The sequence below is a fragment of the Thermobia domestica genome, chromosome 1 (genome assembly GCF_964235325.1).
Source record: "Thermobia domestica chromosome 1, izTheDome1.hap1.1, whole genome shotgun sequence".
Lineage (NCBI taxonomy): Eukaryota > Metazoa > Arthropoda > Insecta > Zygentoma > Lepismatidae > Thermobia > Thermobia domestica.
Window position 1 is genome coordinate 182,210,913 of NC_137454.1, and position 140,660 is coordinate 182,351,572.

Consider the following 140,660-nt stretch of genomic DNA (forward strand, 5'->3'; position numbering starts at 1 on the left):
AGTTAACATATAATTTATTGTGCGCTGTTCTGTAATAGCTTCTATTTCAACTCAGGCAAAAAAATATAAAATTGTACCATCACCATCTCAGATATTGTTGAAACTTTTTTTATGGCAACTAGACATGTTTTTAAGAGACCCATATTTTTTTGTTTTGTCGAAAAAATAATTCCCTCCAAGTAATGGGCCATCAAAGACGGGGAGTACAATTTATGAATTGTAGAAGACATGGAAAATGGTCAACTTCGGAGCCTCACCATTCGACTATGGAGACAGGTAGAGTTATAATTCTTGTTATGGTACGTACATAGGGATATAAATAAACTATATTTTATTATAGTTTGGTTTGCGCATGCGTATCTTTTTGTACATAAATTAACAAATGGCGGTCAATTTATCTGAAAAGTTGGAGTTTGCGAATTTTTTTCGAGCACTTCCGGTTCGAATTTTAAAATTCTATTTTCACGGTTAGTAAGACCTAGTTACCCGCTTTCCGAAAAAAATTTGTATCGCTTCTGTGTGCAACCGTTTTGTCGCAAAAAATTCGAAAAATTGTAAAATTTTCAAACATCGCCATTTTGGGGCGCCATTTTCTCGAAAACACCATCTTTTAAAATTCTGAAATTTTGTCAGATGGTTCAACTTTACATGAATAATAAATACACCAAATACCATTCTCGACCAATGCTTTATGAATTAACTGCAGCCTTTTAAAGTTAGCGAAATTTCGTTAACTTTGATGTCACAGTTAGCAACACTGGGAACAATAAAAGTGCAATGATTTGATGGTGTTTGTGGTTCACATTCATTAAATGAAGAATAAAAGGTTTTCTTGACTGGTTTTTTATTATTTTGATCAAAAAGGCTCTCTGAAATAGTAAAATGAACCTCCCCCTACTCCTCCGTTTTCTTAAACCGAAATAATCTGAGGTGGAAATTACGATTACGAAACACACAAATTTCAAGTTCACTTACTTAAAATGGTCTTCGGAAACAAAATTTCACTGATATATATATATATATATGTATCTATATCTATATATGTATATATATATGTAAATATATATATATATATATATATATATATATATATATATATATATATATATATATATATATATATATATATATATATATATATATATATATATATTTTTACATGGACCAATCATTTGCTTGGTTGGTGTCTTCTTCGCTAATAGCATGTAACCGTGGAGGTGCTCCAATAGGTGTTGGTTCACTCACAACTCATCCAGAAGTGGATCTCCCTCCCAGAAGAAGAAACTTTCTTATTTTATATACAAATAAAACCATCCCAGAGTTTGGAGCTCTTAAAAGTAGCACTAAGTAGCAGTATTACAACCCCCCCCCCCGCCAGAAGTCCGTCCTGGATCCGCCCCTGTGTAGCACATTGTCGATAGTCACGAAACACTTATTTTCACTTCTCTTATGCTCTTCTGGAAACCTGTACCTTGCTGAAGGTCCATGTGGAAGCATAAACAGCACTTCAACTTCACGTAATTCATGATTTATTCATAATATTTCTGCTACGCCCCACTGGTTACCATACATGTAACAAAAGTTCCTTTTTGCAAATTTCTTAAATCTACACTTTGAATCGTAGAACTTCGATTTTGGAGGAAGCATGAAGTTAGTTCATGGTGACCCGTTACTGCCATAAAAACTTCGCCATTTTCCGAAAGGCAAAGATGACTTCGTCTTCGAATTCAGTTCCAGGCAACAAAACGAGAGTAATACCCGTAGTTTGTACTTGCACTATACTCACGAATTCTTCTGCCATTTTAGTGGGGGCGCGGTGGCTCAGTGGTAGAGCGTTCACCTACGGTGCTTGGGGTCCCTGGTTCGATCCCAGCTCGCGCCGTGTGGGCTTTGTGGTGGACAAATACCGTGCTCGTGGGTTTTCTCAGGGTTATCCCGTTTCCTCCCACTTTCCTCATTCCACCATTTCATTCATTTCTCATAATCACCGTCTCATTTAGCCTAACCGGCATAATCGTGGGACGTAAAACTTAAAGATTTCATTTCACTTTTTTTCTTCTACGGTTTTAATACTGTGTATCTATTTTTGCATAAGGTTATGCCGCGTTGCCACATTCTCCCCCCCCCCCCTTCCAATACCGTTGCAGAGACCCTTGCATGGCCGGTTTCACTGCAAAACCACTGCTTTATCGGACCTGTCTGCATCTCGAACATCTGAAAGCGATTTTTAAAGTGGGATGCAGCACCATCAGAAATCACTGACACGGTTTGGGAAATTGTAGACACTTATTTTCACGTATTCAAACCTTTTTCTATAAAATATTTTTTCGCTTTTCTTCGAGTGTTTTTTAGAAACTTGTCTATGGCTATGAGTACATGAGCCGAATCGTGTGTTTTTTATCGTTGTTTATTACAACAAACCGTGTAACGTGGGTTCCTGTCACCACGGCATGGCGCGTCCTCAGGTTGCGGATCGAGGAGAAGGCCTCTAGATATAGAGGTTAGCTGCGAATATACTGAATAAGCAGTCGCGGACAGCCGACTAGGAGTGTTCCTCCAGCTTGGGGGTTTGGGTAGGGCTAACAACCTCATCCTGTAAAAAAAAGCACTTGTTCAGAAATATTCACAAAAGCCTCGGACAAGGACTGATAACTTGGCACGACCTCAGCAAAAGAAAATGGACATGAGATTTGGAACATGGAATATTAGGAGTCTTTATAGGGCAGGCGCGTTAAAATCCGTAACGAGTGAGTTAGAGAAATACAGGATGGACGTAGTAAGAGTTCAGGAAGTTAGGTGGGAAGGAAATGGATCTGAGAATTCCGGAAATTTTACGTTCTTTTATGGGGAAGGAAATAAAAATCACCAGTTAGGAACAGGGTTTTTCGTTCATAAACGTATATTACCAGCAATTAAACGGGTTGAATTTGTTACTGAAGACTTTCTTTTATTACTCTTAAGGGACGGTGGTGTGATATTATTGTTTTAAATGTACATGCCCCAACTGAAGATAAGGATGACGATATAAAAGACAGTTTTTACGAAGAAGTGGAACGGATATTTGACCAACTCCCGCGATACCATATGAAAATTCTATTAGGGGATTCCAATGCGTAGGACGAGAGGATATTTTCAAACCGATTATAGGGAACGAAAGTCTGCATAAGGAAAGTAATGACAACGGTGTTAGACTCGTGAACTTTGCAACATCCAAAAACCTAATCGTGAAGAGTACAAAATTCCCACATCGAGACATTCATAAATACACTTGGACATCACCAGACGGAACAACATATAATCAAATTGATCACGTTTTAGTAGATAGAAGAAGGCAATCTAGCATAATTGATGTCCGGTCGTTTAGAGGGGCTGATTGTGACACTGACCACTACCTGGTAGCAGCGATAATACAAGAGAGGTTATCGTTGAATAAAGGTAATATTCATTGTCCGAAAACGGAGAGATTCAATTTAAAGAAATTAGAAGAGAGCCAGGTAAGAGAGAAATACCAGATTGAAGTTTCGAATAGATTCTCGGCTTTGGAAGATTCGGAGTGCGCTAGTGTTGAGGATACCTGGATTGAAATTAGAGATAGCATTAAAATTTCAGCAAAAGAAACGTTGGGACACGCGGAAATACGTAGGAACAAACCATGGTTCGACCAGGAATGCATAAAATTAGCAGAGAAGAGAAAACAGGCTAAATTACGCTGGCTACAAAATCCGAATGAAATAACTACACAAATGTTCGCAGATATCAGGCGGGAAACTTCCAAAACTTTTAGAACAAAGAAACGCGATTTTCTGAAAGCTAAAATTAAGGAACTTGAAAATAATAGTAAAAATAAAAACATCCGGGACATGTATAAGGGAATCAACGAATTTTAAGAAAGGCTATCAACCTCGTGCTTATATATTAAAGAAATCTGATGGTACAGTTCTCATTGACACGGATAGCATCTTACATAGATGGAAAGATTTCTTTGACGATTTGCTTAACACGCAACCAAAAACTAGTGTGCGTGGAGAAAAGGTGATACACACCGCAGAACCATATATTCTAGAACCCAACCGAGTAGAAGTAGAAACCGCTATAAAGAAATTAAAGAAACATAAATCTCCGGGTGTAGATGAAATTCCGGCTGAGTTAATTTTAGCTGGAGGCGAAAAATTGTGGAACAAGATACACCAACTCATTCTCCTTATCTGGAACAACGAAGAATTGCCACAAGAGTGGAAAGAATCAATCATTGTTCCAATTCACAAGAAATGCGACAAAACTGACTGTAATAATTATCGAGGCATTTCTCTTCTGTCAACATCCTATAAAATCCTTTCAAATATTCTGTTAGCAAGACTGACCCCTTACGCAGATGAAATTATTGGAGATTATCAGTGCGGATTTAGACGAAATCGATCAACTATCGACCAAATACTTACCATTCGCCAAATACTCGAAAAAAAAAAGTGGGAATACAATACCCTGGTACATCAACTATTTATTGATTTTAGAAAGGCCTACGACTCGGTTAGGAGAGAAACATTATACAACGTTCTTACAGAACTTGGAATACCGAGAAAGCTAATTAGATTAATTAAGTTATGTTTAAATTAATCCCAAAGTAAAGTCCGGGTAGGAAAATTTTTGTCCACGAGCTTTCACGTCGAAAATGGCCTGAAACAAGGAGATGCGTTGTCGCCATTATTATTTAACTTCGTTCTGGAATACGCTATAAGGAAAATCAAAGATAGCAACCAGGGCCTACAGTTGAACGGTATTCACCAGGTTATGGCATATGCTGATGATGTAAATTTAATAGGGGATGATAGGAGAACAATAGAAAGAAATGCAGAGATCTTATTAAACGCTTGCAGGGACATGGGTTTAGAAGTAAATGCAGAGAAAACTAAATACATGGAAGTGCGTCGGGACCGTAATACGGCAAATTGTGGATGCGTTAAAATATTAAATAATACTTTTGATAAAGTGGATACTTTCAAATATTTAGGATCGATATTAACAGACGAAAATCACATTCACGAAGAAATTAAATGTCGACTGAAAGCAGGGAATTCGTGTTACTATTCGGTTCAAAATCTCTTGTCGTCGCAAATTCTGTCGAAGAATTTGAAGCTTAACATATATAAAACGATAATCATGCCTGTTGTTCTGTATGGTTGCGAAACATGGTCGCTTACTCTGAGGGAAGAACATAGACTGAAAGTATTTGAGAACAAGATCCTGAGACAAATATTCGGACCCAAGAGGAACGGGAATGGGGAATGGCGGAAACTTCATAACGAGGAACAACATAATTTATATGGTCTACCCAACATTGTTAGGGTCGTCAAGTCTAGGAGGCTTAGGTGGGCGGGTCATGTAGCTAGAATGGAAGAAAGTAGAAACGCTTTCAAAGTCTTGACTGGAAGACCAATCGGAAAACGACCATTAGGAAGACCTAGGCGCAGATGGGAGGACATTATTAAGATGGATCTCGCAGAGATTGGAATACAAAGTAAAAACTGGATGCAGTTAGCTAAGGATAGAAGTCAGTGGAGAGCTTTTGTGAACGCGGCATTGAACCTCCGGGTTCCATAGGCCATAGAGTTAGTTAGTTATTACAACAAAACTGTCAGTTGTTTCATATTCCTGTGATAACTCTGAATTTCACTTAGCAGAATAACAGTCCAGTTTTCAACAAGTCCACATGAAGTAAAATAGAATTTGTATCTTGAAATTTTATACGGTGCTTACAGTTAAACCAACAATGTATGATACGAAAACAGAAAGTGACAGTTTTTTAACGAGATCATTGTTTTCCCATATGGCATATGTAACATTTTCATTTTCATCAGGATCAAAAATTAAAGACTCCACACTTATTCCTTCCACTCCAGGACATTCACCACATTCTTGAAGACAGCTGTCATTTTCTACGGATCATAGGATATAAAGGTCACTCATGACAGCTTCAATAAAGGCTGCATCTTTGATTTGTAGCAACGCAGTAGCAGCTAACTTTAAATTTGCACAATACACACACACACTTCCCTCACAGGTTGCGGACTGACCCACTTCAGTCAAATACTATACAATTCTGAGTGACCCATTCTTATGCTGGGATTGTTCTGTTTAAAAAGTCAGTAAATTTCTTTGGAACGCGTAAGAAAACGTTTCGATTTTTTTAACTTTTTGTCCTTTTTCGAACACTGTAATGACATCGCACTTAATTGAGACTTTGTCTAGAACATTCCAAATCATCACTGAGGGAATAGTTCAGGCTTTTTATAGATCATCAGAATTTATTGGATGGCCATTTCAAGTAAACTTAAAATTTGTGTATTTCGTAATCGTAATTTCCACCTCAGATTATTTCGGTTTAAGAAAACGGAGGAGTAGAGGAAGGTTCATTTTACTATTTCAGAGAGCCTTTTTGATCAAAATAATAAAAAACCAGTCAAGAAAACCTTTTATTCTTCATTTAATGAATGTGAACCACAAACATCATCAAATCATTGCACTTTTATTGTTCCCAGTGTTGCTAACTGTGACATCAAAGTTAACGAAATTTCGTTAACTTTAAAAGGCTGCAGTTAATTCATAAAGCATTGGTCGAGAATGGTATTTGGTGTATTTATTATTCATATAAAGTTGAACCATCTGACAAAATTTCAGAATTTCAAAAGATGGTGTTTTCGAGAAAATGGCGCCCCAAAATGGCGATTTTTGAAAATTGTACGATTTCTCGAATTTTTTGCGACAAAACGGTTGCACACAGAAGCGATACAAATTTTTTTCGGAAAGCGGGTAACTAGGTCTTACTAACCGTGAAAATAGAATTTTAAAATTCGAACCGGAAGTGCTCGAAAAAAAATTCGCAAACTTCAACTTTTCAGATAAATTGACCGCCATTTGTTAATTTATGTACAAAAAGATACGCATGCGCAAACCAAACTATAATAAAATATAGTTTATTTATATCCCTGTGTACGTACCACAACAAGAATTATAACTCTACCTGTCTCCATAGCCGAATGGTGAGGCTCCGAAGTTGACCATTTTCCATGTCTTCTACAATTCATAAATTGTACTCCCCGTCTTTGATGGCCCATTACTTGGCGGGAAAATTTTTTTCGACAAAACAAAAAAAATATGGGTCTCTTAAAAGCATGTCTAGTTGCTATAAAAAGTTTCAACAATATCTGAGATGGTGATGGTACATGCTCTGCCTGAATTGAAATGGAAGGCACCTATAAAAATATCCCATTTTTGTTGTTTAGAAGCGGAATTTTTTGGAAACACTGAAGCACTTGTCCCCATATTTTTAATGAATTTTATTTAGCAAATCCAAAGAAACGAAAATTTTAATACAAAAAAAATCCTCTTTTCCCTCTGTAGACACTGAAACGATGCATTCCCTTTTTTATTTGAATTAATATTCCGAATTCCACATCTGCAACTTAAACTAATCCTCACATTGGACATTTTCTGAATGGAGTCAGAAATTTGGAAATTATAAGAATTGTTGTCCTCCTTTCCTCCTTAAGGACGGAACTTTCGAAAAGGTTGAAACACTTATTACGTTGTTTCTATTAAGGAGTTTGTATTCTAAGCTTCATCTCCCTAACTTCAGACTTTCGTGAGATACTCTATTCTTAGTGTATATATGTATACAGCGTTTTATTTCTAAACATAAAGGTGACGGTACGCTTTACCTCAGGTTCATAATGGTAAAAAAGTGCAAAGTTGCATACTTTTCAGGGTATTATTATTATTATTATTATTATTATTATTATTAACAATAATAATAATGTCCAGTAGCACATCACTGAATCTTGTAACTAAGAACTCTTACGTACATAAAGATGCTTTAAAAATGCGTGATTCTTACATCTTAATTTTATAACACAACAAACGTAATGATAATCAATATCAATATTTCTTAGCGATTTGTTTCTTGCTTTTTTCTCTTTTTGTAAATGGGCGAAAGTAAGCTGCTTTTGTTTGTTTTCAGAAGGCATCCAAAGTTTCACAAATACTGAATTTCAATAAAAACACACATACAGTACATTGTTCACATAATGTTCTTCAGAATACTAATCATGCTTCCAAAATGTTATACAGACCTCTATTAAGCTAATGTGTAAACTTCGCGAAAAAATCTAGGAGATGTTTTCACTTAATTCTCTTCCTAATAATGAATAAAAACAATTAATTGCATACATTAAAAGAGGAACTGAGCAAAGTCTCCTCTGCGGAGAAAGCACCGAGATGGAGTCCCAACAGAATTTTTGTACTGGCTTTCAGTTTAGCCAGACAAATTTGTTGAAAATATTTCTTGAAGGAGATCAGTCTTTTCAGAAAAAAAAAATCTGGTCGGTTTAGAGCCTTTATTGTTTATATTACTATGCAAAAAAGGATTTTAAAAAAAGGTTGCGCGAGGGCGTGTCAGCAAGCGAGAGACAAAAGGGTCCAAATATTCCCAGTTCCTGAATACAATTAACCGACTTCAAGAAAGAACAAAGGTTTGCAGTTCTTTCCCTAGAAAGAAGAAAAAGGAACAACAATACAAACTGATTTTCAATAAACCTATATATTTAATGTTTGCTATTTTCGAAGTTTCTCGTCAACCTCTTTAAGACAGAAGAGAAAATATTCCATTCTCTCTAAAAAGATGCCGGTACACCGTACCGTTGCCAAATCAGAAATAAAACTCTCTTTCTCTGTCTCTGTCCCTCTCTCTCTCTCTCTCTCTCTATATATATATATATATATATATATGGTCTAGGAATTAATTCGTGCGGTTGGTACGCACACATTGAAGCTGTAGTACAAACACAAAATACATAAATACCTTACGAAAAATACTGTCCATCGCTAGCCACCACTTTCGCCCATCTGTCAGGCAATGTACGGATTCCGTGGCGAAAGAAGTCCTCATCCTTGGAAGCGATCCAGTCAGAGACCCATGTTTCGATATCTTCTGAAGGAGTAAACCGCTGTCCAATCAAATCGTTGTTCATGCAATCGAACAAGTAGTAGTCCGAAGGAGCAACGTCTGGTGAATACGGCGGGTGGGGTAAAACTTCCTATCCGACATTTTCTAAATAGGTTTTGACCGGTTTTGCGACATGTGGACGAGCGTTATCATGTTGAACAATAAGTTTATCATGTCTGTTCTCCCATTCTGGTCGTGTTCTGGCCAGAGCTTGCTTCAAACGCATTAATTGTCGTCGATAACGTTCTCCATTCATAGTTTCACCCGGTTGCAGCAGCTCAGAGTACACCACACCTTTCATATCCCACCATATGCACAGCATAACCTTTGCACAGTGAATATCTCGTTTTGGTTGTGATGGACCTGGTTCACCTGGTTTCACCCAGGCCTTTTTTCGTTTAGGGTTCTCGTAATGGATCCACTTCTCATCACCCGTAATAATTCGATGCAGAAACCCCTTTCTGGTCTGTCGTTGAAGCAGCAATTCGCAAATGTTTTTTCGTCTTTCAACGTCTCTGTCTTTCAATTCATGTGGAACCCAATGTGACATCTTTTGAATCATTCCCATGGCTTTCAAGCGTTTGGAGACTGTTGTTTGATCAACGCCTAATGCTGCTGCAAGTTGTTCCTGCGTTTGACACGAATCCTGCTCGAGCAATGCTGTCAATTCTTCGTCTTGAAATTTTTTTGGCTGTCCAGCTCGCTCTTGGTCTGCCAAGCCGAAATCACCACTTCTAAACCGTGCAAACCACTTCTGACACGTTCGCTCAGCTAGAGCATGGTCACCATACACTTCCACCAAAATACGATGACTTTCAGTCGCACTTTTCTGCATGTTAAAGTAATGCAGCAGGACACCCCGCAAAAACACTTTATCAGGCACAAATTACGCCATGTTCACTTAACTACAAACTGGTATTGTTGACGCTTTAATCCACTGCCCTATACTACGAACGATACGCGATGACAGGGGTTTGCAACACATGTGTGGATACACGGAACTGTGGGACACTCCGTTCGTTGCGCCATCTCTTGTCCACCCGCACGAATTAATTCCTAGACCAAATATATATATATATATATATATATATATATATATATATATATATATTCTGTTTCATTTTAATCAGGGTTTAAAGCTGCACATAACGGTTAAGTTTCTCATGTCCTGCTTTATTTCTGTTCACAACAGTTAGCATTTCCGAAAATAGCCAACCGCTCTATGAAAGTCTACAAAGCACTTCGCGAACCACAGAAATTGTGCGGGAACCTAAATTTTCTTTTCTAAATATTGTATTTCGACTGTCACTCTAATCTGCCCAAACGTCTCGAAGACTAGTCTTAATCACCCTCATCTGTCTCCGTCGCTTCGTTTCGATTGTCTGCATTGCTTTCAATAATTATTTCTGCTGGGAGGTTGACGAAGTGATCGTGTCTCCGTCCATTCTCGTGTGGATATGATAAAGCTACGAAAAACTAGTCTTTAGTGCGTTATTGGAGAGCCTACACACGGTAAGTCACTATTGCTTGCATTTACTTATACGGCATATTATAAAATAAATAATATATTAACAAGATAGAGTGTATTAATGATTAGGAACATTATTTTGAGTATGACGTACAAGTATTTGAATAGCCTTAGCCTTACAAAAAAATGAAATCTTTGTTTTACGTCCCACAGTTATGCCGGTTAGGCTAAAAGAGACGGTGATGATGAGAGATGAGTGAAATGATGGAATGAAAAAAGTGGGAGGAAACGGGAGAACCCCGAGAAAGCCCACGAGCACGGTGTTGTCCACCACAAAGTCCACACGGTGCGACCTGGGATCGAGCACCGGAGGTGAACACTCTACCACTGAGCCACCGCGCCCCCTAGCCTTAGCCTTACAGTCTTAATGAACCTACGTCCTTGGATGGGTGCCATTAAAAAACTTGAAAAAACAAGACAGAAAAACAGAACGCTATCGACTTATGTGAGGAACGAGTTTGATCATCTGCCTAAAAAACTTGAGGCGAGTCTTCAGGATAATTTGAAAGTTGTCGAATTTGCAAGGTATACACAGTTACCGCTCGAAGATAATACGAAGTATTTCACTGGTCTCTGGGGATGTAGGAAAAACTTTAGTGTCTACATGACGTTCTAAGAAAAAGCTTTAGCATTTACATAGACGTTCTACCTCCAAATAAAAACAGGCCTATATTTAACAACTTGGAACTTGCTATGTTAAACAAATTAGAACTAGTTAATGTTGTCAAGTACAAAGTTTTAGATTTATCCCTTCCTGTGGTAACAACTAATGAATGTACTCTACTAATTATATACAGTTATTGAACTCGTATACATAGTTGTAAAATAGCTGAGGGAAACAGCATCTTTTTGCTCTCTTCCGTCTTACTTTTTTGTTATGGAAACTTCATCTAAAAACCCTAACCCTGATCATAACATCAGCTTTAAAACTATCTGCACTACGACTACATGTGAAGTTTAGTCAATGTAGTTCACATATTTCGACTAGATGCAGCTATTGTTAACGTTAATATGAGAATTTTTAGGTCATCATTCCTTAAGAACAAGACTGATCATAACCATCTTGTTACAAAATTATCTACACCATACCTACTATTAACGTACACTATTTGAACATTACACGTGCGTGCCTCGAACAGTATTTGACGGAAACAATGCTCACACCTGGGACATTTTCCGATTACTATTCTTCAAGATTACAATTGGTTATAACGTTCTGCATTGCGATGACTATGCACATTTTTCTTCATAACGCCAGAGAAGGAAATATGGAATGAAAGTGAGCACTTATACAAGAACACAGCTGATCCATGATTTGAAAAACAGAACAAAATGTATTTGGAGTTTAAAAAAAAACTGAAGATCGAGAAACGTGGAAAGAAGAAGAAAAAAGCCACATTAGTCCCAGGGTCTGAGGACAAGAAGAACAGTTAATAATCATAATACAGAATCAGCCTCATTTTGGTGTAAGTATAGGGCTCCCAAATTTCCAGATTAAAAAACCGGGACATTTTATAAAAAAATTACAGTATATTCATAGTTATGCACTTACTTCTTGCTGAAATATCAGGATTAATTGTATAAAGTTCACACTCACCGAAAGTAAACGAGAGTAAATTATTCCTATCAACTGAGTACGGATAGGCGGAAATTTTTTAATCGCATTAATGATATGAACTTTGGTTTTGTGGAAGGAAACAGGGCATGCGGAGTTTCCAGCAACTCCCGGGGGAACAAATGATGTAAATCTGGGCTGTCCCGGCTAAATCGAGAAGTTTGGGAGGCCTATGTATATAGCATCTAGTAAGAACTGAAATAAAAGGAAACGATAAATTAGTTTTTTCTTAATTTTCATTATTTATTCCAATTTATTGCAACAGAAAATATTTCAATCTCGAAACAACAGCTCCAAAGATTAAACATTCAATTACGAAACGTCATATTCTACAATCATTCCATATGATTGATCATGATTTAAATTTCCATTTTTTTTAAAGTGTATGTATCTATCTGCTTATTTGTCTACATAATTACTCAACTCTTATTAATTTAAATTCGATTGATGCAGAATCAGCATAACTACCACATATCTATTGAAGAAAAAGAATTGAGATGAACGAACATCAGTGATTAATTAGGATTAAAAAAAAAATGCCTAACAAATTACTGATAATGTCATTGTAAAAGATAAGTTTATACAGATTTTGAGGCACACAGGAATACACAAAGTATTTCTAAAATAATAATAAAAATCACTGGACACAGAGTGAATAATCTGTGGCCCACACGTGTAAATATCTGACTAGGAGAGAAAAAACATAATCATAGATTAGCGACAACTACTTTGCTGATTATGACTAGATTTAAACATTCACAAAATTACACAGAAAATTAAACAAATAATAATAATAATAAAATACAATACGAAATACAACTGAGACGAGGAAGATTTAAATTTTACTGTCTATACTTGCTTATAAATTTACATAAACATATATATATATTTCAGCATTTCAAGTTGGTAATACAGTTTAAATAGTTAAATAAATTTGGAACAATACAACTAATAACGTAAAAAGAGAATATCCTAAACGCGAAAATATTATATTAATGAAAAAGAGGTTTTCAATGTGCTTCTTTGTCTTTGGTCACATACTAAAGTATACATTAAAATTATTTTTAAAAAAATATTATACATATTATTGTATAGAATAAATTCAGCAGTGTATTCGTTTTATTTTTTTTTTAAATATATATCTTTTTTCTTTCGTTTTTAATGGAACTCATTGAGATCACATGCATACACTTAGAAGATATATAATCAAAATGTATAATGGGAACATCAAAGTATAGTAATTATTACATTTCATATTATGTTATAAATAAAACCTATATTTATATGTTCGAAAGAGTTTTACCAGCATCAGAGGTATCGTTGTGACATACAATGAAATCTACTGTACCAGTTATCCATTTTTTTTTTTTTTTCACTTACTCGAGACGGAACCTGCTTGTCCGAAATTTGGTTGCGAATTTAATAAAATTCAGCTTTAAATAATCACATAAAAACAGGAAGAGAAATTTGCAAGTAGTTTTTTTAATAGCGGCTCTCGAATAAACATCTTGAACCTGTATGTTGAATCTTGGAGCGGTTATGCAGTCCAAATAAAAGGACAATTGATTAATTGAACGTTTCAGTAAATTTGTAGAGACGGTAAGCAATAAACCTGCAGAAGATACCAAATGAGAGCCATTATTAACAGCATGGAAGAGTTATAAGACAAAATTCACCATGAGGTCCACTATTTCATGTATTGCTACACCCCACTCATATCCAGCAAGACAAGATCTCATTCCTAGTATAAATGCAATAAAGGTACTTGGGATGGGAAATTTTCCCTTGAAATCAAAGTTTTGTAATATGTGAGTTTGGTTTTGGCAAGATCTGCGATCTAAATGTCTATCGATAATATTACCATATAATTTCATACATAATGTTCATGAAGCTGCGAGTCATCTTCGGAAATTGAGTCCATGATCTTTTATTGTAGCAAGACAATCACGACACAGAGCACATTTTATTTTCATTTCGTGATTTATTTAATGCTCCACAGCGCATTAGGATAAAGAAGTGCTTCTTGTACATATAAACTTATAAGAAAAATAATAACGTTTCATATTAAAGGAACACATACAGTTAATTTGTTTAAAACATCCAAAGTATATAAGGACTGCTTCCAGCGCTATAGACTTATTTCTAATAATTCAAAGTAGATAGTCTTCTTGCCAAATAATCTAATCTTATGTCTACGCCTTCTTTCAGCAGTTTTCATTAATATTTTAGAAACGTTTCTGTATTTGTAGAGTGTTTCACTCCAGTCATACGGGCAGTGTTCGAAGTGGAAGAAAAGCAGAGGCGGTATGTTTTATTACGATTTTGACTCAACATACCGGCTATTTAAATATTGTCTTGATCACTGAAAAACCAGAGACGGTATGTCCTCATTACTGAAAAACCAGAGGTGGTATGGCATACCGTCTCACTTCGACCACTGCATACGGGTTTACTAAAATTATTCCGAAACATTCTTTAACAGGACGCAAAATATCAAAGTCAGACGCATTCGCCAATTCTAAAATGATGGTCGCCAGTATCTCTCACGTACAAATTATGAGACAAACCATTTCGATTGAGGGTGGGAAAGGAGGGGCGAATTACAACGTTGTGAAGACTTCATGTCCGTTATGAAGACTTCAAATTCCATGTTTCCTCTCATTCAGTGATAATTATTTTCGTGTGAAACACACACTGTGCTGCCCTGTAAGTTTAGGCAGAAACCATTCTTACTGAACACTGGTCGCCAGCTCCAAATTTCTAGTCGCCAGTGACGACCTGGCGCCCGGAAAATTTGCGCCCTGATTCTTAACCTCTGTAATTGACTTTTAGAACTCGAGAAGATTCTCTTACTGCATCCATTTTTGGAACTGTCTTATCGAGTTCTGATACTAACATACGAAAACAACTAAAGACATTAATTTGAGGTAATTTATAGTTGGTTACAATATATTTGAAAATTTAAATTTACTAAAAAAGTAGATTTCATTGTACAAAATGCAACGAGAACCTCGAACAATATATTTTTTTTTCAAATACGCTTTCATTCTCTCTCTCTCTCTCTCATGCACTTTGCAATCACATATACATACATACATACATACATACATATATATATAAATACATGCATATATTTATATACGAAGCGTATCCGTCAAGTAAGGTTACAACCCCTGTAAGCGGACAAGTAATATTTTCGTTAAGTTGGCTATATTGGCTTTTATTGTTAATCTTCCGCATTCCTTTCGCGGCTGTTCTTCACTGCTATGTGAAGTCTAATGCAAATAGAACGTGTTTACAATGGCTGTGCCGTTTTAGAATACCGCCAAACGTGAAGTACGTTCTGTTATACGTTTTCTCTAATTACAAGGTAAGCGCCTAGTGGATATTCACAAAAAATTTGTTACCGTTCATGCGAGCATAGAAACATCGTGCTGGACAATAGTTTCACAACAAAGAGATCAAGAACAAAGCTGAAATGTTCCAGCAGCAAGCGCTAGAATTCTATGACTCTGGAATACAGAAGCTAGTACTTCGACTTAAGAAGTGTTTGAACAATGGCGGAAATTAAGTCGAAAATAACCCCTGAATCACTAAATACGTTGTAGCAGACATTTTGTCAAATACCTATTTTTATGGACGAATACTAGTCGTTGTAATCTTACTTTCCAGTCTCGCCTCTTATGTATAATGCATGTATCGTTATTCAACATGTATTACATGTAAGTCATGACCAATTAAATAGCAGTCTTGAAGCTCTGTCTTTTTTGCTTACCATCAACCTAATATCAATACTCCAAAGCCACTATAATCGGTAAAATACACGCTTGGAAAAACAATAATTAATAATAATAATAATAATTGTATTACATTTCTGAATATAATATAATGATATTAATTCATAGTGTGATAAGTTCCGTAATATATTTAAATTATTGTTTTGTTTTTCTTGAAGTTCATAAGATCACATCAAATCCAGACCAAAAAATAATTACAAAATTTTATATAGTAGTTACGAATGTGAAAACTATCCTAACTACTTACAGATTTACTACATCAAAGTAATATTTTGAGAGTAACACACAAACTTTTATTACAACAATTTACGGAAAGAACCATCACGGCATATCGCATATAGTTTGGAAACATTTTTCGATATTATTTCTCATTCATCTTTTCTTATGAGCGACTTAAGGAAAAGAACTATAACTTTTTTTCCTGTTGTATCATGTGTATCAATATATATAACATGTATCAATAGTTTGGCTTTGTAACACGTATCAATACAAAACACATGCACATTATACAACTGAAGGCCAAAATAATATAATTTCACGTTCAACATGCAGAATGAATGTAATTAAGATATAAATTGTATGTCATTTTATTTAGATGCTAAGTAATACAAAACTGCCGTTATTGAGTTCCAAATAATGGACAAATTTCCGTTAACTTGTCTAGGTTCGGTTCCAGATCGCAACACATGTGATTCGGAACCAATGTTAAAAGGTAGGCCCACTTATCAATCCGTTTTGAAAATATTCAGACTATTGATTCAAAGTCAACAATTCCCAGTATTAAGAAGTTAAAGTTTTAGAATATAACAGAAGACTTTACATCTCTACTTTCAGTAAACAGACATACTCTTTATTTCTGCCTATAACCAGGGGCATTCGTTATTTTCGTTTTCTACTGCTGTCAAACTATTTGAAATATAGGAAGCAGTCAAGTTTACATTTATTACTAATTTTCACTAAGTTATAATAATTTTAGTCGGGGAAGATCTCAAAATTTTCTTAGGTGTATTTTATTTTTCAATTAATTGATGATTATGAGAACACAATTCCACATCTACCTGTCACTACTAACTTTTAATAAGAAATGCTTAATTAATTCGTAATGTGCTACAACAGAGAAACTCGTTTAGTAAACTTTGAAATTTTCTGCTAGAAGTGGAAGCAAATCACCCACCTGATTTACGACTAACTTAATGAATGTATTAGACGATCGTTTTGGTCCCAGTAGGAAATATAATAATACATATAGAACGCAACCCGAAATAAGTCGTGACAATAAAATCAAGCAGGTAATTACAATGTTTTATTTAATTAAATAATAGTACTCAAATAATTTCAGTTCATTTTTCCTTTACTAGAAAGGCCACACATAATATAACATTTCACTATATTAATGGCATTATTATTTATTGACTAAAATTATAACGTACAAATTACATAAATATCTGTGGCATCGCTTCGTACCGTAACGCATATCCCTTTTAATTATGAATAATTTCGATAATTGTGATCTGTTACCGTCATAAGCATTGGTGTTACTGGTGTTGTGTTTAATAAATCAAATGTCCTGCACAGCGTTTTCTAAACAACAACATTTATGTATCACTTATTATTTCCCCAACTATCTCCACTGCACAAACCACCTTAGTTTGTTTATGTTCTACTTTAAACTGATAAACAACAGAAAATGTGGGTGCCCCTTGTAACTTTTTAATGTTCACAAATGGTGAACTGAATTTTCTAAACTGAACCCATCGTAAGAAGTTCTCCTTTTACGTTAGAATTTAATTATGAATAATTTCAATCAACATTGTGATCTTTGTTACCGTCATAAGCATTGGTGTTATTGGTGTTGTGTTTAATAAATCAAATGTCCTGCACAGCGTTTTCTAAACAACAACATTTATGTATCACTTATTATTTCCCCAACTATCTCCACTGCACAAACCACCTTAGTTTGTTTATGTTCTACTTTAAACTGATAAACAACAGAAAATGTGGGTGCCCCTTGTAACTTTTTAATGTTCACAAATGGTGAACTGAATTTCCTAAACTGAACCCATCGTAAGAAGTTCCCCTTTTACGTTAAAATTTAATTATAAATAATTTCAATCAACATTGTGATCTTTGTTACCGTCATAAGCATTGGTGTTATTGGTGTTGTGTTTAATAAATCAAATGTCCTGCACAGCGTTTTCTAAACAACAACATTTATGTATCACTTATTATTTCCCCAACTATCTCCACTGCACAAACCACCTTAGTTTGTTTATGTTCTACTTTAAACTGATAAACAACAGAAAATGTGGGTGCCCCTTGTAACTTTTTAATGTTCACAAATGGTGAACTGAATTTCCTAAACTGAACCCATCGTAAGAAGTTCTCCTTTTACGTTAGAGGACAATAACATCAATAATGATTTATTAAATATAAAGTTAACATTAATGATTGTGATAATGACCGAGAATCGAAAATGTCCAGAATTCAAAAGGATATCCGTTGCGGTAAAAAGACAGACAACTAATATTACTGTTACTTTCATTCCTGAAGTTTCAAGAGAACTGTTGCTCAATTCTACTAATGCTTTAGCCAACAATACTTGTGAGAGACAATTGAAACAGAACAAGGGCCAGTTCATCCACATTAATTATATTATTTTTATAACTGTAAAACAACGAATATTCTCTGCAAATTCTATTATTTTATGTAAAATATGTCTAAAATTCAAAATAAACAATTGGCGTCATGAGATACATTATATCCATCATCTGATAGGACAAACTGACTCTTCTTTCTTCTAAACTTTTATAGGTTATAATTGTATTTTGAGGCAGCAACTTAGGCAAAGCCTTTTACAACATTAAGTTTGTTATAAAATAGAATTGTATTAGTGGGGGAAAAATATAGTTACAGCATTTGCTACAACCAAGATGGCATAGACGTACATCTGAATCTGCCCGTTGAAGAGTACTATATTAATATACCTTCATTGTTCATAATAATTGTCAATATGGATACATTCTAGTTGAACTACTGAATTAAAATCACTGAATCTAAAAACTACAAATTATTTAAAAAAAAAAAAAAAAAAAAAAAAAAGAATAAATGATAAGTTTGAAAACTTCTGAACTGGGCGCCATTTTAGCGTCAACTCCAAGTTGAATCATACCTTTATTGTAACACTTCGTGAAAAAAGTTAGTTTTCCTTTTTCTTTTTTCCTTATTTTATTAACAAATAGCAGCTCAGCCCCAACTTGAAATAAACCCCTTTATACTGCAATTATCTCTCAAGGATTATTGGTTTTTACATAACAATCAAGATGACTATTAACTGAATTCACAAGTCAATAATTCATTCAACAAATACATCTTAGAGATGTGTTGTTTTTCATTTAACTACAATAATCACACACCATTTGAATAAGATTGTCTTTTTATTTAATGGTCTGAACTTTTATATTATACCTACTAAAAGAGAGCAATAGCGGTCCGATGTTATTCTGCAGTGGCTAATATCCACAATTACGTTCCCAAAAAAGTAATAATTAAGCACACTATTTAATCTGACAATTCAAAATACCTGGGTATACTATAATATAGTAATATATTAATGTTTTCATTTTGTTTACGCAATCATATTGTATAGAAAATAGAAGTTTTAACATAATTTGTGTTAACACATTTGATTTGTGATTCTGATATTTCCTTTCCTTTGCACTAGAAGTATCGTCTGAGGGACAGACCTTTATAAAAAAAACTTTTCCGTGTAGTTAAGGATATCTGTAACTTTTAAGCTTCAACTGCAAAAATTCTTCTTACTACTTCCTGACTAGTGAAAATTATATTTACAGACCGTAGGTATGAAAAAAAATATGTTAACTGACACTGCAGAAGTAGCAATTCTTAGATTTACGTCAGCAGAAATCACAGTAGCCAGTTCCTGAAGTGAAATTGTTAGGCTAATATTTTGAATCACTATATGAGCAATTTCACTTCGTAAACTGGTTACTGTGATTTCTGATAACATAGATCGAAGAATTGTTACTTTTATAGTGACACGTAATGGCCTGTAAATATAATTTTCAATATAATCAGTAAATAGTAAGAATATATTTTACAGTTGAAGTTTAAAATTTTCAAGTATGCTTTAAAATACGGAAGAAGACAGTCTGGCAAGTATGTGAATATTTTTTTTTTTTTCCTGCAAAGGCCTATCCTTCAGACGATGTTTCGAGTCAAAGGAAGAGAAATATCAGGGTCAAAAATCAAATACATCAACGTAAGGTATGTTAAAACTTTTATTTTCTAAATAATAAATGAAAGTCATGTGAAGCTTACCACGTTAGGACTTACAAACTGAATTCACTGCTCCACATTTTGTCCTTTTTTGCTTCCGAAATCCGTTAAATTAAGGTATGTAAAATTGAGAAATAAAGATATATACCCCGCTGCATATAGTAATTAATAACAGTTATTAACGAAAAACATTAAAGTGATGATACACAAGCTTACAGAAAGAGTACACCAATGATTGAAAACCGAAGTAAAATCTAATAAACACATGTATTGCTACTGACATTAATAGGTATAAAGAAATTAGTAACAAAAATAAAACTATAAATTCATTAACATCTACGTGAGTTAATTATATAATCCCACAGCTTCATTTTGTGTTGCTATGGTTAATTTCTGTGGCTATGTCGCCATGGCTCCCTTTTGTGTCAAACCAACCCAATTACTATTGTTATTACTTAACTTTATACAGAAGAAATTGCAAGCAAGAAAGAATAAACGTAAAAAAAGCTATATAACGTAAAAGAATCTTAAATCTGTCCATTATATATAAGATTTTTTTAAAAACAATTTTTTAAACTTTTTAATACGATATTATTCATTCAAAAAATCCACATGTAAAATATTCATCTCTGTACTTCATCCATTGGAGAATAAGTATCAAACACAGGTTTATCTGCTTCATTCTTCCTAACAGTTATTAACGCTTTCTTACAAAAAATGCCCAAAGTTATTCGTAGTTTTCTCTGTTGTTTTATTTTTATTTATTTTTACATCACTGAACACATGATCCTGTCTTACTGTCTTATAGTCTCACAACGCTGTTCCTGCGTTTCATTTTCATGCAAATTTATAGTAGACATACGTGCTTCGTTTTAATATCATCGGATGGCAATGTGCTCAGACTACGCTTTGACGTAACACATTAATTTGTGTTCTATTGACAGACTGTACGTAGACGAACTACGTAGCTGCTTCACACAATTTCTTGGCAATAATGCGGATAACCAGCTCTGTTAATTCTTGCATGTTTTCATTTGTTGTTGACGCTGCACTCTTGTGCGTAGTTATCAAACTGATGCAGCGAAGGATATAACAATAGGGACTTCTAACAGATGTATGGTAAACTTTCACGCTCTGTCAGAGTCAATTATAGAACATAACAAAACAACTTTACGCAAAAAGCATTTAAATAGTTGGTCTGGTCACCAGAAAGTATTTAATTAAAGGTAGTTAGTGTAAAATGTGTACACGTTTATAAATCAATTTTGTTTTGTTTAAACAAGATTTGGTCCAAGCGTATAGTCAGTTTACAAAACACACGAAACATGCCTACCTATGCAGATCTCTCAAATTCACTTCCAAAAATACATATTTTTGGCTTAATCAAGCTTTAATGCAGTGATTTCCAACTTCTTTTTACTGACAACATACTTACCACGACATCGCGACACACTAGTTATATACACATATCGAACTCAAAGGCTTCAAAATTGATTTTAATTTATTATTAAAGGCTTAATGGTAAAGTAAACGTGTCTTATACAGTCTAGACTTACAGGCTTGCTGTACGGGATACAATTTACTTTTAAATTCTAAAACATCGTGACTTACGCTGCGCGAAATACCTGTTAGGAATCGCTTCTTTAATATATGAGCTGTGATATGCATTGGACTGCAAGTCCATTTTAGATACAATTATACAAAATCCCATTTGAACCTTTCACTACAGTCACCACGGAAAAAAAGAAAAAGAATAAAAATTCAAATTTTATCTCAGATTGTTGTCTGTTGAACTTTGTGTCCCTTTTCAGCATCAAGGCTATATGAGACGTTGACTAGAGTTTTAAGGTGGAATCTTAATCACTGTACGGAAGAACGTGCACTAGAGAGGCGAGCACGCTAACCACTAGACCGGTGGGGAGAGCTGTTCTCTCAGAGTTTTCTGTTTGAAAATAGCTATTAATTCATGAAATGAGCGTTTATCTTGTCTAAATAACTTCGTTATACTATCAATCCTTGGGAGGCTCAGCTCGAAAATTCCCTGAAAAGAAACCTAAGTAATATATATAAGTATGATCTCGTTTTAGTTATCATTTAGTACAGAAAATAAAACGAATACTTGTTCAATGAACTCAAAAGATAGCACCCTACTCATCTGTATCCTGTTATAGTGAAGTCAGAATTGTCAAGACAGATATGAGAAATTTTTAATGGGGATGGTATGCACGGAAATTAATTACATAGGAAATAACAATAATAATAAAACAGAAAATATTTACACTACTGAACAAAAACTTTTTGTTCTGACAATGGTGACAGGGAAACCGCTGCTTAACATTTTTGTTACAACTTTACTATAACAAGATACAGAAAAACCAGGTAAATGTCTTTTGAATTTATTGATAAGAACACTCTTGAAGCAACTTACAATATAATGAACAATTATTACTTACAAAGATGTATTTACAATTTCTTGCGCAAAATAATACTATTATTAGCAATAGATATTTCATTTTTTCTTGTATACATTAACTAGTAAAAGTAAAATGCACGAGTAATATATCTTAAAGAAATCAACAATCACTTGCATACAATACAAAGCAATTCATTTAATTTATATACAAATTATAACGAATAATTAAAAAAAAAAGAAATCTTATGACATACTGGGATATTCTTTAAGTAAGTAAGTTGTTTCAATATAGCAACTCACTTAGTAAGTTGTAAATGAGATAGCAGTCGAATGCAGCTTTAAACGATTCTCCTAATATTATTATTTTAATACATATACTAAATCTTTGAGAAAAAAAAAAGGAAAATAACCACATTTGTGACATATTAACTGATTATATAAATAGTTCATTTTTATTACTGTAAAAAGGTTATTTGTAAGTAAGAAAAAGGTCCAAATACAAATGTTATGACCCTTTCTCAGATATTTCTAATACACGACCTGTTCTCTTGATTCTTTGTGTTTTGTTTTTGATTAATTTTTATTTTAATTATGCTGAATGAAAAGTTGACTAGAAAAACTGGGTATGCATAGAAGTTTAAACATATACAAACAGAACAAAAAATATACCTAGTTGAAAGGCATTCAATTTAGAGCAGCATAAGCCTCAAGACGACTTATAAACGGCAAGATAAAAATATAGGTATTTTATGTTCTCACTTCAATTAGAATTTTAAAAATTGTAACATTCTGAAACTGCTGAGAAGTGTCCTTTAATGCGTAAACAGTACAAGGAACAATGGTGGGATGGCCCAGAAGATGAAGAACAAGAACCTACGTATAATTCTTACATTGATTCGATTGCCTTAATACAAGCAACAATATGATTTATTATGTTAGAATAATGGTCACATAAAAGCTCTGAAGACCACTGTCTCAATAACTGTGGATTTCCGGGATTTCGACGATGAAAAACTGATATAATCACAAATTTTCGAAAAGAATCAGATTTTATTAATGTACTGTTTACCAACACAGTAATTAGCAATTGTCCAGTGATTAATCAGCAATCTGAATATTTTAAAAAAAGGAAAGAAAAACTTCCATTGTATTTTCACTTGACAAATTTGCTTTTTTGAGGTAGAGAGGAAGTTTTCAGAATTTTTTGGTTTGTCAGAAAGATATGACAGTATGGAGCCAAAGGGAAACTTCATGATGACTGCCTCTGGAACATGAATCTAACTCTTCTCAACTAAGATGGCATCCTCTCGAGATTAAGTTTGCCTTTTAACTGTGACGAATTCAGTGTTAATTCAACAACAGTAAATATGAAAAGCAAGCAGAAAATATTATAATTTGATGAACACATGTAAAATGCCACTGGGTTTCCCTGCTTAGTCCTTTTCTGCTATTAACTGATTTGCTTATTAAAACTTCATCTAAGATTTTTGTTTTTCTTTACATATAAACTGTACAATATATGTGCGCACTATTCATTCTGCAGATATTATATTTGTCTTTAAATCTACAATATAGAGCAAGTTAGTTTCGCTTATCATACTTGACGAGCCTTTACTACTGCGAGGACGCAAAAATAGAAACACACCGTACTTATATACACAACATACAGTACAGAAATCATGAAATACAATGAGATATAATGTGAAAGTTTTAGACTTAATCTAACTGCCAAAAGTGTCTTTTTTTTAATTACAAAAAAAATCATTCACATTAAAAATAATAAATTCTTTATATATATCCTAGATTTGATGTACGTAAACAACCATTCTTTAAACTTACTTCCTCTCTTAAAAACAAGACAACGAGGAAAATATAGCCCAGATTATGTAAAGCTACACGAGAAACATATTGCTTCTTCTTTTTTTTCAGTACAAAACAATTAAAAAGTACAGTATACAAGTATACAGGCAAATATCATTAGGCGATTGCTTATTGTATATCTTGTAGGATAGTTTCTGCATTTTGTTCTACTTAATAAACATACTACTGTCATTTTTATACACTCATATGAATACAATATGGAATCTACAATTTTGTGGGGACTCTACACAATAATAAGTTTCAGTCAGTAAAAGTTAAAAATTGTATTATAAACACTGGAGTCTCCCTGCATAGGTACTTAGAATTATTCTTGCATTATACAGTAACATTCCATTCACATAGTTATTGAAATAAATAGATATGAAAAGACAAAATATTGTCTCCACATTCATACGGGACTAACACTGAAGAACATTCTGTACATACCATTACATGTCTTCCTTATTTCACAGGAACCAACTTTCAATGCAAAAGGAACCAGGCCAGAATAAAAAGAAAATTTTAAATTTCGAGAACTATATTCCACTGGTACTACCTTCCTGTTCTGGTCATATTCATACACAGCTGATGGTCTCTTTTATCACCCCATCCACCATTGCCTTTACGCAGTTTATGCTTTTTATTTGTATTGGTAAATGTAAGTGTTAAACGGGCTGGATATAGGTGCTTGTTAGCATACCTCAACACTTGTTGGACCTTGGATATAACAGCTGTAGATTCACAATTTTTCTTCTTGTGATGCACGCCACTGTGAACATAAGTAAACAGTCAAGACATAGCACCATGCAATTTGCCGATTTCCAGTTAATACTAATGAAAATACACATATAAATATATTCTCAAATTAAAACATAATGACGAACAGAAGATTGAGAGCTTGTTAAAATTATGCTTAACTGTTTAAGTAATGTGTTACATGATATCCTTCAAGAGCAAAGCGGGATTACTTAGGACTTACTAATTAAAGAAAATACATATATGTGGTGTGATTTTACGAATCCTGACAAAAGCTGAAAGCACACGTGAATATAAGCATGTGACCTTAAAAGTATTCGGACAGAAGCATAAGAACAGACCATACTTGATACTCCATACATCACAAAGTATTTTCTTCCTTCCGAGTCCATTTGAATGTAAATAAAAGTAACATTTACATCAAAGAAAAAGGCGCGTGAAACTACGCGACGACATTCTGAGACAAATAGTCTAACAATGAACGAGTGAATGATGCTATTATTGGCTTTCTACTTCCACGCAAACTATTTCGTAAATTGAATGTTTTCTTTCTTTAAACACATGCTAGAAATATAGAACGATCCTTAATTAACGATAAATAGTTGAATTATTTCGTTCTTAAACTTTTTATCTATCTCTACTATTTTGCTGAGTTCGAATGAACAACAAAGCAAAGAACATTCTTTTATTCTTATGATTTTCTTTACTCTTAGTATGACGTGAATTTTACATTCAAAGTGGTCCGAAGTTTCAAAATTGAAACGAATGTGGGAGTAAACGGGAGTACCCCGAGAAAACCAACGGACACGATGCTCTCCAATCACGAACTTACTCGGCCGGGATCGAACCAGAGACCCCATGCACCAGAGATAACCGCTCTACCACTAGGTCACCGTGTCCCCTCCCCCAATTTCAAAATTATACTGAAGAATACCTGCATTCATAAACAAGTATTCTGTATATGAACATATCTTATACAATTATACTCCTTTCTTCTTGAACGAAATCGATTGTAGCAAGGTGAATAAAACAAAATTCTTGATTTAAGAGAAATATAGAAGAAAAAAAAGAGCTATTTACAAACTGAAAACTATTTAGTAATGTTCACTGTAACATTTAATTGTTTCTGTAAAGTGATTTGTTTCCTGTTGTGCAGAAGCGGTTATTTTCGATTTGACTGAATTGACAGGGCACAATTTAACTATTCTTATTCACTATCTGCAATCACGGTGAACAATTCAGTAACACGAGTTCAATCTTTGTTTAAAATTTCCGATTTCTGTATTCAGTTTCGTTCTGTAATATTTAATTATTTCTGCTCTTTTTCGTCCATATTTCTCTCAAATTAAGGATTTTTTTATTCACCTTGCTGCAATCGATTTCGTTCAGGAAGAAAGGAGGATCACTGTTTATTATTTTTTTTAAGTTTAACGTTTCACGGTTATGCTCGAAGATAACGAATGAAATTGTGGAATGAAGAAGCGAGAGAGCTCCAAGAAAATCTACGTACATGGCGTTTGTCCACCACAAAGCCCTCTTAGCGCAAGCTAGAATCGAAAAAAATGAAATCTTTCAGTTTTTAACATCCCGCGATTATGCCCTTTAAGCTAATGATGATGAAAGAATTGGTGGAATGCTCTACGATAGAAAAATGAAAATGACAGCTTTGAGTTTTACGTCCGACAGTTATGAAAGATAGGCTAAAGGAGATGGTGATGATGAGAAATGAGTGAAATGAAGAATGTGGGGAAACCCCGAGAAAACCCATGCAAACGGTGTTTGTCCATCACAAAGTTCAGTTGGCTTGAGCGGGCATCGAACCAGGGACTCCATGCACCAGAGGTGAATGCTCTACAACTGAGCCACCGCGTTCTATGATAGAGCCAGCGTGGCCTCTTGTTTTGATTGAATACACTGAAAGCTAAAAGAAGTATTCGGCGTAGTGTGTCGAAAAAAAAAAACACACACACACACACACACACCCGTGCAATACTGTGGCAAATTGTTATAGTGATATTATCAAAATAAAATATATTCATAAACATATAAATGTACAAACTCCATGGCTCTGGATAAGTAGAGTAACAAATAAAACACAGTTCTGACCAGAGCAGAATGAAATATATTAAAAACTATACTTACAATGTGCTACAGTTTCAAGGACCTAACGTCCTCTTCATTAGACACACACATTAGACACAAACACTCTAATGTGTTTGTGTCTAATTAAGAGGACGTTAGGTCCTTGAAACTGTAGCACATTGTAAGTATAGTTTTTAATATATTTCACTCTGCTCTGGTCAGAACTGTGTTTTATTTGTTACATATAAATGTATATTAATTTAATATATAATATCAAGCAGTGCATGCGAGGTTTTGCTATAGAGCGCTATCGAAAGGGATATTGCCCTAAAAATGGTTTCATATCAGACCAAAGTAACCTGTGAGAAAAATTAGCTCTATTGAATGATATTATATGGTGCCCAAAGCGACCTCAAGTTTCGAATGTATTTACAATACACAATAAGAGGAAAATATACAAGTTAAGTTTGGAATGGCTAGAGAGTAACACCATAGAGATAATGGAGGCAGAAATGAAATCTTTTGAGTTTTACGTCCCACAGTTATGCCGACTAGGCTACAGGAGACGGTGATGACGAGAAATGAATGAAATTGTGGAATGAAGAAAGTGTGAGGAAACGGAAGAACACTGAGGAAACCAACGCACACGATGTTTGTACACCATAAAGTTCACTTGGCGCGAGCTCGGATCGAACCAGGGACCTCATGCACCAGAGGTGAACGGTCTACCACTCAGACACCGCGGCCCATAATAGAGGTAGAACTGCATCTATTACTACATAGTATCATCACGGTAGGCATCTTGGATTTAGGTCCATTTTTTTTAATAAGGGAGTATGTGACATACTTTTAGTTTTTTTAAACCACAAACACTCTTCTAACGTTATTGTCACGTAATAATTATTATTTTCATTATATGTGTTTATTAACTTACAATTGCCTTTCCAAACTTACAAGGCGCCTTTCCTCAAATTGTATACTGTAAATGAATTTAAAATTTGAGGTCTATTGAGGCACCATTTAACATTATTCAACTGAGCTAATTTTTTTCATGAATTACTGGTCTAATATAGAACCACTCTAGGTGGTACGATTTAAAAAAAATCAGAAACAGAAAAGTAAGGACCACCTTAACATATATATACACTATATGAAGTATTTTTTTCAAGAAGAACGTATGTGTTAGAAGAACGCATGATATGTTTGTCCTGCGTTAAATGCTTATATAAATTTGAAACTGAGAATCACTGTCACAAACTAGAAACCTTGCCGATTTCATTGGGAAAGAAGCAGAATCATTGTATAAGATAAGTATATAATTCTGTGTATTAGCAAAGCAACGCTATATCAAGTTTTCTGTAGAACTATAAATATTATATACCTAGTATGCAGTTGTATAAAATTCATTGCCGAAATTCTCCATTATGCTGGTGTGTAAAAACTAGTCTTAAGAGATTAAATTATTTTGCAATTTAGTAAATTTTTTTCTAACTTTGACACCATTTCTGTTACAATTCCTCATCTTTGTGTCCTATACAGTCCTTATAATATAAAATCACCTACTTAATTATAATTTAGAACTACGATTAGTCAATACTTCACAGGAAAAACAATCCATTTTTCTTTACTGTGAGCACCTTAACTTTGTCCCTATTGGAAATACGCATTATGTTATACTGACATGAGCACATTTCTTTTTGTGCAATAAGCAGCCTTCTCCATGATCTGTTAATTTCAGTTACTCATTGTCTTAACCCAAACACACACTCAGCAATAAATAAATAAGTAAATAAATAAATAAATATATCAATTGACTGATTTATTATTATGCGAACTCAAACTTGTAGTAAAAATAAATAAATAAATGAAGTCAATAAATAAATAAATAAATAAATAATAATGGACAGTGCCTCAACAACCATCTTGAGCACACATTACGTTTTCATAATATTTCCTAATAACTAATGGTTCCCACGTTCCATAATCTAATTCTTGTAATGACGCGATTTCCAAACGAAGCCATGCCATCCATAGGTGATGAGAAGCCATTATCTACAAATACTGATATGAAAAAATGATCATTAAGATTATTAGGAATCATTCATTAGGGGGGAAAGGAGGGGAATTTGTAATCGATCAATCATTCGGATCCTTTCTAACTGATTTTTCCTCTATTACCGCACAGACTTAACTGTAATGTTAGTTAATCGCTGAACAGAAGACCAATCTGTGTGAGGAAGGGACTTACTGGCAACAGGGAACTTATCATAAGCCTGCCAACAAATGTAAGCTCTAATTTTAGTATAGCCTTTTGCCTAAAATGACTGCCATAGGGAAATGTTTCATAGGGCTGATAAGCTAAGACCCATATCTTTGAATCTGTTAATGTAAGAAACACATTCAAGTTCACACAAGCGCTTATGCAGCCAAGATCCCACGGATTTTAAACGTAATTCTTTTTTTGTAAACCTTAATACTTCGTTCTATATTACGTAAATTTAATTATAACTCTCAGGTTCCTGATAACCTCAAGAGTTTACTCTTATGGCATTTACGCTTAGAGAGTATGTCATAATACAATATTAATTCTCGAGACCTCGCCACAAAATTCCTCTCACAAGAGAAAAGAAAGCTCCATTATTAAAAACTTATTCCTTCTTGTACAAGTATTCATAACAGACACCTAATAACACAACGTTCTCTACGATAAACACCTAATATAAAGGCAACCAAGAAAGTTCTGTCGCTTTTTCACTCATCAACTTCGAACATCGATATGTCACCTAACACGTACCTATAAGATCAAAAATAGTCCCCATCAGTATCGACGACATTCTGCCAACGTTCTGGAATGCCACGGATTCCATCGCGGTAGAACCTGGTGGGTCCTGAAGCGAAAAAGGTATCAAGTGCATTTTGCATCTCTACTAGATATCTGAACTGGCGTCCTCTAAGGTGATTGCCCGAGGAATGGAACAGGTGATAATTGGACGGTGCAATGACCAGCGAAATTGGCGGATGCAATAGTGTTTCCCATCCAAGGTGTACAATAGTGTCCTGGGTCATCCTAGCCAAGTGGGGCTTAGCGTTATCCTGTAACAGGAGGACCCCTTTGCGATTCAGAAGTGATGGCTCCAGAGTTTTGAGTGTTTCTTAAACACGGTTAAACTTCTGACAGTACACAGCTGCATTGATGCTCAGACCAGTAGTTCATTAAGTACGATGCCGCGAGCAGTCCACCCAACACACAGGAGGACCTTCTTCTGGTGCAGTGCTGGTTTCGGCTGTTTTGAAACCGGTTCATGGTTTCTCCACTCACAGTGAATTGTAGTCCTAGTTTCTCACATGTCTGACCACTGTTCGCCTCGATTGCTGCCTGAAGATCTTCATTTTGTACATGGTCTTCCGGCACGTGGTGCGTCTTCGAGTGCTTCGTCACCGCCCTTACTCTTGCTAAACCACCGCTGCACTGTCCGCGTAATCACGACACCCTCACCAAAGGCCTGGCATAACATCCGCCCAGCTGCAGCGGCGTTTAACCCCAGTTTGATCTCGTACAGAATACACATTCTTATGACGCTCTGTTGAGGTCTCATGTTCATTCTGTCCTTACGCAAGTTCACGGTGTACCTGAACTGCCACAACCAGGTAGTATGTTGGATATACCCACACCAACAACCGAACTTTGCGTTATCTCCATTCGCATTCAACTCACGGTGTGAGAGCCAATTGAACACAGACCTCATCAAAAAGCGACAGAACATTTTTGGTTGTCTTTATAGGAGATTCAATAGTACTATAGCAAACGTTACGAGAGAAAGAGAAACGTAACTGGTTCCAAAATTATAAGATATATACGAGCTAAAAATGACTATGAAAGATACTGACTGTTTTAGATCTTAAAAATCTCATCTATTAATGACAATACGAGTTTAACTCTACGTATAAAGAAAGAAGAAACTTTATAACCTAATTATAAAATATTCCTAATTTTACGTAATTTTTGATAGTAGCAGATGCTTGTGGTTACACTTGCATCAAAAGGAAAGCACAATACCTACCATTCTCCAGTGTGAAATACACGCGGTCCTTTCATTACCATTGCAAACAACTTATGCTTTAAACATTGTTGGGAGATATGTTGGAGACTCCAGTCCCAATTGTAATCATCGTAGGTGCAGAAAAATTCTGCGCAATGGCGGATTTCTTCCCAAGTGCTACGATTAAAGGCCATTCCCATATTATGTTTGCTACTTATCCACGGCGTTATCTCAGCCTATTATGAAAGAGAATACGAATTTCATTATTTATTTTTTACAATGCAATTAGCAGTTTTATCAGAGTAGAGATTAAAGCGTATATAAGTAAAATTACGATTTTCAACTGTTGGTACATGCTTACAGTTATCAGACTCATACATCTAAAAGTATGGCTTACCATTATCTAAATTCTGTACAGATTGCTGACAAACCAAGCAGAAAAAATAATTTATAAATGCAGACATAACTATACTAAAATAATAAAAGAAGTAGAATGAAATCATATGAGAATATTCAAGGGTAAAATTTGAAATGAAAACTCACATTACCGCTGTTTTGTCGCACATTAATTGAATAATGGCTTGGGTCTAAAAGGGCCAATGTCACTTCTTGGCGAAAATGAGATTTTCAGCAATTTGAATGTCTCTAAATATGTATTTTCTTGTGTAAGAAGGGCAAGTGTCAACATGGAATAGTTTTAGAATAATTTTCCAAATAATGTTATAGGTCCTTGCTGAGGATCAAGTATTTCTGTGTTTAAAAAAGGCCAAAGTATACATTGGCCTTTCTTCAATCTACTAAAAATAATGTGTATTAGAGCTAAAGTGAACGGTGACCTTTTTTGATCTAGTGTTTTGGAAACTTTGTTGACGCCAATGTTTAAACTTTGTACTTATTTGTTTGACTTGAAAGGCGGCGTTTTTTTTTTTTTTTTTTTGGTGTGTGTGTGTGTGTGGTGACACCTACAGGGAAATAAGGTAATAATGTTGTGCTTCTGTGTCTGTGAGTGTAAATCCGACAACAATGTGGTTCATAGTGACTAATCATGGTTAAAAATGTATATTTTGTTAACACTACATAGGGTTGCTAATTCAGCCACTTTGTGGCTAGATCTGACCATTTTGAGAACCTGGCTAGCCACAAATTTTGAAAAAAAGCCACTAGTCGCTTTCCTAGCCATGCGCTTTTTGCTTTTAGCCATTTTCTGAATTCAACCACATTTTGATATAGGCTATTTATCGTTAATAATTGTCTAGCGTTGTTTTGGGATTTGTAATACAAATAAGAGATGATGTAAATTTAATAGGGGATGATAGGAGAACAGTAGATGCAGAGATATTATTAAACGCTTGCAGGGACATGGGTTTAGAAGTAAATGCAGAGAAAACTAAATACATGGAAGTGCGTCGGGACCGTAATACGGCAAATTGTGGAGGCGTTAAAATATTAAATAATACTTTTGATAAAGTGAATACTTTCAAATATTTAGGATCAATATTAACAGACGAAAATCATATTCACGAAGAAATTAAATGTCGACTAAAAGCAGGGAATTCGTGTTACTATTCGGTTCAAAATCTCTTGTCGTCGCGAATTCTGTCGAGGAATTTGAAGCTTAAAATATATAAAACGATAATCATGCCTGTTGTTCTGTATGGTTGCGAAACATGGTCGCTTACTCTGAGGGAAGAACATAGACTGAAAGTATTTGAGAACAGGATCCTGAGAAGAATATTCGGACCCAAGAGGAACGAGAATGGGGAATGGCGGAAGCTTCATAACGAGGAACTACATAGTTTATACGGTTTACCCAATATTGTTAGGGTCGTCAAGTCTAGGAGGCTTAGGTGGGCAGGTCATGTAGCTAGAATGGAAGAAAGTAGAAACGCTTTCAAAGTCTTGACTGGTAGACCCATAGGAAAACGACCATTAGGAAGACCTAGGCGCAGATGGGAGGATAATATTAAGATGGATCTCGCAGAGATAGGAATACAAAGTAGAAACTGGATCCAATTAGCTAAGAATAGAAGTCAGTGGAGAGCTTTTGTGAACGCGGCACTGAACCTCCGGGTTCCATAGGCCATAGAGTTAGTTAGTTAGTTAGTTAGTAATACAAATAAGAAATACCTTTTAAAATTTCAACTTATATGCTTAATGCTTCACTTCAAGAAGAAGATTAGCTACATAATTTTTATGGCAATTGCATATTGTAGCGGAATGTGTTATGCTCAAAATATAATTTGTAAGCAAGCTCAAAGTTTAAAACTTTTAATAAAGGGCTACTGTCATTGTATCTGTTAAAAAAAATTAGTAGAATTTCAAGAACAAAAGGGCCAATGTCAAGAGATATCTCGGAGATAAGTTTAGATATATTCATGAAAATGCAAGTATCCGGTAAGACATAAACATATATTTCATTGGTGAAAGTATGAATTTTCGATTTGCAAGTATGTTTGAAATACTTTCAAACAAAAAATTGTAAGAAACTTCAAATGTGTTTTTCTTAAAATGGTATTTTTGACCGGTCCTTTTAGACCCAAGCCCCCCCCCCCTTCCATATATATATATATATCAGCAAACACACTCAAATCCAATAATATTAAAGACAAAATCGTAAATAACAAATATGTTTTCTTTTCAAGAATATTCTGATTTACGTTTAACACACAATTCCCAGATGAGAAGGAGGCGGGAACAGGAACACAACAAGTAACGATTTTTTGATATACCACTCTGAAATCTTCTTGATGCAAGGAAGAACACGGAATAGCTATCCAGAGAGACAACAATAAGAACAAAACTACTAACTCGACATTCTTTTAAGAGCGAACTACAAAGACCGTACGATAAGTTTTGCACAGATGGGTATAATATTTTTACTAGTTGCAATATGATTATGAAATTTTAGGTGAATTTTCTTTGATCTTTTGGCTTTAAAATGGTAATAATTGTTGTTTGCTATTGTTCACGGGTAAACTACAATGGCCACTGAAATTGACACCAGGCTACGTCAACAACGGTCAGTAATGGAATTTCTTTTCAAAACCGGTGAATCAGCCATATCAATTCACGCTTCAACCAGTATCCAACGTTGGTTAGAGCGGCTTATGAAAACCAGACTTTCCAAATCAGGGCAAAAAATTATGACTTCCTTTTTGTGGAATTAATGCGGTGTCATTTTCATAGACTTCTTGGCACATCGCTCCACAAATAACAAGGAGCATTATTGTTGCCCCTGGATAAGGTACGATGTGCTCTCCACACCAAGAGACTGGAGCTGCGAGGTAACATTATCAAACTCCATCATGACAATGCCAAGCCTCACACAGTCATGATGACACAGCAGAAAATCTTGAAAATGGGAAGCCGTCCTTCAGCCTCCTTATTGTCCGGACTTCACTTCTTCGGATTTCTTCCTGTATGGTCGTCTGAAGGCCAACCTACGAGGAAAAACGTTCGACAGTGACAAGGCCCTCACTTCCTGTGTGAAAAATGGTGTACAATTCAGCCATCATTTAAGGCATGAAAAGAAAGTTGGACGAGATGTGTCACAGCAGATGAGGCTACATTAAGTGAAATAGTCTTGTAGCCAAAGGATCAAAGTATGTTCATCTACAATTTGATCATCATATTGCAACTAATAGTAATATTATAACCATCTGTGCAAATATTATTGAATACTCCTTTTATATACTCTTCCGGAACTAACAAAACACCATACAATGGCCTTTAATATACGGAAACTCCATATTGGAATATCTCAAGCGACACCACGTATATCCAAAGCTCCTTTGTGGCTAAGTGGTTAGCGTACGCGCCTTTGGCGTGGGAGACTCGGGTTCGATTCGCGGCGGAAACCCATGTGGTTCGGATTCCATATTAATCAGTAGGTCCAGTCTCATATAGCCTCGCTGCTGAAAGGGACGTTAAAATCAACTCAACCACATATATATCCAATTTAATATATGTAATAATGAACCTCAAATTGTGAAAGTGCAAATATAATAAAGACTGTACTTTATTATTAGAAATAATGATACACAACGATATATCTAGAACATGATTTAAATATTTGTGTTAAGAACTTTCAATCCACAGATCATAATAATAGTTAATTATCAACTATCACGTTATTAACTCTTCGGAAAGCATCATGTTATTAATTTAAGGTATGCAGTACCAAAACTGTCTGCTTCACGGTCGTCACACAGGAACAGCGCTGGCACGCAGGACAGTATAAGTAGGTACAGTTTCTATTTTTAGTGTTTTTCTAATGTTGCATCACAGGACAGTGATTCCACTGTAATTCGATAAGCAACATTTCTATCCTGTTTCAACTAAAACTGAGCGCTAAGTAGCATTTTCCTAATTGTGCATTTCAAACTATACGAGGTGAGGCAATTAAATAACGAGACTGCCCACCTCCTGTCGCGCAGGATCGTGGAGGGGGGGGTAGCTAATGATGTGTTGTTGATCTTGAACCTTCATGAGCACCCACTATTTGTTTCATGATCCTGAAAGCTTTTCTTTTCTTTGCAGGCTTGCATGAAGAGGACAGTGTTCTGTAGTAGTGTCGGAATCATGGTGAACAGTAAAAGTTGAGCAGCGCATTAACATCAAAATTCTGGGAATGTTGTGCAATGTTAAAAGAGGTGTATGGTGATAATGCTACGTCACGTACGCGAGTTTTCGAATGGCACAAACGATTTTCAGACGGTAGAGAGGAGGTTGAAGATGATGAACGACCCGGCCACCCTTTGAGATCAAGAACGGACGAAAATGTTCAAAAAATTAATTAACTTGTGCGGAAAGACAGACGTCTGAGCATTTGGATGATCGCAGACATGACGAATATTAACAAACAGACAGTAAGACAAATGTTGCATGACAATTTAAACATGACAAAAGTTTGTGCAAAAATTGTCCCGAAAAACCTCTCTCAGGAACAAAAAGACATTTGAAAGACCATCTGCTGTGATGTTATGGAACGACTCAAAGCAGAACCAGACTTGCTAACACGTGTCATCACATCTGATGAAACATGGATTTTCCAGTATGACCTCGAGACTAAGAATCAATTTATGCACTGGAAGACTCGAATAAAAAAAGGCACGAATGAGCAAGTCGAAAGTGAAGGCAATGCTAATAGTTTTTTTTTTTCTTCTTCGATATCAGGGGTATCATCATGATTGAATGGGTGCCTAAGAGTCAAACGGTGAATCAGACCTACTACAAAGAAGTCCTAATCAAGCTGGGGGAAAGATTAAGGAAGAAGAGACCGGATTTGTGGAAGAACGATGCATGGATCCTCCACCAAAACAATGCGCCTGCCCACAATGCCGCTTCTGTGAAGCAGTTTTTAGCAGCCACGCGAATTCGTGCTCGACCATCGTCCATATTCCCCAGAACTGGCTCTCTGTGACTTTTATCTATTTACAAAAGTGAAAAGTGCATTGAAGGGAACACATTTTCAGTCTGTGGAAGAGGTGAAACGAAAAATGGCAGAGTTGTTGAAAAGTGTGACATCTGATGACCTACCGCATTGCTTTGAACAATGGAAGGCACGTATGCAGCGGTGTATAGATAGGGGAGGGGAGTATAGTTAAGGGGATAATAGTCAATTGTAACTTTCTTTGCAATACATCACATTTATGACACCATTTTCGTTATTTAATTGCCACACCTCGTAAATTACCACAAGAAATGTAATCTATACCTAGTTATATCATAAATACTGTCACAAGTTTGAATGTGAATAACGCAGAGAGTATTAACACTAAGGCAATTTATTTTGGTCATGTTTTACATTGATATGTTGTACACCTGACGCACGATTCATTTTTCGAAATGCCCCCCCTTGGCCTTGATGCAGGCAGGAAGTCTGTCCGGTCACTGGTCAATGGCATTACGCACCACGTCTATGGGAAAATTGTTCACTGCTCGGGTCAAGGATTGTTTCAGACTGTCGACAGATGGATGCCTTTTATGGCAGACCTTTGCCTGAAAGACTGCCCAAAGTTTCTAGTCCAACGGGTTACGGTCCGGGCTGCTAGAAGGCCAATCAGCGGTAGAAATGAAGTCGAGGACGTTCCATGCCAGCCAGTCCTGCGTTGTTTTCGCTTTGTGGCCTGGAGCGGAATCCTCCTGGAAGGTCCACCTTTCTCCAGGGAACATGGTAGCAGACAGTGGTTTCACTATAGGTGTTAGCAGTGTGTCCTGGTACACCTTGGCAGATGTTTTAACACTTTGTTCGCAAAAATGCAGCTGGGTTGTGCTTGAGTAGCTCATTCCCCACCAAACCATCACTGAGGCAGGATGATGTGCCTTCTGAACCCTTGGAGCTGCCTCAGCAGCTGCAGTAGATGACGTGGCATACACACGGTCATTTTGGGCGTTGTAGGCCTGCTCAATTGTGAACACCTTTTCGTCAGTGAACAGTCTTTCTGTGCAAATTGTTTGCGTAACGCCGCAACAGTCTCTTTGATTTAAGGACCCTCTGCAACATTAATGTTTGAGCCAGAAAGTGACCAGTCCGCCTCTTATACGCTCGTAGATGTAGGTCACTCCTGAGCACACGAGACATGAAATTTCTGCTTATGTTCATCTCAGCAGCCATCACAATTTGTGTTCGAACAGGATTTCTTCGGATTCTTGCTGCGACTGCTTTTTGGACCTGCGGGGTTCGTACCGTTCTTGGTCTGCCACTCCTTGCGCGGTCAGCTGCCGTTCAAGTCTCGGTGTATCGCTGTATGGCGCGATACACGAATCTCTTGCTGATTTGTAGTTTTTCAGGAGGTTGGAAATTTCACCTGCTGTCTTCCCGAGCTTGTGTAGTGCAATTACTGCTACACGATTTTCGTAATCTCCTTACTCCATCAGAACTTAGTACAATATCAACGTATGCCATGAACAGTCAAACACACACTACATGCACCTTCCGCTTTATACACAGATGGCAATACTGTGCCACTCCAGATGCCTACAGCGCCATTTCAAACTTTGTGACAGTATTTATGATATAACTAGGTATATGATGCGGCTTTGAATTTAAAAAAAGAGACGGATTTTTTTAACGGGGACGGCTACTAATATAATTCTAAAATTATATCCTTTATCATTATAAGTTCCACAACTGAAGTCTGATGGCTCTCGCTGCGCAGAAAAAAAGTATGCACTAATCAGAATCACATATAAGGTAAACATGAAGAGAAACAGTTGTTTTAAATGAAGTTTTTTTTAAAAAATATGACTTTTGTTTCTTTTACCATGATGTTTATAAACTGTCGCAAAGCAGTTTAATACTATACTTCCGCACGTTACGATAAACTTCTTTAAAACTTACCGCAAGCAAATAATACTGAAACTACTGACGAAGTAAGTCATGCATTTCTAATTCATTTCATTACATTTTTAATTTTAACGAGCTATCTTGCACTTAAATTTTCTATTATTCAAAGTATTTCAGATCTGTCACATCGAAATCTCAACTTAGTTTTATTTATTTATTTATTTATTTATTTGACGTTTCACTAAGTCTGAAAACTCTTCTAACACTGGTATCTCCTAACATTTAGATAGTACAAAGAAATAACAGTATATTATTTTCAGATCGACGGACACAATCACATAACGAAACAATTCTTCAGTTTGATTGCGAAAACAGGGTGGCCACTCATTTGGAATTTCAAAATTCCCTGACTTTTCCAGAAATGTTTCCGGTTTTCCAGAAAATTTCTACAGAGATCTAAAATTGGTATATATAGGAACCTTGGGCAACTCAGGGACACGAACCCCTAAATTCCAGTAAAATTATTGCTTTTAATTATTCTTTTGTGATTCCAGGCCCCCGGGCATTTGTCCCCTATTCCCCCCACCCTTGTCGCCGGCCCTGCAAACCCGTAAACCATTATTAAACACAAATCATGTGAGTTATACGGCAAAGAAGTCCATGTGTTAAGAAAAAGAATTACTCGAAAACATGGTATTTTGATCCAGGCCCATAGCTAGGAAATGGCCAATGGAGGTGGAGCCCGCACCCTGCGACAATCCTCAACTCCCTTGACTGAAATTTTCATTTCTTTATTAAACAAATATATGTTTAAAAAATAAGTAGTCAATAATTCTTAAATTTATTTTCTTGGAAAAACACCATTACAGAATTTACATAAAATCGGTTTAAAATTGCAAAATTCAAATCAAGAAACTGTTCTACTCATTATCTACTTATTATTCGTTAATTTGCAATCAAATATTTCTCCGGATTTAACAACAAACATACAATACCTTCACCAGGTGTGCTTATTAGCAACCTCTGTCATATTGCAGTACAAGGTTATGCTATCGTTCTTTGACGTCACAAATGAATGGAGAGGACAATTATGGAGCTACCTGTATTAAGAAGTAGCGGACTTCGGTCTAGAAAGCCGGCATTAACAACTTTAGGTAGGCCCGGGTCCCAAAGGTTTTGTCGTGCCAGCAGTGGCGTGCGGTGGTTATGCAACCGGGGAACAGGTCGACATAGATGGGAAATATTGTGTAACAAAACAACGGAACTGAAGTAAATGAGCACTATTAAAATGTGCTTTTAAGAAATCAGAAAAATTTGTTTGAAGCTGATTTTTTTTTTTTTTTTTGAACAATAGTACATGCAGTAGCGGAATTGGGTGTAAAAACTAGGGGGAGAGGAATGCCATTACTTCAAATTGGTGGTCAAAAGGTCAAATATCTGTAAAAAAGCATGGACAATTAATCGTGTGGCGCAAAAAGTACTGCCGCCACTGAGTACAAATGCATGTGGAATCCACACAGTTTTTGATTCCACATAGAAATACACGCATTAACCAAAATTCCACACATTTTGTGGAATTCGACACACATTCGGAACTCTTCCGGCAGAAATACTCAACTATCGTTCAGCCTTGATATTAATCACGTGACCACCAAAACGGGATGCAGGGGCGCAGCCCCGAGCGAATTCTGGAAATCAAGCAGCCATCGAACTAAACAAGTGTGTTAATTACAAAATGGTCCCGATTTCGCTCCAGCTCAATTCATGGGCAGCACTAAATGACAAAAGAATATGAAGAAAGTATGCGCAGCCCAAACCAGCAGAGCTAGGTAAACGAAACCTGGAAAAAAGGAGAAATCTGGGGGCGAAGCCCCCAGCGACCAAAGCTATTTTGTATATAAATAAACCGGCTAAATGGCTAGGAGTACAGCAGAACGTAAATTTTCTTCCGAGTAAAAATTCCATGTTTTTCATCAAAATTCCCTGACTTTTCCAGAATTAAAAAATTCCCTGACTTTTCCCGGTTTTCCAGGTGAGTGGCCACCCTGGAAAAGCATGCTACTTCCGCTAAATTTTAAAACTATTTTCTAATGAAAATCCAGCATCTAAAATGTTTTCCTAAATATCGAATACTAAGGAGATCTATTAATAAATTAAACTTTGCTGCAAAAATACATAAACAGAATGCAAAGGCAAAGTTACTTTATACTAAACGTAGTAATTACGAGTTTTGAACAATCATCTTAGCAAACTCAACGTAACACTGAATTTCTGTAGTACTACATAAGCCATTTCTGTAGAACACATTTACCAGGGTAAATCATAAGTTCGATGTTCTCAAAGATAATTCCTTAACCTCATATAGAAATAAAACGCATATTATGTTAAACTTTTGGGCATATGAGTCTAAGGTTTTTCTCTACCGCCCGTTAGTGATGAATTCTATACGAGATACCAGGCAAGCTTCGAAGTAAAAAAAAAAATGTGATATTTACTATTATTCACACCCTAGAGGACCCATAACAGGATTTCTAAATCATCAAAATCCTGATTCCGCTGGTGTGTTAACTTGTAACTAGGGACGTGAAATTTTCGTTTTAATGATAACATCGAAAACCTGAAAAAGGCAACGTAAAGTATACAGATATAGAGATGGAAGTATTTATGCAGTTCATTATTTGGTGTTTTTAAATCGCGAAATAAGGCGAATTTGGTACTTTTTTCAAAATAAGACCAAAATGCACTGCATAAAGCGATAGATTCGCGAAATCGCCATGTTGGCCGGTAATACTAATAAAATAACACAAGTTTCCTTTGCAACAAAATGTGATTCACAGAAGACCATTAGTCCTATTATTTTTAGACCGGTTGGTTAGTGAAAGTTTACCCTTGAGATTTTGCTGCCTGTGCTCTTGAAATTATATCTTTGCTAGGTTCCAACGTTGATTCTGAAAGATATTTTTCAGAATGACATTTTTGTCCTTTGACAAATAAGAAACATTGAAGAAACTATAAATTCACCATTAAGTGAAAATGTGTGTTGATAATGATATGAATTGCGTTTTAATATATATATATATATATATATATATATATATATATAAAGTGAAGAATGTTAAGAAACACTACAGTATGGTTTTAGTCGATATATGTATTCAAATCATACATTAAATAAATCCAAGTTTAGGAGGGATATCGAGTCATTTTTTTTCTCAGATGATAAGTCCAAAAATATAATTTATTCTTTTAAATTTAAGATGTCAAAATTTAAAACTATTCGTTTAATTTTAAAATTATATTTTATTTTAAATATCTTTCACAGACCACTTTCTCTATGTTTACAATATACTTGCTTTTCAAAACTATTACGGAATAAAGCAAATAAACCATATCTGCATGTATTAAATCGCGAAAAATAACCGATTTTGGTTTTTAAAAAAAACTGATTTCAGCGATCAAATAAAACGAAAACTACACGTCCCTACTTGTAACATACGTATTCTTCAACCAAATGAGTCTGTTAAACATTACTGGGTGACGATGGCAAAGAACATCTCATATAGCTATAGACAATTCTAATACAGGTTCCCATCAATGACATAGCCAATCACTCACAACATGATTTGTCTTCAAATCACGATCTCTGAATTACGGCATGCCTCATTACCTAGCGGAAGCCATTGGTTTTACATATAGAATAACAACGGAAGACCTATTTCTCATCATCCGCTACGATTCTCCGTTAAAGCATGTCACGTGCATTTCACAGTAAATCAACAGAAAAGTGATGCTACTGAAAATATGGAGTCTATTTATGGGAAGCAATTCGAGATTGCCTATAAAAACAAGACAGTGGAAATAATAAAAGACGGAAGTTGAGGTATATGGATATCTTCTATCAAGAAAGAGTGCTGGTTAAAGGGTTTTCTTTATAAGCACAGACAACGAAATATTGTTGTCTATTTTTTTTGGCTTGGCAACCTCTTGATTAGGTTCGTGTCTCGAGTCTAAAAGACTGGAACCACTTCTTGTTGTTTTAATGTGAATCGTCTCTTTTAAATTACACAGAACAATATACTTTACTGATGTTCTTGCATTGTGATTTATACTTTTTTTTTTTTAAATACTGACGTATGGCTTAGTGTCTCATTACCTAGCATGTTACGAGCATCCACACGTCAGCTTCACAACGCTCTAAGAACTTATGACTCCACCTGGTAAAATTCTCAACTCAACATTTAAATCCATGGAAGATGTCCAACTAGTATGGGATACTTTATTTGTGCATAACGGTTATAGCGCTATTATATAATAGCCCAAAATATATTACTGTCATATATACACCGTACGATTCACTTAAAACTTACACAGTGAATATGTCTGAAATGGAAAATACAATCGAAGCAGTATTTTCACAGACGTCAAGTGTACAGAAGAGCTGTTATTTGTAACCTATTAAAACAAAAACACAATGAAATGGGATTTTGTTAAAAAATCATTAATGGACCATTGTCTTGGAATGTCATGCAAAGGAAGGTACAAGTGGAGAGAAAGTCAGTGGTGCTTATTGCACGCATCTAGTTCAAATATATTAAGAGATATCGTCAAAAGATACAGAGAACAAGTGCTAATGCTCCATCCAGTATATAAGTACGAAACAAACACCATGGACTAAACGATATCGTCCATGCTGTGATTCGGGATTTGGTGTGTATGTTTTCGAGGTACAAGGAGACGTCCTTGTCACTACTTGTAAGAGTTCAGCGAAGTAGAATTGGCTTTTATTCCTGGAGATGGTATTTTCGAATGTTGAAAAACCCGACATGCTGTTAGTGTATATGATTGTAGGAATAACGTTCTGCTGGCATGTATGGCGTATGTTGAGATCCCCACCAGACATACACCAAGCCGACAATCAACTACAGGAAACTGGAAATGTAACACCTCGTCCTGTACCAGAAACCAACTAGTGACTGTCATGACGAATGAAGTTAGTGTTCCAATTGCTGTCGCGGTAATCCCCACGTTAGTACACGTTCCAAGTGTAGTTTGTATTCTCCACCGTCACAAGTTCCACCAGTGTCATGCCAGTGGTGTTTATTGCACGCAGCGTGTTCAGCCATTTCGACTGAAATGCTACAACATATACGTCACGCTTGACTAGAGGCTTCTCGTGGGATTAATGGACATCATTTTGAACATAATTTTGTGAATGTGTGTGTTATTGGCCCATAGTGCTTGTCTCATGTATGTATTGCTGAGTAAGACTTTAGTACTTGTCCTTGGTTTCTTTCGATGGTATCTCTTACATTTGGACTACACACGTGCAATAAATACGACTGACATTCTCACCACTTTTACTTTCCTTATGACATTCCAAGGCATTCTTCTATTAAAAAGTTTTATATATATATAAAGCCCCATTCGACTATTTCGTTTTTTATGTTTTGTAATGCGGTATAAATAAACGCTCTTCGAGACATTTGATGTTTGTGCAAACAGCGCATAGACTGTACCTTCAATTTCCGACCTATTTGGGATGGAAGCTTTAGGTGAATCACCCTGTATATATACACATATATTTGACAATAGTATTTAATAAAAATATTTTGCCCTATTGTATACATACTTGTGATACGGTATCAGCATTCGTCTACCGTTCAATAAATGGTAAGGAACAGCTTTTAATTTTTACCGATGTTAGATTAACTTACATAGCTGAAGTTAATACTTTTTATCATACGCTGGAAACTTTATATACACTTTCCTTAAACCTCATACTAATGAAAAACACAGTAAGGTAATTTCCTTCAGATACACCTCGGTGTTTTAATTGGTATTTAACGTCCTTTTTTGGCAGATGCTAAACGAGACGAGACCTACTGTTTGAAGTGAGACTGAACCGTTATTTCGATTTGCATCTGCAGTAAGTACTTTCACCGGGGACTAAACCCGGAACTACATGCACAGTAAGTATATACATTAGTGATTTGGCCACACTTCAGTATTAGTTAGATAATTAAAGATGAATCTTTAATTAGAATGATATCGACTTCCTCATAACACGGTAATATTGTACAATGAAAGCTTGACTTTGTTTCTAAACAACTGACTTAGAAAGAAATATCATAGACAGCAAATCCTAAGATACTGTAATATCATTCAGCTGGCAAAAGTTAGCAATCTACATAGCTTGCGAATTAAACTACATACTTAATACTTGCATGAAAATACAATGCAGTCAAATGTATGCAGATTTTTGACTTGATAACAGGCAGGAAAAAATGTTTCATATCATCTTCTGAATATACAGTATAATCCATTCTGGCGTGACAGAAAAATTATATGGACTTCTTAATCAGGAATAAACAGTAATAGGATTGATTCGTGAACCTCTTGACTTACTAATTACATAACCCAATAACTTTGTCACAAAGTTCCAGAACTGTCACCGTAAAATTATTCCATTCACTAACTACAGACAGTTGATCGATTTATAACCGACCGATCTGGCAACGCTGCTGTCACCTGTGTAGCTGAACCAAACATAGGAAACTGGCATTGCTATCAGTGCGGTGTTTCAGCTTGCAGATGCCAAAGTGTAGTGTCTGTGTCAGTGAAATATAACGAAAGTGAACCTAAATTAGGAAAGGTACGTCATGGCTTTTTTTCCATGTACATTTTCGTACATCCGAATAGTTAAACAGTGTTAGGAAAATGGTTTATTGTTTAATCATCGGAGTGACCAAGACATCGAGGCTACGGAAACACAAATGGGGCCCAGAAGAAACATTCGCCACAAAAAGAGGTCCGTTCCGTTCGAGGTTACCAGCAGAAGTGTCGAATGAAGTGCTTCCTGGAATTCGTCGACTAGCAGCCCAGAAGAATCCACCACCTCAATGTGATATGGTTCAGAGATTAATCTGGGCAGACCACTGTTAGCCATGTCGTTTTTCGCCGTCTTGGTATGTGGTATGTACATAAGGCCTCAGTTTACAACTTCCTTTAGTGCCACGTTGCTCAACGTAAGCAAACTGTAGGAAAGATACTTTGCGGAGTCAAAACTGAAGAAGACTTTGCATCATGTTTCGTGTTTGCCCTAGCTTAATACAGAATTTAATGTTAACTCTCTGCTCATACTAGTGTCTTTACATAATTTGTGTATCATCAATTAAATGTGCCAACATGTCGAACAGAGCACTGCTAAGGATTTATAGAACCGTTTGGAAGAACATATATATAATGAAAACATGTATCAAGTGAATACATAACACCCAATTTGTCCATTTCAGTATCATAATTTGTGAATAAAAAACATATATGACAAGGATTATATAAATTATTTAACTCATTTCTCAAGTGAATTCAACCATATATGCGTTATATTAGATTAATTTATAGTACATATAATGTTATCTGGTGATCGAACTATTGAAACATCGTTATTCCTTAGAATTTATCGAACAGAAGAAATTTGAAATATGAAAAGAGAATGTTATTCATATCTAACTGCACTAAAAGTACAAAATATAACATATGAGGTTTACCTTTCTGTCAAAAATATTCAGGTAGTCACACGATGCTATTACAGTAATGAATCATCGTCCTTTTTTCCCCCTAATTCAAATTCAATAGTCGAAAGGATATATCGTCCACCAATGTTCTTTGAAGTCTTCTTCGGTATTACAAATGTAATTACAGTAACAAATGACGTAATTAATTGCAGTACTGAGTGCAGCTACTTTGAGCTACTGAATTATATTGCACTAGAAGGTGCAACGTAAGGAATATAAGAGCAAGATCATAAAACACATGCAGAACACACAGTGGGACTAACAGATGCAGTCGAAATAGCCGATAGCAAGCATACCGAATGTTGTATTCCTTCGCAAAAGACAATATGGCAAAGCAACCATATCAACAGAATTGAAAATGGTCTTACCATTTTTGTAGAATTACCTATCGGCAGTAACAATTATTATTTTGAAGTCTTCGATTGATTTATTTTAACGTGCGAAATTCGAACTATGAAAGTCATATGTAAACTGCGCATTTAAAAAGAAAAAAATATATATGTTTGAAATCATGCTTTTATGTAGTGAAAGCTATGTAACAAAGCAGCTCAAACAAAACAGAGACAAAGATACAAAGCGGATACTTCATACAATTAAGATATTAGATTGAGACAGAAAAAGTGTTAGCTGCCGCAAATACAGAATTACTTTGGTGTAAATACACCACAACAACGAATAAAATCTACAAAAACGTTATCGACTTTAAGTGTCATTGATATAGTAAGAGTTAAAGTCAACGTTCGGTCAAATCGACAAGCAATACGTTGTCAAATTATTACAAATATCCTGAAATACATGCAGTGTATCTGAATAACCCACCTGTTTAGTGAACGTCAGTCCAATTACGAATATTCATATTATGCAATCGATATAATTTTGAACAAAGTATACATTTAACAAACAAACACACAAACAAACAAACAAACAAGTATAACAGTGTAACGACGTTTCGATACAATAGCGATGACAGACACGAGATGAGATCGAAACGTTGCTCTGTTTTTTTAAGTGTGTGTATGTACTTTATTCAAAATTATATCAATTTACAATAGTGATTTAACAATAATACTTTTACACAATGTTACATATCACTAGTCTCCAGGTTGAACCATCAAGTTGTAACTACTTGCCGGATATTTTAGTTTACGTTTACCTATCTTCATAGGAGGACCTGAACACTGTAATAAACGAACCACGATCTTTACATTACCAGTAATATATTTAAATTGCAAACCCTACCATTACTGAAGCTGAATTACCATATCTTTGTAGTTATTCTGTTTCGTAACAACATTGAGTACAAAACCTTTATTTACTTGTTCTTCATGTCATCAATACTTAAAAGGAAATAAAAACAAAACAACATATAATTTCAAATCTAAAGTACTTTCAAAACTAGAAACAAATTGACAGCTTAAAAACACGTGCAGATTTGTTTTGAAGAAGGGAATCTACGTCACATAGTTGTTGCGGTCACTCAGCGAGGGTTGAATTATAAACGTCATTTTAGCAACAGTGGGTGGAGGGTTTCTTGGCAACAGACCTTAACATCTTAATGTTGCCGCTAGTAAACACGTGTTTTCAGAAGGAAAGAAGCTATTTTAGTCTTTCGTTTCTTTGTGCGTGAAAGTGATTTAAAAAAAAAAAAAAATAAAAAAACATAGCCCCCTTCCCAACATGCACAAACTGGAACGACAAACATATCCTTTCTCATCCATCCAAACAAACCAATATTTAGAAAATTCTCCTTTCCGTTAAGAGACACACGACAGTTCCAGCTGATAACTCACCGGGATGCGCACGATGTGGCAACAGCGTACCACCACGTTCTTCTGCAAACGTCAATTTGTTTCTAGTTTTAAAAACACTATAATATCTACAAAATACTATTATTGCTGCACGTGTCTTGTTTTATCATTACTATTATTATTGATTTTCAATAATCTAGGGAGTGAAGAACAAGTTAATAGCATAAAAGTAATTTTCGATTTAATGGAATAACTGCAACAATATGATATTGTAAAATATAAGTTCTCTATTTTGCTTTGAGGCAAAGTTACTAGACTTTACAGATTTTACTACCTTAGACGAGAACCAATTCAAGAGTAATAGTTTTCGATTCACCTCCAGGTCATAAGGAAAAATCGAGGTACGTGAAGCCCCAACATTTTATTCCGGCGGAAGAATGGCCAGCTGGTAGCCCCGACTTCAACCTCTTAAACTACGATAACTGTGGTTTAAATTGGGGGTCAAGGTCTGTTCGAGCCGACACCTTGATATTGGGTTCCTGAAATGTGCACCAGTATAAGCACTTTGGAAGTATTGTGTGCTAATATTAGCAATTGGCTATGGACCTGTGTAACGACCCGATTTTATCGTGTCTTTATGTTACAGTTTTGTCCATATTTGTACCGTTAAGTTTATTATAGTTGATACTATGTTATTCTAGATCTGCACCAAAAATTTAATTAATTTATTTATTTCAAGAGCTCCTTGTTGGCAAATTCTATTATTGTTTAGTTGATTATTTACTTATGTTATTTAGTATATTTTCACTTTTCTTTTAACATATAATCATCAAATTAACGCATATTTTACGGAAAACTTTGTTTACATGAATTTGTCAATTCCTGAAATATTCACGTTTTTGTAATTTCTCTTCTAAAAATTGTAAAAGAAAGTAAAATACCTAAAATAAACATCGAAATTTAACTACTAGTGTCTACCAAATTATAAACAGTCCTGATTATTTGGTTTAGTTCTGTGAAATTGTGTTCTTTAGATTCTACTGCAGATAAATTGACCTTCTGTAATACAGACATGTTGCACACACACACAGCAATCATAGTTCGTTCAGTATCGAAAAGAAATCGAGGTATCGAAGCAGCTTGTTAAAGTGTGTTTGTTGTATGACTTTAAAGTGGGCCTGTCGGCTGCCGCATATGCCAGGCATTTGGGGAAAATGCCGTGAACGAACGCACCACCAGGCACTGGTTACACAAATTCGGATGATCCTCGTAGTGGACGACCACACGTGTTGGATGACGAAAACCTGAATGTAGTCATCGAAGAGGACAGTGATCTAACGTTTGATTAACTTGCAGAAAGGCTCCAAGTTTCCGCTGAAACAGTCAGACTGTATCTGCATGGGATAGGGAAGTCATACAAGCTAAGCACATTGTTGGCAGCCAACAAGGAACAACGAGTGATAGCCTGTTTGTCTTTGCTCACTCGGTACCTGAACACATCCATCTTTAATTGCTTGCTAACTGGTGACGAAAAGTAGGTTCTTTAAGATACTCCTAAGCGTGCCAGACATTGGTTGTCGCCACGTGACTTTGTATCTCACACCTCAAGACCACTTCTGCTCCCACGAAAGGTTATGCTCTCTGTGTGGTGGAATTGTTGGTAAGTGATGAATTACGAGCTCCTTCCACCTGGTCACACTATCAATGCTGACCTCTTCTTTCATCAGTTACAAAGAGTGCACCGTGCATTGCAGCAGGAGCCGGCACTGGTGAATCGGAAAGGTGTGCTGTTCTTGCATGACAATGCCAGGCCACATGTGGCAAAGAGGACCCGGGAGACCCTACAGCAACTTGATTGGGAGACACTGTGCCATGCACCATATTCACCGGACCTTGCGTTAACATTACCACCTGTTTCATTCTCTCGACAACCGACACCGTGGGAGGTTTTTCGCAAATGAAGATCTGCGGAACGCACTCACGAACTTCTTTGCATTCAAGACCGCCAAGTTTTATCACCAGGGTATTGTGAAACTTAGGAACGTTGATAAAAGATATTGGATGCTGATGGAATTACTTCGAAATCTAAAGGTACGTAGTACGGTCCATCATTTCATATTGCTCTTTATCATTGCTCTAGAACCGCAAGAACATTTTTGGTTGCATTCCACATTCTTAAAATCGTGGATTACGTTATGCGAGCTATTGCAGTATATTTACCATTGCTCTTGATGACCAGAAGATACCTCTGTAAATGTGTTCTTGTAGAGACTATTCGAAAATGGAATTACCGACCCTAAAGCTTTATTACTCTTTTTAATACAAGTAATTCAATAATAAAAAAAATCAATGAATTATGTTATTGACAGATAAATGCTTCCACAGTAATAAATAAAACGATACATGATTGCATTTATGATTATGTATTTTTGAATAGATTCGTCGAGTATTGTATTTATTGAGTAGTTATGGATGTGTTATGTAATAGCAATATAATAAAATAGTCAATCGAGATTCCATGCTGGCGGCAGTAAAAAATCACTTTCCAAATTTCTATCCCTACGTTTTTCAGTGCTATTCTGAATCTAGTAACCTTTTTATAGGAGACAATATTATCTTTTCTTAACGAGGCGTTCAGCAGGGCGACCCCCTAGGTCCAGCACTGTTTGCTTTGACCCTCCAACCAGTTGTCAATAATATAGAGTTGAATGTGTGGTTTCTCGACGACGGGACCATAGCCGGAAATACTGATGCACTACTATACAGTTTAGACAACATTCGCTCACAGGCAACATCCATCGGTTTACATCTCAACCTCTCAAAATGTGAAGTGAGTTTTCTAGGTGCTAAGAAAGAGGAAATTCAGGGTCTTTATAATAAATTTAATGAATCTGCACCTGGTATACAACTACTGCAATCAACTAATGCTGAACTCCTAGGCGCAGCTCTATCACCAGAAGCCCGGAGGAAAATATTGGTAGAGAAGATTTTGAAATTAGAGTTATTCTTGTCACGCTTATCAAACATCTCAGCTCATTCAGCGTTTTATTTATTACGAGCCTCTTTGTCAATACCAAGATTACAGTATTTCCTCCGACGTTCTCCTTAATCTATCCTCAACTTCACCCTAAGCAATGAATCACGGTTACAAGCATCATTACCAGTCCGAAATGGAGATCTCGGAATCCGTCGGGCCACAGATGTTGCTAAGCCATGTCTTGCTTCTTTTTATGGCTCAAGTCAATTAACTGGAAATCTGCTACAGAGAGAAGTAGAATTGGACACCGATTCAGAGGTACAAAACTGCATTGACAATTGGTCTAATTTAGTGGGGTCTGCTCCTTCGGCTAACGAGAAAACAAATCTTTAATCAGCCTGGAACGAATCCATAGTAAAACACCATCTTTCCTCATTAATACAATCAACTCATAAGATCGAAGACAAGTCAGCAACGAAAGTTTTCGTATAGCTACAGCTCTGCGGTTCAGAGCAGATATTTGCCAACCACACCGTTGTCGTCCTTGTAATGCTCTCGTCGATAAGAGAGGCTTACATGGCTTATCACGCAAGAGCAGCGCAGGTAGACAATCACGGCACTCAAGTGTGAACGATATCATTTTGAGAGCTCTCACATCTGAAGGTGTCCCATCAGTACCAGAACCAAACGGATGCAGTCGTTCAGACGGAAAAAGACTAGATAGAATGACTTTGGTGCCCTGGAAAAAAGGGAAAGCTCTAGTTTGGGACTTCACCTGCACAGATACTTATGCTCTCTCCAATCTTCCACATTCACCATCACGCGCAGGTCTCGTAGCTGCTCGTAAGGAGACCGACAAGAGGAATAAATATATTTATCTCGTTGATAAATATTGGTTTGTTCCAATTGCCATCGAGTCAAGTGGTACTTGGGGTCAAGGAGGTGCTAATTTTATCAAGGAAATCGGCTATCGTATTTCACTTATATCGGGAGAAAAACGAACTAAATCTTTCCTTATTCAACGGATCAGTGTCGCAGTTCAACATGGGAACGTGTCAGCCATTTTGGGTACGTTTCCCACAGGTAAAGAATTAGAGGAGATCTTTCTCATATAAGGAAGAAAATAACGACTTGGTTCCTGAGTACCAACGATGGAAAGATATTTTAAGCAATATGCACTTAAGAATTTATCTCATCATAACTGTCATCGTCATTGAAAGATACATTTTCATTTTCATTTTCACGTTTACTATCCCAATTTGATTCTAATGCATATCTTTCTACCATAATTTCTTATTCTTTTAGCATTTCTTGTTATTTTGCCTCCTCTGGCGACACCTCTGGTCAAATTTTGTTAACTGAAAATGCAAACTATATAAATATTTAATACAAAAGCAAATTTGATAATATAATTTTTGTTTGTTGGTCTGGCTTAGATAAAAAGTTGGTACAAACCTCATGTGACTGTGTTCATTGTTTGGTTTGTGCTACATGAGAATCATGATGCAATCTAAGACTAAATAACTCTAACTTGAGAGGAACATTTTACTATCTAGCCTCAAAGCCCCCTTTTTTATGTGTTTAATTTTAATAAAGTACATTATTTCCTTGTATTTTAAATTGTGTATTGTATTATGACCAGTAAAAGTGGGTATATATACCCTACATTTTTTGTATATATATCTTCGGAATGAGTTGATCAATTTTTAATTCAGTTTTCACTAAGAGTTATTTAAGATGATAATCCTGAGTGCCATCTTCGCAGGTGCGTGAAAACATATGAAGGGTAAGGGGAAAAAACAAGGAATGTCACAAAACTGCATTTTCGAGAAAACGGCGTTTTAATATTGAAAACTGCGTACACAGAATAGGGTTATGAAATCTTTTGCCACTTTTTACATGGACATTTCTACATCTACGCATGCATGCCATAGACAATCAAATAGTACCAAGAGTCACCAACAGGTAGGACAAAGCACCCGAAAAAGCACATACATGGACATTCCTTGTTTTTTCCCCGTACCCTTCATATACCAGTCTAACATAACATTAAGCACAACCAGAACGTTAAACTGTTTTTAATTAACAGCATAAAGATTTAACAGCTTAATAGGTGAAAAACCATATACAACAGTTACTTTAATATCGCACAACATAAACAAAAGTTGAAATTATAAACTAAATACTCAAAATTCGCCTCTGAATTTCAGTAACTACTGAATCTAGTTAACCGCTGTATTGAAACGAATTACTTTCTCAAGCACAAGCTCTGTGGAAGAGGCTTGAAATTTGAACGAATAATAGGTGATTCGGATTCTACCTTAAGACTCGGTCCACGGATATTGCAAACAATATTTTTACGATGATGAAAATACTCAATAGTAATAATTACACACTAAGATAATACTTGTGTTTGATTACTGACTGATAAAGATACACATACGTCAATCTTCTATTTCACGCGCCGAGCTGAAGTCTTTACAAGCCACATTTCAACAGTAAGCCACAGTCGGCAAACTTTATTAAATAGTTTATTACTATTATTATATATACAATGCTTCAACTAAAATAATAAAAATTTACTTACATCCACCAAAATAAAATTCACGGAGTGAAAGATGACGATTTGGCAAAGAATCGAATCCGAGTTTTCAGCTTATCGTACCGGTGCAAACTAATACACCACCCAAAACGTTCACCGACCAGCAGCACACATTCTCTTTTGGGTTCATATTCAGCCATTCGGACAACAAGGACTGTGTTACATCTCCCGTTGTACTTGGACAATCAAGTTTCTATATTAATGGAAACCTATGACTTCTGATAAATAAAAATGAAAACGTGTTAGCTGGGAAACGGGCTCGGTGGCGTAGTAGATAATGCACCTTCACGGTAAGACGGAGACAGGGTTCAATTTTCGGTCCAGTTGCTCACTACTCTTTGAATTTTATTGAAATCGAATCAATACAGGATATGGTGTAAGAAAAAAAAGTACGTTGCTTCCTTCATTTATCACACAATATTGTCAAAATAATGTGCTTAGTTGATCATTAATCCATAGTTTCAAGAAATTTTAATTCTACATCATAGTTTTAGAAGAAGAGCTTGGTACTGAATGAAGTAATTCTTCAAAGATGTTATTTGAAGTGAGGATAAGAACTTTGATCACGTTATCTCTGGCACAGGGGACAAAATCACATTCATAACAATGTCCTACCTAACCTCGAACAAACATAAATGCAAACTTCAATTCAGTAAAATCCTGTGGTTACACCATTAAAATGATATAAAATGATGATTTCCATACTTCTTGTCAGCTGTAAATATGCAAAAACACCAATTAAAAACATACGGCGGGAATCGTAATTTCTACATGGAACGAGTTTAAACAGGAAACATAACACTGTAGCATCACTGCAAGGAACAAAAGAAATGACTAAAACGAAGGAAAAGTCTTTTACTAAACGTCTGCTGGATTATTAATCGTACATCCAGTATATGTTATATATATGCATATACAATAATATATAATTCTTAAGTAAGTAGAGCCCGATGTTCGTATCTCTGGAAATTATCGGCATCTTCGTTAAAAATCACAAACGATAATAACCCGATAGCAGAACTGAATAATAAGAGGCAAAAGGTATCCGAGCTTGATCTCGAATGCTGAACAAATGAAGGTAAAAACGCCAAAAATAAAAGAGAATACCGAAAATTCCGATCAGATATATCTAGTTCATTTAATACTTCATACATAAGATAATATTATGATTATTAGGGCTGAGGAATATTATAATCTGTAAGTTAGAAACTAAGAAATACTGCTCTAACATCATAATAGTACGAGAATACAGTAATATAGAGTAAAATATTTTCATTACAACTGTAATAAAAAATATTCCCATTACAGCTTTAATATCTCCGTAAGATTCTACTTCTTACGTTGCCTGAAAGTGCCAGAAATACTTTTTCCACTGATATAAATCAAGTATAATTTTTAACTTAAACTTGCATTTTCTCATGCACACTTCCTAAACTCTTAAACTGTATTTATGTGTACTAGGGAAAAAAAAAAAAAAAAACTAATAAACTACTTTGTTTGCTTGCAAAATTGATTCAAGTCTACATATGCATGGGAGATAAATTTCTATAACATGAAACTGCGACCCATATACGTAATTTTTCAGAATGTTACTAGACAACAGATTGTAGATTTTAGTAACAACTTGAGATATAATTTGTCATTATATTATTATGCTGTTGCATTATTTTATTATGATAACTAATTTCTAATTTTTGTTTTATAAATACTACTTAGCAGAATTAATTCTAATTTTACCGGTACAACGTAATTATTTCATGAACAAACAATTTGAATTGGATGTTGTACTGATAATGGATTTTTATTTTGATACGATAAATCCTTCTATTTCCCTGTTCAGAATTCAGGAATAAATCGGCATTCATTTCTTTATTGAAGATTGTTCTTTATCATTCAATCCTAAAATCAAGCCACACACACGCGTGCCTCTGCTTTTCAACTAAAATGCCATGACTTCTTGGCCGAGATTATTACCACCTACAGAACATACAGAGTGGCCCATGATTATGTATATGTTTGACTGACTGTGGTATTTATCGATATAGCAACATTGTGTAGCCTGAGAGTGGAGATCATGGCCACTGGACGTAGAACCGTTAGTGTATGCCACACAGAATGGCGGAACGGTTGTCTTTGGAACAGTATCTGCGTTTGTATTCTGCAACAAACAAGGTGAGACGGAGGATCGGTCGAGTTTGGAGGAAATGGCCTCTCTGTGTTAACAACTGTAAGAATAAACAATAAATTTGACGTTACTGGTAGGGAGTAAAGGGAACGGGTAGGCCCTTCACAGGATACCAGTACGGGTCTGTCAAGCTGCTTGTGACAATGTAATGTTGCTCTTCGTCTCCAGGCATATAATGATTTGAATGGTGCATTGGTGGACCATGCCATGGAGAGCAGAGATTAAAGTTCTTGTAAGGAAAGATGTGAGAGTAATTCGTTTATGTTCAATTTTATGTTACTAGTTTCTCTAATCCAGAGTTTGAAACATTATATAGTACATAATTATGGGCCACTCTGTATATTTAAATTCTTCTGTCGGAAAGTAACGATAATACCTATGCATGCTCAAACAGATTTCACCTAAATTATAAAACTGCACTATGTGTCAGTAATGAGTAGAAGGTAACTCAATGAAAAACAAGAAAAAAACATTTCCTAACCACAGTACCAAATTAGGCATCAGTGTTTCCCACGAAATGCAACTGAAATCATCAAAACGCTCTCGAATTAAAATTTAAACGAGAAGATCAGTTACTAATTGGCTTAATTTCTCCTGTTTAATTCTCATGTCTGTAAATGCTAAGCATAAATGATTCTAAGAAACTCTGGCATTGCCTAACATCACAGAACATTCAATGTGATTATTCATCATATGATTACGCGACAGACCAGATTTTGTATTTATCAATCAAATTAGATTTTTGTGCATGCTTTGCATCAAAAGAGAATCTGTAATTGTTATCAATTAAATGACATTAACAATGTAACGTTTAGTTATATTAAATATTTAGCTCATACTTCCTACAGTTAAAGGAAAAGAAACGACACTCTTGTAAGGGCAGATGCAAAAAGTTATTTTCTCAAGGACAACTTCCTTGAATGCGCATACAACAAATACGTGCCATAATTACTATAAAGACCACAAATACACAATTATACACCTCTAATAGAATATCTCCACTATATCACTCCACACGCACACAAAATGACAGAGAAGAAGGAAAAAAGAAAGAAAGAAAAAAAAAAAAGGAAATGCTTATACGAGTAGATTGAACTGAACACAGGGACTGGTGTTTCATTCGCTCTCGGTCCCTGTTTTTGCTTATAAAAATCAGAGTATTGGTATTAATGTAATGAAATTTGCTATTAAAATACCTTAGTGTATGAAAAGTATGGTGATGTCATTTAAGATATTATATTATGTTGCTTTTCTGCAATATTTATAACCTTTCGACAAAGTGAAAAGAATCGATTATTGATATTGGTTCCAGCAGTGTCAATCAAAGCCGGGAATCCTCGAATACATATGGTTCTCTGCCTTTGAACTGCTGGAAATCCTAACACACTATGCACAAAACACCTTCTTATTATGAATAAGTGGAGTGCTGTGTGGTTTATCAAGGCGGCATCGCGTTAGTGGTTCCTTTTCTTGTTGTTGTTGACAGAAGTCTATATGAGAATCTTCCACGAGTTGCAACTACGTAGATGACGAGAAGTCCATAATGGCCAATTTCAGCAGATGGCGTGACTTGTCACATTTACAATGCCAGCATGGAAGAAATTTAAAGGTAGTTTCATTTCCAAAGAGCTTTGACAGGCCTTATCCCGACCGCCAGATTTTGTGGGGCATGCTGAAAGGAAAAGTTTATCGCCGCAAGCCACAGACTATCAAAGAACTGCAAAATAGCATTCGATGGAGGAACTGACGTGATTTTTGATGTATTGGTGGCTACCATTGAGACATGTGTGTAGCCATGCATTAATGCTAACTTCTATCACTTACTGTGACGTCACTATGCTTCTCATATATTCAATTATGTCCGTAGCAAATTTTATTAGATCATGACTAATAATTTGATTTTCATAAGCAAAGATCAGGGGCAGAGGTCGCGTGAAACATCTTGTAGAAGACACCAGAAAAAAAAATCTTAATATAAAATATTTCCACTCTCAATGAGGAGGATAAAAACGGTTCCACATGTATACAAAGTAAGTAAAAATCAATGATTCTGAAATTTAAAAACCTTATATACGATTATTACAACAAAAAATATTTAGGCCAGATTCTGGAATTCAAAGTTAGGATAATTGTTCTTTCAATATACAAACAGAAATTTCGAAATACATTATTCGTTATAGCTGTAATTTTACGGCATCATTTTCATCCTTTATTTCTCGGCGAATTCTTGACGGAGAACAATCTGAAACAAATAGTTCTTAGTAATTTGACCGACACATTCCACAGAAAAACTTATCAGATAACGAATCATGACTACATTTCCATTCAACACTGGATAAGAAATTTCGATATAATACAACTAAGGTTACTAGTAAAAGTGGCAGCAGTAGATATTTTCCCTTGATTTATCGAATGGAGCAAACACATTTTAAACTGCATTTCAGAGAAGTAGATGCATTTCAACAAATTAAGAAGCAGAAATTACTTTCAATTGTTATGCTACTTTGTTTTTTACGAAATATTACAAAAGACATTATTATCTAATCTAGTGCATTAACAATTTCCATTAAAATCATTTCTTTCTTGCTACATTCCAGGTTATGGACACTATCTTGATTGTAGTTTTCTCAAAAGTCTCAGCGTTTTGGGGTTTTCTGTATCATAATTCTACAAGTTCTTTCATCATTCACTTGCCCTTATCACACATTTTCTTCACCTTATGCGTCCTAATTGTAATAAAGATTTCCTTCCCGTGTTGTATTGAAGCGAGAGTAAGTAAAGCTTCTACCATTTGACTCGACTGGTATTTATGTGTCGTTTGTTTTCCACGATAATTTTCGTAAAAATTTACCTGATTTTAATTAAATTTGGTATATGCCTTCCTTTAACTTGCAGTAATAATCTTAACTGCTAGGAGGAAAAATCCACTCCGTGTTGCAAGTTTGGACCACTTAATTATAAAAAATTATTCGATCTCACAAAACATAAGCTTTAGGTTATTTTGATTATTCCCAGTGCTTGGAACTAAAATCAGTCAAGAATTAACGGTGATTGTAGCTCCCTAATGTGGGGTTGAGTAATTCCCCTCTCCTGTCAGATTAAAGTATGATTCACGATATATATTTCGTAAAAATAATAGATTTTCATGCAGTTTAGGTTTAGGCCTCCAAACCTTTAAAAAAAACATTAGTCCCAGGACCTGTAGAAAGGCAGAATACTTAATAATAATGCAGTTCAGCGCATGCATTTTGAGGTTTCACAATCATTCTCACTACTTGGATTTAAAATTAACCGACCTTTCTCACCCCATAGTTAAAAAGTTTTATAATAAACTTGTAAAATTACTAGATTTTGACACAATATGGTGTATGTGTTTATTGAGATTTTCACTTAATCCCCATTGCTCGAGTTGGAAGAGTAAAATATGAGGATCCACTTACTCCTTCCATGATTTAAAAAAAAAAAATCTACGACAGTTTTCGTGAAGAAATTGATTTTGTTGAAATATTGTCTACATGAATTTCCAACCACCTCAACTGCTTCGAGTTGAAATGGATCAATAATAAGGGAATACATTTTTCCCTATTTTATCTTTCTTACATTTTCTCATGAAAATTTATTTAAAAATCCCATATTCTTATAGAACATAATATATGTTTTATTGGAGATTAGAGATTTACTTCTGTGATTTAGGATTGAAATCAACGCAAAGAGCGGAGATCGCTCGCTTCAACAATGCACAGCATGACTAGTATTACACTGCCGTATTGAAATTAACTAAAATCTTTCTATTATATCGTTAACTTATATGATCATCCTGATCATAAATATTTTACTACCACTAGCAGATGACTTGCTTCAAATTATTGAAAAGCTTCTAAGCATTATAGTTCTTCAGTTGCTTTCTTCATATATCCGAGTTGAGTTGAGTTGATTTTGAGTTTAACGTCCCTTTTCAGCAGCGAGGCTATATGAGACGTGGGCCTACTGATTAACGTGGAATCCGAATCACATGAGCTCCCGTCGGGAATCGAACCCAGGCCTCCCTTCATATATCCGAATATATGTTTCAATCAATTCTTGCTTGTACGTTATTTAAATTATGAAGTCAACTGGAATGGATACCTGCGATTGTTGGGCTTTGTGTGGCTTCTGCAATATTCTGCTGTAATTGTTTATGCACGTTGAAAATGTTACGAAAAATAAACAAACAAATAAATAATAATAATAAAAAATAAACCAAGTTATCACATCAAACTGGTTAATGGTTTACTGTACTTATTTATTAAAATAGCCCTAATTACAACCGTGAAGCTATCTTACATTGGATTGATTTGATTTTGTGTTTAGCGTCCCTTTAAGCCACAAGGCTATATGAAACGTGGAATTACAGCTTAACGTGGGATTCGCATCACATGAACTCCCGCTGAAAATCGAACCTGGGTCTCCCACGCCAAAAGTGCGTAGGTTAACCACTTAGCCACGAGAGAGAGAGAGAGAGCTCTGTTTTACATTGAAAACAATCAACAATATGGCAAGGAAATAACCTGCGAAGGTAGTCATCCAGAGCTGAGATAAAGATTGAGACGAATTTGAACAAGGTTCCTCTTTACTACAGAAAAACACTAATTCGATATACTATATGTATGCATGAAATAATTATATTCTGCTGCACAAATTAACACCATCCTTATGCATTACTAATACTACGGTACAAAATTAATATCATTTTTTTTAAAAGCAACACAACAAAGTGTTCGTTACCGTAACACTACTCAATAGCTTTCAACATCTATAGCATTGCAAATACAGTCTTTCCATTCTACGTCATCACAGACACTACAAGCTACAAAAACGTAAACTTTGGTCCTTCTACATCAAAGATCTTTCTCCATCCCATATTTAGGTATTTTACACCACTGGGTCCAAGAAAAGTTTGCGCCGCTATTATTTGTTCGTATTAAATTATATGTAAGCAAAAAAACTGACAAAAGGCAAAACACTGTAGTATGTTTCTAGGATACAAAGCAAAACTACTAAATACTAATCTACAGAAAATGCAGCACAGTATTATCAATAAGTTTCCAAATACAGTTAATTCAGTTTTCAGGATCGATCTGCCTTAAATTTCTCTCTCGTGGACATTTTTTTTTTTTTTTTTTTCAGCACATGTCATACTTCAATCTTGACTATTTTTAATATGCTAGTCTTGGGAATTTGTTACCCTGGGCTCACTCTCTGTGAGCCCTGCGTAAATATGGGCCTATCAACGGAACAAATAAATTTTTCTTATGTCGTGTACATGCCTACTTTAAAATCTTCACTCATCATAATTACTGCATTGGATGGAAGATTCGTTGATAGCAACTGATTGTCCCTTTTAGCTCCATGATTATATGAGTTACAAATCTACAGTTTAATATGACATCCAAATCACATGAGGTTCTACTGGGACCCGCTATCTTCGCACAAAAGATGGGAACGCTAACCATTGTCACGAATGAGCCCACTGGAAGGCTAGACAGTTCCGACAGTACTACAATAACACCAGTAACATTCTAGTATAACATCAAAAGTATTACTCAATGTCAATCTATTAGCAGGTATCACACACATACACAAGCCTATTCAAAAATTGTTTTTACAATACAATACTCCGTCTACTAGAAAACACTCCTCTCTTAAAGTTACAGGAAAACTTAATTTAAATCCGCTTATTTATTTCGAAGATATTAAAGCTTTTTCCTTGGCCTATCTTCTATTTCTACTTTATATGGGTTGTTGGGGAGGCTGGTATGCATAATATTTTAGTATAACTCTAACAGTGGTCCATCCTACCATGAAGTTATTCATTCGATACTGTTGTATTTATGCAGGAAATGCTATAGTCTGCAAGAGAAATAGCCATGACCCTTCGAAAAAGCTATTTTTTCGGCGGCATATTGCCTACTACAACACTTTCATTTTGCTACACAAATACACGTGCGCATGCAGCTTTGTTGCTATGTGAAATCCGGTTCGGCAGATATCGCTCTCTGTCAATTGTTCGGATAAAAACGGATCACCCTTTGTATATTAATATCGTTAAGTATTCCATAAACGATTTTCTATGAAGTATGCATTAAATCCTTTTCCATTCAAGGGAATATTAAAATCCACAACCTCAAAGGTACAATTTAAAATATCTTACGAACGTCCACGAGCAAGAAAAAATACATTACGATCTACACTAAATACGATTAATCTGATCTTCTGGAAAGCATAGAACATTCTTTCTTGATTTAATAAATAATTTTAACTTCAAAAGACTACACAATGGAATAACTTAAAAGCCATTATGCTCTCTTTGTCATTATAAGATATCCATACAAACTCCCGATTTTATAATAAAAGCCTATTTAAAATGTGAGGTTGAGTATTCATGAAGAATCAACATATACTTATTACTTTTACATACGTTTATACATCCTTCTTATTAAGAAATAATCTCAATTTCAATATTAAATTATAACCTTCTGCATCTCCCTTACACACGTTCTGCAATTCAATATAAGAAAAGAATACTCAGGACACTTACCAGGTTAAGGAGGATAGAAAAATCAAAAGAAACATGACATTATCTACCACTTGATGCCAAGCAAGAGCAATAAAATAAATGGCACGCACGAAGCAAGCGACTGCAAACTAGAATATGATTTGGCTAAAACTTTCGAAACTACAACCTGAATGTTATGCATTTGTGTTGCGAAAAAATATACCTTGCCTGAGGTCCCACTGTGCTGATAGGCTATAGTATGTGAGTAATCTACCTTCTGATAATGTTGATAAAGAGAAGGAAGGACCTGGAAGTTCCAAGACGGAGGGATCATTCCTGGGGAGACAGACTGACGTTTAGCTTTCAAAGCTTCCTTCTGAAAACGAAGAAAGCAAGGGGGTCTCAAGAAACGGGAGTTACATCTTCAACATCGGATGCAAAGGAAACCTTCACAAAAAAAGAGTAATCACAAGACTCACAACGATCCTAAATTCACATCACAGAATGCAATTGAGAGAAAATCGATTTACAACCTGACTCAAAAAATTATACCTTTTACTTACCTTCAGCATTTTTAACACCTGATTCAAGTAAAACAACTCACATTACCTGCCGAACACATTACTACGAATAGTATCAACTTATTTTCATATCAATAATATCATACTTGGTTTTCCTGCTTCTAAACATTACATAATTTAAAAGAACTGTGTTTATATTCTTTTGGGATTATCACAGAAACAAATTCCAAGTACTGACAATGGTTTCATCATCACACTAAGACAATTATTACTTTTATATATGCACATAAGACTCATCTGTTTACAGGAAACATTTTCAAAAGAAAATCATGCTCTTCTGACTATTCCTACATGAATTTCATCTCATGAAGGCGAGTGTGTTTCGGTTAGAGGTATTATAAATGTTAAAAATATAAACACACCGTAAAAAATATGTCAAATCAATATCTATGCAAATAAAATCACATCCCTCTAGGGTCATGTTTAATTTTAGTCTTACGTCTTTATCTAAAAGGAGTAATCACTGAATATTTTAGTTAAAGTACACCTACGCCATGTCTTCCGAGTGACATATATGGTAAGAAAAAAATATCAAACTTCGGGAGGCTCCATTTACCAAATAAAAGGGAAATGTACTAACAAACATGACTCAGAAAACATATCCTTCTAAACCTGTAACTTAAAAACATTACAAATTATGGGATCTAGCTAAAGTCAGCATGTTCTATTTAAACATTACTTCTTCAAAATTGTATAATATGTATATAAGGAATAATATTAAAAGTTGGGGCTGGGTGAAAAAAAAGTTTACAGCTGTTATTCAACCTCTTATTTTAAAATTCATTGAATGGAAACATATACAAACAAAAACAGTCTGCGTATATTTTCTACACAGTTTGAGCTAAGTACCACAGCTTCCTAACTGGGCACTTCTAACGCTCTCACCATAAAATAAACTCAAAAGATCAAAATATCTACGGCTTTTCAAGCAACTCATATTAACACTACATTTTTTGCAATTTATAGCGCTGAAAGGACATGTTTTTTGGCCAATGTTTATGACAGCTTTTTCATTCATTTAGCAAAAGGAATCACCTCCTGCAGTTTGACTATATTACTGTTCCGAATTTTTATGCATTTGAGCCACTCTACCGCTATGCTTAGCACGTCTCCGTCTACAATATTTGCACTTACGTAGCGTAAAAGAGAATACTGTTACAGCCAAGAAACTAAAATGTTAAAGACCTAAGTGTCCTTTGTGATCACGATAAGAATCTCTGAAAAGAATTCAATATTAATTCCTGATTCAATACAACAGAGAAAAGCCACGTAACAGGAATCTTCAAATAATTGTACACAATCAGAAGATAGAAAACGTTTGTCGACATCCCGAAAGTGCTTACTATATAGCGGAAGAAGCTATACAAAGAATTGAACTCGAAGTATTAGATTGATGCGAATGAAATGTTTATCCCATGTATACCATTTCCAAAGACCAAAAGAATGGAAACTTACTATATTTTGTTAGTTAAAATAGCAGCCGTTTGCAACCATACATTTTTGCCATCGCTCAGCCAACGATTGGATTCTGTGGCGGAAGTCTGCAGTCTGAGATACGAAGAAGTCTTCAACTATATGTTGCACCGACTGCTTATCAGGGAAGTCTTCCCTCAAAAGAAGTGAACGAAATGCTGGGAGAGGCGGTAGTCAGTGGAAGATATGTCAGCGAAATAAAGTGCGTGAGGAAGGGTTTCATACTAAAATTCATAAAGTGCCTGCACCGTCCTTTGCGCGACATGTGAGCAAGCACTGTCCTCTAGCGTGAGAATGCATGTCTGTTGACTATTGCTGGATACTTGCGGACAAGTTTGCAGAGCATATCATGGAGTTCGATACTATAACGATCTGTACTGACTGTTTCATCTTGCCTGAGGACAGACATAATGGATCATTCCCACCATAGACCACCATACCAGCAACATCTTCTGTAGATGGAAAGGCTGTTTAGTAAACCGTCCAGGACGTTAATCACGATCCAACCGCTACTCTGTCTGTTTACGATTGTCCTGGACTTGTACAGAATTTGTGATGATAGATACGTCACTTTATACAAGTGCATCCCTGTGTTACAGAGGTGAAATTCCCATCAGATATCAAAGCGGATATTTTATTCATGTCAATCTAATACAAGAAGATTCACAGTAGGTTGAGTGATTAGCTAGTGCTCTATATTATACTTTACAAAACAGTATACAAACAACTGCTTTATGCGCAAATGAGATGTAAATTGTCCAAACCTCAGAACACGTTGGCTCTGACAATGACCTTGTTCTATAAATGTTCTGCAATGAACAGATGCAAACGACTACTTTATGTGCATGTTTTATCGATAACACTACCTTTCATACCTCTTGGAAGGAAAATTTATAGAGTTTGAATTTAGGACCAGATATCACCCGTTTTTCAGAACGAGAGAGAGAGTTCAAAAACGAAATGAATGTGAACCATAGTTATTGGAGCCTTCTTTTCCTCAGCTCGCCATTAAGCTTCAAGGAATGTTTACTTGAGCAACTTCTAATAAGATATAGCATCAATTAGCAAAGTTTATTCCATTAGTAATTTCTGAACTACATGGTCCACTTCTATGTTAGAGTCTACCTGTTCACTTTTTAATTATAGGTGCTAGATTCCCTAACAAAACAGGAATAAATATGGACATTTTATTCACCAGTAATTATCCTGCTTAACTTTTTACGGGGTACATTACGAAGAAACCAGATTCAAATCTACTTCGTGATACTGAAATCTGACAGGCGATAGATAAAGAAATATTAGGAATATTTTACTACCCTTACTTAAGAGACTGAAGAAAAATATGAAAAGGAATCGATATCGACTTTCCGTTCGCTATATACTGTACATAATTCACTTGTATATAATACACAACAAATGTGAAGTCTGAAGAATTTACAAAGATGTTAATTATATTCCTTTAAGTTGGCAGTTATCGTAATCAGAAACCATTAACCCCTTGTGTTCCAGGTGTCATTTTCCTGTGTGCGTGCTGTAATACCAGATTTTCATTTATTGTTAAAAGACTGTCTAGACCATTATATAGGGCATAGTTATTGTGCAAGCGCACGAGGATAGCATTCACATTACTGATATATATATATATATATATATATATATATATATATATATATATATATATATATATATATATATATATATATATATGCATACATTGTGGAACATTTGGACTGAAAAAGGGAAATTTTGATGTTCTGAAGGGATTTTATGCTGCTTCGGATTGGCAACACTGACCGAAGATCAAAAACAATTTTTTTCTTTTCTCTGATCTCGAAATACGATATCAAAGTTTTTTTAATTGTTTATCGTCAAAACTAACACATGGCTCCCTTAGGCCTGCCAGTTACTGGGAAAAAAATATTTTTTTCTGTCAATAGGGTGCTGTCACCTCTAGAGAAATAGCAAAACTCGTGCCTTGCATCGACTAAAAAATTCATTATTTGCAGGATTAATATGACCCTTAAAAAAGAGTACGTTTTCATGACATCCCTATTGACATATCACTGGAACGCAAGGGGTTAATACAAACATACCAATCACATCTGGAAAAATGCACAGACGACCACTTCCCTTCTGATCTAGAAGTGAAAATTCACCTATTCATACTAAAGACAGATCTATCAGTTTATTCATACACAAAAATTTGTAAACTGAGGTAATGATATTAAACATAATTAACAACATAGTAAACATTATACACAATATAAAACATACATTGGAAATTAAATATAAATATATGTTCTCGCTTTAAATGTCGAAAATACACAAAAACATTAAAAATACTTTCATCTTTATAATGATGGAGTTTCCCAGCGAAATCTCGAACTCACATATTATGCAACCTCCTGGAAATTGGAAAGCATAACAGGTAAACGTCGATTACGGTTACACACAACTTTAAAAAAGAGCCAACTTACCACTTAAATTAACTACTTTATTTCTACTACGTTTCGAAGCGCTGTAGGCCCTTTCAAAGGAGTAAGAAAATTATATATAATTATCAGGTAAAAAAAAAAAAAAAAAAAAAAAAAAAAAAAGACTGCCTAAAACAGCAAAATTATTTTATTATTTTTAATCGTGTATAAATAACCAGTTGATCTAATTTGTAATGTGCTATTGTTCTTGAGCAAGGCTGTAATGTTCTAACTGCCCGAAATGCACAGAATTTTCTGATAAATTCGAAACTGTGGTACAACTCATGCAATTGAGGGCTCTTAGTTTCAATGAGTAGATAATTATTTTTCTTTCAATATTCTTATATATATATATATTTGCAAAACTATTACTTTCTTTTATACTATAAAGATTACTACCTTTTAAATGCCACAATAATTCCGAAATGGGAAATTCATTTCTATTTTTCTAACATATTTTTAATTTTAAAGACCACGTTCCTTTCGTTTCCGCAATGTAAGATTAATCATAAGTATTGGTCTGTCTCATCAGATAACTTGTAGCCAAAAAGTTTTTTAACGTTTCTCATCTGATTTAAATACCATATAATTTCCTAACCTTCTACAAGCTTTTACCAAATAATCGCAGAAATTTTTTATACAATTTCAAATGTGATACTACCCTCCTCTTCTTGTTGTTGTTTTGTTTTACAACGCCCTGCAATAGATATTTTTCAAATGTTGGCTTTCATTTGGAATGGTTGTACTGACATATAGCTAAAGTGAATGTATTGCTAAAAATTACGTAATATAAAACTAGCCACCCATCTTCCTTTGAAATGTATTGTTGACATTGGCTGATAACTCTTCTTAATGTTAATTTTCTTTGTCCAACATAAATTTTTATTACAAGGCAAAATATTAATAATTTTTCGACCTGGTCGTCGGGATATAGCTTTCGAAATTAAATAAATTACTTTAACATTCTAGTTTAACGTTCTACACTTTATAACGAAATACTTTAGTTTGTATAATATTTACCTGTACCGTGGGCAAAAAGTGCTCATAAATATGTAATATACTTAGTAGAATGTTCATTTTAAATTAACAGAAAAGAAGAATGTTTTTAATATATGTAGGAGATTATTATGGGATAGTTGTGGCTATGTACATGTTATGTGTTGACCTAGTCAAGTGAATTTATGTATTTCACGGTTTTAAAAAGGAATATTTAAGACATATCAAGCAATAAAGGTGAGACTAATGATCTTTGAATATCTGAGTTGATTCTTGCATAAAGAAAAGTAATTATCGCTTCGTAACTTATATTTTACAAGACGAACCAGGTTAACAACGCTTTTCTATAGAGTCGTTACAAAAATTTGGTTTACCAAACCCGGGATTTTTGAAAATTCAGTTCCCGAAGAAGGAAAGTAGGGCTGAATTTACTTGGATATTACCATTTATGAATACGAACTTAACCGTATTACGAAGCGGTAAGGTCATCAAAAGAAAAATGGATAGTGAAATAGTGCAACAGGAATCTAATACCAGTAATCCAGGTGAAATTAGTGCAACACCAAGTTTGTCATCTGAGGATCGACTTTTGTTAGCTGTGCAGCGACAAATTATGCAAATGACGACTGAGATAAAACAAACCATGGAACAGAAGCTCAATGAATCTAACACAAACATGGAACAGAAGTTCTATGAAGCTAACCAGACCATGGAACAGAAGATAGAATTGAAATTCAACGAAGCTAACAAGACCATGGAACAGAAGTTCTATGAAGCTAACCAGACCATGGAACAGAAGTTCTATGAAGCTAACCAGACCATGGAACAGAAGATAGAATTGAAATTCAATGAAGCTAACCAGACCATGGAACAGAAGTTCTATGAAGCTAACCAAACCATGGAACAGAAGATAGAACTGAAGTTCTATGAAGCTAACCAGACCATGGAAAAGAAGATAGAACTGAAATTTAACGAAGCTAGCAAGCAGTATGAAGAATTAAGTAAACGAATAGAACGGATAGAACTGAAATCAGACGATACGAAACAAACAATCGTCCAGGTGATGAACGACATATCCTCGCAGTTTGAAGAGAAGTTAAAAAGGATAGCCGATGAGTGTCAAGAAAAGCACGATCATCAAAATCATGAAATCTGTGCTGTAAAAAAGGATTTAACGTTAATAGAATCTTCCGTTAAACATCAAAAGATCCAGTTGGCTACTATGCAGGAAGAAATTAAAACGTTACAGGCTAGAGACACCATTTATCGCAATAATCTGGGCAGTGATCGCTTCGAGTTTCCCCAATCACCGGAGATGAATACGCCTTCGCCGGAATCTGAGGAGGATATTATATTAGAGGAAAATTGTCCGAAGATCACTGATGAACGAAATATAAATGGTATCATGACACAGCACGCTACGGACCGGAACAATCACACCACAAGAACAAGGAGTGAGAAAAGAAAGGTAAAGTTAAGTGTCAAGATGAGCGAAATCAAAGCCATGAGTAAATTTAGTGGTAAGTGCAATGAAAATGCTAGTTCTTTCTTAGAGAAATTCCAAGACGAATGCAATATAATGTCTATCGACCGATCACAATACATGAAATTAATACCCCATGTATTACTCCCACCTTGTTCCTTATGGTTTAAGGCAATACGTGATCACATTAGTACATATGAGGAATTTAAAGCGGCATTGATCGCGAATTACGAAAATGACTTTTTGCTGGCAAACAGAGATGCCACTCTTAGAAATCAACATTTCAATCCTCGATTGCACAAATCTATTGTAGAGTTTGTTGTAAATGTCTATAATGAATTAAAGGTTGTTAATCCCTTGCAATCGGAATCAAGAATAATTGCATCGATTCGCAATTTGCTTCCATTTAAATTACAGCAGATCTTATTTTCCACCCAGTGTATGAGTTTCAGTCATTTATTAATGCTTGTACAATGCTACGAAACTCAATATCATGCTATGAATCTAACACAACCAGGAATGGGTAAAAATAAGAATACTTCAGATCATTCGGTCCCTGTTCGGAATTTGGATATCCGAAGTGTGAATAATACTGAACCGAACCTAAGACGAATATACTCTAGCAATCAAAATGAACAAAATAGACAAGGTTATGTAGGGAATCCGCCTAACCTAATCAACCGAAGTAGACACAAAAACAATAGAAATACATGTCGAAATCCTAGAGATGCTACCAATCCTATGTATAGACATAATCAGTGTTCACGAGATGGTACTTCGTATCAAAATTCAAATCACGATGAAAGACATGTACAACCTAATGTAGAACATAATCACGATTGTGCAGTACAGTGCACTTTATTAGATTCATATGCCAGTGCGAATGTAACATGATTACCGTTAACGAAATTAGGTTAAACCCATGTTGGTTATAGATTCTTGTGAATTTTCGTTTTAAAGTTTGTGTTAATATTAATAATGAAAACGATGGTTATAAATATTTGAAATGCATCTAGTTAAAGAGTTAGTAGCACCCAACATTCTTGATCAAATAAATAAGAATGAAAAAGAATAATAATAATGAAGAATGTGTTCATGTAATAACAAAAGGGTGTCTTTTGTTTCTGTAAAATAAATTTATTTACTTCTATTTGATTATTCAAACGTAGGTTATGTTTAATTTTTATTCTTTCTTATTAATGTGAAGAATCATAATTCAATTTATAATTAGTTAAAGGCAAAAATTATTTATATTAGATTGATTTGTGTTTAATTATCAAAGATTTATTGTGAATGTATTTATGTGAATGATAATAACTAATATTTTATATATATATGAGGGTTAACCAAAATGTAATGAAGATATGTACGAGGTGTGATCAAAATATAAAAAAAAAAAATGTAATGTACAAACATTAATGTAATCAGACCAGTGGTTCTTGAATATAAAAGCCAAGCCCACTCATGACTTTTATATTCAGTCCCTTTATCGGGCGATATTTTCTATAACGAAATACTTTAGTTTGTATAATATTTACCTGTACCGTGGGCAAAAAGTGCTCATAAATATGTAATATACTTAGTAGAATGTTCATTTTAAATTAACAGAAAAGAAGAATGTTTTTAATATATGTAGGAGATTATTATGGGATAGTTGTGGCTATGTACATGTTATGTGTTGACCTAGTCAAGTGAATTTATGTATTTCACGGTTTTAAAAAGGAATATTTAAGACATATCAAGCAATAAAGGTGAGACTAATGATCTTTGAATATCTGAGTTGATTCTTGCATAAAGAAAAGTAATTATCGCTTCGTAACTTATATTTTACAAGACGAACCAGGTTAACAACGCTTTTCTATAGAGTCGTTACAACTTATGCCTTTTAACCTGAGGGAGATGGATGATTAATGGAAGTAAACGGTTATGAAATAATTGGTGAAGTAAGAATATGGGAAGAAAAGGGAGAACCCCGAGAAAACCCAAGAACACGTTGTTGTTCACAACAAACTCGCGGAGCTGGGAATCAAACTAGGGACCTCACGCATCAGAGGTCAAGGCTCTATCATTGACCTACCATACTTCTCATTATGGCTTAAAAAAAAGATGATGATAATCATTTTTCCTTTTTTCAACAAAACTGTATATTGCCTATATGTTAATAAATCCATATAAGTAATTCAATTTCTTTCTCCTTCTTTTTCTATTGTAACCTTACTCTTATGAAGAAAACAAAACTTTGCAGAAAAGTTGCCTATCTTTCATTTTGTAAATAAACAAAACGTTATTCACATAGATATAATATATATATCTTATATCTTTTTATTCTTATTCCATACACTTCTATTATTTCTTCTATCACCTTAATATGATCTATTGTGTAATATCCACTTCTAAATCCAGTCTGTTTTCTTGGCTGGGCGACGTCTGCTTTTCCAATCGGATACTTTAACTAATTTGAAACAATTTTAAGTACCTATAAAGAATAGCTGTTTTGTAAAAAACTAATTTTTTTTTCCTACTTAACGCAAACAGCTGGAAAGTTGTCTCGCTGGATAAAGTAGATATGTATCTCTCAATTTCGTTCGAGTTCAGTGTGTTATAAATTGTTATCCAGTGACAAAATATCCATACTTGTAATAGAACTATTTATTGACTTACAGAGAATCTGCATAAAATACAATTATTTCAAATTTAAACATTAGGTACATTTTCAATCCGGTAGATTTGTTATGGAAAACTTGTTTTCTTCATTCTTGTCAAACACTGTTTTACAGTAGTTTGAAACAGTTTTTTTTTAACGTGAAGCTAATTTAAATTTAACGGATACTATAGATATTTGGATGATGTTTTATTTACAAAAATTAAAGACAATTAATTAATTTGTACGAAAATTCATTTAATAGCTTCTTTCATAATATTAAGCTAACTGCAGAAAAAAATCAAATGATCAATTTAATTATTGGGATTTATTAACGCGGATTTACAAAGAAATATAACAAATTCCACACAAAAATAGATACGGAACCAATAAACGGTTTAATAAGCATTTACTGTGGGTCAACATACCCATTCCAAATTACGACCAACAAAAAACTGAAAAAAAATCATCCACGGGATCGTTATGAAACAACTCAAGCTAAAAAATTAGATTCATATTTGTGACCATATAAAAAAAAGTGAACTTCACACTGATTTTGGAAGTCAAAAAAGAATAAAAGAGTTCCTCTCCATCTCCCACCAAGAAGAAATGAACGTATGAAAAATAAAACTAAGAGTTAGCTAATAATTCTAATGATCAACACTGCTAACCTGATAAAAATTTTGAGAAGATTTGGAATTACTACGACAATTAATAAACAAGGTAAGAATGCTGCCAAGCTTTTTACTAATTACAGGAGTTTTTTGACGGATCATTTGCAGACAGTGGTATTTATGAAGGTTTTTTTTTTTCTACGTGCAATAAATTTTTACGTGCAACTAAGCATTTATAAAACGTAACAATCTGTAAGATGCACAAGTAAAAGGAGAATAGAGGAAGTCATTTCCATTAAACTTAAAAGCTCCAATTGTCCGAGGTGGAGAGAAGTTGAATCACACTTTTAAATTCATTTGAAAAATTAGGAGGATGTTAGCGAAATTTACAATCTGACAACCTTGCACAAGAACATCAGCAGAGAGCAAAATTTGCGATCCTAACGCAACACTGTCTTGCTTTTATAGAGTAGTTTTGTCTTCTTTCATCCTTTCCTTACACTTGCTAACAGGAGCTGCGGTGCCTCGAAATGTAGTAGAAATAACTTATAGTGAACTTAAATGGTACGTGGTAATTTTTCTTTTCGTTGTGAATAGCTGGTTTTACAGCAATTAGTATTAAACTCCAGTATTAAATTCCGATAGTTCAAAAATCTTCCAGTTCAATCTAATCATATTCGTTATTCATCTGTAAGCGGACAATGGGTTTTAATTATATTTATTAAATTGATTTTCTTCAAACGAATTATTTATATTAATGCTGTTCTTTAAGCCGATCCCTCTACTTTCGCTAAACTCTCTCCAACAATGTCAAATAATACTTGTACACATAACGAAATACAAAAACATCAAAAGCCACCCAGTAAAGAATTACACAGATTTAAAAATAAGAAGGCCCGAGGATTAGAATACATTATTTCCTAGATGTATTCACAGTTAGAACATCTAAAAAACTACTACATAAAGCCTCAAATATTTAGAAATAATATTATATGAACATATTCCCAGTGCTTAGTGGAGATTTACATGCCCAGTTTAGCCTAGCCACTTCTCCTTCAAATGTACCCATCCCTACCGTAAGCTTTCACTTTTGTTATTTTAGTTATAAATAAGAATATGAAATTCTGCTTCTAATAGCTGTAGATACCTCTCTTTACATATAACATAATTTGTACCGAGCACACAAAATTAAATGTATGATTTCAATCCTAATAGTCTGATTTTTACCTACATTCGTATAAAAGTCAGACAAGGGTATAACACTCACCTGAGATTCATTCTCATTTTCACTATCAACAGCAACCGCTTCTTGAAACAGATCATCGGCAAAATTATTATTATAAAAAATTTCCATACCTTCATCAGCAAGTTTTCACTACATATTCTTTCTACTACCCGAAGTTCCTTATTATTTCAATATACTACCCAGGGAGAAAGTACGCCATTACGAGTAACAGCAGACTTGAAAACTAACACAATGTTGATCATTACTTGAGAACACAAAGTCCATCAGCAAAGCCACTTAATTAACAAACGGTAGCATAAATGTTAATTTATCATCTAACGACAGTTAACACAATAAAAGTAGGTACATAAAATTAGGAAGAGTCTTTCAGCGAATTCTATTTTGTATGGGCGTCTATAAACGTATATCTTATCAAATTTATATTATTATGGAAGTGAAATGTCAACTTATATAATAGACTCCTGAATTAGAATCATCGTTTATCTTCGAATTAGCTGTACCTAGACCATTTTTTTTTTTAACATACGGCATATTTTCATTAGATTTTATAGAGAGAAAACGTTACATTCTTCCTTCATATATTCATATATAAATCTGAACATTAAATTAACATGAAAACAGCGGCTTAGATTTCTGCCTAAAAGATATAAGCTAGTAATTAATCCGTTAAAAAATTAACGATTAAATTTATCAGCTAAAAAAATATTGTTAATTTAATTTATTTAATAAAATTTTGCAGAAGTTAATTTTTAATTAATAATCGTGAAAAATATTGTGACAATTATTATTATTATTATTATTATTATTTAATCATGTGAAATGGATATTCTGCAAGAAATGCTTTTGGTGGTTTATTTCACAAACTTCACGGATTGTTCCAATACAAAAGTAGGTTAATGGATGTTCTTATCCCAAAGTAACCCCGACTTACCTTGAAGTGAGGTTAATTGACTCATGGACTTCGTAACAATGAAATCACCATTATTAAAAATAATTATACATAGTATGTCGGAAAAGTAACGGAACTTTTTTTTCTTTATAGATAACCACTACTTCCATCTATTGAAGCAACATATCAAAAAGCTGGATATCTGCTCAACAAAACGATACAACAATTACGAGAACCGATTAACGGAGTGTTAAGCTATAGCAAGAAAAGTGAGTGTATCTGGTGTCATCTCGTCACAAAAACACGATGGAGCAAAGAGCCAATGTTAAATTTTCTTTCAAGTTAGGTAAAACATTTACACAAACATTGGAAATGATGAAATAAGTGTACGGCGATGAGTACTTATCTCGTACACGCGTGTTCGAGTGGTATACGCGATTCCCGGACGGTTGTGAGTCCTTGGAAGACGATCCAAAGCCACGCAGACCGAAAAACAAAAATCGCGATGAGTTGGTAGAACAAGTGCATGAGATGGTCTCCCACGATGGAATCTGACTGCGAGATGGGTGGCGGAGGAATTAAATACGACGAAAGACATGATTCACGAAATTTTGACAAAGGATTTAAAGAAACGGAACGTCTGTGCTCAACTTGTTCCGCACAACTTAACTGACGACCAAAAACTTGCTCGCGTTGAACACTGCAAGGACCAGATTTAAACAGCCAGATGGAACAGAACATTCCTGGAATCGATTATAACTGGTGATGAGACTTAATGCTTCAAGTACGACCCGCAAGCAAAACGCCAAAGTGCTACATGGAAGTCCCCAGGTTCTTCGAAAGCGAACAAATTGCGTTTTCACAATTCTCGTGAGAAAACAATGTTGATTTCTTTTTACGATTTCAAAGGTATTATACTTCGGGAATTCATTACACAGGATCAAATTGTTATTGGTGAATATTATATTATTGGTGATATTGGTGAATTGGTGGGTATTATGGGGCGATTGCAGAAGCGAATCTTTCGCGTAAGGCCCGAATATCCAGCGGCTGGCAGTTGGTTTTTTAATGCACTACAATGCACCATGTCACAGAACCGTCGCAGTTCGTGACTTTTTGGCTAAAAAACAAATCTGTGTGCTTCCACATCTTCCGTATTCGCCTGATTTATCGCCATGTGACTATTTCCTATTCCCAAAATTAAAATTGGCCATGAAAGGATCATTTTATGACAATGATATACACGTTCAGTTTGCCGTGACGAGGGTCATTGAGGCGATTCCGAAAAAAGACATTAAAAACTCTATGCTAGCATTGGTTGAACGTGCCCAGCTGAGTACTGATGTGGAAGGGATGTATTTTGAATAAAAAGAACTACAGTTGGTAAAATATCTAATTCGTTTTGTTTAATTGAAAAGGTTTCGTTACTTTTTTCGACATACTGTGTATGTACCTGGTATGACTTCGATATGATATGCACAATGTTATCACATTTATATATATATATATATATATATATATATATATATATATATATATATATATACTAAAAATTGTGTTTCTCACAGAATTAACAAATAAATAAATACCTTCCAATGACCTTTGCTCAATTATTAGTTAATTTCTTTTCATTAATTATCAGTTTTGTTTGAAAACAGTGAATTCTCACAATAGTCAATTAATATGTCAATACTCTTTAATTTTACTTTAAATTTTACATTAACTTCCACAATTAAGACAATTCCCATTACATAATAGTGAAAATTACAATTTTTAATTTTAATTGATAAATTTTGAAGTTATTTTTAATTTTATTTATTACTTTTTTGACATTAAATTTTAATTTAATTATTTTGCCTTTACCTTAATTTTTAATTTAAGCTGCTGATTTTTTCATTAATTCTGCTAACTATAGAGATAAGTTACTGCCACCTTCATATTATAGGTCTGGAAACAATTTAATCTTTATGCATTATCCCTTTGTAATAAAATTCTTTTCTCTCTCTCTCTTTCTTCCTATTACGTAATTTATTTTCCTATTTACAATTTCCTTTTCTCGTTGTTCGTGAAATCGGAGTTAGTTGTTTTTCTCCACTTCAATGAACTTCTCTAGAAGTCAAACTTATCTAGCAAAGTATAACACTATCACCAATTAAATTTGAATGTAATTTTTGTCAATTCTGGGTCGAATAGCTGTACATACTTTTATTCATATCAAATATAATTTCCAACGAACACATGTTATCTCTTATCTTTGATTTTTCAATATTTCTTCATGGCAAATCCAGGGAGGTACGGTGAATAACAACAATAGCCAATGACATAACCTTACTTGAATATTCAATCCAAATTTGATTCTGAAACACAATTCTGAATCTGTCACAAGTACTAGGTACATGTTAGTTTCCACAATTATGCACTTCAAGAAAAGGTAGGTTATTTAATCTAAAGCTGTTAATGTTCAAAAGAGGAAAAAATGAACAAAACCTGAAAAGTAACTTACCTTCTTCGCATCTCCGTAGTAATTGTAAGTCTTTAAATAGGTACCTAACGAAATGATATTACACCTCGGGCAGTTCACACGGCAACTTTTCTGCATAAGTCTTAACACGTGGATGAAGTCTTCAGCGACATAATGATCTTCTTCCAGAAACAAAACTAATCCTGCACGAACAAGTAATTACAAATGAGAATAAGCATGTTATGTTGTTACTAGTTGCCTAGAAGAATTTTCAGAAGGCCTTTCCAGATCTAATAAACTTATGTGCTAAAAGATTACAGAGCAGAACAGATAACACTTGTAGATCCTACCTACGGAGTAACCAGAGTCCAGAGTCCAGTGTGTGCCGGACGCCTTATCTGTTACATTATCGGCAAACCCCTCATTAGCTGTGGCTAAGCGTTGTGTGTATAACAATGGCCTGTGTAGAAGATTTATCGCTGTTTGACTGAGTATATTGCCGAGGTGCCACGAATGAGGTACTGTGTGAGCCTGGAATTTTTTTAGGCAACAGTTGGAACGATATACCAATAACACGTAAAATTTTGGGCAGAAATCAGCAGCATGTATGCAGTGTAGGCAACCACAACAAATGCAAGAACGCAACTGCGGTGTTTAACTAGGATGGAAACCACTCGACAAAGATAAACCTTACGACAAATGACAACAAAATGGAACTCTTGCATTGCTAAACCAATTAGTCAATGCACTATAGAATACACACTGTACTCCTTATATTTTGGTACTAACAAACCCACGAAATAGTCAATGCTAATACCCAGGCATCATGTACTTGATTTTATCTGAATTACGAAACATCGAACAGTGGACATGTAATGTCATATTGTTCAGGAATCAAATTCTCACGTCCTTCTAACATACGGTTACCAGAGTCCTTATTTCCCGAGGGATTTCCCCCAGATTTACGAAACTCCCACGTACAAAATTCGTGTGCTCCGTAACTAAAGTTTTGAAGAGAGTCAACGGATTCATCGAAAAAAATTAATAACTCTTGTTTCAGCAGAGTTATGTATCTTGCACATGAATCCAGCATGACTGATTTAGTACTTTACGTCCATTGTTAGCTGCGAGGCTATATTGGTCAAGACCCAGAGTTTGTATGATCTGAACCACTATAATAAGTTTGATATTTTTCCATCTGGAATAGGACTTGCGACCTTGCTCACCAACGGCAAGCGCTCGGGCCACTAGACTTGGGAGGAAAGATGGATCCATCGTGTTTTGGTGTAAGTTTAGCGTCCCTTTCAGCAACGAGGCTATGTGAGTTTTAATATATGGTATAATGTGGTGGTATCTCTATAATTATCTGTTCCATTGGTGCAACAGAGAGGGACTCTTTATGAAACTACAGTCTACTTTGGCAGCTGCGAAGTATACACACGTCTTGGCGAATTATCTACACTTCCGCTGTGCTCGCTATCTTAAACTTGTGGTGATAGTTTCTACTAGCATATCATCATCCTCAAAACACACAGGTGACACTAGAATGATTTAAGAAACACTCCATAGCGTTTCAGGACTCTTTTGATACCAGATTTAAACCCCACACAGCGTGTATGTCATATAGTGTGAACAATGCTGAATGTTATTCAGTATTATACTCAGAAAGCAACACTTACAAGCAGTCATTGAACATGTCTGAATTAAAATACCTTTCCAACGCCTGCGAAACATCAGAGATTCTTTGTAACACTGAATAGACGCCATTATTGGGGCTCGGGACGGAATTATACATTACAAGACATATATTTTTAATTTCTTGGCACTTCAGTTTCTTTTTACCCTCAAGAAGCTTCAATATATCGAAATTTCAAAATATCCTCAAATTGGTTACTTTGAAATAATTAAATTACAGAAATATCCTCAAATTGTTTACTTTGAAATAATTAAATTACAGGAGTAATCATTTTCATTCACCCAGTATTTTCTCTTTTGATACTCCAATGGTAACGAATTTTTTGTTATATGCTTCTTCGTTAAGACGTTACAATTCTTGACCAACTTTGTCGTTTTTTTTTTTTTTTTTTTTCATTTAAAGGGAACCCTCATATGAAGTCATAACTGATAATAGTCAAAGCGGAAAAGTGGGTGTATGTATTCTTGGGTTTGAATCGGGATCGTAATTCTGATTAGTATTTCTCCATAGCTTCACCAGGCGTATGAGAGGACGGTAGCTTTAAATATAGGCCCTGACTAATTTCTTTCCCCTTTATTCTCACTTTACATTATTTGCAAAACTAAAATAAAAAGGCGAATCCTTTCACGACTGCCATACTTTTTTCATTTCTATCTCGCTTGAAAGTAAAAACAGAAAATGGAGCGATTAATTTGAAAGCAATATGGTTCTCTGATAAAAAGAATTGTATCATTGACCAAATGTAATATTTTAGTTGATTCAAATTTGATAAATGTTGAATTAACAAATATATTTTGTAACTAGTACTGTGAACTATGTTAAAAGTGTATGAATGAATGATAAGTTTACCTGAAATTCTGGTTTTATCGACCGTCCTGAAAAATTAAAATAGCTATCAATCTAATATTAATTTAGATTAATTTTACTTTGTTGTTTTGTATTTTTTGATCATATACCACTTTATAATAGCACGGAAGCTTACTAAAAGTAAATGGCGTAACTTCTAAATATAATTAAAATTGTACATTTGGAAACCACATGTACAACTGAAACAATTAACAAATTGTATTACTATATGTATTTAGGTGTCTTTTCTTCAATATTATATAGAAGATTTATAAAAGAAAATTTGCTCTTTCAGTTATCTTTGGGTGTTGGATTTTAGCGTCCCTTGTCAGCAACAATTTAAGGTGAAATCAAAACCATAAGAGGTTCAATGCTCTTCCATCGGAAGTCGAACCAGGGACTCAGTGCGCAAAAAGCGCGCGCGCTAGCTATTAGACCAGCGTATAGACCTGCGTATACGAACTGTTGTATGTTAATGTAATTAGTAACTGTTTCTTGTAAACTTGAATAAATAGTTATACTTACGAGCTACAATTATTTATAACTAGAAAACGTATTTTAAGTTAATTAACAATATTATTTCGTATACTTAGAAGACAGCATTTAGGCTTAAACGGGCATATCATCCTACTTCTGTCATGTGCTCTTCAACCGCATTTTGTGAACGAAAACTTCTCTAAAAATGTATCAGGAGATACTGCTGGGGTCAACAGCCCGACATTGTGTTCAATAATCAACAATCGAGCTTCTAGCAGGACGAAGCAAGAATGAACAGCGAGTGGGTCCAAAAAAGTGATTGATCTGCTGTGAGTCCATGTTTCAATCTACTGAATTACAGATTATGGTCGTGCTTCAGAGAATTGATTGCAAAAAACGACATCTGGATGTCGCCAGCCTGAAGTGCCCATTGGTTACAGCAGCAACAATTTTCTTAATGGAAGCTTTACGTGTGGTTGTTGAAGACTGGCCGAAGTGATTCGGGACTACCTGAAACCCTTGGTTCCAAGATTCTCTCTTACTGCGTTAAACAGGTGTCGGTATTGATGGCTACTGATCGTCTACTCTTTAGCTTGTAAAAGAGGATAGTATATCTGGATCTACAGAGTTAAAACAGATTCTTACTGTTACAGCCTGAACTCTACCATTATCTTCAGACCAAATTTCTTTCAGATTTTTTTCTTCCCTTCTTTCAAATGACTTAAGGTACCTAACAGTAAGTATTTTTCACTGATACTTCCGTTTTACCTTGCAAGTCCATGAACATTTACCTTGAAATTGGATACCTATTTGCTAACCCAAACACTTACAATGGTATCCCACGAACTCGGATGGATATTAACGCAGATGGACGTTGGTGCTACATTTCCTTAAAATCCCGAAAGATACATGCTTATGACCCATTGACCCATCTAGCAACATAATATATTTTATGATATATATGTCCGTACAGATCCATTAAATACAGATTGGTTTTCATATACTTTAAACATCAAACATTACAGTGTGCTTGGTGTAATTTTGACCGAAGTACACGTACATTTCAACTTTTCTATGCCTAAACTAGTGACTACAATTTCTGGTTCAACGTTTTACTTTTTCTACAAAGCGCTCAAACCAATTAGAGAAAGACAAGCTTCAGTTCGTAGGTTCAAAAGTATTATCATTAAGCCAAGGTATTTGAAATCAAAACTACACATTTGCTGTTAGTTATAGGATTCTCTTCTACAGGCAGCGGCTACCGTACGGAACTGAAATATTAGCTTATATAGTGACGAAAAAATAAAAATAAATAAATAATAACAATAATAAAATACTTGATCTACTGACCTGTATGATTGCGTGTTACTTCAAGCTCATTAAACACTCTGTTTGCCTTCCACCACCAATGATGTTTGGTTTGCGTAAACTTCGCTTCTCTATAATGTCCATAGAGATCTGGAGAATCGGCATTTATGCATTTCTTTACAAAGGCTCTGAAAATAAATATATTCAACTGATAAAAAAATATTCAACATAGAACAAAAATAGGTAAAATTAAAATTAATTTGATGTCCAATTTTAACTTATAATAAATGTATTTTTATGGAAAAAGAAATCTTCATAAAACAGTGTCTGTAATAAAGCATGATCGCAATGTGGTCTAAAAATGTTAATTTTAGTTTTCAAACCACCTACAGGATAATTGGCTACTAATTTTAGGTTTTGTATTTAAGCATTATCATCACTGTAAAACTTACTCTACACCTGGCTTGCTTTGCGCTATTTTTTTTTATAATTGCAGAAACGCCTCAATAATGTATATTTCTTTCCGAGCCACTCTATATGAAATCACTCAATCTATATATATAAAAATGAAAGTGATTATGTTTGTGACTTCATACTTCTGGAACCACCAGATTGATCTCGATCAAATTTTCAACACAGATGAGGTTAGTGACTGGGATGGTTTTTATCAGTTCACTTTGACGGTACAACGTAGGGGAGGAGGAGGGGGAGATATATATAAAAATAAATAGAACTTAATAGCTCTTGAACCACGCGACCGATCTCGATCAAATTTGTCACATAGATGAGGTTCGGGCCTATCATCTCACTCTGATGGTGCAATTTAATTGAGGAGGAGGGGGGGAGAGATATTGGCTGTCATGTGCATAAAATTGATATACATATTGCAGACAGTGTGTATACCTGAAAATGGCCTCGGCCTGGTACATAACCTTGGGTGATACATGTTCCGCAGTCAATGTGTTAAAAATGATCGAAAATGACCTATATTGGTGTCGAATCCATAGTCTTCGGGGTTGCTGAGATGAACAGTGACACTTCTGATGTCGTTTAAATCCAAACTCAGCCCCGCAACTTAGGGAGCAGGAGATCTATATCTAGTATTTGAATATTTATCGAACGTACTATTGTGGTACGAATGTCTATAGTTACGCGTATGAACAAATGTATCCAGATCAATCGTCTTTACATTAAATTTTGCATGCCTCTGGATTGAGGTTCTCATATAAGATAAGCGTATTCTACCAGTAGCTCTTTGAATCCAGAGACATCTTATCCATGAGGTCGTCTGCATTGTCATGCGGACCAGCAATCGTCTGACGAAGATCCTACATTCTCAATTCATCTCATCTGCATTCGTCTGATGTCAAGCATCATAGGGCGGAGTGAAGAACAAAAGAAAATACAAAAGCAGAAACCGAAACCTTCATTCTCAAACTGTAAGGTTGTCGTCACGATTATCTTTTTCACACTTACAGCAAATATTATCTTCTACATACTTTCAAATATGGCTTTAAAAAATAAATAAATAAATCTGACAATTCCATATTCCCATTCTATAAGTTACATCAGAGTGGAAAAATCATATTTTAAAAAAAATATTTTTGTTGATTTTTTTTTTTTATTATTTAAATCGATTTTATTATTATATAAGTCACATCTTTCTCTTCGAATAATACAAGTTGCGAACTGAAGAAAAAAACATTAGGAATCAGTATTAAATGTTAATTATGGCATTTAAGTGAAAGTATTGGGATTGGATTTTGAATTAATCCAAAACTGTTAACCTATTTCAATCCCAAAGAATGTTGCTTAAACATTAAGGAAAAAGTACAGCAATATTTATCAACATTGCATTAAAAAAAAAAAAAAAAAAAAAAAAAAAAATATTGATATTTGGCAGAGACATATTTTTAAATAATCGGGCGATCTGGAACTACCTTGCAGTACGCATACATATAAAGTAAGTAAATTTCGCTTTCGGAGAGAGGATCGGACTCCCCTAAATACGCCCCTATTATCTGGGAACAAACAAACAGACGCTTTCACCAAAAATTTTCATGTTAAATGTCAAACGGTGATTTCTCCGATGGAGCAATAGTTAAGCTCAACGCCTTGTATCAAGAGGTGTCCAAGTTCGAACACCGATGCTTACTAAAGTGGTTAGAAATCTACATTAAACTACGAGGCTGGGCTGATAAGCTCTCGGTCCGACCCAGAAGGACTGCAGGCATGAAAGTGTGAGGCTATTCAACATAGTCCCCTCGAAGGTCAACACACTTGGCACTTCGATGCTATAACTTCTCCAACCCTTCCAAGAAAAAGAAAAAAAATCTCAAGGTCTTAAAAAAAAAAAAAAAAAAAAAAAAAAAAAAAAAACCTGTTCCGCAGCTGTTATCATCTCTTCATCACTGTGAAATTTCTGTCCTTTCAGTGCTGTTTTGAGTTTTGGAAACAGATAATAATCAGAAGGGGCAAGATCTGGCGAGTAAGGTGGGTGGTCAATGCACTGAAACCCTAGGTCCCTCAGAAAATCCATTGTTCTGCCAGCCTTGTGGACGGGAGCATTGTCCTGCAAGAACAAGACACCTCGTGTCAACTTTCCCCGGTGCTTTTCTTTAATAGCGTCCTTTACCTTAGCCAGCAGACTGCAGTCATACTCTGCAGTTATGATTTGGCCCTTTGGTAGGTAGTCTGAGAGCAAAACGCCATCTTTATCCCAGAATATTGAAGCAAGCACCTTCCCTGCGGACTTTTGTGCTTTGAATCTTTTGGGCCTTGGAGATCCTGAGTGGCGCCACTCGCATGACTGTTGTTTGGTTTCCGGATCAAAGTAATGCAACCACTTTTCATCCTGGGTAACAAGTCGATTCAAAAAATCGTCCTTGGAGTTCGCAAAATGCCCTAAAATCAACTGCGATGATCTCTCACGTTCGCGTTTCTGATCCGCGTTCAAACATTTCGGAATCCATTTCGCAGAAAGCTTGCACATGTCTAACTGATCATGGATTATTGACCCAACACGTTCTTTGGATATGTTCACTTTGTCAGCTATCTCCTAAAGCGAAATCCGTCTGTTGCTCAAAATCAGGTCATAAATCTGGTCCACTTTTTCCGGAGCTGACACTGACACTGGCCTGCCACACCTGTCACCATCTTCTGTTGAAAATTCACCACGCTTGAAATTCGCACACCATTTCTTCACAGTGGAGTATGAAGGGCACTGTCCACCCAATGTGTCTAGCATGCAACCATGGATTTCCTTGGACAACTTCTGTTGCAGGAAGAACAACTTCATTACACCTCGCAACTCCTCTTTGGTGAATTTGACATCTGGCTCTGCCATGGTTCATTCAATTACCTGTAAAATAAAAGACCGTTCATGGTAGAATCGTGAAATTTGGTACTTAAACATATAAAAGATCAACATTTCACATGACATCAATTACATCAGGGTAGTATATTCGGAAGGGGGTCGGGCCGAAAACTTATCAGCCGACCCTCGTATAGGTACCTAGGCACTATAATTCAAAGTTTATAGTCAGAGGGACACTAATAGGCCCACAGGGCACTAATAAGGTTCAAGAAGGGCTCGAACACCGTTATTCATACATACATGCATATATATATATATATTCTCTCTCTCTCTCTACCTACCTTAAACTTACGTAAGTTTTTATGCAATTCAGGAGGACGACACTAAAACGTTGGGGGCCTTCGCACCTCTGAGATACGGCTAAATTCAACTATGATTCCTAGTTCCTACATCAGGACATCTTTACCCGATGGAAAGCAGTGGCAAAGATAAACCACCAAACTTTACCTTGCTCAGAAGCTTTGGAAAGTACGTCAATCATAATTATGTCGAAAGGACAGAAAATTAATTGTTAAAGAACCCTAAAACTAATCCCCAGCTGAACACAAAGCAAGTGAAGGCCAAAGCCGAACTGATTTATTTTCTTCACTAATATATATATAAAATACATAAATTTCGCCTATAGTTATGCAAAATGTACAACATTTTGAAGTTTAGGGGAGGGGATCGGATCCCCTAAATCGCCCAGATTATCTGGGAACAAACAGACAGGCACGAACACAAAAGAATTTTAGTCTTAAATGTCGAATAGTGATTTCCTCGGTGCAATATTTAACAATTTACAAACCCTATGTTACGAAGAGAAGAAAGCAGGATTGTTCCATTACCTGTTCAAAACTTAAGAGACTTAGGTCAGATAATATTTTAGCATATAACTTGACCTAGACTTCAGTCAAGTATGATTCGACTGCTTTACAATTTGATACTTTATAGTTATACAATCTGGCGCTAATTTTTATTTCAAATTATTTTATTTCGAAATTCGATATTAATCAACGATTTTCATTATAAAAATCAGGCGATTTAAATCATGAATTAAATCAGACTGATTTAAATCAATCCCCCTGGTAAAAACATTTATAATTATCCCATTAAAATATTTTGTTAAGTGTCGAAATTAATACCCAGTAGGCACGATTTTTTTTTATTGAAACGGCGTCACACAGTAATGTAAGCAGGAATAATCATACTTTGTGTGGTATTTCAAAAATAATTGACGACGGGAACTACCACACTACAACTTTACACATTAAAAAAGCATAAAGAAGAGATTTTATGATTTTTCCGTAAGGTATTCATTTCGTGAGAGTAAGTGGAAACTAGGAATACCTTAATTTAATTTAGAAAACAAAATTTCTAATTGATTTCTGATTCTATTTAAACATCTCCCATACGGGCTAAGGAAATACGAGGGTTTATTTCCAAGTTTCCGGCTCTGACATTGAAATATCGCACCACTGGTAATAAGTCGTTCATGGTATATAGTGCGATCTATGGAAGAAATCTTTTTAGCTGCGTCAGATTGTTGTTGACAGTCACGTGAATCAGTAGCTATGCCTTGAATTCTAACACTGTACGACAATACTCCAGTTCACACGTCCAGACAGTTGAAAACTGATACACTATTTCTTCCATAGAAGATACGAGGGCGAGACAAAAATTATCTACCCTTTTGTCATAACTTTTCTTACATTGCGCACTTTGTCTTTTGTCCTCGCATATTTTATTGTTATACTGTTGTGGTAATGCTGTGAAAGTGTGATCTTAATTCCTTCATTTTTCTTCCTTCTGTTGCAGATATATCATGGCTGCGCCATTGGAAGTTTGCACAAAAGAGGAACAACGAGCAGTGATCCGATTCCTCTGGTCGGAGGGTGTCAAAGGGTCAGACATTCATCGCAATATGGGAGAACTGCACTAGCACGTAAAACTGTGCTTTTGTGGCTCGAGAAGTTTAAAAGTAATCCAACAAGTGTAACGCATGAAGAGGGAGCAGGACGGCCATCAACCTCCACTACAGATGAAAACATTCAGCAAGTTCGAGAGATAGTTATGGCCAGTAGGCGAATCATTATCGATGAGGTAGCATCTGCTTTGAACATCAGTAATGGCTCTGCCCATCAAATCATCCACGACGAGCTCGGTTTTCATAAAGTCTGTGCACGGTGGGTACCAAGAAAGATTACTGCAGAACACAAGCTCACTCGTGTTAGGGTCTGTCAAGGCTTACTCACTCCCTACAGCCCAGACCTAGCTCCATCTGACTTTCACTTGTTTGGGCCACTCAAGGATGCTTTGCGTGATCGCCGATTTGCCTCAGATTTAGACGTGCAAAATGCGGTGCAAAAGTGGCTTCATGACCAACCGAAAACCTTTTATTTGGAAGGAATACGTAAGCTCGTTGACCGTTGGGCCAAGTGCATTGATAAGAAGGGAGATTACGTAGAAAAATTATGTGCATGGTATAACCCTAGCTTCATGTAAATAAACTGTAGAATGAAAAGTGTAGATAATTTTTGATTTGCCCCCGTACTATATGCTATAAACGGCTTACTACCAGTGGCGTGATATTCCAGTATCAGGCTGAGGACTTTAAAATACCTTCGTAGAAGTCTTGACTTTACTAGTTTAGACAACAATATAAGATACTATAAATGTATGACAGATGTACAGCAATTGAATCATGTTCGTTGTACGTGGCAAACTATTATTACGTAACTAAATATATGCTTAAGGAACCCATTTGTTCAGACTCCAGAGAGGCTCTGTACTTACTGTTCTTTCTTCATATTCCTTGGACAATCATCCGCTGACTCTCCGGGGAACACATGAGGATGTGTCTGGATCGAGTACGGGTAGAAAATCTGGATCACTTTGCAAAAATCAACACTCTGAACTAAGTCGTTAATGTCTTCATCGTAGTAGTCATGACTAAACACTAAGAGTATACTGTCAATATATCTTGCTTGGGCTAAACTTACAATTAGGTGTCGGAGATAGGTAATACGGGTGTGAACTTGGACCACAATTACTAACGAATCGTTCTGCAGAGGTCCAAACACATCCTCATTTAAAACGGATTGAAGCTCGTTGTAGCGCTCGATGTTCTGCACAATTTCACTTATGTTTTGAACATGTTTTCCCTTATCTGGTGATGTATCAACAGCATTTCCAGGCACTGTAATATTTACAGAACTCGAGTTCCCGGGTGGACGTTTTAAGAACTTGTGAAACACCTGCAAAAGACAATATAACACACTCGAATTAAAACTTATTTCACTATATTTCTTACACTCTAATTTTACACCTCAATACTGTATATATACACTGGAAGAAAACGAACAAGTAAAACTAAAAAGGAAATAACGAAGACACACCGTTTTCGCAATATGTTACTGGTAAAGAGATGTACTATCAATTGATCAGCAGCACCTTGTAAATGCAGTAGAAAGCGAATACTGGTCATCAGAATTCTGAGTTTGTCACAGTATGTTCCAAAGGAATAATAGATTGTCTCCAGCACGTACTGTAAGTCAAATGGGAGTAAACGTTGGACATGCCAGGACGGCATAGGCGACCTCAATTTGTTCAGTTGACAAGAAACACAGCAACTATGTATTGTGTAACAATTTCCAATCAAATCCATCAATGTTGGTGTTGTTAGTCCAAGGGCGATCAGCCACATTCGGGATGGCAGTGGCATATGCATCCATTCTTAAACATATGCATTAGATAAGCTTTCATTGCAATAGTATTACGAATAGGACCAATGTCGTATTCAGTATGTCAACTAGGACCATCAGCAGCTGTTTGCTGGACGCAGGACAATGATCATAGGTGTGCTCGTCAGACTTCCACTCACACCTTTCCATCCTATAGCATACTTCAATGGTACTGCGTAAGCAGGAATTGAAGATACGAATAACGTGTCATTGTATTTAATGATGAGGGCCAGTTCTGCCACGACGCCAGTTGTAATCTCGTTTGCGGGTGTAACATCACTCGTTTCCATCCGGTGATGGAATACTTATACAAGAGGGTGTACCTTACCACTGATTCAAAACAGTAAGAAACTTGCTTGAAATGGCATTCCTATACTTCCGTGGCCACACAACAGCCTGGCCACTAACTCTTTGACCTCCTACGCCTGAGACAGATGCATGTATTCACTAACGTTGAGCTTAATGCCAGGATGGGCTCGTTATACAGGAAGATGGGCGGGAGAATATTACATTTTCTTTCAACAGAGTGTGGTGTATCCTTTGATAAAGTACAGAATATTGAGACGTTACTTTGTATCGAAAGGTCTATGTGCAACAAATTCTGCGGCTGCTGACTGCGACGCATCTGTAATAACCCACGAGCAGGGCTTGAAAAATCCACTCGCCTGTTCGCCAGTGGCGAGTACTTGTTTTACATTTGGTGAGTAAAACGCGATCAATCAAAAACGTGAATTTAAGAATAAATAGAAGAGAGTCATTCATTTATTTGTAAGAGACATGCCAATAAACAAAATAAAAAATGTATTGATATGTTTACTGTGCCGCAAAGTGATTTTTGTTTATTTGTATAAATAATGTGACTGCAAAATGGTCTGGTTAGTAGATTTTTTTGGCTGGTAAGTACTTGCAAGCAAGATTTTTCAAGCCCTGTCCATGGGATTGTGTTTGAAATACCTATGCCGACACATGGAAGGAGACAACTTTGTATGGCACACAGTGGCTGTTAATGAAACATGATGCCATTATTACGAGTCGTCTAGCAAAGTCGCCACTATGAAATGGAAGCATCAAAAGAACTACTGTATTGAACTAATGATTGCATATGATCCAAGTTCGATTCCCAAGACCGATTATTCTACACGAACTATTTTTTTTTAAATCCCAGTAGACATGGTTGGCCAAAAGCATGGGTTTTATTAAAAAAAAAAAAAAAAATTTTTTTTGGATTAAACAAGGCTTTTTGATTTAAATAATTTGCTCTATGTATTTATATCACATATGGACAGAAATAAGTTTGTTTCGCCTTGGTGTTTTTATGCAACAACCAGGTTATGCTGGAAAAGGTCACATAATCTTAAAGCGGAATCCAAACCGCTTCTCGGCTTACATCCAACAGAAATTGTCCTGCATTTGAACTCGACACCGGGACTAATTGGCAAAAAATGCGATACGTCTGCCGACTCACTCACGAAGGACTCGTGATAAAAATTCGTTGTACTGATCTTTACATACTTGTTAACATGATTGTCAAGAGTCATTTCAAAAGGACGAAAAGATAAACAATTGCACAAGTGAAACTATTATACAGAATTATATATGAACAATTTTAAATATTGCAGAGTACAGAAGAACTAATTTAGTCCCAGTTAGTTAACTACGACTTTTATTAGTCCAAGTTAAAGAAGTACAACGACTTAATTTGGATATCAGTAAGAAAAGTGAATAAAGATACGAATTATTTGAGTTAACTTTGGCCCTGACTCATTAATACATAAATAGATACCAAAGATACTTCTCATTTTACTAAATGCCTCTCGTGGGGTTTGTATGAACCCCCCCCCCCCAAAAAAAAGTACAGCATTTCGATGGATTTTATGAATTGTAAACATTATTAAAACGAAACAATATTTAGAATTTTTCTTTGATTGCAGTTGCATAACAATAATAATAAATTATATATAAAAGAAATAAAAACAACTACATCACAAGAGAAACATTCATAAACTTATAAAAGAAAACAAAAGTTGCTTTTGTAATATAAACCCTTTGAGTAATGCATAGGAAATTTAGGTCTGAATATAATACGAATAATATACGGGAGTGAAACATGATAACCCACAAATGTGTGTTCATCAAAATTTTACGAACACTTTTACAAACATTTTTCGGTTTTTGGTTTAAACCAGTTGTTTTTCTTTTCTTTTTTTTCTTTTTTTTTAAAAAAAAAAAACAGCTGGTTTAAACCAGCCAATCCTGCCACTTGACCAGGGTTTCTCAGCCTTTTCCACTGGCGTACCATAAGTCGTACGTACCACCAACAGCGTCTCTCGTCCCACAGGTTGAGAGCCGCTGTACTAAACGAATGTCTGAAAGATACCCTTAGACATGTGCGTGATACTGTTTTATGCTCAAGTAACACACAAGTTATAAACAAGGATATCTATCCCTGTATTAAAATTAATGTGAATCATCGTGGGTTTGTATCTTACGATCAGCTCTACTCCTTGGAGATTTTACGACGAACAAGTGAACCGAAAGCACATAAACTAAGGATGAAACTACGTGAATAGATTAACTTGTTCAAATTGTCAAAACCTACTATATACTACTCAAAAATTCCAATTAATGTCATGTATCATATACAGCCATGAAAAATAATAGAAATAGTTAAATATAAAAATAGAAAAAGTTTAAAAAAAATGTATAAGAAAATTATTTTTGTAACTTAAAATGATTAGAAATATAATCTACGACATGATTCCATTTCATCTTAAAGTGACATGGATTTCCTATATTACTGATTCTATAATATATACAGATTATGTACAATATTCCATTACCTCAGCAACCATATTGAGTACAGCTGCATCCGACTCTCCTTCAGTTACGTCTGAACTAGCATTCCGGGCGTTGCTATGAAGATTAGACACATGCAGCTGAAGCCAGAGGAAAGTAACAAGCACCAGGAACACTGCTGTTCTTAGGCAAGAGCTAGGCATGCGACGGACCATAACTGGACGAACCTGAGCCTGCCACGTTCCGTATCTCCGGCCTAAAAAAAGTAAAAGTTAGTGAAGGTTTCTATTTCTGCATACAAATTCATACAAAAATCCAGTCTCACACTGTATTATTTGCTGACACACTCTATATGCATGCATTTAACCATTCATTAGCTTACAATTCATTGACTGTAATTATTCATACGCTGACTCTTTAGCGTATTCTTTGCTGACACACTCTACATACATACATTCAATAATTTGCAATTCAATGTTTCTAACCACATAAACCCTTTCTAAATTTATTGCTTGAAAAATGTTCTTTTTTCTAAATCTTAGTATTAGAAATATAAACTATATTATATTATTTAGTTATATTAAAGAAATTTTTATATAGTGTTATTATAATAAAATAAAAATTTGTGTGTAATGGTGGAGCTAATAGTGGATACTTCCATCGTAGTAATTTGATATTGTTTGTATAGCCTACCCTACTTTTATAACTCAGAAAATAATGCTGCTTATTATAACCTACTGGCTATTTGGAGTTAAACATATCTTCTTAAACAAAATTCCATGCTATATGGAATGCTGACGAACAATTTAACGTGGAATCTGAACAGCATAAACTTTCACAGGGAATTAAAACCAGATATTCCGCACTAAAAGGATAATGAAAAGCTTCTACAAGCGAAATGTCTCAATAAGGAAACTCATGTGTAAATAACACTAAGTCAAGCCTTATAGCAACACCACGATGTGAAGTTGTTCTTATGTTTTGGCACAAGAACAAGAAGAGTGTAGGTTCATTATTGCTATGTGCTTTGGACTCAGTGAAATTCACAGAGAACATATAAGGATGAAAGGATAATGTATTCGAAAGAAAGCTTCTTGAAAGAAATTAAATCTTTTATTGCTTTCCACAGTCTACATAAAAGAATATTTACACAGATGTACCCGTACTTTAAGCTGTGTCAGGTTTGAAATGAGAAGTCTGTTCATAAACACGCATACACGACTTGAATACCGAACACCGAACACAATTCAACGAAAGGCCTCTGTACGAATACAACACACATGGCCGTTAATCTATTGTGGCACATAGTTCATGTAACTATTCCTGGTTTGTTTCATTTATTTCCCCTCAAATTATTATGTACGGTATAGCACATTTACATTTACCCTGTCCCACAACTCGTAGGCCAACGTGTTCAAATCGGGCCTCGGGGATGACTTTCGTAGTAAGCAGCAATCTTCTAGAGATTACTATGAAGCCACTTCTGTGCAATTCAAACTTTAAAAGGGATGCAGTCATCTTTAAAGATACAACTGTCGGTCCTGAACAGAATACTGTTCAGCGACTTCACAACCCCAGACAATAGCTTTGTTTTGTATATCTTTCCTGTGGTTTTGATACAACCTACGACGTGACGACGTGACCTATGTAAAACTATTTTCGATTAGATAGCTGAATTAATCTTTTATTCTTATATATTTACTTTGTTTTCAACAACACAGAACTAGGATTACGAATATCTTCATTATAAGCATTAATAACCCTTGATATCTATCAGAGGCATAAATGATTCAATTTCGGTTATCTCATCTGATTGGCAGTGTTGGACCCGCTTTCAAACAATCTCAAGTATTAAATACCTTTGAGCAACATGACCTATAAACAGCTGCACATTCGACATTGTAGAAGGCAGATAGCATGTCTGAGATATCTCCTGTTTTGCGTCCAGGTATGTGATTGTTGAAAACTTAGGACTTATATTCTATTATTATTATTATTATTATTATTATTATTATTATTATTATTATTATTATTACTTTTTAAGTTTGAGACTCTGTATCACCATGTTTCCTGCATTTCTTTTTAATTTCCATACTTAGGTTTGGGAATTAAAATTACGAGTAAACAGTGTCTCGAATTTGATGAAATAGTATGTTTGTTGAAATATTCTATTTTAATGATAGTGAGGACAATCATCAGGACAACAGTGATACTAATTGATAAGAATATATACAAGAACGAAAGGACGCTGCTGCATTAGAGCAGGACGATGGAGAATCTGATGAAGATGATCCAGTACCTGGAACCAATTATTTTCTTGGTATGACAAAATTACGGACTTTACAGTAATATTTCTGACATGTATTTGGTCTAGGAATTAATTCGTGCGGTTGGTACGCACACATTGAAGCTGTAGTACAAACACAAAATACATAAATACCTTAAGAAAAATATTGTCCATCGCTAGCCACCACTTTCGCCCATCTGTCAGGCAATGTACGGATTCCGTGGCGAAAGAAGTCCTCATCCTTGGAAGCGATCCAGTCAGAGACCCATGTTTCGATATCTTCTGAAGAAGTAAACCGCTGTCCAATCAAATCGTTGTTCATGCAATCGAACAAGTAGTAGTCCGAAGGAGCAACGTCTGGTGAATACGGCGGGTGGGGTAAAACTTCCCATCCGACATTTTCTAAATAGGTTTTGACCGGTTTTGCGACATATGGGCGAGCGTTATTATGTTGAACAATAAGTTTATCATGTCTGTTCTCCCATTCTGGTCGTGTTCTGGCCAGAGCTTGCTTCAAACGCATTAATTGTCGTCGATAACGTTCTCCATTCATAGTTTCACCCGGTTGCAGCAGCTCATAGTACACCACACCTTTCATATCCCACCATATGCACAGCATAACCTTTGCACAGTGAATATCTCGTTTTGGTTGTGATGGACCTGGTTCACCTGGTTTCACCCAGGCCTTTTTTCGTTTAGGGTTCTCGTAATGGATCCACTTCTCATCACCCGTAATAATTCGATGCAGAAACCCCTTTCTGCTCTGTCGTTGAAGCAGCAATTCGCAAATGGTTTTTCGTCTTTCAACGTCTCTGTCTTTCAATTCATGTGGAACCCAATGTGACATCTTTTGAATCATTCCCATGGCTTTCAAGCGTTTGGAGACTGTTGTTTGATCAACGCCTAATGCTGCTGCAAGTTGTTCCTGCGTTTGACACGAATCCTGCTTGAGCAATGCTGTCAATTCTTCGTCTTGAAATTTTTTTGGCTGTCCAGCTCGCTCTTGGTCTGCCAAGCCGAAATCACCACTTCTAAACCGTGCAAACCACTTCTGACACGTTCGCTCAACTAGAGTATGGTCACCATACACTTCCACCAAAATACGATGACTTTCAGTCGCACTTTTCTGCATGTTAAAGTAATGCAGCAGGACACCCCGCAAAAACACTTTATCAGGCACAAATTGCGCCATGTTCACTTAACTACAAACTGGTGTTGTTGACGCTTTAATCCACTGCCCTATACTACGAACGATACGCGATGACAGGGGTTTGCAACACATGTGTGGATACACGGAACTGTGGGACGCTCCGTTCGTTGCGCCATCTCTTGTCCACCCGCACGAATTAATTCCTAGACCAAATACCTGAAAGACACAGTTCGCTCGTTTAAGTGTGATAAAATGCATTGCGTCTGACGGAGGGTTAAGTGAAAGTAAATCGGAATGTATAAGTAGTAATACACATATACATAAAAGCAGGCCAAGTACTTACCACGCATGGAATGAAGCTTATTGGGAATCATCTAACGATCCGGTAGAATTATCCATCTAAAATACAAAAAGAATATAGCAACATAGACACTATAACACACAAACAGAAAATGCGCAATGATGTATAACAATAATCATTGGCAGAATATGATTATGAGGCACTCAAAAATGGTATGTTAGATTCTGACCTTACAAAAAGAATGGCGACAACAAAAATTAAGACGTACTTTGAAAATCAAACAGTTTCATCAGCAGAAAAACCTGACCCCAATGCTCAAGGAGACATAAATAATCCACAGCGGAAATGAGTCACTGAAGGTTCTACGCCATTGTGAATTGTAATCCGATAATGATGCAATATCCAGGGACTATGGCAATATACTAGCATTGCCCAACCAAGTCAAATAATGGTGTCACAGGTGATGGTAGCAATGTTATCCTCAAGAACAATAACACCTTTATGTTTCACATTCAATGGTCGCAGTGTGGTTTTCAACTTCCCATGCACACGTTTCAACTGCTCCAAGTATTAGGTTGAGTCATAAATAACTACCGTTTTGTCTTTTATTAAATAACAAAATTATATTAATTTATTATGTATTCACCACTATTATTGGGTCAGTGCATAAGTTCGTTCGGTTTTCTTTTGGGTTGGCAATAATGCGGCGTGAAGCGATTGTTTATCTTTATTTCGTTGTTATACCGTAGTTTGGAGTTGGAGTGTTGTGAAACACAGGTTTTCTTGATTGTGAACGTATTATTGCATATATTTCAGACAAACTAATATGGAATGTCAAGTTGAGAAAAGTGATCATTTCCGTGACATTTTACTCTTCAAGTTTAACGGAGGATCCAGTGCAGTAGAAGCTGCGAGAACAATTTATGCAGTGTACGGGAATGAAGCAACTGCTGAAAAAACAGCACAGAAAAGCTTCTCTTGACCAATGGCTAACAGATTTCTTCCAGTCAAAACCAAAACAGTTCTACAAGTGAGGTATTGAACTGCTACCTGAACGTTGGCAGCAGGTCATAGATAGTGGAGGTGAATACATCACTAAATGATTTGAGTTAATGTGAGTGACAGTAAAATGTATGAAATGTATTGTTTCACTCGAAGAATATGTTCATGTTATATCTATGTTGTATTTGTATTTGAATTAACAGAACAGCAGAATAAAAATAATATACAAAATATAAGAACCGCACAAACTTATGTATCAACTCAATATGTACGACCGTCTCTCATCTTCCTGACAACTTATTAATTCCTCCCTTGTAAAATGTGGTTAACTGGACTGGAATAAATTTTCGACAGAGAGACTGAGCTGCTCTTCAGAATTAAAGATTTTTCGATTCAAAAAGTTTTGTGAAGAACACAAAATGTGGTAATCTGTCGGAGCAAGGTCCGCGGAGTACGGTCGGTGTGATAAAACAGACATTCCAAGCTCAGGAAGTTTTTCTTGGGTCACCCTTGCTGTATGTGGTCGCCCACTGTGATAGAAAGTAATGACGTTTTCCGATTGACGAGTGGAGGACGTTTTTCATTGAGTTCCTCTTTCACTCTTTGCAGCTGCTGAACGTATATATTCGCAGTAATCGTTAAATTTTACTTCAATAACTCGTAGATAAATTACCTCGATAATCACACCATACACACAATAATAATTTTTTCCATGGATCTTTGCTTTCGGATCTGGTAGGGGTGTCCATCCAATCTTTTTTCATTTTGTTTGTCTAATTGTCTTCTATAATTTAATTCTAGTGCACTTTTGGGCTAAATATAATGGTTTTCTTATTATTTTTATTTTTACTCAGTATTGGTTGCGCGTGACGTCAGTTTTTTAGCCACAGATTCTTTACAAGATCGAATTCGGAAAAATGTTTCCTCAAAGTTTTTCGTCATTTTATGCTCTTTCTAAAAATGTATACTTATATTAGTATAGGATTAATAGTACCTGAGTTATAAGCGACTTTATTCTATCGTGTGCGAAACTGATCACGGCGCGGCCCAAGAGTTACCTTCTCACAAACGGTGGATATTAGCAGCTGATGATGATTAATATATATATAATCTTGTCTGCCTGCAAGTATGTAATCCTGATGAATAGGTCTGTCTATAACCTAATTAAAAATATCCAGTTTTAATATCAATTGAGAGACTTTTCGAAAAGTAACCCTTGTCAAAACACAAATTTCTCTTAAGAATAAAAAGAGAGTTTTCTCTAGTCGCAGTATGAGAAACTGCAAATCTGTTTCTTTATACGTGTCTCTGATACATTCTAAAACATGCACAAACATGCAGCTTTCTATTCATTTTTCTGAAAAAAATCTTGTTTCGACAAGGGTTGTTTTTGCTACAAGTTCTTCGACTTATGTACTACAACGGTACTGAGCGAAATAGAACAGGATCCAGATTTCAATATTGCCTTCAAGACAGAATCAAGAACAATTTGCCATCCACGTTTTATATATATATTACTACCTTTCCCTCTTAATACTTACTGTAATGGTAAGAAAAAAGCAAAAATAAGATATGTCTAACACATTTTATAAATGATCAGTTTTTAAACTTTTAAATTTTATTTACAGAAGAAGCACTTGCCTATTATTAAGATTGTGTACAGTTGCAATAATACAATAGATCTATAATATGAAACGTAATAGAAGGAAATCATATACTTAAGAAATCTGTACACAAGAGAACAAATTATGTGATTTCTAGAATTAGTTCTCAATAATGTTATTCCACTCTTATATAAAGGTAACCACGAAAGTTCTCTCGCTTTTTCTGTCACCACTTTCGAACATCGATATGTCACCTTAGACGCACCTGGAAGATCAAAAATAGTTCCGATCAACATCGACGGCCTTCTGCCAACGTTCTGGAAGGCCATGGATTTCATCGCGGAAGAACTTGGTGGGCCGTGAAGCGAAGATTGTACCAAGTGCATTTGCACCTCTACTAGGGATTTGAACTGGCGTCCTCTAAGGTGACTGTCCAAGGAATGGAACAGTTAATAATCGGACTGTGCAACGTTCGGGGAGTATGGCGGATTCAATAGTTTCCCATCCCAAGCCTAGAATGGTGTCCCGGGCAGGGTCTGGAAAAACCCGGGCTTTTTTGATAAAGCCCAACCCACTTGGGCCCATATGGGTTTTTTCGGGTATTTTCGTTTGTTTTTTTTCGAAATATTTCAATGTCTTTGGATTAAAAGTGTTAAAATGTGATTTATATTTCAAGATTGTCATTGTCACAACTTGCAACAATTGTCTACTCACTGCTGTTTTAAAAAAATTGCAGCCATTTTGAAATTTTAATTCGATTGCCAAGAAAATCTATACAGCAAATTTAGCGTAACTCGTGCTTTTACCGTCGAAATTTCAACTTAAAAGACTGAAAATTGCGCTTCGTAGCGTGGATACTCGCTGTTTTGAAAAAATGGCCGCCATTTTGATATTTTACATTGGTATGCCGCCGAAATCTATACAGGAAATTTAGAGTGTCTCGTGCTTGTACTCTGAAAATTTTTTACTTAAAAGGCCGGAAGTTGTACCCTGTAGTGCGTGTGGTAGAGGCAGACAAACGAGTTGGGTTGGTTTAGTGTTTAACGTCCCTTTCAGCAGCGAGGCTATATGAGACGGGACCTACTGATTAACACGGAATCCGAACATAAGCTCCCTCCGGGAAGCAAACCTGGGTCTCCCACGCCGAAGACGCGTACACTAACCGCTTAGCCATGAAGGAGCTCGGCAGACAAACGAACAAATGTAGATGAAGTCATCCAGAAGCCTGACTGACGTGCGCCAAATATGAATACCAAAAGGGGTCTATTAATATAAAACAAAGATACAATTCATGTTATACGAAATAAATAAATGTTTCAAAATGTCTTATATGAAATTAACATCTTCCAGCGTAAATAAACCTCCCATATTTTCTCCATGAGAATACGGGACACCTCAGATCCCCCTCAACTTTCCAACACAATGCAATGAACTGTAGTCTAGTTATGAACAAAAGTATAATAGGCCGCGGTGGTTCAGTGGTAGAGCGTTCGCCTCTGGTGCATGGAGTCCCTAATTCGATTCCAGCTCGCGCCAAGTGAGCTTTGTGGTGGACAAACATCTTGTGCGTGGGTTTTCTGGGAATTTTACGTTTCCTCCCACTTTCTTCATTCCGTCATTTCATTCATTTCTCATCATCACCATCACCTTGAGCATAGCAGGCATAAACGTGAGACTAAAACTAAAAGATTTCATTTTATTTTTTTTTTTTTTTTCAAGAATATAATAGGCGAAAGTTCACTAAGCACCAGCTGCTTTTCTCTCTTCGTACCCTGCAATTAATTGTACGGACTGAAGATGCCTAAAAACTTAAGATGTGCTATAAAAATGCTTACAGGAAAACAATATGCAAATTATTTAAATCAGTGGTACAACCTACCTTCAATATTCTTCGCGCGTTTAGCAACATTTATTTACATGGCTGTATTTGCCAAAATTACGTTCGTCAGTTTAATCTAATGAAAAGCTGAATTTTCTCCTTGTGTCGTGTGTAATTGTCAGGACCAGATTTACATTTTTCTAAGACCTGGACCAAAGCACAATTCTGTGTCCTAGCCTCTGAAAAAGATTATAATTCTTGTTAACTTATCTAATGTGTTGCTGGAGAAAAGGTCAGTCACCTTCCCTGTGTTTGTAAATGTAGAAACACACAAAGCCTTTTTTTTTTTTTTTTTTTTTTTTTTTGTTCCGGAAAGTATCCGAGTTTCCATAAAGTGCAATCGAAAAAGTAGCATTGCAAATTTCACTCGCTATCAAGTCGAACAGGGTGGTGTAATAACTTCCTCGAAACTGTCACCTGCAACAGCATAATGTTCATTCACTAATTACAGGATTTCCATCCAATGTGAGACTTTTGTTTGTTTGTTTGTTTTTCACTTTTCGAATAAGCTGATATTGATAGCAGAAATGGCACGGAGTTAAAATACGGGACATTTCCCTGTCACGACTAAATTTACGGGGACGCGGGACACTCGGTCCCAAAAACAGGACTGTCCCGTTTTTTACGGGACGTATGGCAGGCTTAAGCGTAAAATAAATAGTTTTATTGTTGAAGTATTCATTTCCGACCCTTCTGCGTTTTATTTCCCGAGCACTTCTTTCACGGCGTGTACATCAAAACTTCCGCTAGTACGGGAATTTGAACTCAGCACTTGAAATAGTAAGCGGTACGTAGTCTTCGGAACCCCGAGCATTAAGCTTCTTAAATTTGACAAGAATTTTTACGCTATTGCTGGTGTTGATTCTACAGAATAATTATTTGAAGAGTAGCAACAAATGACTGAACTAAACTATTATTGTTGGAGAACCAAATTTTATTTGAAGAAACTTGTGTTTTACATTAAAGGTAAGAAATAATACTAATAGTTTTACTAATGTATATACATATGTACTATTAGTACCGGCACCTATGACCTTAAACCCATCAAACGTATGAGTGATAATGTCCCTCGGTGTCGCCGAGTAGATGAGCACACTATTCACGGAAAATATTTTCTAAAGTACAAAATTGCTTATTTTACTTCAAATAGGCTATTAGCATAAACCATACATTAATTTGTTCTATAACTATCTCAAGCTAAGATATTTTTTTAAATTCATTCAGTGCATTCAGAACTTTACAAAGGTCGTATGTTGAATGTTGTTGTCTACCTTAACGTGAAAACCTCTAATTCGCCCAAGGGAAGTCTAAAATCTGATGAAAATCACTTACAATGTGATCACCTTAGTTGTACCAATAATATACTAACAAATAGGTCAAAAACCCAGGTGGGTTTTTTCAGGTGGGTCCAACCCGAAAAAAACACCAGGTTTTGTTTTTTCGGGCTGGGCCCACTTGGGCAAACCCTGGTCCCGGGTCATCTTGCTTGTCCTGTAACAGGAGGACCCTTTTGCGATTCAGAAGTGCTGGCTCCAGATTTTTGAAATTTTCTTGAACACGGTCAATTGCTAACAGTACGCAGTCGCATTGATGCTCTGACCAGCTTGTGGCAGTTCCCGATGCACGATGCCGCGAGCAGTCCACAAAACACGCAGGAGGATCTTCTTCTGATGCAGTGCTGGTTTCCGCTATTTTGAAACCGGTTCATGGGATGCTAACCAACGATGAAGACGAAGTGAAGCTTCGTATAGGACCCCTTCTCATCACATGTCAACACACTGTCCAGAAATTGTTCTTTCCTCAGACGAAACAGCAAAGAAATACAGGTGTCTGCTTGCGTTGTCTTCTGGCCCGAAGTCAAATCATGTGGGACCCATCGACCCAACTTGTAGTGCTTCCCAAGTTGATGAGGTGCTGCCGAACGGTGTTCCTACTCACACTGAGCTGTAGTCCAAGTTCCTCACGTCTGGCCACTATTCGATTCAATTGCTGCTTGAAGATCTTCATTTTGTACATGTGTTGGTTTTTCAGAAGTAGTGCGTCTTCGAGTGTTTCGTCATCGTCCTTAATCACAAATCTTCGCATTAACCTTGAGGAGCTTTGTGAGAAACAGTCCTGCAGATTCAATAGCACTTGCTGATAAAGGATCTGTCCTAAGGAAAATAAAAGGTCACAGTTTTCTGATATGAGTGAGTAGACGGTTCTTGATCTTTGATGTTCCAACTGGATATGACGTTATGTCACATCCAAGTGGAGCGTGATAAGCCATTACCTCTCTTCTCAGTCTCAGATAATTGGCTGCAAAGGTGGTGAACTGGAATAAACCTTCTTGTCTTTGAAACCCCGCCATCATGTACAATTCTTTACATGAAATTCTGTCATGATGGTGTATCAACAGCAGAAATACATTGGTATTCCTACTCATCACAACAATTCTTTCTGGATTGTGAATCACAACATGAAGTATCATTATAGAATCTGCTTCTTCATGCTTCCTTTCAAGATTTTGAACACCGATCTCGAAGTTTGACTTAACAGTCTTCTGATATTTAAAATTACCCTAAACAGCAACAAAGAGTTCTGAAGGTGATAATTAAAGCAATGCATTATCTACCTATGGTCTAGATACTCAAAGAACTGTATTTTTTTATTTTCCTTAAGACAGATTCCTTTATCAGCAAACGTTATTCAATCTGCAGAACTGATTTTCACCAAGAGCCTCAAGGTTAATAAAATACAGTCTAGAGAAATTACCTCCAACTAGTGATGCTCTGAAACAACATATAAAGAGATTCCATTACCAAACAGTAATTTGGGAAACGCTGGTAAGTGTGAGATCTATCTACCAAGGCCAGAAGCCTCCGAACTGTACTTGGAGGACCAAATTCTGAGACCAGTTCTGAAAACACTCGAAGATATTCCCAAGGCTTGTTTAGAGATTACCATGTGTAGCTGTCAAGAACTTAAGTGTGTAAGTTGGAAATGCAAATGTAAGAATCGCAGTTTCTTGTGAACTCCAATGCATAGTTGTCCGAGCGAGTATAAAAATTCAATATCAGTTAATGAATAGAGTGATGAAGAAGAGTGAATGATGCATTAAAGACATCACAAATTTCTTTATCTTTTTCGAGCTATAAGAGTGGCATAATATTATTGAGAACTAATTCAAGAAATCAAATAATTTGTTCTCTTGTATAGATATTTTTTAAGTACATGGTTTCCTTCTATTACGTTTCTTATTACAGATTTATTGTATTATAGCAACTGTACACATTCTTAATAATAGGCAAGTGCTTCTTCTGTAAAAAAGATTTTACAGTTTAAAAACTGATCATTTATAAAATGTGTTAGGCATATCTTATTTTTTTTCTTCTTCTTAACGTTACAGTAAGTATTAAAGACGGAAAGGTGGTAATATATATATATATATATATATATATAAACAAAACAAAAAAAAAAAAAACGTGGATGGCAAACTGTTCATGATTCTGTCTTGAAAATACTTTTGAAATCTGGCTCCTGCTCTATTTTGCTCAGTACCATTGTAGTACATAAATCGAAGGACTTGTAGCAAAAACAACCCTTGTCGAAACAAGATTTTTTTCAGAAAAATGAATAGAAAGCTGCATGTTCGTGCATGTTTTAGAATGTATCAGAGACACGTATAAAGAAACAATTTGCATAGTTTCTCATACTATGTACTAGAGACAGCTCTCTTTTTATTCTTCAGAGAAATTTTGTTTTGATAAGGGATATTTTCCAAAAAGCTCCTCAATTGATATTAAAACTGGATATTTTTAATTAGATTATAAACAGACCTAATCATCAGGGTTACATACTTGCAGGCAGACAAAATTATATATGTATTAATCATCATCAGCTGCTAATATCTACCGTTTGTGAGAAGGTAACTCTTGGGCCGCGCCGTGATCAGTTTCGTACACGATAGAATAAAGTCGCTTATAACTCAGGTACTATTAATCCTATACTAATATAAGTATACATTTTTAGAAAGAGCATAAAATGACGAAAAACTTTGAGGAAACATTTTTCCGAATTCGATCTTGTAAAGAATCTGTGGCTAAAAAACTGACGTCACGCGCAACAAATACTGAGTAAAAATGAAAATAACAAGAAAACCATTATATTTAGCTCAAAAATGCACTAGAATTAAATTGAAGAAGACAATTAGACAAACAAAATGAAAAAAGATTGGATGCCCGAGCTCCAATGGTTACGGAGATATAGTGAATAATAGAAACGGCTAAAATTTCGGCTTCCTACCTCTCCCACCCCTCCCCTCCTGTGAGGTGCTTTTTCTGGCATCCGGCATTTTTGTGATCAGTGATGGACATATATTCAAAAAATATAGGATGCCAAATTGCTACATGATTTACCGTTAAACTCGAAAAGGAGAGCACTTTTGTGAAGTTGATGCCTAGACTATTAGAATGCATTAACAGAATTGAAAGAGTTTTTATATGTCTTATACAAGAACGAATGATGTATAATAGTACGCAAAAATCATTCAATTTCATTCAGACATTTGAAAGTTATATCAGATAGTAACATTTTACACACATTACTAGGTCTATATTCGTTGAGTGTGCAGCAACCAGAATTACTTATCTTTACAAGTGCAGGCTTCTTCAAAGAATCCTTTCTACCCACTTCTCCTTAAAAAGTTTTTGTACTTTTATTTTCATTTCAAACAAAAATGTTACAATAATTCTATGGGACGGCTCTAGTCGCATTAAAAGTAGTGAGTTAATTTAGTTAGATAAGAGTTTAGCGTCTCTTTCAACAGCAAGTATGAGACACGGACTTACACCTTAACGAGGCATTCTAATCAAATGAGCTTTCACCACGAATCGAATCTGAGTCTACCACGCCAAGCACCGAATTGAAGTTTGTATTTAACATATTTTAAGTACAGGAAATACAATATTTGGCAAAATTCCACCTCCGAATAATAACCATAAATTGACTATTTCCAGGCTGGCATACACTAAAACATCGAGCAATGTATAAACCTCTCTACCTGGAAGATGTACTTAATTTCTTCCATATCGCTCTTCTTTCAACGAGTGTGTGCAATGTAATAATCATGTGCAGTTCACAGGTTGTTAACTTTGGCCTTCCATTATTGTTATTTTAAAAACTAATAATTACAGACATAATATTAACACGCTCAGGAATTTTCACAACCATTCTATTTACAGTAACTGTAATTCCTGAGAACCCCTTGCACTACCAAGCTTTCGGCTCTCCTCCTAAGCCTTGATGGCGGAAGTTAAAAACAGGGAGAAAAATAATAAAAACACCACGAAAGTAAAAACAACGGACAGAACAGTGTTTAGAAACATCTTGTCGAACTAAATTTAATTGTGGACTTCTTAAGCAATCTGCAAATTTTGAATAACGAATTTCTCTGTTTGAATCATGAATTTGTGTTGTGTTTCTTTTAAATGCTTCGATAGGCCCGAAACAGGGTGTTCCACGTTTCTCTTGTAATACCTATGTAACTCCCTAGACAAATGCAATGGAATTCAATACTTCAATTCAAGACGTGTTTCAGTATTTCTTAGTGTTTCAATTAAAAGGGAAGAAACAACGGTGTAGGTTGTAATTGTTAAAATATGTCCATCTCTTGAAATCCTTTAAAAGTAGAGACATGTTAATTCAAGACGATTTCAAAGTTTTTTTTTCTTTTTTTAACATTTCTCTTCGAAGGAAAAAATGGTGTTTTTTTTTTTTATTATTATTATATTATTTCTTAAGCCTCCACTTTACCCTGCTGTCGCCTGTATTCTTCAGGACTTATTATAGAGCAAATGCTATTGCTTCTTACTCTCTGTTCTCCTCTTGTTCGATTTGTTCCCCTTTAGCTAGGGCGAGGCACTTTCTTTTTAGCAAGTTACCTTAAACTTTAAAATGTGCCCTTAATCTCACTTTTTAATATTATTTATTTATTGGTTGTTGCAACTGTTATAATAAAATGACCAAAATATCAGATATTCCTTAAGATGAGAGATACATTAGGTATATGAGAAGCAGGAGGGCACAGATCAAGCAAATGCGGGTCCCGGGGACTCATTCTCAGCTAGCCGAAGGCTGGTATATATATATTCGTGGTTTCGAAATAGTTGTTGATGGAAGTCCAATTCCACTAAAGTTACGTAAATGCTCACCCCCTCCTTTCTTAGGGATCATATCTCGTAAAACAACATCCTACCATCAGCCTTGTGTACATGAGAAATATTTATACAAAATTCTGCCTTTAATAAGTTTGGAGTTCTGAAGAGTAGCAACAACACTTCTAATACAACCGTTTTCCTTCTCGGGGCAGAATTTGTTAACGTCCACCATGTCTGCAATCGAGGGTACAAGGAGATCATTTCTATAAAATTTCAAGGCTCTACTTCTAATATAAAAAGGAAATAAATAGTTTCACACATCCTGTACAAATGTTTGATTTTATTGTAGTACACGTGTAGTAAAGTATTTCACAAGGTACGTGGAATTCTCTCTCTCTCTCTCTCTCTTTTTTTTTATTATTATTATTATTGTGGTGTCTGGTTCGGTGTTGATGATGCCGATTATTAATGTATCCACCACATTATTATTATACATATCTGCGTAAACAATACGAAAACTTCAATTTACTCCTAATAGTTTTAGAGATTTACATAGCTTGGATAAAAAGTAATAACAACATCACTGTTCTCACGTCACAGAGGTGCGTCTCAGCGTTGTAAGATTTCCGTAGCTAATAAAGGAACGAGGCATTGAAGTGTAGCGAGTATTAACGATTGTTTTATTCAGTCAAAAGCAGCAGTGCTGCAAAGTAGAAGAAGAAAGTAGAAGCGCCACAACAATTTCAGAAAGAAACGTGGGTGGCTCAAGATTGAAATGTCACATGGATGTAATACACAACAATGTTATCAGGAACTTTGTGACGACTTTTTCGCCAAAATTAAGGAACCACTTCGCCGAAAGCACTACGACATAAGAGAAACTATCATCCGCAGCATATGGCCGTCCCTGCTGAACATCGACAATAAGTGTACGACGCCTTCTATGCGTGTGGCAGAAGGTGATACACATGGGAGGCGATTACATCGAAGGAATTTTAACAGGTGTTCTTCTGTGCACAAAGCCAAATCGGACTATAACAATGTTGTCATTACTTTTTAGCCAACCCTTGTAGTAATGGGTGAGTGAGTAGATTTACTCAAATCTGAAAGTTGATTCAAGATCTCTTTCTTCATTCAATTCTATTCCTGTTGGCTAGGAGCACTACATCCACTACAATAATCGTATTTAAAGCAGAAAATATTAAAGTTGATTAAATGGAATATATACTAAGAGAAAAGATATACGAACAAAAAGGTTTTTTTTTTTTTTTTTCAAATTTTTTGGCAATTTAAAATTTACGTAAATTTTACATCAGGTACAGATGACCACACTGACTTTCAATATTTTAGATATAAAGTATCAAGGAAATAATATTATTACTTACCTTGATGATAAATATAACAGAAACGCTAAATCTTCTTTTGTCATCGTATTTGGTCAACTCTTCCCGCTACAAAGATATTCCATTTTAGTATAGTAAATTCTGTAAAAGGAAAGAAGAAAGAAAGAAAAAAAAAAAGATAAATACTGAATACTTTTCACAACTCATTTTTACTCAAAAGTATTTAGCTTCACACAATGCATACTTACGATTGAAGTATTCTACTGCAATATCTTCTTGCTCATGCCTTTTGATAGGAATACTTTAATTTCGGTTTTTAAATTCAATTTATTAAATATCTTGTATTATTGTGACATTCGTATAATAAATGAAGATCTGAATTATGAACAAAAAATATGGAATGAAACAGGGAAAGAAGTCTTTTTCAAAGGTGGGGGAGTATATTTAGATTATCGTTACTTCAAGAATGACGAAAAAGACTCACAAAATGATGTTCCTTGTGAAGTTTTGTGCTACACCGATATAAAAATAGTCAAGATCAAAAATGACTGAATGCTTTCGAAATTCACACAAACTCAAGGAAATATCAGCACAAGTGAGGAAGAAAAGCAAAGTTCTGGAGATAATTTAGCAAAGAAACTAGTTAAAATGTTTAAGAAGAAATTATCTAATAATGTAACAGAACATACAACTGAAAGTTAAACACGAAGTAAAAGAAGAGTGCAATGGATGGGGAATCAAATAGGGAAATTTTTAAAATAAAAAGATTAGGAGGATTGTAGTGGACGGCCGGCAAGCGACCTACACTGTGAGCAGAATAATTGTAACGACTATATGTAACTGTAGATTTATGTGACTCCTGCTAGAACGGTCTACAGCAGTGAAGGCCATTTATAATGAACTGCGGGCCACACCACATAGGAACCAAACAAGGTGCCATTTCCCTCTCCCCGAGCTGATGGTTTACTGAATGGGTTATGTCACACTTTTCTAAATGTCATATTCTGCGTAATCTATCGGTACGATACCAACGTCCCTGCCTTGCAGAACGGGTTTGGTATCCAAGATTTAAAATAATATATATACAGCTAACACTTAAGTCTCGAGCCAGGTATATCATGATGGGTAGTTACAGTTTCCATTATATGGATTTTTTTTTTCTTTTAAAGGGAGGGGATGACAAACTATACATACATTTTTGTTCGTAGGCCACATGAAACACTCACAGGCTGCCATTTAGTCATCACTGATCTAAAGTATAGTCTGGAGATCCGAAAACTTGTCTGGTCGTAAATCCAGAAATTTATATTTTCTCTTTACTCTAAAACCGTTGACTCTCCTGCACTTTTACCGACCGTCCCACCTCATTAGTTGTATTATCTGTCACTAAATTCACTCCTATACTATCACGTGACTCTGTATTGATAGATAATGCCATCCACCCGGACGCATCACAGCTGTTCTTCTGGTATTTAATTTTTCTATCGTTCTGCTTCTTCCTTTGCGTTTAGAATGATCCTTGTAGAGTTGTAATTTACTTTTACGATTCAATAAAGAATGTATTAAATCTGTAGGTGAGCAATTTTCCTCTATTTCACTATTTTATTTTAAACCTATTCCCGTTCTTGAAAACTGATCCGTATAACGTAGCAACTTACTAACTCCATATAACATAGCAGCAACTTTTATTTTGTAGACAAAAGTACTACAATTAGAAATAAACCTCCTTAAGGAGACTGGCTTACCAAAACTCCGTTATATATTTACTCTGTTCTGTGTCTGTTCGTCTGTCCAACCGCGAGACGAACAAATCGCAAGAACTACTTGAAGGGCTATCATCAGATTTGGTCAGTATACAGGAGATCAAAACTTAGGAACTGAGTTCGCTTACGGAGGCACTATTTAAACCGAAAATAATATAAATAAAAATTAGCCGTCTGCACCCTAATCTTTCTACTACAACCGGAAGTGGTAGATACCTACCACTTCCGCTTTCAATATTAATTAAGAAAATATCACACCACATACACATCACTCTATCATGTAGTGCGTATGTATCACTATGTATATATCGAAGAAGTAATTGCATGTAGTACAACCATACATTATAAAGTAGTAATGACATGTATACACCACGCGTAGGAGTGGTTTGTGATGGCATAATCTGGAAGTTCTCGTCCTTTTTCACAGTGTCATGGTATTTCGTTCTTTTTTCACATTTCAGTGCCATGGTTATTGCTGCTCTCCTAGTTCAATTTACATCAGTACTTCGTGAACTTTCGTGTTGCTATTCCCTTGTGCTCATTCACGAATTTCAATAGAAACCGCGAATTATTTAATGATGTAATTACAAACTTATAATCAATATTTTGACACAAAAAATTATGAGTTCTAACTACTGTTCACTTGTTTTTAAAATTTAAATCAAACCAACCCATACCATAAGCTAGGCAGATCTATGTTCTGACTTTCGCGCAGTGGCAAAATCTTAGCGCATTTTCAACGGTGCCGGTATTCTTGATACATTGACTAGGGGCTCTGCAGAAAGATCTAATACACTAAAAAAGAAGCTGTATGATTTCTAGGTCGCATCAAACGAAATCGTTTGCGGTTCTTGACTGATCTTTGGAAGAACTACTGCAAAGTATTGAATTAGTTGCATTTGTGAATAGTACTTTATAGGTTCTGAAAGAATGTAATTGCAATAGGCACAGCTGTCCCGTGGGTGGAGCAAAACCTGCCATTTGCCCAATACCCTGCGTTATATGAGTCCGATGTTAAGTTGATTTTGAGTTTAACGCCCCTTTCAGCAGCAAGGCTATAGAGACGGGGCCTACGGATTAACGTGGAATTAGAACCACATGAGCTCCCGCCGGGAATAGAACACGGGTCTCCTACGCCAAAGCCGTGTACGCTAACTGCTTAGCCACGAGGGAGCTCATGAGTCCCATACATATGAAGAGATAGGCTGTTTCAGAAAACTAACAATTTATTCTTTCTGGTTCATTCTTGGAAATAAAAATATTTTGATGATGAACCAAATTTTGTACGGCACTTTACAAGTATTACCATTAATATCGCGAAACGTACTCATAAAGTTAACAATGGCTATGTTAAAGATACCTGATGAATATTCAATTTAACCTTTAACACTGAGAATGTTTCTTGTAAAATTCATGTGGACTAGATAATAATTTGTACATTATTATACTCTATCCTATCTATATATATAAAAGAGAACGTACAAATCCTTTGTCCGCTCATCACGCTAATACGGCTGAACCAATTTCTTTTATTTTTGGGGGGTTATTAGGATTTGGACCCTAGATGGTTTTTATCATATCACTTTAATTTTCAATTACCAGTGTCTTGAGATAATTGACCATTCAGGTGTCCATTACGTACAAATCCTTTGTTAGTTCATCATAGGTATAAATATAAACGTATTTATATGCAACCCGCATGACCGTGTCACTCGGCGGGTTAACATACATGACAGGCGTTATAATGGTTTTTATCATATCACTTGAAAGCGAAAAAGTAAAAATTATCTAAGTAACAAAGTTTATTGCGTTCGGGGGTGACCGCAGCGAAGCGGGGCGGGTTAACATAAATGACAGGCGATATAATGTTAACATTTACTGCAATCTTCTATGGTTTTTATCATATCACTTGAAAGCGAAAAAGTAAAAATTATCTAAGTAACAAAGTTTATTGCGTTCCGGGGTGACCGCAGCGAAGCGGGGTGAACGCTGCTAGTCTATTATATAAAAGAGAACGCACAAATCCTTTGTTAGCTCATCACGCTAATACGGCTGAACCAATTTCTTTCATTTTTGGGGGGTTATTAGGATTTGGGCCCTAGATGGTTTTTATCATATCACTTTAATTTTTAATTACCAGTGTCTTGAGATAATTGACCATTCAAGTGTCCATAACGTACAAATCCTTTGTTAGTTCATCATAGGTATAAAAATAAACGTATTTATATGCAACCCGCATGACCGTGTCACTCGGCGGGTTAACATAAATGACAGGCGATATAATGTTAACATTAATGCAATCTTCTATGGTTTTTATCATATCAATTGAAAGCGAAAAAGTAAAAATTATCTAAGTAACAAAGTTTATTGCGTTCCGGGGTGACCGCAGCGAAGCGGGGCGGGTTAACATAAATGACAGGCGATATAATGTTAACATTTACTGCAATCTTCTATGGTTTTTATCATATCACTTGAAAGCGAAAAAGTAAAAATTATCTAAGTAACAAAGTTTATTGCGTTCCGGGGTGACCGCAGCGAAGCGGGGTGAACGCTGCTAGTATTCAATAAAATAGAACAGTGCGTATCAAAAGGCTCCCGCTAGTAAATTTGCCTATAACTTATTGTGTGAGGTTAAGACTGGAGTGATCGGTCCAATCATTGTCGCACCGAATGCTACAGAGCTGGTTACTGAACTTACATGACTATTTTCCTGATATCATTAAACAGTAGCCGACAGAACATCTACCGGCTAGTACTTTCATTGAAAAATTCGAAAAGAAGTGTGATTTGATAGGTAATGGTAAATCTCATTTTCTTAAAATTTTTACACATGTGTAGTTTGGTTTAAGGCAATTACGAATGGTGTGCGTAACTATGAAGATTTTAAGATTATCTTATTAGCTTTGTGGTGGACAAACACCGTGATCGAGGGTTTTCCCGGGGTTCTCCCACTTTCTTCATGCCACCATTTCATTCATTTCTCATCATCACCGTCTCCTTTAGCCTAACCGGCATAATCGTTGGACGTAAAACTGATTTCATTTTTTCTCAATCGGGCACTTATGAACATGGATTCAAAACAAAAATGTATTAGCTACATCTTTATTTTCAAAACGTATAAAACCTGTTAAATTGAAACAACTGAAGCAGTTGGAAACTATGGTGGCTCCTGATATAATTAATTCGGTTAATACTTTGAGTAGTAAGTTATTTCTTCGATGCCTTGACTCTCTCTTTTTAGACTAAATTTAGTCTTTTACAATACGTTAAATGACCAAAAAAATCCATTCTCCGTTTGCTATGTATCATTAATTGATTATACTAAATTTGTTTAACTACCGTACCTAAAATATGTAAACTTTACACATCAAAGGCACTAATTGTGTGACGTTTCAAGTACATCCACTTCTCTAAATGAAGAATTTCTTCCAATTTTTCCATGCATATGGAATCGAAAGTTCTGAACAAGACATTAAATGGTGTACTAAGAAGCTCAAACGAACAAATCTAGTCCATCTAACGCCTTTGTCCCGCAGAGGGGACCCAATAATACTGATATATCGTTAGCTTCTTTAGTTGTTATTTCGAGTCGGATTGTTACGAAAGTAGTACGGTGAAGGTATGTTATGTTTTAATTATAAATCGTCAACCATAGTTAAATGTTTAGTAAATAGTAATCTAGTATGAGTTGGGAGTAGAGATGCAAGGACTCGAAAAAGAAAAAACGACTTTTTTGAAAAAAAAAATCGGTTTTTTCTGCTTCACTTTTTTGCTTGGAAAATTTTGGGCTTTTTTGAAAATTTTGCTTTAAATTGATAAAGCAGACCGTGTTTCGCTTCTCTACAACAACAACAACAACAAAACTCATTTAATTAGTGGTTGATGCAGATAATAGGCAAGGTTCTAGATTACTGGTCCCCCTTCCCATTGAGCAGTAATAAAGACAGAAAACAACGTGCCCTGCGGGACTCTAACCCGCTTTCACTCGCTAACGCTCGCTCGGCAATACTGTATAAGTTAAATGTATAAACTTTAGTACAGAAAGAAACCTACCCAGCTACTAATCTACATGGGGGGACCAGTAATCTAGAACCTTCCCCAGATAATAATATGAAACCTCGAAAATAAACCAAGAATTTCAAAAAGATTTTTTAAAATTCTTAACATATTTACATTATGAATTCCAAAGAATTAACCAATATATGTAATAATATTTTAACTTCTTGTATACAATAAGTACTATAAAAAATGATACACAAATAACTAGCAAATTGTATGTAGTATTTTTACTTCAAAATACCCCACACCCTCTTTTTGAAGCAAAATAAAGAAAAACATTAGAGAAATCTGCACATCAAGAGCTTCGTTTTGGGTGGTTCTGTACATTCTCGAAATTTTTCAGTGAAGTTTTAACTTTCATATACATTGTATGAATATTTCTAACAAATTTTTCACTGATTGATCACACGTAATAATCTGTTACCACCTATCAGGTGCTTCAGGTCTGCAAAATCGGTAAAGCTCCAAATTCCGTAATGCACTACCGTAACTGTTCTTTAAGCTTGTTCAGAATCGGGAAAGTATCGAATTATCTGTTCATGGATCATATACGTAATAGACGGTTCATCTGAGCGTATATAACCACCATCACGATTTACCCAGTCCTGAAGGTTTCTGAATTTTTAACAAGAAAATTCATGCGAGCTTCCACGTCGAGATTGCCTGAAACAAGGATATGCGTTATCGCAGTTATTATTCAGTTTTGTTCCAGAGTAGGCTATAAGAAAAATCAAAGATAGGAACCTAGGCCAGGGTTGAATGGTATTCACCAGATTATGGAGTATGCTAATGATGTAAATCTGATAGGAGAACAATAGAAAGAAATGCAAAGGCCCTATTAAACGCTTGCCGGGACATGAGCAAATGCAGAGAAATCTAAATACATGGATGTTCACAAGGATCGTAATACGGTAAATTATGAATGCGTTAAAATATCAATTATTACTTTCGACACAGTGGATACTTTCAAATATCTTGGATCAGTATTACCAGACCAAAATCATACCCACAAAGAAATTAAATGTCGACTGAAATCAGGAAATTCTTTTTATTATTCAGTTCAAAATATTTTGTCGTTGGAAATTCTGTCAAGGAATTTAAAGCTTAAAATACTTAAAATTATAATCATGCCTGTTATGCTTTATGGTTGTGAAACATGGTCGCTTACGCTGAGGGAAGAACGCAGACTGTCTGAGACTAATATTTGAACCCAAGAGGAAAGGGAATGGCGGAAACTTCATAAGGAGGAACTACATAATTTATACGATTTACCAAACATCGTTAGAGTCATCAAGTCTAGGAGGCTTAGGTGGGCAGGTCAAGCAGCCAGAATGGAAGAAGGTAAGAACGCTTTCAAAGTTTTAACTGGAAATCCAATCGGGAAACGTCCATCAGGAAAACCTAGGGCCAGATGGGAGGACAATATTAAGATGGATCTAGCAGAAATAGGAATACAGAGTAGAAACTGGATTGAATTGGATAAGGACAATGGAGAGCTTTTGTGGCCATAGAGAAAGAGAGAGAGAGAATACATTTAAGTTAAGCACAACTGCACAACAAACATGAGTGAGTGGTTAGCTTTCGCGCTTCTATCGTGAAGTCTGGGATTTAACCCCGCATTCGACTATTTTGACAAAAGTTTTTCTTAATTCCATCTGTGAATGTAGAGATAGTGAGTGTACTGTGAGTCCTGGCCGACTTCGTTTCTAATCGTTTTTAAATCTTTGTTATTACTAATTACCAGCAGTGATGGATTTGCGAAGAGAGTTAGGGTGGGGATGTCTTTCGGATTGAAGCCTCTACCCCGAAATTACGGAATTTCTAAAACAAACTAAATATTAGTTTTGCCTTTATTCATAAACTTCAAGCTGTCCTCAAATAAAAAAAATAGGAATTTTTAGAAAAACTAAACATTAATACGAAAAGCTCCTCCCAAAATACTTTTCTAAATCCGCCACTCATTAATAGCATAAAATGGTATTCAAGGTTGTATCTGGAAGATTAGAGCTGAATATACAAACGAAATGAAATAATTGCTATACCTGTACTCATAAACTTAAGCTCCTCTTAAATAAAAGTTAAGAATTTTTTTACAAAAACCAGACATGATTCAGAAAAATCCCTCCCAAATATTTTTCTAAATCCGATACTGATTATTTCTATCAAATGGTATTCACGGTTGTTTCCGAAAGATTATTGTTAAATCATTGCACAGCTACAGTATAACGGAAATGTGGAAGTACGCTCTGACAGATATATTGAAAAACGTACGCTCTGATGGATATATTGAAAAACATAAGTTTAATTATGTGCTAGAAGCTAGAGTACTAAACTCTAAGAAGTGAAATACGGATGACTAAAAAGAAATTATCTAGAGAAGAAAAAAATGTCGATAATTCAGAAGTTAAAATACAGTTAAATAGCTTCTAAAATTGTCCTCAAATACTACGTACTTTATGTTTACTTTAATTCATAAACCGTGCGCTCCATCCATCATGATGGCGAATTCCAGAGCGAAATATGGCATTTAAGTCATGGAATCTTTATTAACTTTAGAGTATACTATAAGAAAGCTATTTAAACAGAAAAATTATGAAAATTAAAAAAGCGTTTCCAAAATTCTCGTTTTTTCCTAAAAAAAACCGGCTTTTTTGTGCAAAAAACCATCGATTCAAAAAAGCCGGCCTCTTTGCATCTCTAGTTGGGAGGGATTTGCCCTCTCAATCTATTTTTTTTAATTTTAGGTTTTAATGAATACATACTTCGAAAGAGAAATTTTTTAGTAGTTCGTCTTTCGTTAAATTGTTCGTGTTAAAAGAAATTGAATATAAAGGTTGGCTTCGGTGTTGAGTCATTGTTACGCATTGTTTTCCTCACTTCAATGAGAATGTTTTTATGCCTAGTTAACACATACTTCGAGATGATGTGTTTAGTCTTGGGTGACAGTGAGTTGGTTGTATTAGCATTACTCTATGATAATTCATGGTTTTAAACAGGTCCGCAACTAAAGGGGGACTAGAAGGGCCCGGCCCACCCTAAACTTTTCGTGGTCCCTCCAGACCTCAATACAAAATGCAATCATTAATACAAAAAAGAGAGAGAGAACACAATTTAGACATTTGTAAGAGAACTTTTATGACTTGCCCCCCCAATTCTCTATGGCTGGTTTCGGGCCAGGTTTTAAAGCATTGTGATTGGTTGGTGATGCAACGTTATCCGATGTGTCATGTCTGTGAGTGAATTACTTGGTCACGGGCTATGGTCAGCACGTAGTTTTCTTGTAGTGTTTGCTGAAGATCAATGTTATAATTTTGTGAACAATTTTTAATGATTTTGATATTTCATTTTACCGTGTATGAGTTGAAATTAGTTATTTGGATATTCGAATAGTACTTTTGGAAAAGGATCGCGTGCAGTTTTACTATACGGATCCATAATATAAGTAGTAGTAGGAGTAGGAGTAGCAATAGGACTAGGGACGGGTTAGAAGCCCCGCAGGGGTTGGTTGGGTTCTGTTCTCGACATAAAATGGGCAAATTAAAGACCTGCCCAAATTTTTCTGTACATTTTAGCCTGTGGATCCGTATAGTAAAACTGCACCGAGGATCGATAAAAGTGAAAGTACGAAGTGTTACGTCAACCTTTTGCATTGTGCTACTTGGAATTAATTAGTTATAACTTATTTCCTTCCTACATTTAATTTTGGCGATTGTCTTTCTGAAATATATTTAAATAATTACAGTTTTACTTTCAGATAACTATTTGATCTTGCGGAATATTAACTAACGAAATTTACCCCTCTTGATAGGTTAGGTTTCACCCCTTTTGATAGGTTAGGTTTCAACTCCTACAACGTTAGTTTAATAGGAAGCGACATTGACAACCTTATGGGTTTGTACATACTTCAAATATCCAATAAAATCTTATGCACTAGTATGTTTTCTCTCGTTGTTGCTGCCTAAAAAATATAGATAAATATCCTTCGAAATGATCATTCTTTTGTCCCATCACAGAAATAAAATACGGTAGTTAATTATAAATATTTTCCCATTTACTTCCTATTGTTTGGGTATGTACAGAAGTGTCATTACCCATAAATCTTACTGGTTTCTTTCGTACATTCTAATATTTTTTACAAAAATTCTATATAGATTTACTTTCACACGATTTCTCCCTTACTACGTAAATTGGAACTTGTTCTACCAAGGTATTTATCCTGTACATTTTCCAAATTTTGGCCCCCTTCTGCAGAATTAACTCTAATCTACCAACTATTACCAAAGATTCAAAAACTTTCTTTGTAAACCGTATATATTAGATCTTAATCTATTACGAACTACTGCACAAATTACTCCACTCAGATTTTATACATTAACTTACCGTTTGCAATATGTGCCACAACACAAATTCACTTCCTCGTTCAAATCACTATTACAAACAAACAAACGGGAAGTGAAATTTACGTTTCAATAGTTTTGTAATATAATTACATTATTACGACAAGAGCAGCGAATGAATCGTTATGTCATTCAAGGTTAGAATTCATATGCCAAAAAATTATATACCAACCTGCTAACTGCTTTCGTGAGAAATGCAAAGCATATATTTACTTATTCCACACCTTATTATATAAAAAGATGCCGCTGAGTCATTTACATGTTTCGTAAATACATCAGTATTAATACAAATAATAATAACTTACCATTTTCACTTCCACCTTCCACTAGCCATTATCACAGAATATATACAAACAAACAGAAAGAAGAAAAAATAAACACTAACTTACCATAAATTGACCTCATGATTCTCAGAAAAGTCTTAGCCTTCTTTTGAGATTTTATTGATGGGCTTTATTCCGTTTCGGTTTATGCAATAATTTGCGATTTCCAGGAATATTCCGAGACTGCTTCCGTGAATGCAACGCAGAAAACACAATTTAGTTTGCGATAATCGGTATCAGTGACAATGTTAGGTTTGGGCAAGAGCGAGGGGTAGAAACCTTTTTCTGGGATGGTAGGTATACTTTTTATATACCGATAATAACAGTTTTGTATTACTTGACTTACATTATAATGCAACGTGTCTGGGGCCTTACGATGCTATCGGGGGATGGCAACTCCTTACTTCCTCTAGCATGATACCAAGCGGCATACCAATTGTAATGACATTCCATAATGTTTGCGTTGCGTTAATGCACACTCAATTTTGCGAAATTATCCATTTTAGTTCGCAGTAATCTTTACAGCAGCCAGCAGCTATAATTGCTTATTGCATTCTTCGCGTTATGGTGCGAATTGTAAATTTTGCGAAAAACGATACAGAATTAAGCTCAAGGAATGTTCTATACATAAATAAATAAAAGTAATACAAGAGTTGATATTCAATATTTATTTCCCGCGAAACATTTCATTGTGTGATCCATGAAACCTTTGTTAATAAATATATACTATGATGGCAAAACACGAGTTATACAGTAAAACCTGTAAAACCTGTTCACTTAGCCACCTTTCTAAATTATCCACCTGTTCATTTTTAACCTGCATTTTCCCCATAAGTCATACTTACTAATCTGTAACTTGGTCACCTGTCTATCTTGGAAGTTGACCGCATTGAAGCAATATTTACCCTACGATGATAATGATAATTTTACCTGTGTATCTTGGCCACGCAAAAGACCGTTTTTGAGGGGCGCGGTGGCTCAGTGGTAGAGCGTTCACCTCCGGTGCTTGGGGTCCCTGGTTCGATCCCAGCTCGCGCCGTGTGGACTTTGTGTTGAACAAACACCGTGCTGGTGGGTTTTCTCGGGGTTCTCCCGTTTCCTCCCAGTTTCTTCATTCCACCTTTTCATACATTTCTCATAATCACCGTCTCCTTTAGCCCAACCGGCATAAACGTGGGACGTAAAACTTAAAAGATTTCATTTTCATTTTGCAAAATACCGTTTTGTAATTTTTCTTAACTCTTTCGTATTCCCACATGAGAGGCAGATGTTTTGTGTTTAAGACTGTAGACAAAAAGCATGGGTTTCCACGATTTGTTCTTGAAGGTCAATGGCCAGAACATTACCTTAATAAAGAGGTGATGAAGGAAGATATGAAAAAGAAAAAGCAAGTAATTGGATTCAGGAAATGGTTGTACGTATTTGATTTCCCTGTCTGTTTTGGTAAAACCATTAGCTATATCGGCTCCTTTCATCCGCATAGTAATTCCGCAAAATTCTCAAGGTTAAAGCTAACCTTCTCAATTGTCAACTATTGGCACCTGATGGCTTGTCGAAAGGTAGCGGAGGTTTTGGGGTATAAATTCCCTTAAGATTTTCTCAAAACATATTTTTCTCCAAGGGAAACACTTGTAGCTTATTAACAATGGGTAGTTAACTACAAAATTAGAATGTGTATATGTACCAAAAAGAATAAAAAGAAGTACTTCTAGAATGAACCACCATGAATACATTTGTTTTAATAACTGGTTGGCTATTTTCCGAAAGGTATCTACAGAAAATATTTGTCCCTGTCGGGGAAAAAAAATCATATAAACTGCTTATAAATTCTTCCATTTATAATTTTGCTTTTCTTGTTTTCAATCTGAATAATTCAGTGTGCTGCAATATCAGTTTCTATAAACTGCGTACATATGTTTCTATTTTATAGTTGTTTGCGTTATTGTGTTTTTAATCCGAATAATTCAGTCTAACATACTAGTTTTCAGGAAGAGAAAGGTACATATATTTAACATACTCTAGTATTTTTTTTTAGATATATTGTATATTGTTATGATTACTTTATATACATATTACTTAAAAGTAGCTGTCGTCCCATTGCTTATTAAAATTTTACAATCAAGTAATACTAGAAATCCTATTCTAAAAATACACCAATCACACTTATTTTCTGTAAGTTGGCCACTTTTCAATGGAACCGATAGTGGCAAACATAGACATGTTTCACTGTATATTTGAACAGGCAAGCAAATATGAGAGCTTGGCATGGTAATGTTTTGCGTAAGTGACGTAATGGGTTTGAACTTAAACGGGAGAGATGAAATGTACAATACAATGTTTCCATCTCATATCGATACAGAGGTTGAGTTGATTTTGAGTTTAACGTCTCGTTCAACAGTGTTATATGAGACGTGGACCTACTGATTAACGTAGAATCCGAACCACATGAGCTCCCGACGGGAATCGAACCTGGGTCTTCCACATATCAATACAAAGGATATGGAAATCTCCACTGAAACAAAATACTTTTTCGGGGCTTGTGCGAGCATATCTAGAATATTATATGTTCATATTCAACAATTTCCAGAAAAATACATTTCTATTAAGGATTTGTTTACATAAGTTTTCAGTTCCAAGGTGATATTTAAGAATACATAAATGAATACAAGGAGTTACAAATATATTTCCTCCAATTGTTCTAGATTTGGTATCTTCAGTTAATTTTAACCATTTTTAACTTATGTATGATCAATGTTTTTTTCTTCTTACATGCAGTGAAATAATACATTATGCGAACAAATAATCATCCTACCATTGATATATAGCAGTATTGGACAACACGCTCCAAACAATAGAAACTAATCTCAAAATTATGTTTTTTTTTTTTTTTTTTTTTTTTTCATGAAATCCATAGCAAAACTTGCTTAAGGTTCCATAGGGATGTCAACTGTCGTTCTCTGGTTGAAATCTTAGGATTGCATCTGTCCAGGCGTTTATGAAAGCAGCAAGAATACTGAATCCAACCAATGGAGTTATAGCAGTCAGGGGAAAGATACTTTTGCTGTTGACAGTATTACTTGCTCACGCAGCACATTGTGAAGTTGTGTGAAAGAACAATGTTGTAGTGAATGATTTGTAATGAAAATTCAGTTTCTTTGGAAGCACCTGGTCACTGCTGTAAGTCGAGATATAGAAGAATTCATTACATTGTAAATTCATTTTCCAGTAACATAGCTTATAACAAAGACAATTAACTACCAACAAACTTCTTTGCAACCACACTCCACACACATGGCAGTGTGTTCCTACTTTCTATGTGCGCAGACCTCGATTTCTATTGATGAGCATTACGTCGCCTCGATGAGGAATTGATTTTTGTTAGGTGAAAGTGCGTTTGGAGAGGATCTATGGACGGAAACTAACAGTTGGAGTCTTGGCAGAGTTACCAAGGAGGACGACTTCCAAATCATCGTGACCGACGAGGATCAGAGTCCAAATGTGAGAGTGGCCCTCTCGAGGGCATTCTCACCATCAAATTCCCTCGCCCACAATGGCGTAAGGGTGAGGGTGTGCGAGGGCGAGGACAAATTCCCAACATGGGGACGACCGACAACTCCCTGCGGGAGAGCGAGGGTGAACGAGGGTGTAGGTCAACTGTCACTGTGAGGGAGAGGATGCGCGAGAGTGATGGACAACTCATTTCGCAATGGCAAGGGTGAACAGTCTCGAGGGCCAATTGTCACTGCAAGGGCGAGGGTGCAATAGGGCGAGGACAAGTTTCCAGCGTGAGGGCGATCGAGGGCGATGGACAAACCCCTACACGAGGGTGAGGGCCAATTGCCACTGCGAGGGCGAGGATAAATGAGGTCGGAGTAAAATGAACATATATGACTTCGACTTGAATCTTGTCACTATGGACAATCCATTTAGGGAGGATAACACTGAGAGTTCCTGCACCATCTGTCTAGCCATAGCACCGAGTCTCCCGAATCCGTCGAGGGAACAATATTGATCATGGAGATTTAGTTTTACACAGGGGTAAAAATGGATTTGAAAAGGTAGGGGGGACGCATGACGTCATGCCGTCTCCCGTGCCTATCTTTGCCCATTGTAATTATTTCAGAAAGTGGGGGACGCCACGGATATTTTCTGGAAGCGGGAGGACAACGTCCCCCCGCGTTCCCCCTTACTTTTATTCCTGGTTTTACATAAAAATGCTGTTAGAACAACCAGCATTTCTAACCTTTAACCTTTTATTTGGCAGTGTTGCTCTCAAGCAACATCGCATTTTATTGCGTTATCCGCACGAATTATAACTTCAGTGATCATTTAATTGGCATAATTGCTTTCATACAATATTCATATACATGATTTGTTGGTCGCTTGTTTGAATATTTTTAATCTTCGTCAACAGGGGACAGTCAAATTTAGTATTGTAGAAGCTTTATCTCCTACGTTTCGCGAATGTTCTTTTTTTAATTTTTTATTTGTGGTTTCTTGCTGTGTAGAAAGATATTTCAACGAAACTGCTGCTAATTACTGAAAATATTCGTATGAAATTTGACCCTAATAGGACAACGCGCCTCAGCAACACATAAGATCTATTTTATGGCAATGTTGCTTTGAAATAAACATCCTGTATTGTATAACCAAATTACAAAAATGCTTTAAAAGTTACGAAATTATGATCAAGAAGACATGGTTCAACCGTAAAAGCAAACTAAATATTTTAATGGTAATGCTATCAATACTTGCCAATTAAAGGGTTAAAGTTATTCCTTCTCTTCCACCTTTGTTTACCTTTTATCCCTTTTGTCTGTTTTCAGCCTTTTCTAAATTTACAATGTATTCCTGGACGATTGATCTCAGTACTACAAATAAGTCTTATGTGGAGTTTGGCAGGTTGCATCCCTTACATCCCTTTCCAGTTAGTTAAATTGAGCTGTTCTGGTTTGCTTTTTCTACGTAAAGTTATTTCTTCCGAACTAAGATATTTGCCAACTCCAACTACTGAGCAATATGCTCAGAAGAATGTGCCATTGTTTAGTATACAAAGGAAACCAATGGTAGTATGAAATCATTTGGAATTTATATTATTTGGGTAATATATTTGTAAGGTGTTAGCCAATTATGATTCTAGATAACCCCCGACATGCACAATATGTTCAATACTTTAGGGTCATATGATATTTACAATTAATTAAATTCGGGCCTCCATGGCTTATATATATACCATTTAACTCTCATGTCCAGGTCAAATACAATTTCAGTTAATGCGATGTTTATTTGATCGAGTGCATTTTTGGGTTTTATGGGACATTACTGTTGCATCAAGTATACACTTGAATATTTGTTACCACGAAATTAAATTCATTCATAATTCTATACGTACTGTTGAAAACTTAAAATAAAAATATTGTTCAAATTGACTATAAATTTTTCTTCTTATTAGTGTTCACCTCAGCCATAGGTTGGTGGACAACATGGAAATTTTAAAACTTTTCTCTCGCTTGGGAGAGCTATTTTATATTTTGATAAGGCCTCTTATTCGTAACTGCATCTAGATATTCTATCCTTGGTCTTCCTCTTCCTGATTTTCCTTCTGCCTTTCCCTCTATCAGCACAGTGATCTAATCGGATTGTCGAATAAGATGGCCAAGCATGCTGTTTCTTCTTTTTCCTATTATCTTCATGATCTGTCGTCCTTCATTAGCTTCCTTTAGTTCGTCTTCATTCATTTTCCTTTTGGTCCATGGTATGCGCAGTATTCTGCGCCAACATCACATTTCAAATATTTCCAGCTTGGATATTTCAGCTTTTTTCAATGTCCACGTCTCTGATCCGTACAGCGCCACGCTCCATACCAGTGTCTTAATAAATCGCTTACGAACGTCCAACGACACATTTCTTGATGTTAGTAGTCCTCTTTTCCTATTGAATACTTGTTTAGTCCTTGCTGTTCTGGAACTTGCGTCTTTTTCACTTCTTCCGTACGAGGATATTAGACTTGCTAAATAGGGAACGTCTTAACGTCTTCGATTTTCTCTCCATCTAGCCATACGTTTGCCTTTTCCTGTCCTGCTCTTGTGCACTTTATCACTTTCGTTTTCTTCTTATTTATCTTCATTTTGCATGTTTTTCTAGTTGGTAGTTCAGTTTGAAAGTGCTTCCTGCATGTCCTCATCGTTCTCCGCTATCAATGCTGTCATCATCAAACCTTATTGTGTTGAAAAACTGGCCATTTACTTTCACACCTTTCTTGTTTTTATCCAAGAATTCTTTCATAGTCTCTTCAATATAGACGTTGAACAGGAGAGGTGAAAGTCCACATCCTTGCCATACTTCTTTACTTATTCTTGCTTCTTTCTAATCTCTTCCTATAACAGCTGTCTGATTCCTATGAAGTTAGTATATTATTCTTCGGTCTCTGTAATCTACTTTCAGATTCTTCAACGCTCTGAACATGATATTCCAACTTCCCCTCTATTTGCTGTGCGATAATTTTGCACAGTATTTTTGATGCACGGGAAAGCAAACTTAACGTTCTGTGTTCCTCGCATTTCCGTGCAACTTTCCTCTTCGGGGTACCAATATGCTTTTCTCGAAGTCTCTTGGTATTTTTCCCGACATGTATCCTCGTCGCCATAAGTGCCTTTACATCGCAGTGACGGGTATGTGACCGTGCAGTACTCCAAGGAAGGGATGGTTGTATAAGAATTTGTGATTAATTTTGAAGAGTTTTTATTTTGACTAGGGAATCAACATAGCTGAAGGGAGTAAAGACACAGATTTGAAGCATCAGTTCACTGTTATTGAAGCATCAGTGCACGAAAAGATTCGTATTCTCAGTTTTTCTATTTATTCTTTTATATGTTAAGTTAAACACCACAATATGTAGGCCTATCACTGATATCGCAGATCGTATTATTTTTTAAAATCGTGTTTGTAACCTATTGTCAAAACATTCATCTCCAGACATGATGTAGAGAGAAGAGAAAGAGATACGACATCTGTAATATATGTATATGTGATTCACTAAGTAACTGTAGAAATTAGTTAAAGGTCACATAAGAGAGCGAAAAGGAGGTCTAGAAGTCTGAACTTTTTAGAAACGTCCTAGATAGGTGAAAATATAGTTAAAAATTGCAAAGGGTATCATGTAATTTACCTCTCTTTTCTTATATTCTAGTATACTTTTTCTTTCACATCCAAAGATCCCTATTCAGATTTACGAGATAAAGGTGAAGATAGAAACATTTCCATTTCAAGAATTATATAAGGAAAAAAATCTTTTGACTTAGACTAGACGCGAACTCGCAACCCTTGAATCCATGGCTCAGCGCTCTACCGACTGAGCTAACAACTTCTGTTGGAAAAGCCTGATTTCTACAACTACTGGTTGCTGAATGATGTGTATTAACCAAGTTTGCCGAGATAATTGCTTCATATAGCTATTGCAATAATAATAATAATAATAATAATAATAATAATAATAATAATAATAATAATAATAATAATAATAATAAAGAAGAAGAAGAAGATCAGAATTTAAAAAGTCGCATATGTTAAAAGTTTGACGTGCAGAGTAAGTTCTAATATGAGATTTTATTAATTATATATAATAAATGTAAGCGTGGTTTATTCGTGCGTGCTATTCAAACTGTGTAATTCACTACCTAGTCCCATAAGGGTTGTACAGTATGGTACAGTAGCCTTGCGTCCTCCAACCGTGAAGAATGTTTCGGTTTGAACCTATGCGTGTCCTAAGAGGAAGGAGGGGATTGAAAGAAAGAAAAGTGGTTTAGAAATTATGCAAACGTAGAATATCTCACGAGGTGAGGTGATATAGAATTCAGCGTGTCTTTCAGCTACTACTCTATACAAGACGTGCATCTACGACTTAACGTGGAACCCGAACCACACGACTCCTGACGGGAATCGAAACCCGTATCACCTCTAGTTCTATTATGGGAGACACAGGAACATATAAAAATAATCGAAAATGAACGATATTAACGTTAAATCCAAAGCTTTCGACGTCCTAAAAATTTGTAATTGAAAGATATGAGTGTCTATTCAATAGTTTTCGGGGTCGCTGAAGTGAATAATGACACTCCAGATACCAAGAAAGCCCAAGGCTTTATTCTTCGTTAGCGGCAAGTTATTCAGTTGCTCCTGCTGGAAATGGATTCGTACTATTTCATTCCGATTCAAATACGTATTCTACTGGGAAAACTAATCTCAAATATATCTAATGTTTATATTTAATGGAAATAGACATATGCATTTTTGAATATTGTATGTGAATTGCTAATTCATACTTTATCTAGTAGAAAATGGTGCATCCAGGATATATTCTGAAGTAATAGGGAGAACTTTTGGAGGTATATTTTATTAATCTACTGTCGAATTTAGTGTGCAATAATTTCACACAATTTACTTCGGAACTATCGAGACGAGACTGAGATAGCTATTTGTCGATTGAAAGGGGACTAATACTGTAAGTAGTCTCGTATTGTCTCGTTTTGATACCAGTCTTACTTCGGGGCTTGTTCTCTAGTAACTGGTTGCGTAGTGCACCTACATAAGACGTCGTATATTTAAATGTTTGAGAACTTACCCCACCTCCAGTTGACGGATCGTTCTATCTAAAACTACCAGACCGTTTATGTAATTTTTCGTTTAAGTACAGGTCCTATCCTTATGTCAATTATTTTCTTGCAACAGAGAATGAAAAATGTAACAGTTATAATCAGGGTGCGAATTACCGGGGGGGATGAGGGGGATTTTCCCCCTCAATTACATTTTGTTCCCCCCCAAAGAAGTCAGCTGAAGTATCCCCACCAGGGATGCTCGCTTTCCCCCTCAAACTATGCTTAGTATAACTCCAAATTTCACTGATTTATGTTATTTCTTGTAAATTTAATCTTCTAGCTGTATTTCGAAATGATCGATGTAAACTGTTCAGTTTTGGTCATTTCTACTTACCATCTAATTACCACCTATTTTCAACGTTGTTTAGTAGAACTATATTATTATGACTACGGTTGTTACTTGCAAGTGTACCTTCGTACCCTTCAGTTCGACATCGTTTGTGAATTTGAATGTACTAATTGCGTATAACAAAGCCACATATAGATTTATAAATGTTATTAGCGGTTGGCCAAGAAGAAGTAAACAAATAGCTTCTTCTACCATACTTGGCGAAGTTCGGATATGTCATATTCATCCTCTATATTTGTATCGATTATCATCTTATTTTAATTTTTGTTATAACATGTTATTTCATTTTCCAGTGTACTCTTTGTTAGCACATGGTCTTCATTCCCTAGTAGGTTGTGTGTATGCAACTCAAAAGTTGCATTTAATTTGTGATAATTAGCATAGTAATCACTGCTTTTACAGTTTACGGAAATGAACTTTTGAAACTGTACTCAAAATCTGAGATATAGGTATACTCTCGTAAGTATATGTTAACGTACACGCTGGGGGATACGCTCCTAGTGACCAGACATGTTAATGAAGGTGATTTTTAGGTGAATAAGCGAATAATTCAAGATTTGTTTCAGCATTTGTTAATACGACTGGTTCTCCGTGTCATTGTCCGTGTCTGTATAAGCATTTAAACTGAAGCGTTTTTTTTTTTTAAGTTAACCCTTCATTTTTCCATCTTTTCGCTGTACAGTTTGTTGTCCACGCAATTAATGTTGTCTGAAAAACTTCAGTGTAATGTTTTACTTTATTTGAATAACGTAGCCCATAGTGAATCAACTCATCTTCAACCTAACAGTAAAGTAATTTTTAAGTGTTGACTTCCTGTGCCCATCACGGAATCGATATTTGGAGAAAAAAAGTCGTGATGAGCACAGCTTTAGCGGGAAGTAGAAGCACAAGCTCGAAATTTGAATTGAGAGATTTTAAACATTTGGCCTTCGATTTGACCTTGATGTGAGAAATCGGGACCAGCAACAATCCATTTCTTATTTGATAGGCTAATATCTAGATTTTCTTTAAAAAAAAAAAAATAAATAAATGTCCGGTTTAACTAATAATTTTAGTGGTTTTCACAAGACTGAAGTAGGTTTCTTTCCGCAACCTGTAGGTATTAATGCAAAGTGGAAGCTTTCAATATGAGTGGAAAAATTAACATATGCTTGTGATCATCGCTCGAGGCGAATTATTAACTAAATAAACCTTAGAGAGCTACGGGAACAAGAGTGAGTACAACATTAAAACACGTTCAGAAAGGTTTAGTGGGGTGTGTGTATGTCAGACAATATATATGTGCATAGTTATTGTCGGTAGATTTATTAAATTAATAAATCTCTTATTTATTACAGATGTAACACACACACACACACACACACACACACACACATATATATATATATATATATATATATATATATATATATATATATATATATATATATATATATATATATATATATATATATATATATGGGGGTAAGGCATTTATTGTCTCATTTTGAAATTTGAACCTTCAGACTATGTCCTTTGGCCTAATTTTATCCCCCCCAACATAGATTATCTAATTCGCACACTGGTTATAATGTTGATCGCGCATAATCCTGTATAGATAAAAGGCACTTTATAGAGTGTCGGACTCCGTGGAGTAAATACAGTAGTTACTGCCTTGGTAAGTTCATCACTGAACGCGTTTCTGTCCTACTCGTGCAATGACGTCACCTTTGACACTCGCTCGGGACAGAACCACACGAGAAGTAACGCTGTTGTCTGCTTACTCGCTTGCTGTTGTGTATTCTCTTTGGAACCTGATGTGAAATTGCTGTTTTCTCCATACTTTCAGCTGTCTTTTGGTATTTCTAATTTAGATGTCTATTATATTAGTGGAATTTTATTCCGTCATGGAAATATATTTTATTTCTTTTTAAATGTAAATAAAAAGAAAAGTTTATTTGGACAACTTTCCCCACAACTCTAGAGTTATTGTCTGTGGTGCGCTTTTCTTTCCTTTTCCTTAAGGGCCCCTGTGGCTCAGTGGTAGAGCGTTCACCTCTGGTGCTTGGAGTTCCGGGTTCGATCCCAGCCACCTTCAAGTGAACTTTGTGGTGGACAAACACCGTGTGCGTGGGTTTCCTCGGGGTTCTCCCACTTCATTCATTACTCATCATACCAACCCCCTTTAGCATAACTGTCGGACGTAAAACTCAAAGATTTCATTTTTCTTTTTTTTCCTTAAGTTGTATCCCCAGTTGGCCTAATCCAGTTGCGTTTGTCAATCAGAATTTCTTTCCAGAACTTTTAATTTTCTCACTTCATCACTTTCTTCATTTGCTTGTAAAATGTTCTTTCGGAGGAAGAACTTTTCAGTTGCTTGTTTAGTTAATTTATACTTATGTATGTTCTAAATGGAATAAAATATTAAAACCTCCGGTTCACACTTGCTAACAAATTCATTTTTTTATGATGCCTGTTAATTTTCTAATGATGTTCTTTCCTTGGCTCACTTTTCGGCTCGGCTCGGTGGTTACTGAGCCGTGATCCGATCCGCTCAAGCCGTTGACAACACTGGTACTGTTGTAAATAATTCATCATGTAGTGCCGAGTTTCTCAAGTATATATATCTTCAATTAATGCAGATGTTACTGTTCCCTGCTGTGTATAAGGTTCTTCAATGGCTTCAATATTTTTACGTAGAATGCTTTTCCATTATATACCCTCTTATCTGTACTTAAATCTTAGAGAATCCGGATGGTCATTGCTTGAACTCATTAGTTTTCTAGGTATCAGGACATTTGCGGTAAAACCAGAACACCAGTTTTTCTGGGATATTTGCGGTACTGTTCAAAACTTTCCCTTAAACAGTAGGACATTTGCGATACACACCGTGGAACGTGCGCCGAAATCATCCGTTTCAGCCCCGTTAATCTAAATTAGAATGAATACATTAATAAAGAGGTTGGGTATGCAGATGCAACAGCCTAATATATGTGATTCATTCTGTTTGGCTGATTTTAGTAGGTCATGAATATATAAGAGGAGATCACGCGGGCTGCTTAATGGAAACTATCACAATAATCGAAACATCTAAGAAACCATGCGTTTCTCATCAGGGTTTTCAGTACAGATAATGTTGAAATTTCAAGAACGGGAACATATCTTGAAGGAAACAAATATTGTCCCTTGGATCTTCGTCCTTTTACCAGCAAGAGATAGTAAGAGATATCAGAGTTTTTCAGTTTGGTGAAGGTTAATATTATGATTGGAATCCGAAATTAAGCAAATTACGTTTCGAGCAAAAAGCAATAACATCTCGAAGAACACTGTTCCAGGAAACGCACATTACTTGGTGTAAGTTCCATTTTAATCAGTGCTTGTGGAGGAAGGTTCAGGAATTAGGACTCAACTATAAATCAGTTCCAGAGGTGAGGCTCCGCCTCAGAATTTCTTTTGCCCTACCATTTCTCCCTGTAGATGATATTGCTATTGGGTGGCTTTCCATTATCGAAGATGCATCACATCACGAAAGACTTTAGGTTTTTAGATTATCTTGCAGAACAGTGATTAAGAAATAATGCCGGTTAAATAATACTGGTATTGACATATTCATGTGAAACTACTCGAATCAAGAGCACAGAACGAATAATGCTGTTGAAGGTGGAATTACAGAATCAAATCTATTATATAAAAGAGAACGCACAAATCCTTTGTTAGCTCATCACGCTAATACGGCTGAACCAATTTCTTTCATTTTGGGGGGGTTATTAGGATTTGGACCCTAGATGGTTTTTATCATATCACTTTAATTTTTAATTACCAGTGTCTTGAGATAATTGACCATTCAAGTGTCCATAACGTACAAATCCTTTGTTAGTTCATCATAGGTATAAAAATAAACGTATTTATATGCAACCCGCATGACCGTGTCACTCGGCGGGTTAATATAAATGACAGGCGCTATAATGTTAACATTTACTGCAATTTGAAAGCGAAAAAGTAAAAATTATCTAAGTAACAAAGTTTATTGCGTTCCGGGGTGACCGCAGCGAAGCGGGGCGGGTTAACATAAATGACAGGCGATATAATGTTAACATTTACTGCAATCTTCTATGGTTTTTATCATATCACTTGAAAGCGAAAAAGTAAAAATTATCTAAGTAACAAAGTTTATTGCGTTCCGGGGTGACCGCAGCGAAGCGGGGTGAACGCTGCTAGTCATTAATAAGTAAATGAACTCCTAAGTGTGTTGTTTAGAAGTATCTAAAAAATGAGGCTGTGTACAGCAGCTAGCTGTATCAAAGAAGACCTTTAAACATTGAAGGGAAACGTAGACAACAAGCGTACATTGAATTGGACGGAAGAATAGAAAAAGCATTAACTGATTATGTATCCTCAAAAGATGTCAAGAAATTCTTGAGGAAAATGGTACACATTCAAAAGTTGGAGTAATTATTGTTTCTTCCAGAATAGAGGCTACGTTGTTTATTGAAAATGAAATGAAATGAAATCTTTGAGTTTTACGTCCCACGGTTATGCCGGTTAGGCTAAAGGAGACGGTGATAATGAGAGATGAGTGAAATGGTGGAATGAAGAAAGTGGGAGGAAACGGGAGTACCCCGAGAAAACCCACGAGCACGGTGTTTGTCCACCACAAAGTTCACTTGGCGGGGGCTGGGATCGAACCCGGGACCCCAAGCACCAGAGGTGAACGCTCTACCACTGAGCCACCGCGCCCCCCACGTTGTTTATTGTTTTTATTATTGTGATTGTAAGTTGTCTCAATCTATCCGTCATAATTATCTGTAGTTCTTGGAAAAGTGTTAATGAAAGCTATGAAAGAAAACAAAAATATAAACATTTCTAGAAGTTTCCTTTAAATATTATGGACAGGCATTTGACCAATGAGAGATAAGAATTTGTTTACATTTTCCAGTTTTGGCCAATCACAAACAAGCATTTGTTACATCTTTCGGATGTGTCTATTATACATGTATCCTAGTAAATACCATGTATCCTACCATACCATGTATCCTAGTAAATGTTTTTCTTTTCACTTTTCTGTATAATTGATCCTTATATTTGAGTTTACATGTTCTTAGTGTTTTGAGAAAAGTTTGTATGTATGTATGTGAGTTAATAATAGTTTCATATTCTGAAAGAAGATTTTTAGTCTGCTTTTAGTATGCAAAAACCCGAGTCCCCTAAAACAGTCATGTTATTTTCCCCTAAAACAAAGTGCTAGCTACACCAATGTTATAAAATTTGGTCGTTGTGTAGCAGTTGATACTGCGTGCTTATCCTGTAACTGAACACTCGAAAATATTTTCTCTTAGCAAAGAGAATAAGAAGTTATTTCAAATAGTACCGCAAATGTCCCAATACCACAAAAGTCAATACTCGAAGTACCGCAATTGTTGCAGTATCACAAATGCCGATACCGCAAGTGATTCCCTTTCAATTTTCTAAACAATCTTCATTTAATTCCTTTCTCAAAAGCAATTTTCGTGCACAATTCTGTACTTTGATTTTTCTACAAAACGAAAGGAACAAATAGCAGCTGAAATACAAACGGATAAGGACGAATTTTACTTCTTTCTGTTCCCTGTTTGATCTACATAAATAATTTTAGAAAGAATAGGATTATTTTTTTTAACGATACATGTAACATTAGGGTGGTCCAAAATCAAATGCAAAAATTCAACTTGTTCAAAATAATAGTCCACAAGGCTTATTTTTTCCTCTAGCCATAACCTATTTACTTGCTTAATTTCAGCTCTGTTGCTTAATATTTACAGGTCACTCCATTTTAAATCTTTTTGTTTATGTAGTATTACCAATGAACTAACGCTAGAAGTTTTCTGAGGTATACGCTGGATCGTTCTCAAAAATATAGCGTATACCCTTCTCCGTATATACTCGTTCATTCGTAAATTTAAGGTAAATATATGCTGCACTAGAAAAATATTAGGTTCCTAATGGGTATTATATTCATGTATACTATATTATAGGCGTCAAGACTACAATGTAATTTAACACAGTTGCTGTGCTAATAGCCGGATAGCCGGATAAGTTCGTAGCTTTCATTGTGATCATTAGATGGTGTCATCATGTTATGGAGGTAGTCCTCTCTAGTGTCTTAAAAAATAAAATGAAATTTTTGAGTTTTACGTCCCACGGTTATGCCGGCTAGGCTAAAGGAGATGGTGATGTTGAGAAATGAATGAAATGGTGGAATGAAGAAAGTAGGAGGAAACGGGAGAACCCCGAGGAAATCAACGCACACGGCGTTTGTCCACCACAAAGTTCACTTGGCGGGAGCAGAATTTGAACCCAGGACCCCATGCACCAGAGGTGAACGCTCTACTACTGACACACCACGGCCCCTCTCTTGTATCTTCAAATGTTTGTTTAGTCCGGCAGAAGGTCTATCGACTTCATCGTTCAAACAATTTCATAAACAGTGGTCATCAGTAAATCAGGATGATTTATAAAGATAACTGACGACCTATTTGAGAGTCCAGTGATGCACAGATGCTATGCACGAAATCCATTGAAGCACAAACATATCAGATGTTAAAATATTTACCAAGTGCTCCTTAAGCCAAGAAGCCTAGAGATGATTATAAGGAACTTTTGCGTTTATTTCTCATATTTCTTGGTGGATGCAACGACAATCAGTCATTTCGAGCTCGAGACCCAAAACATCACGCTAGATGGATGGGGAAAGGCATTTAAGCATTGAATTTTTTTTAAGTCTCAATTTAGGATGACTGCGCGAAAGTAAATTATCACATGTTTAGCGCTGTTTGTCAGCCTTGTTTATGTGAAAAAGTGGAATGAAGCTCCTCTTGTCAACCAAATCCCTCTCAATGACTAACTTTATGTCAGTTTTGAAAACTTACTCAGAGGACTGCATTTCTAGTAGTGCATGTGCAGCATTTTCAAGATATCTCTAGTTTTTGTCTGCACTTTTATCAGAATTAGCTTCTTTTTTTTTTATGAGAGAGTATCAGAAGAAACAAAGGAAAATATGGTCCGAAGCCTGCAGCGGCCAGCATAACCAAACATTCCACTACGACTTAAGTTGACAAAGAAACCCGAAGATCTTAATTTGGAGGATCTAGTAACAGCAAGAACACTCAATATTTGATGTCCTAATGAAAAAAGGCAAAGAGAAGTCTCAATCTTTCCTCAAACAAACACTACAACGCTGGCGAGATAATGCTTTTTTTTTTTCAAGAATTTTGTGAATTATCAAAATAAATGGCTGTGGTGAATAATGTAGCTGAAAGAGGTATCAGTCTCATCCAAAAGTATAATGAAGCCTTGACAAAAGACTAGGAACAGAAACAGTTTATTCTTCGATTGGTCGAAAACCATCTTAAAAATGTTTCCACTCCACTGAAGAAAGCGTTTTTTAAATTGAGGATACAAATAATGACATTTTTCTAAAAGTTTTGGCAACAAATCAGGGGTAAAACTGAGGGGGAATGGGGGGACGCCGTTAGCCTCACTTCAAAAAATATACATGGCATCTCCTACTTCCTAAAATATTACAAATGGCAAAAATAGGCACGCGGGACAGCGTGACCGAATGCGTCCCCATTCCTTTTCAGATCCACTTTTAATCCTACAATAACTAAAACAAGGCAAAAATGAAGCGACCTGTAAATATGACTTAATTGTACTGAAATTTCGTTGGTTATTTGTATACATCACAAGAAATAAAATAAACCTTGTGGACAATCGCCTACTGTTCGTTTTATATTTTGGCCCACCCTAATGTGACATATTAAAGGAGAGTGCTTAAGATTGACATTACTGTATAACAAAAGCCTCAACTATGAAAATATTCTAATAAATTATCTTCTATCTTTCTGATAAAGAAAATAAAGTTGATACCAGATATAAATAACGAAAAAACATATGAATTTAAATGTAAAATTTGAGTCCAAAATACCCACTTATAAACAACTGCTGAATTTTAGAAAATAAACACATGTAAATTGAAAAACCAACACCCAGAAACCGCCGTGTAAAGTTTAACTGATGCAAATTTTTTAATTGCATAACTTGCTTTCGGCTAGGCGGGGAGTCCGCCTCCAGACGCTTGCATTTGCTCTTTCTCCGGCCTCTCACTTCTCATATCCCTAAGATCTCTGATCTTAAGTGGTTTCGAGATATGGCATATCTTATTCTAACAATTTCAACCCCCAACTTTGTCTTCCTGCTGTTTTTCTTCTAACCGTAATATCAAAAAACTGAAATACATCTTTAATCAAGATGTTTCTACTCTTAAGGGATTTTGGAATATGGCCATTCTATTTTACCAATTACAATTTAAACCTTTTTTTTTCTAAGGAAAAATGAAAAAACGCAGAAACATGTCTTTAATTGTTTTACTTGCAAAACCTAAACACCAATTTTCATTCCCGGTGGGAGCTCATGTATTTCGAATTCCGCGTTAATCAGTAGGTTCACGTTTCATATAGCTTCGCTGCTGAATGGGACGTTAAACTCAAAATCAACTCAACCAATTTTCATGTCAATAACCTTAACGATTTTCGAGTTATGACCATCCAATTATAACAATTGTAACTTTACCCTATTTTCTTCCTTCCTAGGGCAAATATCATAAAAGCGCTTACATACATATCTAATTATTTTAAATGAGAAGTCCATATACCAAATTTCATGTCGTTAACACTCAAAGATTCCAAGGCATGGGCATTTTAAGATAATTGCCACTCCTCTTTCTCCCTTTTCCCTTCAAATTTCCAAATATTCTTCTTTTAGTGGGACCTTACATTACAAATCATATGCCCTTTCTAAACTTCAAGTTTCTAGCTTAAGCGGTTTGGCCTAGCGTTGATCAATCAGCCAGCCAGAACTAGTTATTTTATATAGAAAGATACATAATAAGCAAATTAATGACAAAAATATTATTACAGAAGCAGTATAGCAAAGAACTCATATACTGTGTTAAAATATGTAGATATTCATTAATTTGGTAAAATTCATAAAACTAAGGGCACAAGCTTAGCGTACGCGCGTTTGGCGTGGGAGACCCAGGTTTGATTCCCGGTGGGAGCTCATGTGATTCGGATTCCACGTTAATCAGTAGATCTACGTCTCATATAGCCTCGCTGCTGAACGGGACGTTAAACTCAAAATCAGCTCAGCTCTGCTAAGGGCATAAGCAGCGTGGATCTACGGCTTTTTGGGTCCAACCACAGATGACAAAATTACACCCCTATTGCTTTACAATTGCTGTATATCTCCCTGCTTTGGAAATGAACGGAACTTAACATTTTTCTTCACCAACTTTTCTATTTCGTGTGTTCATTTTAAAGCCGTACACAGCGCATGAGGGCATTGCTAAAGTTTTCAAAGTCAATGTAAGAAATACAGATGAGTTCTATTTACACAACGTGTACAGTACAAAATATACAATAATATTCCACATAGAAAATATCATACACAACAGTGTGTAAGAAATTCATCAAATGTTTAAAAACCAAAGAAAACGTACTTCAACACAAATGCAATTAAAACCTGACTCTGATAGGGCGACAATATTATCTTGTTCGAAGGGTCAGTGATTTTTTGTCGAACAGGCTGAGCGTGGGCTTATCTTGTCTTATGTTTCGCAACATTGCTCTTGGTCAAGTGGCCTATTGCTTGTGCCTTTAGGTATTTGCCCTAAAGCTATACAACGAGTTGTGTGCGTTCTGTTACTCCTTCCCTGCCCCTGGCTGTTTGCGAAAATATCATTTGCTTTTCATGCATTGGGATAAGGGGCAAGACACCTTGGAAGGGAGTAACATATAAAATGATCGAAAACGACAACCGATGTTCATTTAGAGTTCATAGTTTCGAGGTCGCTGAGATGGTTAGGCGTAAAGCTATCAGCTATTTTCTGTTAGTGATTTCTTCATATACGTCTACCAAGTTAACGAATCAGTGGTAGAGCGTTCACCTCTGGTGCTTGGGGTCACGGGTTCGATCCCAGCCCCCGCCAAGTGAACTTTGTGGTGGACAAACACCGTATGCGTGGATTTTCTCGGGGTTCTCCCGTTTGCTCCCACTTTCTTCATTCCACCATTTCATTCATTACTCGACCAACGATATAAAACCAAGTGAGCATTTTATAGTAAAAGAAAGCTACAAAACGTGAAAGAAGATAAGAGGCAACCGAAGGCTCTAAAAAGTTTCTTTCGAGTTGAGTTGATTTTAGTTTAGCGTCCCTTTCAGCAGCGAGGCTATATGAGACGTGGACCTACTGATTAACGTGGAATCCGAACCACATGAGCTCCCGCCGGGAATCGAAAAAGTTTCTTTCGAGTGCTGGACAAAATCATACAAATATTGAGGTGGGGAGTTGTCAATATCAGTCACTGTTAACGAAAGAATTTGCAGGTCGACATTCTTTTGACTCTGTAAATTTATTTTACCTGATTACAGTAATTTAATTGTTGAATTAAAATGGAACGATACGGTCATTTCGGTTACGGGTCTGAATTAAATTTCATGTATTTCAAAATTTGTTTGAATACAATTAGTTTTCCCGTGGCATATAAGTATATAACTTGAAAAGATAAAATCGAAAGCGACGAAAGGTCATTTGGATGACAAGTATTATTTTCAGTACTCTCACTTTCAATCACAGCAGCGTATACAGATGCTCGTTTTATTATGACAGATAACAATAATTATTAGCGTACGCGCCTTTGGCGTATGAGACCCGGGTTCGATTCCCGTCGGGAGCTCATGTGGTTCGGATTCCACGTTAATCAGTAGGTCCACGTCTCATATAGCCTCGCTGCTGAACGGGACGCTAAACTAAAATCCACTCCACTCCACAATAATTATTAATCCATTCTCTGCAAATAAATTTAGAGGGAGCTATATTTTAAATTAGTAATAATTCTAATGCAAAGTAGAGTTTTGATTATTAGTTACTTGTGTTCAGGGATGTACCGACATAGGTGCTACGGATGTGCACGAGACGAGTCGAGACAGGATTTTCCAGACTAAATTCGAGTCGAGACACGGCTCTTCCAATAGAGAAATATACATTTTTCGAGTCGAGCCATCACTTTTACAGCACATTTTCGAGACGAGACAGCCACAAATCTTGTATCGTGCGCATCCCTAATAGGTGCAGTTTTCCATTCAGAAAAAATCTTCCGGGGGGCACACTTAGTATTCAGAGGGCCACTGCTGGTACTCTTTTATTTATTATTATATTATAGACGTATTATTTTGATCTCCTCCCGGGGGAAGTGGCCCCCTAAAATATGTGTGGACGAAACACTGAACAGGTAGTCTGAGAGTCTGGATCTCCCAATTAGCACAATTTCAGGGGGCAAATACACAAAATTATTTGCATTTTGTAGGCTATTCCGAAAAACTCTTCGGACCCCAAAGAAAAATCTTGGGTGCATCATTGCTTGTGTTTACGTAGTGTTACTGCCTGATTTCGAACGTCTATGTTGGAAAGAAACATGAAAGAATTGAATTGTTCTATAGGCATAAAGGGCCCTGAAAAGAATTTTTGCGGAGAAACCTGATTTTAAAGTTCTGCCATTGATCGGGGACAAATTACATATAAATTAAGACACACACTTTTGTCATTTGTTGTGTATTGAACTAGTTTAACTAAAATTAATAAAGAATTATTTGAAATCAAGTATATCTCAAGAACGATTAATAGGACTAGCTTTGATGGCCATTGAAAATGACATTCTGAATGAAATTGATATGGATGCAATAATAAGAGATTGTGCCAAATTGAAAGCCAGAAAAATGTCTTTATAACATGAACTTTACAGTAACAAAGAAAACGAGAAATTAAGCTAATTACCATATTTGTATCACTAGAAAACACTATTTAAATATACTTTTAATGAAGTGTAAGAGCATATCTCTTTGTCAAAATCAAACCTGTGATAATGTTAGACTTGAAGCTCATTAGTTTTATTCTATTTCGACTTTTGTTTCAACTGTATTTGTCAAAATACATCTTAGGTATACATTTTAGTTTATTATTATTATTATTATTATTATTATTATTATTATTATTATTATTATTATTATTATTATTATTATTATTATTATTATTATTGCAATAGCTATATGAAGCAATTATCTCGGCAAACTTGGTTAATACACACCATTCAGCAACCAGTAGTTGTACAAATCTGGCTTTTCCAGCAGGAGTTGTTAGCTCAATCGGTAGAGCGCTGAGCCATGGATTCAAGGGTTGCGAGTTCGAATCTAGTCTAAGTCAAAAGATTTTTTTTCCTTATATAATTCTTGAAATGGAAATGTTTCTCTCTTCACCTTTATCTCGTAAATCTGAATAGGGATCTTTGGATGTGAAAGAAAAAGTATACTAGAATATAAGAAAAGAGAGGTAAATTACATGATACCCTTTGCAATTTTTAACTATATTTTCACCTATCTAGGACGTTTCTAAAAAGTTCAGACTTCTAGACCTCCTTTTCGCTCTCTTATGTGACCTTTAACTAATTTCTACAGTTACTTAGTGAATCACATATACATATATTACAGATGTCGTATCTCTTTCTCTTCTCTCTACATCATGTCTGGAGATGAATGTTTTGACAATAGGTTACAAACACGATTTTAAAAAATAATACGATCTGCGATATCAGTGATACATATTGTGGTGTTTAACTTAACATATAAAAGAATAAATAGAAAAACTGAGAATACGAATCTTTTCGTGCACTGATGCTTCAATAGCAGTGAACTGATGCTTCAAATCTGTGTCTTTACTCCCTTCAGCTATGTTAATTCCCTAGTCAAAATAAAAACTCTTCAAAATTAATCAAAAATTCTTATACAACCATCCCTTCCTTGGAGTACTGCGCGGTCACATACCCGTCACTGCGATGTAAAGGCACTTATGGCGACGAGGATACATTTCATTAATAAGATTAAATAGTTTCTTCTCTGTTGTTATTCTGAGATTCGTAATAAGTTCAGTCGGTATTTGATCTATTCCTGGGGCTTTACTATGTTGCATTTTCTCCGAAGCATTGTCAAAGTTGCACTGTAAAATTGATTGTCCTAATTCATTTTCAACGACGTCTTCTTCTTTCTCTATCTCTTCTTCATTCACTCAGTCTCCTTTGTAGAGTTCTTCCATCTTCTTGTTATCCGCTCCTCTTCTATTAGCGTTGTTTCGTCCTTGTCTATGATGTCTGTGCCTTTCTTCTTCTCACCGAACTGTTTTCTAACCTTTCTACAGTATATGTCATTTCTGTATTGCCTTTGACTATATTTTCCTCAATTTCTTTGCATAAATTGTTTATTCAGTTCTCTGGCCTTCTTTACTTCTCTGTTGATGTGATTTCTGTATCTTCTATATTCCTATTCTTTATTTGTTATCTTAAACTGTCTTCTTTGCTCCATCATTTCCAATATTTCTGCTGTTATCCAGGGCTTATATTGGGTTCTCGTTTCTCTTCCTATGTGCTCGTCGGCAGCTTTTGTAATCCCTGCTTTCATGTCTTCCATTTCGAGTCGATGTCATCACCTGCTAAAGCTACCGTAGACGTCTCTTTGTCTGTCGCATTTGCAAATTCCCTTTTCATGTTTTCATCTCTTCTTAGGTTGATTGCGTTCCATCTTTTGTTTGGTGCTACTACTCGTTTCCTCTTTAGTCGGAGTTCGCTCTTCATCAAAACTAAACTATGCTCTGAGTCAACGTCTGCTACTGGGCAACGCTTACTGTTCTTCACTTGATTTCTAAATGCTTGTCGAACCAGTATATAGTCTATTTGATATCTTTATTTGCGTACTGGTCTTGTCCATGTGTATCTTCTTCTTAGTGGTTGTTCGAAGTGAGTGTTCGTTACAGTCAGATTATGGCTTTTTCAGAATTCTATTAATCGTGAACCTCTCGCATTCCTTTCTCCTAGGCCGAAATTCCCAATTACAATCTCTTCTTTACCTTCGCCGACTACTGCGTTCCAGTCACCCATGATGATTAAATTGTCCTGGTCTTCAACTTTCATCAACACTTC

The 140,660-nt window shown here is 35.6% G+C and overlaps 1 protein-coding gene across 3 annotated transcripts; it reads right to left on the bottom strand.

Annotated features, from left to right (window-relative positions):
- Positions 1 to 12,359: 12,359 nt before the first annotated feature.
- Positions 12,360 to 117,639, bottom strand: Mgat2 (alpha-1,6-mannosyl-glycoprotein 2-beta-N-acetylglucosaminyltransferase). 3 transcript variants are annotated; one of them, XM_081767059.1, is made up of 10 exons: positions 117,601 to 117,639; positions 107,119 to 107,217; positions 95,154 to 95,209; positions 91,418 to 91,629; positions 87,631 to 88,091; positions 81,522 to 81,667; positions 77,195 to 77,355; positions 62,518 to 62,670; positions 31,407 to 31,621; positions 12,360 to 25,276 (listed from the first exon to the last, which is right to left on the bottom strand). In XM_081767059.1, exons 3-10 carry the CDS (start codon positions 95,182 to 95,184, stop codon positions 25,060 to 25,062), a joined length of 1,596 nt encoding a protein of 531 aa, XP_081623185.1. In that variant the 5' UTR covers positions 95,185 to 95,209; positions 107,119 to 107,217; positions 117,601 to 117,639; the 3' UTR covers positions 12,360 to 25,059. The 3 variants fall into 3 exon arrangements, with proteins under 3 accessions (XP_081623185.1, XP_081623191.1, XP_081623198.1); XM_081767065.1 differs by lacking the exon at positions 117,601 to 117,639 and adding an exon at positions 117,468 to 117,560; XM_081767072.1 differs by lacking the exon at positions 62,518 to 62,670.
- Between the last annotated feature and the right edge of the window lie 23,021 nt (positions 117,640 to 140,660).

Excerpts from the sequence above, each read along its gene's own strand:
- Mgat2 (XM_081767059.1), bottom strand. The coding sequence starts at position 95,184 with ATGATTCCCAATAAGCTTCATTCCATGCGTG. Across the intron at positions 62,671-77,194 it reads ACTACGGAGATGCGAAGAAG|AAGGAAGCTTTGAAAGCTAA; the intron begins GTAAGTTACTTT and ends CTTCGTTTTCAG. Across the intron at positions 25,277-31,406 it reads GTATTTCACACTGGAGAATG|TGGCGTGCATCACAAGAAGA; the intron begins GTAGGTATTGTG and ends TTATGTTCACAG.